The sequence below is a fragment of the Homo sapiens genome, chromosome 6, assembly GCF_000001405.40.
Source record: "Homo sapiens chromosome 6, GRCh38.p14 Primary Assembly".
NCBI lineage: Eukaryota > Metazoa > Chordata > Mammalia > Primates > Hominidae > Homo > Homo sapiens.
Window position 1 is genome coordinate 50,663,538 of NC_000006.12, and position 128,004 is coordinate 50,791,541.

General features: G+C 37.5%; 1 protein-coding gene across 1 annotated transcript, besides 9 other annotated features; it reads left to right on the forward strand.

Annotated features, from left to right (window-relative positions):
• Positions 43,210-43,711: an enhancer, noted in NCBI's record as "H3K4me1 hESC enhancer chr6:50674460-50674961 (GRCh37/hg19 assembly coordinates)". NCBI's record gives its function as "activates a minimal SCP1, AML or CMV promoter by ChIP-STARR-seq in primed H9 embryonic stem cells {active_cell/tissue: H9 hESC(primed)}" and the evidence as "EXISTENCE:reporter gene assay evidence [ECO:0000049][PMID:30033119]".
• Positions 43,831-44,332: an enhancer, noted in NCBI's record as "H3K4me1 hESC enhancer chr6:50675081-50675582 (GRCh37/hg19 assembly coordinates)". NCBI's record gives its function as "activates a minimal SCP1, AML or CMV promoter by ChIP-STARR-seq in naive H9 embryonic stem cells {active_cell/tissue: H9 hESC(naive)}" and the evidence as "EXISTENCE:reporter gene assay evidence [ECO:0000049][PMID:30033119]".
• Positions 44,333-44,832: an enhancer, noted in NCBI's record as "H3K4me1 hESC enhancer chr6:50675583-50676082 (GRCh37/hg19 assembly coordinates)". NCBI's record gives its function as "activates a minimal SCP1, AML or CMV promoter by ChIP-STARR-seq in primed H9 embryonic stem cells {active_cell/tissue: H9 hESC(primed)}" and the evidence as "EXISTENCE:reporter gene assay evidence [ECO:0000049][PMID:30033119]".
• Positions 49,989-109,496, forward strand: TFAP2D (transcription factor AP-2 delta). The gene is made up of 8 exons (NM_172238.4): positions 49,989-50,557; positions 51,579-52,076; positions 55,553-55,613; positions 65,319-65,484; positions 65,657-65,775; positions 81,570-81,711; positions 87,674-87,787; positions 109,108-109,496. The coding sequence occupies exons 1-8, from the start codon at positions 50,519-50,521 to the stop codon at positions 109,325-109,327; spliced, it is 1,359 nt and encodes a 452-aa protein (NP_758438.2). The 5' UTR covers positions 49,989-50,518; the 3' UTR covers positions 109,328-109,496.
• Positions 51,723-52,253: an enhancer, noted in NCBI's record as "OCT4-NANOG-H3K4me1 hESC enhancer chr6:50682973-50683503 (GRCh37/hg19 assembly coordinates)". NCBI's record gives its function as "activates a minimal SCP1, AML or CMV promoter by ChIP-STARR-seq in primed H9 embryonic stem cells {active_cell/tissue: H9 hESC(primed)}" and the evidence as "EXISTENCE:reporter gene assay evidence [ECO:0000049][PMID:30033119]".
• Positions 53,994-54,987: an enhancer, noted in NCBI's record as "VISTA enhancer hs865". NCBI's record gives its function as "enhancer in: hindbrain (rhombencephalon)[3/6] | midbrain (mesencephalon)[6/6]" and the evidence as "EXISTENCE:transgenic organism evidence [ECO:0001131][PMID:17130149]".
• Positions 57,139-57,433: a silencer, noted in NCBI's record as "tiled region #1859; HepG2 Repressive non-DNase unmatched - State 10:DNaseD, and K562 Repressive non-DNase unmatched - State 10:DNaseD". NCBI's record gives its function as "represses a minimal TATA promoter and a strong SV40 promoter by Sharpr-MPRA in HepG2 and K562 cells {active_cell/tissue: HepG2 | K562}" and the evidence as "EXISTENCE:reporter gene assay evidence [ECO:0000049][PMID:27701403]".
• Positions 60,176-60,868: an enhancer, noted in NCBI's record as "NANOG-H3K4me1 hESC enhancer chr6:50691426-50692118 (GRCh37/hg19 assembly coordinates)". NCBI's record gives its function as "activates a minimal SCP1, AML or CMV promoter by ChIP-STARR-seq in naive H9 embryonic stem cells {active_cell/tissue: H9 hESC(naive)}" and the evidence as "EXISTENCE:reporter gene assay evidence [ECO:0000049][PMID:30033119]".
• Positions 60,869-61,559: an enhancer, noted in NCBI's record as "H3K4me1 hESC enhancer chr6:50692119-50692809 (GRCh37/hg19 assembly coordinates)". NCBI's record gives its function as "activates a minimal SCP1, AML or CMV promoter by ChIP-STARR-seq in naive H9 embryonic stem cells {active_cell/tissue: H9 hESC(naive)}" and the evidence as "EXISTENCE:reporter gene assay evidence [ECO:0000049][PMID:30033119]".
• Positions 116,325-116,525: a silencer, noted in NCBI's record as "peak5845 fragment used in MPRA reporter construct". NCBI's record gives its function as "represses an SCP1 promoter by STARR-seq MPRAs in K562 erythroleukemia cells {active_cell/tissue: K562}" and the evidence as "EXISTENCE:reporter gene assay evidence [ECO:0000049][PMID:32103011]".

Sequence of the window (128,004 nt, forward strand, 5' to 3'; positions counted from 1 at the left end):
ATTTTCTTTTAATAGATGTCTGTATTTATTTTTACAAATTTTCCTTTTCTTTCTTTATTCTCCTGTGGGTAAACAGTCTTAATTTTCATGTGTTTCTCAAGAATAGAGCAAACCCACATTTGGCATGAAGCTACATTCACCATTTTTTTCAGAAATCATTTCTTCATTCTGTTTTGTTTTGTACATTAAGAAAAGCTGTGCATAGTTGTATGTTATTGTCCATATTTTAAATACAAGAAAAGTGGCATGGTGTCACACAGCTATGATTCAAATCTAGGACTTTTAAACTCCAAACCTAATTGAGTTCTACTTTCTAGTGATAGAATAGTTACTGCACCTAGAATAGTTATGGCAGATGTAGGTTTTCAGACACTACTTTTGGGAATTGTGACTCAGTAGATCTTACTTGGGCTCAGAAATCTGAATTTTTAACAAGCATTCTGGATGACTCTAAAGTAAGTCATCTACATTCCAATTGATTGGATCACATTCCAATTAAGATTTAACTACACCTGTTTTCTCTTTTCTGCCTCATACCAACAGCCTGAACTCCACTACTGGTCACCGCATAGTATGAACCAGAGGAACTCATTTTCCCATTTGAATCCTGGTTTTCTTAGCTGATAAATGGAAATAATTATAATTTTCTTACCCCAAAGGATTAATATAAAGATCAGATAACATGATAGGCACTGCAATGCTTATATCAGTAGAATGTGTTATTTTAAAACAGAGTACTAAAGCAAATATTCTGATAACAGATGTAAAGCACAAATCATATTTAGATGCTTTAATGTAGGATTATCTGATCACAATATGGTAAAAATAAATATTCAGTTTATATTCATAACTTCTTCAATTTACTAAGCCCTCATCCATAATCACTATGCAGTATAGAATATCCTTTATTAATTTACCCATTCCACTATCTCTGGACCTATGCACACACATTCACACATTCTAGTAAGGACAGTATCGTCAGTGTCTCCCAATTCAGATATGCGCATGTGCACCAACTAACACACACGGTTGCAACTGCTAAGTTAATGGCAGATTTTTCATGGACTCCATTCTACATTTCACTAAAAGAAAAGAGATAACATCTCTTTTCAAGACAATGCAGATTGGTTAACATGAAGTACCTATGACCATCACTGACACTTCCACCAACCACAAGGACATTGCAGGATCAAGGTGTTTTTTTCCTCAGGTGTATGAACTTCCATTACCCTCCCCCAGGGAGAAAAACAATTGGTATGACAAAAGAGACTGACACTAACGGTCACAGCTTGATTTCATGGTATACCACATGGGATTTTTCTAAAAATGAAGAAACTTTAGCATTTTCTTGTTATTTGGGGCTACAATGCCATAAGCCTTCCACCTATCCTGTGTCGACTTTAAAAAGAGCAGACCGGCTGGAAAACAAGAGGTAATTTGCATGTGAAGAATAAACAAACAGAAGTCTGCAGTATGCCATCTCAAAAAAACAGAATTGATGTCTTTGTTTAGAAAAAGTGGAGCAACGAAGTTTAAGAGAGGAAATAGCAGGCTAGTAATGCACCATCTTTCACTTTCTGTTCTCCTAATACACATCTTAAATAAACCTGACTTGATCTCCCTACATCATCAATAGCCTTCTCTCAGTCCTCACTGATCCAAGGCTTTTCCTCACCCTAATACATCAATGCACACAGCATTAGTTTTTTCTAAATAATGAAATTACCATCTCCCATTGCACTTCAGTCATTAAGTTATTTTATATTTTATAGCATCAAGAATATATCCCTCTGTTGGCCAGGCACAGTGGCTCATGCCTGTAATCCCAGCAGTCTGGGAGGCTGAGGCAGGTGAATCACCTGAGGTCAGGAGTTGGAGACCAGCCTGGCCAACATGATGAAACCCCGTCTCTACTAAAAATAAAAAAAAATTATCCAGGCGCAGTGGTGGGCACCTGTAATCCCAGCTACCTGGGAGGCTGAGGCAAGAGAATCACTTGAACCTGGGAGGTAGAGGTTGCAGCGAGCCAAGATCGCACCACTGCACCCCAGCCTGGGAAATAAGAACTAAACTCCATCTCAAAAAAAAGAAAAAAAGAATATATCTCGGTCTGGTATTCATTGCCTTTCATAAAGTTTTTCTTCTGTCAAATTTCCAATAATTCCTTGATTTCCAATCTACCCACCCCACTACCTCTGTACCTATGCACGCACATTCACACATTCCAGTAAGGTCAATATCTTCAGTATCTCCCGATTCAGATATATACATTTCTGCCTCCATATTTTCACTAATATTCAAATCTATCAAAAATTATTTAGTGAGACTCTGTGCACTTAAGTGACTGTGAAAGGTTTGGAAGGAAAAGATTCCAAAAAGTTTCAAAAAGCTGGTTTATAATGGGGTGGCAAGACACTTATTTACTCACACAGATAAAGATAGATGATAGATAAACAGATACATAGATACAGAGATAGATACATAGATACATAGAGAGATAGATATAGATATAGATATATATGCATGCCTGCACACACACACACACACACACACACAAACACAAATACATGTACATATGCATAGTATATATTTTGCAGAAAGGGCTGCTTATGCAATCACCAAAATCAATTTCCTATTTCTCCTGGACACACATTTATTTTCCTGCTGGAAGGCTGGGAGATGAATGTATGTCTGAGTTCTGGCTAAGGATGTGTGGACGCACGTGATATATGTGTCACATATATCATGTGTCACATATATTAGGATGACATATTTAGGCCTCGCTCATACAAAGCTTATAAGCATCTGACTCTCTTGTTTCTTCTGTCTTCTACTAGCTGCAGAAAATCCAAGAGGATTATAAGGCTCTGGTACAGTCCTGCCTAATAAAAATATTACATGTGCATTTCTAAATGTTCTAATAGCCAAAAACAAAAGGTGAAATTAATTTAAATAATGAATTTAATTTAATCTACTTAATTCAGGAAATATAAAATATTGTCATTTCCACATGTAATCAATAAGAAAATTATTAAATCTAAATTTTCATTTTTTATACTGTCTTTAAAATGGGCATATATTTCACACTTCCAGTAGATCTAATTTAGTGCTAGCTACATTTCAAATGCTCGATAGCCATATGCAGGCCAGTGACTACTATGTTAGACAGCATAGCTATAGGGAATAGTGGAACACTGACCTGGAAGGCACCTGTGTCTCTGAAACACTTTGTGGATGTCCATCCCCAAAACACTCCAACTATTCTATGAGCAAGGCTTATACTTTTATTTTGTAAATCTACTGAGATTTTTAAGTTGATTAATTCAACAGCTTATCCTATCTAATACTCTCTTATTATATAAAAACCTATGAATGATAGTGCACTTTGAGATACTTCTACCACCAAATCAATGGCACAGACACAGAACACTACAGTAGTAGAGGAGATAAGATCTCTGTGGCCTGAGTAGCCCTGGGTGACTTCACAACAGAAAATAAAATTTGAAATAAGAAAAACTCAAATAGCCAGGCACAGTGACTCACATCTATAATCCCAGCACTTTGGGAGGCCAAGACAGGCAGATCACTTGCGCTCAGGAGTTCAAAACAAGCCTGGGAAACATGGAGAAACTGGTCTCCACAAAAAATACAAAAATTATCTGGGCATGGTGGTGCATACCTGTAGTACCAGCTACTCGGGAGGCTGAGGCGGGAGGATCACTTGAGCATGGGAGGCAGAGGTTGCAGTGAGCCGTGATCGCACCATTGCACTCCAGCCTGGGCAACAGAGCAAGATCCTGTCTCAAAAAAAGAAAAAGAAAAAAAGGAAATCTAAAATAAATAAACAGGTCATGGAAGACATTCCAGGAATGAATCGAGAGAGAAAAGTCATGTGCACATAAAATTTTAATTCACAACAAATTAATCTCTCAAAGTATAAGTTTATGTAACAGAATTAATAAGATTTTGGTAGAAGATGTAAATTGAGACCACGTTGAGATAATTTTAACTGACCTACTGAATGGATTTGAACTTTGAACTTTAATCTTCCTCAAAGAGATCTCATAATATCACTTTGTTATGCAATAAATACATATTTTTTTTTCATCTTGCACAAAATAGTCTAGTGGAACTATGGTACTTAAAACCGATTAAGGCTGAAGTGATTTAAAACAACAAAGTCAGTTTTAAGACACTTAATACTGGTTTTGGCAAAAGAAAATTAAGTGTGAAGTAAGGAGTTTGAGAGGGGAAAAGGGAGAAGGCGGAAAAAAAGCATATGGAATGTATCTGTTATTTACCAAGTTCATTCACATTTAATCCTCCTTAAAAATGTTATGGGGTAATATTTTTACCAATGCAAAAGTAGGCTTAGAGAGGTGTACCAACATCTAGGTTTTCACACATAGTATGGGCTAGACTTGGGATTTAAACCTAATTTCATTAATCTTTTTATTCTGAGAAAGTGAGCCATTGACTAATAATTTGGCCTTAATGTATACCCACGTTTGGGAGCTCAGAAGAGTAGTAGAATGTTTGGAAAGTATGATGTGGAAGAAACAGTCAGAAATATGAAGAAAACAGAAGAGCAAAATGTTACTAAAACCAAAATGAAAGCAAATAACTTTAGCTAGTATGGACAAGAGGATCAAAACAGTTTTCTTTGAATAGAGAGCAAATGTGTGCTTATTGATAGACGAAGGAAAATCAGGCAGAGGTCAGGACTGGTGATGTTAGAGAGAACAGGGATAATTAAGGCAGATCTCTTATGCCATGTTTAGTTTTTTCACTTTTTCCTCCTGTAAACTCAAAGAGAACTTCATAGCTTATGTAACAGACTCAATATTGATCCATAGTACAATAGAAAGAGTAGAGAGGGGATATATAAAATGCATGTATATAAGATTGGAACTAGAAGTAGCCAAGTGAGTTAGACAAGTGTCCTAACTGTAATATTCTTTAGGGCTAACCCCAAATGTTTGAGTTCTCCTTTGGTGCACAAAATAGGATTTTACTTCCACACTCCCTCTGACATTAGACATGGCCATGTGATCTGCTTTAGCCAATGAAATATGAGTGAAGGTGACAGAAAATCTGTAGGAGCCTGTGCAAGACTCATATTTCCCTCCCACTGTCACAGAAGTGTATAAATTATCAAATGGGATCCATAACTCTGACCAATAATTATCAAATAGAGAACATTTATCAAAGCACTTGTTGATTGTGAGGTGTTGCCTGTGTATGTCTGTGATGCGCAGATAGAATGTCAGGTTTTTGGCTGGGCACGGTGGCTCATGCCTGTAGCCCTAGCACTTTTGGGAGGTCGAGGCAGGTGGACTGCCTGAGCTCAAGAGTTCGAGACCAGCCTGGTCAATGTAGCAAAACCCCGTCTCTACTAAAAACACCAAAATATTAGCCAGGTGTGGAGGTGCGCACCTGTAGTCCCAGCTACTTGGGAGGCTGAGGCAGGAGAATCACTTGAACCAGGGAGGCGGAGGTTGCAGTGAGCCGAGATCACGCCATTGCACTTCAGCCTGGGTGACAGAGCAAGACTGTGTATCAAAAAAAAAGTCAGGTTTTCATATGGCAAGTAATCATCCTAGAAACTTTCAGTAATTACTGGATGTGGTACAACCTATTGTTAAGGAAAATTTACAAGCCATATCTTATATTACTTTTACTGACAATGTGAGGAGCCAGTAATATTAGATTGTTAAAGAATTTTTATTCTTATTAGAGTATTATATTCAAGTCATTTATATTAAAGGTATCTAATATCACATTAGCCTCCATTTTTAAACACGTAAGTAATACTCATTTTTAACAATGACTTAAATAAGATATTTATAACCCAATTTTCCTGACAAGTCCAGCTGAAAGCTAAAAAATAGGGTCATAATTCCAATAAATATTCAAATTTTAATAGATCAAACTCCTATATATTTGATGTCTAGAATATGGTTGCTCTCATCATTTTGGAAGTGTCTCAAGGTGTTGTCATAAATGTACTCATAAATGGCACTTATAGTGCTGCCATGTAACCTCCTCTTCTTTGGCTATTGAGAAATCACCATTCCACTGACCTTGGCAATGCACATGGATGCACACAGTTGCTACTTTACTCTGGCTTGGAAGAAGAAAGGGAAACTGATCTCCCATTTAGTACTCCATATCAAGCCTGGCTTGAGTCTGTGTCTCAATTTCTCTGTTAGTCAGGATAAGCTAGTTAAAACTGTGTTAATAACCCCAAATTTCAATGGCTTACAACAGGGGACAGCAGAGTACAGCCCACAGATCAAATCTGGACAACTGCTGGTTTTTGTAAATAAAAATTCACTGGAACACAGCCACATCCATTCATTTTTGTATTTTTTCTATGTCTGCTTTTGTACAAAAATGGCAGAGTTAAGTAGTGGCAACAGAGATTGCAAAGCCTAAAATGCTTACTATCCAGAACTTAACAGAAGAAAATTTGCTGGCACCTGGCTTAAAACAACAAAACTAAATATCGCAATAGGCCAATATCAATCACATGTCATCAGCTCTGCTCCACATCATCCCAGGCTAATGGAGGCTCAACATGTGGACAACGACTTGTAACATAGCAGCAGGAAATCACCAACAAACTTGTAAATGCTTCTATTAAAAAGGGACATAAGATACTTTTGCTCATATTTCATTAATCAAAGTAAAGGATATGACCATACCTCACTTCAAAGAGGTATAAAAATGTAATTCTGTGTTGTAGCTAGAAGAGAAACAGAAGTATAGGTAAGCAAACCTAATTATTTTACTATTCCTCACAACATAGAAAATTTAAAAACTGTAATTTTTTTAATTTTTTTACAGCTTTATTGAGGTATAAGTGACAAATAATAGATAAACTGCACCTATATACAGTGTACAACTCACATATGTATATCTGGATACCATCAGAAACAAGAAACATGTTTATCACTCCCTGAAGTTTCCTTATATTCCTTTGTATTCTTTATTTCTCTCAGCAAAGTTTTGTAGTTTCCAGTGTACAAGTCTTTCACATCTTTGTAAAATATATTCTACTTATTCAAATTTTTTGATATAGTAAGTCATATTTTTTATTTTAAATTCCAATAGTTCATTACTAGCATATAGAAAAAAACATTTTCGTATATTGATCATTTACCCTATAACATCTCTAAACTCAGTTCTAGTATCTCTTTTGCAGATTTCACTGGATTCTCTACATAGACAATCATGTCATCTATTAATAAAGACAATTCTTCTTCTTCTTCCTTTCCAATCTAGATGACTCATATTTATTTTCTTCCTGAGTAAACTTTGGTAGTGTGTATATTCCAAGGAATTTGTCAATTTCATCAAAGACGTCAAGTTTATTGGCATAGAGTTGATAATATTTCCTTATTTTTCCTTGAATATCCGTACAGCATTAATAACATTACCTTTTAGATTTCCAATAATGTTAACTTGTGCCTTTTCTATAGTTTTCTGATCAATCTGACTAGGTGCTTTTAAATTTTATTAAGCTCAAAAAAACAGCTCTTAATTTCAATGATTTTCCCTATAATGTTATTCCATTATATCTTTATTAATTTCCACTCTGGTCTTTATAAGTTTCTGTCTTCTGCTGTCTTTGGATTTTATTTTCTTCTTTTTTCTGGTTTCATAAGGTGGAAGCTGAGGTCATTAATTTAGGATGACCATTGTTGCCCCTGCTTGCCCAACACAAAAGAGCACTATTATCAAAGAAAATCCTGGCGACAATATTGGAATGTTTTTTTAAAGAAATGCTATATCACCAAAAGTCTTGATTACACATAATTTAATATTATTTGGGAAAAAACATAGACATTGACAACTTTCCATTTTTAAATGATGTAAAATAGATTCTTAGTGTGAAACTTTTTAAGCTATCTTGAGTAACTCATTTTATTTAAAGATGTTTTTGTATACTTATGTGTGACGAATTACAAAATTTATGTCAAGATGGACCTCAAAAACTATTTGCAATACATTTAAAACAAACATCTAGGTAATTTTAAAAAGCAAGGCAGATGGCCATACATAATTGGCATCATTTTTTTCTTGGTGGGACATGAAATCAAGGAAAATCTTATTATTAAAGGCATTTTAGATACAATGAAATATGATATTTCACTGGACAAGACATGTCTTTTGAGTTCTTTTTCCAAAATGTTAGTAGAATCAATAGTATTTGAACATTCTAGCCCCGAACACCTTGTGAAAGAGGACATGTTTTCTCAAGATTAAAAAAAAAAAATCAAGATTAGGATTGGATTGTGGTCTGAGGCTATAAAGCATAGCCAAGTAAATGGCTTAATTAGGATACCCAAACTTGGTCTCCTTTGTATTTTATTAATCAGTGATGAAATCATTGCTTCCCGCATAAAGTTGTACTTTACCAAATTCATTGTTTTCATTTTATTCTTTCCTGGTGACCTTTAAAGCAGGCAGAAGAGGGTAGACCAGAGGACTTAAATAATTGATAAATTGACTCTTTTGCCTCACCAGTAAATCCCTTAAGCATAAAATTTCCCAAAACAAAAAGAAAAAGAGTAAGCAAAGGTGGAAAAAATAGCTAAATGCAATTTCCTAAATAAAATGCCTGACACAGAATGAGATTAAGATAGGTGTTTCTTTTTCATCAAAGTAGTCATCTTCTCATTACTGAATTGGCCTCACAACAATATGCCTCAATGTCTCTTGAGACATCAACTCTGGCATATGATCAGTGGCATGTCAAGGGTGGGTAGGAGTGATGTGCCCTGGGTGCCAGCAATAAGAGATTAGACTGTCTATTTAAAATCTTAAAACAATGATAAAATAAACTAAAAATTGGGCTGCTTTTTTTTTTATCACCATGTACCAGTGATTCTGAACAATGTCTAATAAAATACTTCTCACCAGTAGGATGGGCTACTTCCATACATCACTTCCCCTTGGCTGCCAACTGGATCATCAGATGCAAAAAAGTGAGGTTAGGGTGAGGAAGTATGAGAGAATAAAGAAGGCTTGAAGGAGAAGCTTGTCAATTATTCCAGGTGCCCTACAGCGGCATTAACTGATTCCCAGTATGTAGAACTTCAAATATTCAGAGTTAAGGCTTCATAAAGGAGTTTCCTTCAAAGGCTCCCCTACTTACACACAATACAAGAATGAGAAAATTATTATACCAGGCATTTGTGTAGTTAATGAGTCAAATTAAAAGTGACAATAACACACTTCCTTCTTGTCCTTCTCTATCATAAACCACACCCTAAGGCGGAAGCAGTTCTCACAGATCAGCTTACTCAGCAGCCTGGAGGATTGCTTGACACCTGGATAATAAGGCAAAAACATAAAATGCAAGGTTTTCGAAACTATCCAAATTGAAGTGTAACACGATCATTGGTCAGGAACTAAGAAAAGTAGAATAGGGGTGGTATTTATACATTTCATTTGTGTTCTTCTGGTCACTGATGTTATGTATACAGTAGACAATTAGTGTTGACAAACTATATTTTATAGACTTTATGGGCTAGTTGCATAGGGATTTGTGTGGGCTTTACTGTTTTTAATATATTTTTTAATCCACCCCTCTAGAACCATGTGGGTAGACAGGTGTTAGGGTTAAAAATTCATATGGTATGTGATAGGATTTTGGTGAGGAAATGGAGCAGAAGGGATGGACATTTTAACAGCTTGTGAGGTTTTAGAAGTGAAAAGGGAAGGGGGAGAAGTATTTTGCCTATTGAAAAAAAATCATTGAAATATACAACTTATGCATACTGAGGTATCAAAAAGGTTTAGCTCTAAAGTTACAGAAAAAGTAATAAATCAAAAATATTTTGTAGGACTAAGAGACTATGCAAAATGGGAATTGTTCTCCAGAGAATTTTCTAACTAATTAGCACAGGGACAGATTAATCCTGTTATTAATCAGTAAATCAATGTAGGACAGACAGAGAAAGAGGGAAACAGGCTTCTCTTGTTATTTCATTTCTTAAGAGCCTGTTTGCATTTATTTATTTATTCAACAAGATATAATGTGCTCTTAATATGTGCAAAAAAAAATCCTAGGAATAACTGTGGAGGATACAAAATTTTTTAAAAATATCAGTTCTACCCTCCTTTAATTTATAAGTGGGAAATGATATAAAAATAAAAATTGTTACAGTTTTTGCAATTCTACTACATATCAGGCATTTTTGTAGGAGTTTTACCTGCTTTATTTGTAATGGTGGATTTTTTTTTTTTTTAGAGGGAGTTTTGCTCTTATTGCCCAGGCTGGAGTGCAATGACACCATCTCAGCTCACTGCAACCTCCACCTCCTGGGTTCAAGCGATTTTCCTGCCTCAGCCTCCCAAGTAGCTGGGATTATAGGCACCCTCCACCATGCTCGGCTAATTTTTATATTTTAGTAGAGACGATCTTTCACCATGTTGGCCAGGCTGGTCTCAAACTCCTGACCTCAGGTGATCCACCTGCCTCAGCCACCCAAAATGCTGGGATTACAGGTGTGAGCTACTGTGACTAGCCAAGGGGAATATTTTTAATTTCCATTATACAGAAAATTTAAGCTCAGAAAGTCTTAAAGATCATAGAGCTATTACATAATAGAATCAAGATTTCAACCTAAAAAGATTTGAAACTTTTTTGCACTTTGCTATATTAATAACTGCAAAGGCACATGTGGGAAGCAGAAACATCATGATACAAAATAATTAGAAGTTTAAAGGAAAAGAAGAAATACATTTTCAACCCTCCTCTTCACTCTGAACCCTTGAATTTCTTTCAACATCATTGACATCCATTTTTGTTTTGTCATTTATTCAATAATTTAACAAATATTGATTACCTTCTATACTATTATATTTATCATACTATTATATATTATATGATATATTAAATACATAATTTACTTATAATACTATGTACTATGCTGTATTATATACTATACTAATATATGACTATTGGTGCTGTCCTAGGATTGAGAGGCAGAGATAAGTAAAGCAAAGCCCCTGTCATCATGGAACTTGCATTCTAGTGTGGGAGTTGGACAGGCGATAAACAAATAAACAATATAATGTCAGATAGTGAAATGTGCTATGAAGAAAGATAAAGTAAACCAGAGATAGAAAAAATGGTGCTATTTTAGACCATTTAGAAACAATACCACTCCAGAGAAATGACATTGCAAATGCTGTCCTATAATGAATTGTGCAAATACCTGAAGATGAACACTCTGAGTAGAGGGAAACAGTAAAGTAAAGGCCCTAATGCTGAACACACTTGAAACAAAATTTAAGAAACAGCAAGGAGGCCGTGTTGTATGGCTACAGTAGAAGAAGGGCTGGAAAGAGTGGCAAAGCGTGAGGTCAGAGATGGTGTCAGATCATATATGAACCAGATAATGTAGGTTTGTATGGGTCATGGGATTCTTTAGTTTTATTAAGTGTGATAAGAAGCTGTTACAGAGTTTTGTTATTGTTGTTGCTTTTTCTTAGCATAAGAGGAACCACAATGAATATTGGAGAGCTTTGAGGAAGAAAATAATATCATACCATTTACAACTTTTTAAAATTGCCTTGGTTGCTGCAGGAAGAACAGACCCTAGCAGAAGAAAAATTGAAGGCAAGGAAACCATTTAGAAGACTGTTTTAATTCGGAAGGGAAATAATTACCTTTTCAATACATAGTTCTGGGTCATGTGTATCTATATGGAAAAAAACATGAATATTGACCTCTAATTCATATCATACACAAAACTTAATTTAAGCAGAGTGTGGTGGCTCACACCTGTAATCCTAGCACTTTGGGAGGCTGAGGCAGGAGGCCAGGAATTCGAGATCAGCCTGGGCAATGTAGCAAGACCCCGTCTTTTTTTAAAAAAATTGTTTTTAATTGGCCAGGTGGACATGGTGATATGCACCTGTAGTCCTAGCTACTTGGGAGACGGGGGAGGGAGGATCACTTGAGTCCAGGAGTTCAAGGCTGTAGTGCACTATGATCGCACCACTGCACTCCAGCCTGGATGACAGAGAGAGACGTTTTCTCTTTGAAAAAAAAAATTTAGAAAACAATTTAGCTTGAGAAATCTTATAAGCTCAATATGAAGGCTAAAATATGACCCTTTAGAAGAAAACATAAGAGAATATGTTCAGAACCTTGAGAGAGTAAAAGATTTGTTTAAAAGGACACAAAAGCACTAATCACAAAAGGTTCATAAATTGGACTTTATTATAATTAAGAATAGTTGATTATCAAAAAGAAAAAATTAATACAGTAAAAAGGTAAGTGCTAGACTGGGAGAAGATATGTGAGTTAGATGATAGATAGATGATAGATAGATAGATGATAGATAGAGATAGATAGATCGATCGATCGACAGACAGACAGAGATGATGATAGATAGACAGACAGATAGATAGATAGATAGATAGATAGATAGATAGATAGATAGATAATAAATAGATAGATAGATACTGTATAATCGTATAACTAATTCCAGAAGATAGAAGAAACCTGTACATGTTAACAAGGCAAAAAAAATTTAATGTAATCATGGAAATGATATCCTGTCATCTTTGCCATATTGCACGGGTTGAAAACAAGTCACAGTTGCAACCAACATTCCAAGGGTATTAGGGGCATGAACACCAGGAGGCAAGGATCTTTGAAAACCATCTTAGAGTCTACCACATATCCTACCCCCTGCTTACACAAAAGGAAGCAGACTATACATGCTATTCTCACCTTCTCTTTTTTTTTTTTTTTTTTTTTTTTACTGAACTAGTACTCACTCCATAAGAGAATAGGGAAAACTTTCCTATTCCTTTTTAGAGCTTCATAGTATTCTTTTGTACAGATGCACTATATATTTTTTTCAATCAGAAATTTGGGTTGTTTCCCAGTCTTTTGCTATAGTAAACTGTGCTGCAATGAATTACCTCATGCATACAAAATTTCTTTCTTTCTTTGTTTTACCAGTGTATCTGTGGGATAAATTTTTAGAAGTAATTTCTTCATCACAAGGTTAATGTACATATAATTTTGTATTCCTTACAGTAATGTGTGAAAGTACCTATTGTATTATTGAATATAATATTTCATTTGTAATTTTAATTTATGTTTCTCTTACAGGCAACATCAAGTTTCTTGTCATCAATTTAAGGGCTATTTGCATTTTTCTGAGCTTTCTATTTGTGTCTTTAGTCCATTTTCTCTGTTGTGTGATTGGCCTTCTCAATTTTTTTTTTCTTTATTGAGATGGAGTCTCGCTCTGTCACAGAGGCTGGAGTCACCGAGGCTGGCACGATCTCCGCTCACTGCAATCTCTGCCTTCTGAGTTCAAGCAATTCTCGTGCCTCGGCCTCCCGAGTAACTGGGATTACAGGTGTGTGCCACCATGCCTAGCTAATTTTTTATTTTTATTTTTAGTAGAGATGGCGTTTCACCATGTTGCCCAGGCTGGTCTCAAACTCCTGACCTCAGGTGATCCACCCACCTTGGCCTCCTAAAGTGCTGGGAATACAGGCGTAAGCCACCATGCCCAGCCTGGCCGTCTCAATTTTTATAAGCTTTTTAAAATATTGGAATAATTAATTGCCCCTGTTTATGGTATAAGATTAAAATATTTATGCCTTTTTATGCTTAGGTTTTTGCTCAGTGTGCATCCTTGTCTTTTTCCTGACCTTAACAAAAGCAAACATCTCTAATATTTACTCATTAAGAAAGACCCATTAGCTCTCTTGGGCTAAGCTTTGTAAGTGTATATAAATGTTTATAAATTTAGATATATAATCAGGTTAAGGCAGTAACTATCAATTTATATCGATTTTATACTTGTTTTATTAAAAGAATTCTTTTCCTATTCTTTTTTAGAGCTTCATAGTATTCTTTTGTATGGATGCACGATATAAAAATCTGACATAAATTACACCAAAGTGAAAACTACAGAGTATTAATGCCAAATTTATAAATTGAATATTAGCAGAACGATTCCAAGAGCACTTAAAAATGCATCATGATCAAGTGGTGTTTATTTCAGGAGTGCAAGTGTAGTTTAATAATTGGAAGACCCATAATATACTTAAAAATAGAGCTAAAGAGGAGAAAAATCACTGGACAACAAAGCATTTGACATAACTCAATAATTATTCATATTAATAATATACAAAAATATACACCTTTCGCTGAGAAGAAGCCTAGGGGCGGGAGATATAGTCCTGTTCTTTCCTGTTGATCTAAAGAACAGGCAAAGAGTAAAGCCAATGGCAAGAAGATTTGGAAAATGGGCAGAGTTCTACAGCAAGTTACTAACAAACAAACTGCAAAGGGAGGCAAGGGTGAGGGTTTTGATGGTAGCCTATAGTCAAGTACCAGGATGAGATAAGAGCACCAAAAGTCGTGGAGAGCTGAAAGAGTAAAAAAGAAACTCAATCAAGTAGTAGTTGATTAGAATTGTAAGGGCTTTGTATTGCTGAAAAAGAAAACAGAAAGTCTATTTCTGGCAAACAGAGACTTGTCATTACTATTCTCTAGGCCCAGGCAATTCATCCTCTACCTTTTGCCCCATCCCCAACAAACCCAAACCTACAGAGAGTAGGAGACTAAAGCATTGCAGCTTCTGGAAGGGAAATCCCTCTCCATCTACTTCAGTTGTGGCCACAAAAGGCACTAAACTAGGCAGAGACTTTTATTGGACTCACCAAGAAACCATTTCTCCAGGCAAGGCAAAGATTTCTTGTTCTTCTTGCTCAAGAGACTCTTAGAGACATGTAAATTTGGAATTTATGTATTGTCGAGTCATGTGGAGGCACATCTGGACTCAACCTTATGAGAGACATCTGGAATTGGGGATAGATGCAGTAGCTAGAAATGACAATATGTGTCTCGCACTGGGGAGGGACGAATGCATTTCGTATAGCAACTAGGATGGTTCTTAAAGTCATTAATCAGAAAAAGCACACATGTGCATTTATATGTGTGTTCCCACACAAAGATGCTTAGGAAACCACTTATCCATCTAGGTAAGAGCTAGCTGTTATCTCTTTCTGAAAAATTCCTCTTTTCTAATGGAGAATCCATCATGTATTATTCAGATAGGGACTATCTCACCTCTTCATAGTCTTTATTCTGGGTACTGGGGATACAACAGTGAACAGAATAAACCAAATCCATGGCCTCTAGTAGCTCTCATTCTTGTCATTACAGAAATACTATTTAAAAAACTAATACATATAAAATATGTCCAGGCAGAGCACCTGTAATCCCAGAGTTTTGGGAGGCCAAGGTGGGAGGATTGCCTGAGGCCAGGAGTTGGAGTATAGAGTGGACCACATAATGGGACCCCATTTCTATAAAAAATTTAAAAATTAGACAGATGTGATGATGCACCCCTGTAATCCAGCCTACTCAGGAGGCTCAGGGGGAGGATGGCTTGAGCCTAGTAGTTTGAGGCTGCAGTGAGCTATGATTGCACCGCTGCATTCCAGCCTGGGTGACAGAGACCGTGTTGCTAAAAAAAATTTTAGAAAAAGGTCAAAAATGATCAATGTGAAAAAATAAAGAAAGAAGTACAAGGGGAAGTGCATTATTTAATTAATCAATTAGTGTTTTCAAAGTAACAGTTGCTGGATTTTAATGCACAATATGCTCAAAAATTTTGAAATGCACAGAAAATAGCAATCAGTTCTGAGCATTTTTTTAATTTGTTTTCTTTCTCTTTTTAAAAAAACATTTAAATTTTCTCTTATATCTAAAGCTGTATCTAGAAAATGCTGAAAAATTTCTGAAGCTGATTTAATATAAGCACTAAAATATGCCATTTATTTCATTTATAAGGTATTGATGAGATCTGCAAATATTTCAAAACTCACTTTTCTCTGTGTAGAGCTGTCAAAGCAAAATCAGTGACTTTTAAATATCTTAAATTTATCTCTGCAGAGTATTGGGACTTTTTCAGAAATATATCATTCATGAGTAATTCTTTGGCTTCAAATCCTGTGCAGAGGAAACAATAGAAGGAAAGGTTTGCAGTGTAATCATTTCTAAAGAACATATTTTAAACCATATTAACAGTAATTCATGAAGCTTTAAGAAGAAAAAAAGAATGTGTGTCATCAGCTTAGCCATAGCAAATAAGAAAACTCATGCATTAAACATTGCAAACAGAAGTAATACGGCTTTAGTTCAATCTGTAATTTGTGAGCTATCACAGAGATTCTGGCCTGGCACCACTCACAAATGTTCGCTGAATGTCATTGAAAAGGTTTGAGAGGACTCTCCAAGGCCCAATTAAAGGAATGGAGAACTAGGGAAGATTGTTCACCACTAAGAAAAAGCAAGAAGAATGGCACAAGATGAATGTGGCTTTCCAGTTTTATTATTTTGTCTGTAAATAGGGAAACAGGAGCTAAAAATAAATAATATTAAACGTTTCATTCATTATTTGTTCCTCATCATTTAGAAGGAGTTTTCGTACAGTTTTGATTACCCCTGTTCTCCTAAAGTCTGGTAGTCCTCCACTCCCAAATACCAAACTGAGTCATTGACTGCATTATCATTACCCCTTTATCCTGTTTCAATGTATATATGTATATATACATATACATATTCATACAAACACAGATATATTTCCAACTTGTATAATTTCATTTAATTAACAAGTAGTGTGTGACTCAAAAAATAGAAATCAAAGATTCGTATTCAACTATACAAGCCAAAAGTTGTTTAAGATATTCTTTATCAACTTAAACTCATTACCAACCACCCATTTTCATGTTTCATGTATGATATGTTATACATGTATCATTAACATATATAATGTCCCTTCTAAAGTTGTTCAGGGTGTGTAATAGACACTCAAATATCAATTCACTAATTAGTTAACTAATTGACTAGTGGGACTGGTTGGACTAAGTGTATTTAATAAATCCTTTGCAAAAAAAATCTTTTCTTATTTCCACAGGTATTGTTTATCCAAAGTTAATTGATATTTGATATTTTCAGAGATTTAAGAGGAAAGCTACTGACTAGATTCATTACACATAAGGTTTCCATTTACATAATTAGTTTTTGTAAGTCTGGGCTATGGATGGAGGAGAAACCACAAAAGGAAGATGAACAGAATGGAGGAGAAAATGGGTTCTCTCCCTTAGCCTATGGATTTTAATCTTCTCAAAGGTAAGGACCTTCTTTCCGTATTCTTCTATATGCTACACAATGCCCAATGATAAATAATAAATCTTCATTTATAACTTGTTATACTATTAAAAGGCAGAAATCTAGAGAAAACTTAAATTCCTTAAAGTCATTCTGTCCTGAAGAACTCGCTACTTTGTTTTCTCTTCTATGTCTTTTTCACTTTGGGGTAGTTTTAGTCCTTTTTCAGGCTTAATCTCTGAAATAAACCACAACCATTTCTGTTCTCAAAAAAGGAAGGGTGAGCAGCCTTGCAGAAGGGAGAAGTCCACTGCCAGGTCCAGTTAGAATAACTGGGTTGAATGAGGCAGCGGAGTGGTGAATTCAAAGAGTCCTGGATTGAGAGTAACTAGGCACGCCCTATAAAACAATTTGCCTTTCCTCTCTGAGATGGAGTTTCTTCATTAGTAAAATTAAGGGACTGAATCATGTGTTCCATTCTAGCTCTAATATTCAGTAATTTTTTATAATTTCTCTAAGTCATATACTTCACAATCATTCATAATTAGCATAGATACATTTCACACTGACATGTCTAATGTCAAAGTGAATAACCATTTTCTACTGATTTTCTTTACTTTGTTATGACCAACTGATATGTAAAAACTAAGTTTCACTCAGTTGAGTATACGTCATAAACAAGCCTTGTAGTACTACTGTAGACGGTATCACAATGTTTTTTTCATTATGAGCTAACAGGTCCTTTAAACCCAGTAGACTTATGAGCTCCTCCAGGGCAAGTACTGTGTCTCAGTCATTTTTTATCCTCAGTGCATGATTTTAGCATGAAAACATTAAACATTTTTAATAATTAGCCTAAGTAGCTAGAGAAAAGCACGCAGAAGAGCAGCAAGCTGACCAATTTCACTTCCTATGCATGACCACGAACCTCAAGACAGCCCTCAGTGCTCCTGGCAATCAAACTGTATTTCCCTGGTTCACTCAGTGCACACTCATAGATGTCTACTTCAGACTTCATTTTCTATTCTAAATCCTCAACACCTCCTATTTTCTTCTAAAAAGAGTATCCATCAGCTCCCATGTACATTTCTATCAGGATTTTATATGTCTTCCTCCCTCTACAAAGGATGAGCAGCCTGTGCTCCTGGGCAAGTCAACCCATTCATTTGTACAATAAATCCCAACCACTTACCCCAACACAAGAACAATTATTCATTCAGCAATTCTCCTTACTCTCTCCTGAACCACTATGTTCTCTCTATATATCTTTTACATCAGTGTACACTCATGTGATTATTTCTCTCATCTTAAAAACAAAACTCTCTTTTGACCCAACTTCTGCCTCTAACTGCTGCTCTATTTCACTTCTTGAATCCTCTCCAATCATACCTCCCATTTTCCACCAAATCTGCCCTTGTCAAATTTGCCAACGACCTCCACCTGCTAAGTTATGACTGTGAATTCTCAGTCCTCATCCTTCCTGATCTGTCAGCAGCATGTGACTTGCTTCATTATTTCTTCTCCCTTAAAATGTTTTCTTCACTTGTCTTCCAAGGCACCACACTCTGCTGCTTCTCCGCCAGCATCGCCTCCCTGCTTCTCTTCCTCCTTTGTGGATTCCTCCTCATCAGCCCAGCTTCTCAAAAGTGATGGCCTCTAGAGCTCAGGCTCTGGACTTTTCTTCTTCTATCTCTCTATGTTGTTTGACCCAGGTCCATGGAGTTTTAAAACATCCACATGCCAGTAATTTCAAAATTTATACTAAATTTGTATCTTGAGGCCCAACCTACCACCTAGTATCCAAATTGATATATTCAATTACCTATTAACATCACTACCTGGAAGTCTAATAGCCTTCTTAAACTAAACCCATCCCCAAATCAAAGTCATAAACTTCTTTCTCAATCTTTTTTCTAGACAGGTCTCACTCTGTCACTCAGGCAGGAGTAGAGTGGCAGGATCATAGCTCACTGCAGGCTTGATCTCCTGGGGCTCAATCAATTTCTCTCACCTCAATCTCTTGAACGGTTGGGACCACAGGTGCACACCACCACACCCACCTGATTTTTAAAAACTATTTTTGTAGAGACAGGGTCTTGCTATGTTACTCAGGCTGGTCTTAACTCCTGGGCTCAAGCAATCCTCCCACTTTAGCCTCCCAAAGTGCTGGTGAGCCACAGGCGCCTGGCTGTTTTTTCCTAATAAATAGGTATAACTCCATAATTTCAGTTGCTCAAGCCAATAAGTTGAGTCATTCTTGATTTCTCTTTTTTTTCACATTCGAATATGTAATCAAATTATATCAGATAAATCTCTAAAAATATATCATGAATACAACTTTTGCCACCTTCACCCTCACCACTCTGGCCCAGTATGTCATTGTTTCTCACTTGAATTATTGCAATAGCCTCCTAACTTCTTTTGCCCTTGCTTACCTCCAGAAAATTCCCAGCATAGCAGCCAAAATGATCCCATAATGTCAAATTTGGTCAAAATATTGCAATCTTGGCTGGGCACAGTGGCTCAGGCCTATAATCCCAGTACTTTGGGAGGCCAAGGCAGGCTGATCACCTGAGGTGGGAGGTTTGAGACCAGCCTGACCAACACGGAGAAACCCCATCTCAACTAAAAATACAAAATTATCCAGCTGTGGTGGTGCATGCCTGTAATTCCAGCTGCCCAGGAGGCTGAGGCAGGAGAATTGTTTTAACCTGGGAGGAGGAGGTTGCAGTTAGCTGAGATCATGCCATTGCACTCCAGCCTGGGCAACAAGAGCAAAACTCTGTCTCAAAAAATAAAATAATAAAAAAAGAAAAATCTTGCAATCTTTTCTCAACTCAAAGTAAAGGCACACACACCAAAAAAAGCCTCATCAAAATTATCAGGCCTCTTGTGTCTCTGGCCTACTACATTTGTCCTGGGTATCTTCTTCCCAGCCACAGTGCCCCCCACTCCTTGCTGTCACTTAAACACTCTAGGTACATTCTTATTCAGGTCTTTGCACTTGCTATTTCCTCTGCCTACAATATTCGTCTCCCAGGAGGCTTGCTCTCTCACTTCCTTTAGGTCTTTACTCAAATGTCAACTCAATGAGATCTTCTCTGTCCTCCCTACATAAAATTTCAACTCCTCCCTGTCAATCCCCCACAGTCTCTATCCCCTTTTCTGCCATATTCTGGAACATAGTAAGATCTTGATAAGCATTTGTTTAATGAATAAAAACTAAAGAAAAGGGAATAGCAATAAAACAAAGTCTATATTAGACATAATATTTTAAAAATGAAATCTATTTTTAAATGTCTCCCAGAAATTCATGAAGCACTCTCTAAGATTTCTTAAAAGTCTTTAATTAATAGACAAGAGTTATTTATAAGTGGCATATAAATCTTTTGGAAACAATCAGATGCTATTAAAGTATTTAAAAGAGTTTGAAAGAATTCTTCTTGAGAATGAGAAATATTAACAGATGAATTTTATAGAATTATTGATTATTTATCTTCGCTGCAGACTTAAACTGGAATTCATTCTTTTCTCTGAGACTACCCAGACAAAGCATTTTATATTTAATTTGAATTTGATCTTTAATAGTTAAAGAAAATAAAATTAAGTAACATACCAAAACTTATATAATCCACCTAATAGATACATAGTAGGGACATAGTAAAATGAAGGTTCTTTCTTCTGGTTTACTGTTGTTATTATTATTTTATAAAGTATTTTTATAATTTACTGTCTAAACTACATGTCTCATAATCACAGTGTTTCTATAAGCAATTTAAAATATTTTTCCAATTATATAACTTTTGCCAGAAAGGGAGCTAGTCACTAAGTAGAATAAAACTTAAGACTTTTCTTACTGTTTCTTAGGGAAAATTTGCTACTTAGACATTACCTTCATGAGCTATCTAAGGTAGCTGCTATTGTATATATTTAATATTTTAAATATAAGGAGTCCGAAAAGCAAAAGTCATGAACCAAATAATAGTTGAATTTAAATTTTAAATTTTAAACTGAATGCTGGATATTAAAGAGGGAGACATTAGTAACTTGGTTGGTAGCTTTACATCATATAATGTAAGGAAATACAATCATTATTTTTTTTGAGGGGAGATGTTTGGCCACCTTCTGATGATTTCTTAGCCTGGAGGGAAGCTTCTGAATATAAGCCGTCGAAATGACAGTGAAGAACTGAAGTTCAGCAAAGTCTGGAGAGATTTAGGAACAAAGAAAGGTTTTTCAGTTTGTGGGTTTTTTTTTTTTTTTTTTAAGAACTATGAAATTAGTTCCTAATCCAGAGGGTCAGACGCTCCTGGTTTCAAATGAGCTCTCAAACTGCATTTAAGCTCCTCGAAATGAGGGTTGCTGATTGAAATTTGGGGGAAGCAGAAAGTGACTTGCTACTTCTGTTTGTTTTAGTGATTTACCCTTCCTCCTGACATTATATTACTTTCTTTAAAAGATATTGTTGAATCCATTGTTTGGTAGACTGTTTTTCATTCACCCATCAAAGCACCCTGCCTCCTTCTTTTCAGAGTATTATCCAGAGTGCATACAGGTAGATAAAAAGAAGGATATAAAGTCAATGGTCATGTGCAGAAATTAGCTTCAGTTAGAAAAATAAGTAGTAGATATCCAGTGGTTTTGACTTTTTACTCTTTGAAAGTCTCCCTGGAGAGAAGAGAAAGGGAGAAAAATGTCCCTCTAGTTCCTACAGAGTTTTCCTCTCTAGTTAGTCGTAAACCTGAGTGACAGAGAAAAGATGAAGGCCTCTGCTGCTGCTAGGAAAAGAAATCAGTATAAGAATATTTTACATAACCTTGCACAAAAACCATCATTATATGTGCATAACCTTTAGCTCCACCCAAAACCAATCCTCAATTAAAGTAACAACAATACTAAGAGTCATGCTGAGAATCATTTATCCAGCCTCTGAAGTATTCCTCCTTCTTCATAGGAAATATATAATTTCTTCTTTTTCTTTTAATTATATACCTGTGCATTTATGTTGGTGGATATGGTAAAAGCTTTGAATTGGTGCACCAGTCTCTATCGCCTGACAAAGTGCCATAGAATGGCTGCCACATCCCCTGTATATTTATTTAAGGCTGTAAGTCTTTCTTCAAAATATAAACTATAAAAATATAAACGTTGTATTTGCCATTAGGATGGCTGTGAATTTATTTTTCTTTCTTGTTAAGTGGGTTCAATTTGCACTTATGACAAACCAGCAAAGGGGGTGAAAACAAAATCTATTGAGATTGATGATATTATCATCGCATGGCTGGTTTTAAGCCTTGAAACCCCATATCACAGACTTCTGAAAACTTGACCCAAAGGAATCTATAGTAGTAATCCAGTTGACACATAACAAAAGCCAAGTGTGAATATGGGCATGCATGTGTATATGTGCGGGTGTACCTGCTTGTGTGTGTGTGTGTGTGTGTTTGTCTATCTTGCTATTTTCTATTTGTAGACATTGGAAGGCTTACTTCTTCACTACACAGGCTATCCAAGGAATTTCCACTGAAGCAGCAGGAAGTCAGATAAATCATAATTAATTAATTCTATATTGAACCAAATCCCAGCCCCAACTCCAATATACTTGTTAGACTCTGCTTTAGATTGCATATAATTGCTTGTAATTGACCTAAATAAATATGAATCTCCCCTGATTCTGGTCACGAATTTTATTTGTTCTTTCTTGTTTATGTCATGACTGAAAGATCATAGCCAAAAAGAAACAGGACACACTTTTTACTTTTACTCTGAAAGTCACCACCAAAACCAACAGCATTGCCACCACCACCCTCACCATGACCAAAAACACCACAACCACAACCACATCACCACCACCGTCATTACCACCACTACCACATCACCACCACCACCTCCAGCACAACTACCACCATCATTATCACCATCACCATCACCACCATTATCCCTTCATCAGCACACCAACACCATCACCACCAACACTACCACTCCCACCTCCTCTACCATCACCACTATCACCCCCACCTCCAGAACCACACTACTAGCACCTAACATGCACCCTGGTTGCAATCCTTATGTTACATAGTACTTACCAGTGGTGTTTTCAAAGTAGGTATAATATATGCAGCTGCTCTCTCAGTATTTGCATTGTGAAGCCAGCAAAACCTTGTTGCAACCTCAGCATCCTTATCAGAGAGAGAACCTCAAATGTAACTTCGTATAATTTTTTGATAAACTTTTTAAGGAAAAGTAAAGTATCATTGGTGAAATATGACTTAACTGCTGCCCTTTTAGAAGGTCAGCTTTCCCTATAGAGCCTGTACATCTCAGAAGATAGTAAGGGCCAAGTCCTGCAGGTTCAGAATAATCTTGAAGATCTTCCAGAAAAATAGATTGAAACAAAAGTGAAAATAGTACTTCACTCTGGTTCAAAACAAGGACTACTCCCTGAGGAAAGAGTTTGGAGGAAATTAAACAGATTATAACTAAAGTAACTAGTAAGTTAGAGGATTTTTAGATTTAAATGTGAGAAGTATTAAGTTTTGTAATTTATATAAAAGCCATGAATAAGATCAATTAGATTTTTTCACCAAATCCCTAAATTTTACATGCAGGACCAAAACCATGAAATTCAAAGAAGATATTTTTAGGATAAATAAATCACCTTTGTGAGTGGAAAATTTATGATATGGACTACACCAAGTAGTAACATAAACTAGAGATACAAGTAAAATAGATCAAAATCATAAATCTAGATAATGGGAATCTGGTTATGAGGGATTTTTTAAGCACAATAAAATAAAGACAATGATGTTTTCACATAAAATACTACTTGCCTTACTCTCAGTGTTTTAACATTGGGATCAATGGACCATTTTTCTCACCCAGAGAATAATGGCAATCTATTCATTGCCATTATTTCAAGAGCATGGCCTCTTGGGCCCACTTGCCTCTGTTCAAATCCTGGATCCATGACTAATCAGGTAAGTGATTGCTCAGGTCACTTAACTTCTGTTAGGGTTTTCTTAGCTCTAGAATAGTAAGTAATAACTCAGCCTACCTCTCAGGGTTTTTGTGAAGATTCAATAAGATACTCCATGTAAAGCATTTAGCCCAGTGCAGGATATATAGTAATTGCTCAATTGATTTTAAGTTTCCTCTATAATAACATAAAATAAGCAATTTAAAATTTACTATCAAGTTAAATAAAGAAATAGACCCAGCATCCTCTTAAAGATTCAATTAGACCCTGAAAATTCTTTCTTCTTGTCTTCATGTATCTATCATAAAATGTTAGATCAATAACTTTACTACTGTGTATAATCAGCTAATGCTACAAAATGATGAATTACAAATAACTTCATAGTCTTGGTGGTTTACATTGTTAAATACTTATTTTTCTCACTCACTGGGGTGGGGTTGAAGTTTCGGTAGTCTCAACCAGACTCAGGTGGGCTTGGCCCAGGTCAAGGTCTGGGTTAGACCTGCTCCATGAGTTTTAATCCCCACCAGGGACATATAACAAGGCAAATATGAAAGCATATTTTAGGGCCCTATAACATTTCATGAGCCAAACCAAGTCACATTGCCAAGACCAACATTAAATGGGTCAGAAAAGTACAGTCTACCCTCAGTGCAAGGAGGGGGAGCAAATATACATTGAACAACTCTCCTAATGATCACTCCAGTTGATACCAAAGGTGAGCAGAATTTTATAAGAAAGAAGGGTGTGGGGAAGGACTCTCACTGTAAACAAGATAGCTAGAAATTGTACTCATGATTCATGCTTCACTTCAAAATAAAGAGTCAAATTTGACAAATACACAGGGGAAAATATAATGGAAGCATCAGACTATGTCCAAAAAGATCCAATAGACTCCATCATCTGGAGCTTCCAAAAGGATAGTGGCATGATCTCAAAAGTGCACATTGCATTGGCAACACAAAAATACACATTGTTACTCACTCGAGGAACATGCTCCATTCAACAGTGTTCTTATGTCTTTAAATTAGTATTTATTAAAGCAAGGATATATGCTGTTCAAATAAATTTAACAGAACCTGTAGAAGCATGGCACGACCTAATTTATGCTGACTGTAAAATACCATTCTAGAGTTTGTATGTCAATAGCAACACATTTCTTAGTCCCCTCTCACTGAAAAATATTGGATAAAAGCAAAAGCCTGAAGGAGGTAAAAAGATACAAGCATCATATGTCCAGAATCAAATGTATTGTGAGATCCCTGGCCAATGATATTGGTTACTTTGTAAATGAATTGGAAGTCCTAATTCTGCTTTAACTTAGAAATATGATTATCCTACAGCTTGTAAGAAATCAACTTTAATCCTCTTTTAAATGTCATTCTACAAGTTCTCTGCTGTACAGGGGATGCAAATGAATTTTTCTTATCAAATCTTTTCTAATTCACTTTCCTTCCACAGGACATTCTCAGAAATAATTTAAGACTGAACTCAGGAACTTGCTCCAATATTGAATAACATATGTTTGAAGCATATTGTCTCTCCAACTAGCAAATTATTTCCGAATCACTGTTCAAAGCAGAGACCCTTACTCCTCCACACAAAAATTAAACATGAAATATTTCTGGCATATTATGTCCACATCTAAGCTGTGCTGTATATATTTTAGTGTCAGCTCAAAATAAAACTTTTAAACTCCAGCATTGTCTACCCTATTCAAAAGAAACCCAACTTTCTTATTACGTAATCATAGCCAAGTTTTCAAGAGGTTGGGAGATATAACTAAAAACGCACCTTCTCCAGTTAGAGAAAAATAGTACTAGTACTTGCTCTTCCAGCATACAAAGAGAAAAATAAATATTGAAATGGAGTCCAAGTCCTGTTTAGTCTCAAATCTGTAGGATAATATGAAAAAAACTACATCTTCAAGCATAATTTTGAGTTGGAAAATAAATACAATTTTACTTGTGTGTTGATAATTAGGCCCTTTTAACGGCATAGCTATTAAAAAGTCCCTGTGAGTAACATGTAATATATAATCTGTATGACCTAAAACTGAACGTATACACTTGGTTGAACCCTTGATACAGAAATTTAAAATGAAATTTATGAGGCTTCATTAACCATATGTGACCCTTCTAAGAAAGTCTTGGGATGCATGAGTTCTATTTCTTTGTCTGCTTCAGTGTAGACAGTTATATAAGTGGCTTTTCATTTGTGTGTTTGTTTGTTTTGTTTTGTTTGAGACAGACTCTCACTCTGTTTCCCAGTCTGGAGTGTGGTGGCATAATCTTGGACCTCTGTCTCCCAGGTTCAAGAGATTCTCATGCCTCGTCCTCCTGAGGAGTTGGGATTACAAGGCCCCTGCCACCATACTGGCTAAATTTTTTTGTTTTTGGTAGAGACAGGTTTTCACCATGTTGGCCAGGCTGGTCTTGAACTCCTGTCATCAAGTGATCTGCCCGCCTCAGCCTCCCAAAATGCTGGGATTACAGGCAAGATTACTTGCCCAGCTTACGTAAGTGTTAAATGATTCCATTTACTCTACACCAGCATTACCTCTTTGGGTTTTTGAAGAAGTTATTATACCAGAGACAGATCAATGTTACATTTAGAGCTAGAAGAACATCAGTCAGTAATTGTTACTGTCTTTTTCTCCTAAGATACAGGTTTTTTTTTTTATTTTGTATCTCTGTGTGTGTGTGTGTATCATCTGGACACATTGTATATATACATACACATTCTTAGGATGTAGATGCAAAATGGCAGTTCTCATCTAAGAGTAACATGTGTGACTCCCAGTATTTTAATCCCATCCCTATTTTTAGGAATTCCTCACTTTGTAAGGCCTTATAAGAGGAAGAACCTGTCCCACCCTGGACAACATGGTGAAATGCTGTCTCTACTAAAAATACAAAAATTAGCCAGGTGTTGTGGCATGCACCTCTAGCCCCAGGTACTTGGGAGCCTGAGGCACGAGAATAGCTTGAACCAGGGAGGCGGAGGTTGCAGTGAGCTGAGATCAGGCCACTGCACTCCAGCCTAAGTGACAGAGCGAGACTCCATCTCAAAAAAAGAAAAAAGAAAAAAGAAGGAACCTGTCTTCCATGAGGAAAAAAGGCTAAAAAACTAGATACTGATTCTTTTGCCCTTCATTAAACCTCAAAATAGCAAATAAACTAGGCTTGGCCGATCAGAAATAGCTTCCCCAGGTTTGATTCCAGGAGCTAGTAGAATAGAAAGCAGGGATGTTGGAGGATCCATGCTGGAGGCAGTGGCAGTGGTTCAGGATAGTATCCAGTGTTCAACAAGCAATGACAATCTTGTCCTCACCCAAATAATTGTAAGGCATGATTTATCCCTGAGATTCACACTTCTTGGGACCTTTACGCTGCCTGTTTTACAAAACAATTTCTGACAATTAAATAAACCATTTGAAATCTTTTAAATAACCTTCCTTTCTGCAAAATCACTTAAAATCCGTTTGGGTTGCTTGTAGCAAGAAATCTTGACTAAATACACTAGGGCTTTGCAGAAAAGATATCAAGGTATGAAGTATGCTAGCTGTGGTATGTGGCAATCTTTGAGGCAACCATGACATGTAACCAACCTCCTCGTCAGAATTACCTAAATTAAATAGTAGTAGCTGCTTACCTTAAAATTAAATTATTAGGTTGGTGCAAAACTAATTGTGGGATTTGTCATTACATTTAATATTTAGCAACAACTGTAGATTTTAAGTAAAGTTAACAGACTTAAAATACATTCCTAAAATTATATTCTTTGACTACCCACACAGGTGGTTTCTACACCACTCTCACCTCTTAAATATACTGCAAACATCTTATGCTAATTATTTTCATTAGCTTCTTAAAAAAAAAAATCATTCTATACCTTCCTGTGCCTTTTTTGGTTCCCTAGTAGGCTTGACTGCAGCTTGCATAATTTGAGCTCCCTGACCATTTTATTTATCTAATTGGATTTTTCAGTTGCTGGCAATAATGGCACAATGTCTTTGGCAGCAGTTGTGCCCCGCCTTGACCACAGCTCCTGCTGAATATGTGTAGCTCCTGTAGGGTATGAAAGAGCAACAAGATAACAAGAACCTGGAGGGCTGAGTGTTGTCTGGGTGTTGTCTTCATCCGTTTGGTTGAAGCTGGGTGATGTCCACCAAAGGAATGAGGAAGGCAATACATGGAAAGTGCATAATTTCCTTTTAAGTGAAGAATGTAGAAGTTACACACATCAATTCAACTCACATTCAATTGGAAAGAATTTAATCGTATGGCCACGCCTAGCTGCCAGAGAGGCTGAGAAATGAGGTCTCCAGCTGGATAGCCATATGTAACATCAACATAACTATGGGATAAGGGAGAATGCATATGAGGGAACAACTACTCATCTTATACAAAAGCTGTCATGAGGATTCAAAAAGCATATGAAGAGTGCCTTGTCCTTAATAAACAGCACATAAATGTTGGTTTCCTCTCTCTGCATACTTTCCTACCCAATAAGCTCAGAGAGCATTCCTGCCATGGAAAGTTATTACACGCAGTTCTCTCTGTATGGCACAAAACTCCCATTATTGTTTCCTAATTGAGTTTAATGTGTGCCACTAAATCACTGAGAGCCATCTGCTCCATCACTCCTTTTACATTTACCCAAAGTCTATGTGCAAGTACCAACACAGCATGGTTAGAGTTTATTTCTTGCTTTCATTATGTTTAGAACTAATTTTCAGTAACTTAGTAGAAAAATTAAAAAATAGAGTGCTTATATTCAAGTTGTAAGACATTCTGCTAGCTTGGCTGTAGCTTGAGAGTTATAGTGAAAACCCAGTTTAAAAAAATTGATTTTATGTTTTAGAGCAGTTTGAGGTTTACAGAAAAATAGCAGTGTGGTGTATTTGTTACAATTGATGGATGAATACTGATTCAACATTATTATTATTAATAGAAATCCATAGTTTACATGAGGCTCACACTTTGTGTTATACAGTTCCATGGGTTGTGACAAATGCATAGTGTCATATAGCCGGCATTATAGTATCATACAGAACAGTTCCACTGTCCTAAAAAGGCCCTGATCTCCACCTATTCATAGCTCCCCCTTTTCTGTGAATCACTGGTAACCACCAATCTTTTTAAACACTTAACAAGTTGCCCCTATTCCATCAGACATAAGTTCCTATGGTTTTGACTTTTCCAGAATATCATATAGTTGGAATCATACAGTATGTAGCCTTTTCAGAGTGGCTTTTTTCGCTTAGCAATATGCATTTTTAAATATCGAACTATTTTATATTTTAGGTGTTTTATTATTTGCTTTTTAATTGACAAATTAAAATTCTATCTATTTATGGTGTCCAATATGATGTTTTAAAATATGTATACATTGTGGAATGGCTAAATTGAGCTAATTAGCATATGCATTGCCTCACATATTTATTTGGGGTGAGAACCCTTTAAAACTATTTTCTTAGCAATTTTCTAGTATGCAATATGTTGTTATTATCTAAGTTACTATGTTGTATAATATGGTGACTATAGCATTCCCCCTTGAAAGCATTCCTCCTATTTAACTAAAATGTTGTATCCTTTGGTAAATATCACCCCAGTCCATCACCTCAGTCCCCTCCATCCCCTAGTCCTTAATCACCACTATTCTACTCCCTGCCTCTATGAATTCAACTTTTTTAGATTCCACACATAAAGGAGATCATGAGGTGTTTCTCTTTCTGTGCCAAACTTATTGCATTTAATGTAGTATCTTCCAGGTTCATCCATGTGGTTGTAGATGACAGAATTTTCTTCTTTCTTAAGGCTGAATAGTATTTCATTATGTGCATATCACATTTTTTTATCCATTCATTCACTGATGGACACTTAGACGCTATAATGAACATGGGAACATTCATTATAGCATTATTCACAAAACCATGGTTTCCTGTGTTCAGGATAAGTTTACCTTGAAAAACTTCTTAAAAGTTAATTTTTAAAAAGCAATAAGTAATAATGGAAAGGTAGTATATAGGTGTCAAAGTGCCAAGTGTTAAAGTTCACTCATACAAGACAAACTTCAGCAATAACCAACCCCTTATTTACTTACTGTAATGATGTAAGCAAGAGACAGAAATAGGCACCAGTTCTCTAATGTTCTATATGTCCCCATACAACAGCACCAAGAGAGGATCAGATAACATGCAGCACAGGTGGGAAGGATTCTCTCACTCTCTAGGAAGCCAAACCTCTAGGAAGAGGTTCTGAGTTCTTCTGGAGTTCTTCCTGGAGGAAGTAGCAGTGCAAGTTCTTGACTGCAACTCCCTCCAAAAGAATACAGTACACTGGCTGTGCAACAAACCTAGTGTGGGGAGAATAACTGTCCCTCATAAAGCCTGACATGCAAGCCCTTTGTCATTGCCTGTAGTAGAGCCTGAAAGATCACACATGGTTTTTTGTGTGTATCCTTTGCTTAAAATGTAATGTAATATGTCTATCCTTTGCTTAAAATCTTTAGTTGATCTCAAAGTCTCCAAGATTAACTGTGAACGTCTTTACTTGACACATTCTCAGTCTAGTTTCAACAAAGACACTTGTACTTCACTTGTGCAAAAACATTCTCCATGATAGTCCTGTTAAACTACTAGGTTTCACCAAATATACTATACAACTTTCTATCTATTCTAAGGCTTTTCCGATGTGCTTTTCTTAGCATAGAGTGTAATTCATCTAGTTTCTAGTTCATACTTTCCTTGTAATCATTAAATATCTAATTCAAATATTACCTCTTCAGGGAAGATTTCTCTGGAATCCAAGAGATCGATAGCTCCACACTTCAATTTCAGAGGTAATCTACAAATCTCTGTTCTATTACAATTTCACTCTAACGTTTTGGAAGCCATCAAGCCAAGTCAATAAGTCTAATTATGGCCAAATATTCTGTGATCTGTATTTCTCCAATATCCATTCTCCTCTCTTTTATAGTAATAGAAGTTTAGTTGGTCTCACTGTTTCTCCAAATAAGACTACATTTCCCAACTTCCACTGAAGGTAGATGTACCCATTGACCATGTTTTGAATAAAAATACTGTTTGCATTTTCCTGATAGTGCCTTTAAAATGTGGAATAGGGCCATTTCTTGCTCTTTCACTTTTCCGTGGGCTAAATGGTAGATATGATAGAAGTGAAGCATTCATTTAAGGCCAGATGAATTGTAAAAATGGCAGAGCATGAAAAAGACCCTCTTTTTATGCTAACATAGTTAGCATATTGTCTAGAATGTAGTGTGTGTCAAATCAATAATTACTAAGAACTACATTTCTGTGGACACAGGGCAAATGTTAAAACAATAAGGCAAATATAGATCTATTGATTTCCTAAGGCAAGTGAGAGTGGGACACCATGGCAGTTACCAACATAATTAGCCATTGGGTTGGGTAAAGCCAAAAAGTAGTATTCAGCTTTGTAAGGATAAATATATTTTTTTAATCTTTATCTGGACCAAAGATGAAATAAGGACTACTATAATTGGTAGAGGGCATTTAAGGAAAGGCAGAAATATAAACATACAAAAATAGAAATAAAAGGGAACTGACCACCTAGAACGACTTCAAAATTTTACCTGGAGAATATATATTACAAAATTCTAGCAATTATTAATTGCTCCCTCCAACTGTAAAAGTTTTGGAAATACTATAAGATTTCTTGTGCTAAAAAAAAAAAAAAAAAATCTCCAAAGGTAAGTGTCCCAGCCCATATGGTGGACATTTTTCCAGCTTTAAAAGTCATTCAGGATCTTTTTCACTGCATTCTGTTAGTTAAAAAGAAACATTAAGGTCAGTCTAGGTTCAAGGCTAAAGAACATACACACACACATGCTTCTCGGTGGAAAGAGTATAAAAGATTTTGTGAACAAGTGATAAAACCTTCACTTGATAAGTTGTTATATTTGTAGACTAAGGTCCTAAAGTTTTTATATGTGTATTCTGGGCCTGAGTTACTGAACATAACACATTATTTCTAATACTATAAATCAAACATTATTTAAGCAAAGCTATTACACAGCACATAGTATATATTTTTTAATTATAATGGCATCCTTTACCCTAAGTCTTCTTTTCAAAGTTTGTAAATATATTTCAAATGTAACAGACAGAATATATTAGCAAAAACATGTTTGTCATAGCAGAAACTTCCTCAAAATAGTTTTTCAAAATACAAATTAGATGTAAATGTTATGTATATTTATAGACAACAGATGATATTAGAAAGCCTTGTAGATATGTTTCCCAAAACTTTCCTACCCTACAATCACCATTAGAAATTATGTATTTTTTACAAAGCTGCATCTTTAGCCTAAAAGCTCATACGGGCGGTTCTATGGCTTACTAATTTTAATTGTCATTATTTCAATTAGGAGTCATTCATCCCAATTTATTCTGGATCAAGTCTAATTTCTGAGTCTGCAGTAGTCGGTTAGACTATTGCTTTAAAAGAAGCTCAATTTATTGTTCAGTGGCAGGAATATTATTCTTATTTGGGGAAGTCTAAATTGTACAGCTGGCCTGAAAATGATCACATACAAACAAAATCTACCAAACTTGACTCTAGCCTCATGCTTTCAGTTTGATATGCTATGACCTGCACTTCTGCCCTAATGTGTCTCTCTTATCTAGTTATCATCCAAGCAGTCTCGTGGGAATTTCAGGTTTATGCTTTGAATGTGAGTATCATTTCCTTTCTTAGAACAAAAAAAGAGAGTTTCCCAGAAAGAAAAAGGCTTTATATAAAGGACAAAATGATAGGTATATTCTAATATTAAAGTGGGAAGAAATAAAATCTATAGAAGAAAAGCTAGATGTTGAAAATGTGAATAAATTATTATAATTCTGTTACTTTGATTTTCAATACCACATGTCAATGACTAGGTTATGACCATGCTTCTTTACAATGTCCCTCTTCACCACATCCCAGAAAACTCAACCTACACCACTGTCTGCTCCACTTTATGAAGTCACATTTTGATACCAGAGTTTGCCATTCATAATGTTTTGTTATGTATTTTTAACTTTTTTCTATGTACATACTGTTGTCCCAACTCGATTTTAAGTTCCCCAAACAGCAAAAATAAATGTTTCATGTATTTTTCAATGTCTTCTTTACTATCTGATATTACAGGTATATAAATATAATTGGTGCTTAACAACTACTTGTCATGATTTTAATTTCACTACCTTATTGCAAATCAACATGTTAAACTTATATCTAAAGAAAGGTAAAAGAACTAACATTGATTATCAGAATCAGTTTAATTTTGAGTAGTTTCTTGAAAATAAAACAAATTTTTATGATGTAAAATCAAATCAGACCCTGATTAACTATTAAGAAAGCAATAATAATGAATTTTGTTTTAACAAAGGGTTAGTTATTCCACAATAATACAAGATAAAGGAGGTTTGTGGGAGTAAACATAACAAAATATAAATTTTCAGAGAAAATTAATAAAAGTTGAAATAATTATGATTATTTAAACTTTGTTGACTAAAATTCCCATATTATGTTTACATAGAAACAAACTAAAAACAGTGACTCAAAGAAGACAATTTTTAACTTATATAAGAATGGCATCACTCAAGCCCAGTAGAGTTTAAGGCTGCAATGAGCTATGATCACACCAGCCTGGGCCACAGAGTAAGCAAGACTCTGTCTCAAAGAAAAATGAAAACAAAAACAAAAGAAGAATGGCAAATGGCATGACAGGACTAGGAATGAAAACTTCAGGAGTTGAAAATGTTCAGTTATAACTAAAGAAGATCAGGCCAGGCGTGGTGGCTCACGCCTGTAATCCCAACACTTTGGGAGGTCAAGGTGGGCAGGTCACTTGACCAGCCTGGCCAACATGGTAAAACCCCATCTCTACTAAAATTACAAAAATTAGCCAGGTGTGGTGGTACGTACCTGTAATCCCAGATACTCAGGAAGCTGAGGCATGAGAATCACTTGAACCCGGGAGGTGGAAGTTGCAGTGAGCAGAGATGGTGCCACTGCACATCAGCCTGGGAAACAAGGGCGAAACTCCATATCAAAAAAAAAAAAAAAAAAAAAAAAAAAAAGAATCAAAGAAGGTCAAAGCATGAAGAAATCTTAAAGATGCTTGATATACCTACCTAACATTAGAGACGAAGTATCTAAGACCAAGAGAGCTTCTGAGATTTGCCATGGGTATGAAAATTAGTGACTAAACTGGGAACAGAAAACATCTCTCTTCCAGTGCCCTTTTTATAACAATATACGGATATCCACACACCTATCATGAAGAATAATGCACATTGGCTCATTTGTAAACTCTGTTATTTTGAATTCCTTAACAACGTTCTTCTCTTCCAAGGAATGCTTCAAATTTTCCACTTATTGTCTCTTTTCACCATCTGCATGATATGTCAATAACGTATTAACTGCCAGCCTTCCTGGTGGGCAGAGGAAATCAAATTGTCCATTTCATATAACACATGATGGACAAAGGAAAAACCTGGATTGGCATGTATTCTTCACCAGTCCGAGGGTACTCAAACTTCAACGAGAGAGAAAATTTGGACAATCAAGTGTTGATTTTTATATTCAAATATCTCACTGTATTCTTAAAAATTAATTCCATCAAAATTGATGCAAATTTTTAATTTTTAAACATGTATCTTTAAATCAGTTCATTGGCTTGTACTCCATGGTGTTCTTGCCAAAGAAGGAAAGAACTCAGCTTTTTTCATTAGTTTAGGATGTTTCCAAAGTATGTAATTAGCAAAAAATTCAGAAAATTTACTGTGAGTAAAAATCAGCAGGCTGCTTGCACAGAATTATTTAATGAATAAACACATTCTTCTAGATAAAGGTTTTGATCCCTTTTTGCCTGGGAACTTACTGCCCAGTAAATTATATAAATCATGTCCAAAAATAAGTAGGTGGACCAAGAAGTAAATTATCAGGGCCAGATGCAGATGCATAATACAGACAATATATGCTCCAGTAGTTCAGTGGAAGGAGAAGTGCTTAGAGAGAGGGCTGGAGGGGTGGAGAGGTGGGGGATGGGGTGTGGCTAATATAACTGGACTGGATGCTGCTGCTACAAAGAACTTCCTCAGAAGAAAATAAGAATGATTCTGCAATTAAATCCTTTGAAGGGTTGTTTCACTGTCACCATATAGACAGCTTTTGAATGCAATATGTAGGACAGCATATCCAACTGAAGTGTAAAAATCCTTTTCAAAAAAAGCATTTTCCTTATTACCTTAGGATCAAATAATAAATAATAATAATAAATGCAGCTTGAGGAGGAAAAGCCACACTCCCATTTATTCTTTTTTTGTGTGTGTTTCACCTTAAAAGAAGCTTTGATAGTTTTATACATCACTCAGCATCCAGCTCATTTCCGTATTGGTGTGTTAACCTTCTCCCTCTGGACGCTTGGGATATTAATATTATCCTCTGTAACAATCAGCAGAAGAAATAAAGCATTTACACAAATACTGCAAATTAGATTAAACTGCAGTTCTGATGTAACCCTGTGACATACAGTTTCTTGCGAATTAAGCCAAATGTACAAGCATTTAATGACTAATCCTTTTAGGTATTTTAATGCCCACATGAAGATTTATTGAGGAGAAAGGGAAAGCATATGCGATTTTCCGTTAGAGCCTGCCTGCGGGCGGAGGATTGAGCAGATTGGCTTTTTTTAATTAATATTTCAGTTCTTTGTGTTTTGGCGGGCAGGTTGCACGTGGCCCTGGTACTGAACGGACAGCTCCTTTCTCTCAGGCTGTGTGCAGGGGGCTAGCATTCTAGGAGGGCAGTGGCAGACCCTGGAGACAGGAAAGGAGAAAAGGAGGGGGCGGGAAAATGAGATGAAGTGCTGTGGCCCCCCTTTCTTCTACCCCACACAGCCATAGGCTTACCTCCTCCAGAAATTAACCTACTGATCTATATTGGTAGAATTAGTCATACTAGAAGCCTTCTCAGTTCAGCCACAAAAGGGGAGGAGAAAGCTTGTCAGACCCTCCTCCTTCCCCTGGGCTTACTACAAACAACTTTTCTGATGCTAGGAGGAGACCTTTGAAGATAAGAAGGGCAAATTCGCCTGCATTTTAGGAATCTTCCTGCAGATGGGAGGATTCTAACTAATGAAGTCTCCAGGATCACACTTTGTTTTTAATGTTATGAAATCTTGTTGAATAAAGTAATATATGGTGTGTGTGTATGTGTGTCTGTGTGTGTGTGCATATGGTGGGGGGAAAGAAATAGATGTAGATTTAAATACAGAGCCTTACTTTAAATAAGGCCTTAACTTTAAAAAGTCAATGATCCTGAAGACCTTCTTCTTTTCTATTTAATCTTATTACATAACACTTTCAAAACACAGTTTTAACTTTGTTTTGAAAGTTTATCTTAGCATGAGAAGGGGAGGTAAAGAATTGCGAGCTCTTGGTAACTACACATTTCATCTAAGTAGCTGAAAACTTCAAATTGTTGCCATACAACTATGAACTAGAAGACTTAAGCATGTTTTTAAAAAATTGCATCTTCAGTGTCAGTGTAGATACCCTCTGAGTCCAGGCCTCCTAAGCAAAATACATTAGGCATGTGTCAAATATGTCACACATTTGTGTTAAACTAGAGATCTAGAGCATGTATTTCTATTTACATTTTTCTCTTTATGGCAGATATTGCAATTGCTTTTCATTTTCACTTCTCTCCTTCTTCTGGGAATAGGGGAAGAGATTACACTCTCCAGATGCCCTATGATTAAGCAGAGCCACATGACTAGATCTGGCCAATGTGTTTCTGGAACCAATAACTTATTTACTTGCAGAAGACCGTCCAGCACCCTCCACCTTATGATGATGCAGAAATAAATATCTCACTAGATCCCTGTGCTGCCAAATGGAGAACAGCTCCCTGGTGAGGTATTCAGACTCACAGTGAATTGTGTGTTTGAGAGAAATAACTTTTTGTTGTGTTAAACCACAGAGATTTGTGAGTTGTTTGTTACTCACAGTATAGTGTCTCCTAATGAGATTAATTAACTTCTTTGAAAAAAGCTGTATGCTGTGTATGCATGGTCAGGATGGTCAATTATTGGCTATTCTGGGACATTATAAAACAATGCAAATTCAACAGAAATGAAATGCAAGCCACATATGTAATTTTAAATTTTCTAGTGGCTACATTAAAAAAGAACAGGCAAATTGACTTTTAATAATACATTCTATCAGCATTTCCAAAATATTATCATTATAATTAATATGAAATTATGAAATATTTTACATTCTCTTTTTCATATTAAGTATTTGAAAATCAAATGTGTATTTTATACTTACAGTATATCTCAATTTGGACTAGCTTTATTTCAAATTGCCAATGCTTTCTAACCAAAGACCACCAAGCACACAGCTGTAGTTGAAATTTGGTTTACAACTTTCATCAAGAAAGGGCACATGTCATGGGAAACCACTGAACATCAGAGTAAAACAGTGTTAGAAAGGATTTGGACTTTGGTTGGATAATTTCAGAAATTGTCCAAAAAAGCAGTGGTTCACACTGTATTGAATTACCTCAGAAAACAGGAAGAACTCTGGTTGGGTACCTCAACAAACTTTTTATACAGTGTAAATACTTGAATGGCCCTGGAGCTATAAATGGTTAAGAAGTAGCAGTCACTCCTATTGGCCAGAGGAGGAGAATGTTTGGTATTTTGTGGCTTAAACAATGTTCATGTTTTGTCTGTGTGCAGGCATTACTAGAGTTATTACTTTCATCTTCATCCATCATGGTCACAGAGAGGCCCTGCCTGATATTGATGTTCTATAAGATTGTGCTCAACGGGAGAGCACAAAGACCTAACTGTGAGTGCCAGGCCAGCTTGCAGGAAAACTAAGTTCTCACCAATAGTACTAGGCCAACTCCTAATATCAGGGGATACTGTTGTTGTTTCCTCCAAGTGTTTGTATTAGTCTGCTAGAACTGCCATAACACAATACCACAGATTGTGGAACTTAAACAACAGAAATTTATTTTCTTACAGGTGTGGAAGCTGAAAATCCAAGATCAAGGTCTCAGCAGATTTGGTTTCTTCAGAGGAGAGATCCTTGGCTTGTAGATAGCAATTTTTCTTTTGCTGTTTCCCCACATGACCTTCCTCTGATGTCTCCTCTTCTTTTTTTAAGAACACTAGTGCTCTTTGGTTTGGGATTAGGACCCAACCTTATGACCTCAGTTAACATCCTTCAAGGACTTATTTTCAAATACACTCACATTGGAGTTAGGGTTTTAAGATAGGAATTCAGTCCATGACAGTCCTCAATAGCCACATGTGGCTACCATCACTGCATAAGACAGCACAGTCATAGACAATTTGATATTGCTTGTGTCCATCTGTTAGACACTCACATTGGGTGAGAAAATTTCTCATTAGAATAAAAAGATATTTTGCAAGTTTTGCTGCTGGTAAAGGGAGCTCTGGATTTTCTTTGGTTTATCTTTTCATTATCTTCTTTCCCTATAATGTAAGGTACTGTAATTAGGTGTTGAGATGGCCCTATATTCTGCACTAAGGTGCCATTGTATGAACAGTTGAATCAAGTAAGTGAAATATGTCCCTACTCTTTAGCATTTTTAAATATCTAGTGAATCAATCACTTCTTAAAAAATAGACTAGACTCTATGGCATCATAAATCCCTAAATGTCATTCCAAGCCACCCAATTGGCATTCTCCTCATAACATAAACTCATCTTCATGTAAATATACCATCTTGGGGAAAGACAAGATGAACTTCCTATATTCATTTTCTAATAAGGCAGTAGTCATATTTATCTGTGGAAGTGTGAAAAGATTCCATGTTCTCTGGGAAAACACAGTCTGTGAAGTGACCTTTGGTTTTCTGATTTTGAAAAAAAGAGTCAAAATTGTTAGAATTAACAATTTGAAATCCTCACTCCTTAAAGATTGGGCAATTTTAGCCACCATAATCTACATTATAATGATGAACAAGTATATTGTCAAGGTATAAAATTTCTACATTTCAAGGATTTTGAATTTTGCTGTCAACTGCATCTGAAACACATTTGACCTTGTCGATGAAAAGCACATTAAAATGATGCATTTCTAACATTCTCCACTACTCCCTGTCCTCCATCATCAGAGTCCAGATAATTAACGGGAGAGCTTCCTTCTCTAAGTAAAAACTGAATGTGCCAGGGCAGAGCACCTACATGTGCTTAGTTTTGCCACCATCTAAATCTTAGCATTCAGGTTGGAACACACTCCTAAATGACTAATGCTGTTTCAACGTATTTAACTAGGGAAAGAAACCTGTTCTCTTTATCTGCTGGCACATAAATATATGAGAAGTAGATAGTGTTCAATCATACAAAGAGCCTTACATTGTATTATTTATCAGAATGTCTGCATTCATTACAGATATTTCTAATATATGGTACATATTTAATACATCACAGTCTACACCTGTTTCCAGTGTCTTGTACTAGCGAGAAGTTCCAATGCTAGATTTAGTCACAATTTCTCTGTAAAGAAGGGTGCAAGATGGCTGGGCGCAGTGGCTCATGCCTGTAATCCCAGCACTTTGCAAGGCCAAGGTGGGTGGATCACCCGAGATCAGGAGTTCAAGACTAGCCTGGCCAAGATGGTGAAACCTCGTCATGACATTGGGTAGCATTAACTACAAGTTTTGTGCTTCCAAATCACTTTTTGGTTTTTAAGAATTTCTTGATACTCTTATAGCTTGCATTTGATTTTGATCCTTTATTCTTCCTATTTGTCAGGTGCACAAGATTACCTTCCTTTTTTAGCCTTCTATCTTGTCACCAACCATTCCTACTTGGTAGCCATGTACTTGGAAAGAGGCCGCATGATCTTTCTGGCTCCACTCAATGTTTAAGGCACCCTGCTTCCTTTGCTTGCATCCCACAGACTATTTCCCTCATCCTATTTACTGCAGCAAATCTCTCCTTAGTTGATGAGATTGTGTTTATCTCCCTTTAAAACCCTACCTATCCTGAATGGTCTGTCATTGTCTGCCTTTAAAATCCTCCCTCTTTCTTCTTCCTCTATTCTCTAAATAATGATGGGGCTAAGTTATACCCAAAGCTCACTTTACAAAGTATTTCCTCAGTACTTTGCAGAAAACACCAAACAAAAATGCCATTTTAAAAGAGGTGTATTTTTTCTTTTAGAATGTAAGCTCCTCAAGAGCAGGGACAATGTTTTCTGTATTGTCCCTAGTACACTGTAAATGCTCAATAAATATTGATGATGGGGGAAAAAAAAAAGAAACTACAAAAATTAGCTGGGAGTGGTGGCGGGCACCTGTAGTCCCAGCTACTCTGGAGGCTGAGGCAGGAGAATGGTGTGAACCCGGGAGGCGGATCTTGCAGTGAGCAGAGATCACACCACTGCGCTCCAGCCTGGGTGACAGAGCAAGATTCTGTCTCAAAAAAAAAAAAAAAAAAGGGTGCAAGAGGTGACATTTTCGCACCTAAAGATAGCAAAGCAAAAACCTACACTGCCCCATTTCACTGAACTTAAAATGAACTTTCCGTTACATGAACTATTCCAAGCCAGGTTGCCAGGATGCCCCTAAGGGGGAGACATTCCAAGAATCACTGGAGTGAATTGTGTCTTTTTTTTTTTTTCAGTATGTTTTTTAGTAAAGGCCCTCTATCTAAAAACAAAGACTGGAAAAGGGATGGGTGGTTGAGAGTAGGAGTGGAAACTGATCAAGAGAGGATTACCAAAGAGTAGGGGTGGGGGTAGTCTTTTACTGGGATTACAATGTCCATCCTTTGCAGATGACATTGAGAGATAGAGAGGGGATTCAGTAGGGTGGCTATTGTTTTCCTCAAGGCTTTTCATGACACCAAAATGGAGACGAGGCCTGAAGAAAAGGTATCACAATCTGAATCTAGACTTTTGAAACACAGTGCTCTAACAAGGATGTCAGTAGAAATATCTATGATCAAGACAGACAGACCACAGCTGAGTGTTGGAAAGGAGAGGTCATAGAAGAAAAGCAATACTTTTCATCACTATTAGGATTGATATTAAGCCAACGAAGAGACTTGACCTACCAGAAAGAATGTGAGTTGCAGCAATAAACTATACTAAATAATTTTAAAGTACATTATCAGTTCCAAAGTTGTTTCATACCTATTTGTCCTCATTTAATACAGCCTGGCTGTGAAAGAGAGCAGCGTGGTTAAGTGTCTGAGGTCCCAGAGCCAATCAGTGGCAGTCAGTGAATACTCCATTGTCCTCCACTTGCTCAAAAGGAAATCAAAGGAGTGAAAGTCATCCTAGCAATTATCTAATGTCCCTATGATGCCTACAACCAGAACTAGCTTAGGAGGAAGGGGCATTATCACAGTTCACCAAAAGTGTCAGGGCCAAATTAGGAAAATATATCTTTTTAATGGAATGTTCTGTTGGGTCAGATCTGTAATAAAGCAGATATTGTGCAAATTTCTGGACACTATCCATAGGCATTACAGGCAGCAACGAGATAGTAGGAAACAAAGGAATAAGACAAATATGAATGGGCCAGGAGTTTCAAAACAAAACTCTTCAAGGGTAAGTAAAAGACAGACGTGAGGTCTAAACAGCATGCACAGAGTGTGGAGATTCAGCAAGATTACATAATGAAGTCGAGAAAGTGTAAAGGCAAACACTAGCAGAGCCAAGTTGAAGAAAAAAGGACGATTGCACCAGAGATTAAGATAAATAAAATAATAAGGCATTGTTCCAGTACATAAGGAAGAAAAGGTCAATGGAAAAATAAACGTGGCCTCTGAGAGGCTACTGGGGTAATTGACAGAAGAAACAGACAAAGCTCTTTTAGCAAAAAAAAAAAAAAAAAAAAAAGTAACTGGAGGCCTTGGTTGCCTCAAAGCTCCCCAAGGCTAGTAGGAAGGAGAAGAGGCAGGAGCTTGGGGTCAGCAACAAAACAGATCCACAGGGGTTGGTTAGAAGGTAGGAGAGGAGCTATGTACCAAGGTGACCAGAACATGAATTATTGTGGATGAAGAAACACCTCCACACCCCCACTTCACTGAGACCATGCACAGGATGTTAAGGCAAAATGAAACAGAAACCTTTGGAAATTAGAAGGGAGGGAGTTAAGTCGGAGCAGAATTCCAGGAAAGAAGAGGCGGTACCCCTGAATACATTGACAGGGTGGAATGGAAGGAGAGGCTAAGGGTAAATGTGGGGAGAGAGAAAGAGGGAGAGAAGGATGGAGAATGAGAGAGGGAGGAAAGAATTGAGAGAGAGAGAGAGAGAAAAGAGAGAAAGACATGAAGGGAGGGGAAGAAAGAAGAAACAATGAAATTAAAAAAAATTTAAAGACCAAAATGTTAGTTAAGCCATGAGGAAATACAAAATAGACATGTAAAAAAAGGACTGGACTACCGAGCTGTCCATTCCCTGAATCCTGAACCAGTGACTTGGGGCTGAGAGGACACAAGCATCTGAATTCTAGCTCCAGCCCTGGCTCTGTAGCTCCAGTGGCTGTGTGACCCTATACGGCAGTAGAAGGTAGAATCTGATGGCTTCTGGAGTCTCCTCCAGCAGAATTTTCTTTGGTAACATCTGTCCAAGGCTCGCAAAACGGGCCCTAGGGAAGCAAGAGTCTCCACTGATATTGTCACTCTTTAGTTGCCTCCTTAACAACTCTCCCTCTTTTCAAATAATAGCCAATATTTATAAAGGCATTCCTTGTCCACGTTGATCTCAGTGATATATATATTCACTTACTTCTCACAACAGCTGGACCAGCTAAGTGTATTATTTTTCTCATTTTACAGGTGAGAAAATTAAGTAACTTGTTCAAGTAGAATTGATGCCCAAGAAGATGCCCAAGTAGGGTTGGTGCCTAGGCCCTATGGTTGCGGCTCAATTCGTGCAACCTCAGTTACCAGGGGGTCCCGGGGCCAGCGCGGAATTCGCGGAATTCACCAAGCCGCAGCTGCCTGCCGCTGAATGCGAAGAGGGCGCAGGAGACTGGCAGGTACAGCTGGTGGTCCCTTCGGCCTGATTTCCCTGCTGAGTGCCACAGCGTCCGAGATCCACGACTGGCCAGGTGGAGCCACCGACTCTGAAGAGAACCAGAGGCGGACCAGCCAGGGGAGAGGGCAACCCTGGGAGCACTGCACCCTTGTCGGTCCCCTGGAAAGCTAGCGGTAAGATCCGGGAGGCTGAATTTGAGGCCGCGGTAGTCCAGGCGACTTCCCCTGGAAGGTGTGACGATGACTTGTACTGCAAAAGAAGCCTAGACCAGGCCTCCGTCTGGGTGTTTTCTTTTAGGCGTTTGGAGAGGGATGGAGATGGTGGGTGGGGGCGAGGGGGAGGGGTAAAAAGAGGAAATTAAAATCCTGGAAAAGTTTAGACGCAACAGTAAAGACCAGAAGATGGAGGGGGACAAAGTAAAACTTCCGGATTTGGGGCCAGAGCCCCTGTGACCCAGGGATCACTCACACCTCCTTGAGTCTCACTTTCCCCATCTCACAGACCTGCTGAGGGGGAGTGGGGCTTGGGATGAGCTGCCGCCAAACACTTCCGTTTCCTCATCTTTTGCAAAGGGAATGCATTTGCACTAATACCTACCATCCAAGGGTTGAAAGAATGAAATGATACAATCCTTATGAAGGGCTCGAAACGGGGCCTGGCACGTATGATAAGAGCTCAATAAATGTTAGTTGCTGCTACTTTGCTGTTATTTTTTCGTTTATACAAAGAGGATAATAATTATATATGTCCTGAATGGCAGAAAAGGGGAGTGTTCTCAGGATCAAATGAATCAATACTTTTTAAAGCGTTGGTAAACTAAGTCTCCATATGCAATCAGAAGGCTGGCAGACGGACTTGCAAAGCCCCTTACATTGCTACAAGGTTAAACAACTGAAAGAAGAAAAAGAGGACAAAGTGCAGCCTCTTTCGGAACTCAAACATTTCTTGGCCGAAAGAGGCAATTTTCCCATGGGAGAAAGGCCTTAGCCAGAAGAACTGGCTTCCTGCCTGAAGGCGTGCAACCAGCCAGGAGGCCTCCAGGGCATCGTGCCCTCCCGGTCTCCGGTTCTGCTGCCTGGGAGTGAACGTCCCCTGACGCGGTAGGGCTGGCGAGGCAGGCTCTGCATGCGCCAGAGCTTCGCGCAGAGGGCGGGTGAGTTTGCGCCCTGCCTGAGCACAGCTTGGCAGCTGTTGCAGAAGGGCAGGGAGCCTGCCGTCTCAGATGAGGGCCTCGGCTCCAAGTTCCATTGTTATCAAACAGAAGACTTCAGAAGAGGGAGTTCTCCCACTTAATTTTCCACTAATACGTTCGCGAGGCTTTTTAATTGCTTGCAAATGCATTTTCTCTGTACGACTATGGAATCCGTGTTGCCTGTCGGCTGCAAGGCTAAGGCGGAATACAGATCCGTGTTAGGCTTTTGACAAACAGCCCAGGGGGCGGGGTAGGGTCGTGAAGGAGGAGGTTTTGAAAAAAAAAAAAAAAGAAGAAGAAAAAGAAGAAGAAGGAGAAGAAGAAGAAGAAGAAGAAGAAGAAGAAGAAGAAGAAGAAAAGAAGACGAAGAAGAAGAAGAAGAAGAAGAAGAAGAAGAAGAAGAAGAAGAAGAAGAAGAAGAAGAAGAAGAAGAGGAAGAGGAAGAAGAAGAAGAAGAGAAAGAAAAAGGAGTTTAAAAAAATCAATGACAACCCTTAAACTAAAATGACTGCAGAGTCTGTCAGAAATGTTAATTTCCCCTAAACATCCTAAAGTTATTTTAAAAAATGGCCTGCCTGGCCCGGCGCGGTGGCTTACGCCTGTAATTACATCCCAGCACTTTGGGAGGCCGAGGCGGGCCGATCACGAGGCCAGGAGTTCGAGACCATCCTGGCTAACACGGTGTCTACTAAAAATTTAGCCGGACGTGGTGGAACGCGCCTGTAGTCCCAGCTACTTGGGAGGCTGAAGCAGGAGAATCGCTTGAACCCGGGAGGCGGAGGTTGCAGTGAACCGAGATCGCGCCACCATACTCCAGCCTGGGCAACAGAGACCGTGTCTCAAAAAAAAAAAAAAAAAAAGCCTCCTTTTCTTGTTTGCAATTAGGTAACGTTTTACGCAACGTGGCACTTCTGTCATAGAAAGTAGGATGGGTGTAGAATACCGAGAAGTAGAAGAGTTGTCAAATTTGATTACTTGATCATTTATTAAGAATTATCAGATTTGATAACTGGAAAAGGGAGGGACCTTTCGAAAGAGACCCAGAGTCGGCATCAGCACAGGCCAGAAGGAAAGGAAGCAATCACTGGGAGGGGAAACCTCGCGCGTCTGCACATGAATGCCCGTTACCATGCCTTTTCTCTCCGAATATTCCGATCCATACAACTGGATCAAGTTTTCGATTGCTGTCTCTGCCCAGAATTGCCCTGGTGTTTGGAGCACTTTTCTGTCTTCATCTCGACTAGTGAAGAATAAATGAATAAACTAGGGGTTGGTTTACGGCATGGTGAACCCAGCATACTCTTCTTTTCCACCACCTGAAGTATTGCCCCCACCCACTCACCAGAGCTCTTGGGCATTCCCCAAGAGCAGTGACTGAGTGACTAGGAGAGGTTAGGAGCTTGGAAGAATCACACCACAGGAGGTCCTTGGACTAGAAGACGTTTCTGAACCATTAGAATCCGAAGTGACTGTGAAACTTAGACCCTGCTGTAAAAGGGCCCTGAAGGTTCCCTCTGTGGTTGTCTCTAGAAGACCCCAGGCTGAGTGCCTCTCGGAAGCCTACCAAGTGGAGGCACTGAGACGGTTGGGGATTCTCAAAATGGTGGAAGGGGGCCCGAGGGCAGATGGAATAAAACACCACTAGATAAGTCGCAGGAGTCCTTTGGTTACTATGGATTCTCTGAAGGCACCTCTGCTCTTCATGTTCATCCAAAAAAGGAGTGAAAGGGCAGAAGCTGGAAGCAGTAAGGAGAGGTGCTGATTTTCATACCTACATATCTTGTTTTGCTTTGTGGAATGAACATCATTCACCTATATGGGATCCTTAGTGCCCCACTGTTCTTTCAAAGACAGGGTCTTTGTGACCATGGAAATTGTTTCCTATTGTGTAAATTCATGTCTGGTTATACAGCTGCACCTCCCACTGGAGCAGAACATGCTAAATTTCATTCTTAGACAATGTACACACATGTTTGCCTAAAAGGCATAAGTATAAGAGATTCAATCCCATCTCTATCTATCTTTTGTTAAAAAGGAAGGAAAGGAGGGAAGCAAGGAGGGAGGGAATAAAAGAAAAAAAACAGGGAAAGAAAAAGAGAAGAAATGAAGGAAGAAGAAAGAGAGAAAGAAAAAAAAGGGGAGGGAGGGCAAAAGGGAGAGAGCAAAGAAGATATTCTGGTTGATTCATGTGTCTAAATACATCCAAGAAAATATTTTTGTTTCAAAATGCCCAAAATAATTCCAATAATTATTCCACTTTGCTCAGTATTATATAGGCAATTTTGTGGGAGAAGTGTATTCAAGCAATAAAAAAACAAAATCAATTTGCAATAGCAAAGGAAACCCTAAGTACCAAAAGAAAGAGAAAAAAAGAAAGAAACCTGAAGAAATACATGTTTATTAAAGCTAGGGATAGGCATGAGTTCGTTTGTAATTGTTCACCAACCTCAAACACACAGTGGAGTGGCAAACTCTTTCAGTGAAGATGTTTGAGATTGGGTGAAAACTGTAAAGATGTTTGAGATTGGATGTTGAGATTGGAGTGATTTGTATAACGCTGGCCTAGAAGCCCAGGAAGGAATTTGCAACTACCCCAAAACTCTTCCAGCTCTGGATTCTAACCAAGACAATAATGATATATATATATATAAAGATTTCTTTGCAGATTCCTAAAGTGACTGCCATAAGACATTCCTTCCTGGCATGTGGAGCATGGAACCAGAAGGAAGAACAGGAGAACTAAGTGCTGAGGAACAACCTTTTCAGCTTTTGGGGTGCAAGGCCAGCAGCGTGTCCACCATGCTCTTGCCGGCTATTTTGAGTGACTGACGCCGGCCTGGCCTCTGACTGAGGCTGGAATGCACACCACGGGTTCCCTGTTGGAGGGGGCCCCAGGCAATAGTCACCAGAGTGCTGTGGCCAGTTAATTCAATTATGCCACCCGCTGGAAAATGAGTGACCAATCACTCTCTGGAAAAGAAGTAAAACAGAGAAAGAGGAATCAACTTTGCTAAAAAGCCCAGTCTTTGGGTCAAGTCAGACGACACTTATTAATTGCTCAAGACTATTAATTGGATGGGGGGGTGTCTGACAGAAATGAACGCTACACACACACACATCACATCACACACACACACACACACACAGGCACCAAACACACCACACACCTGCCTCAATGAGTTTCTTTAGAAAAGGGGCGCGCTGAGCAACCCCAGAGCAGATGGAAGGGAGCGCTGACCAATATGTGCATATGGCATGGATGATTTCCTCAACTTTGTTTCTTTCAGGGGAAAACAGCTTTTTTATTTTTTTAAGTTGGAATGAAGTGGGAGGGAGCAGTTGGCCAAATGAAGTTTCCCTGCAGTTCAGATGCTGGTGTGGGAAGCCAAGACATAGGGTTAAGAGGGATGCTTTCTAAGGTAGTCAAGGGCCCTGGCAAGGGAAATCTCAAAACTAAAAGAGAGCCATTTTATCCTTCCTGCTTCATTTTCCTTAAGTACAAATGAAAGGGTCTTTTCTCACTCTTCAGGATCTTTAGTTTCCCCTCATGTCCACAAGAGTTCAACAAGCATGTAAGTTAAACCCTGGACACTCTTTGTTTGGATACCTAAAAGTCACTCAGGAAAGTGAACCATGAAAGTGGGGTTAGGGGGTGGAATGCGATGATTGCCAGTTAGTTGGTGATGTCCTGATGTTCACAGGGTCCAGGCTACTGGAGGTCATTCCATGGGGTGTACTCAGTTCAAGGCCAGAGCTCATTACCGAGAGTATCATAAAGCTATATCTTCTGAGTGCGGTGGCAGGGGTGAGGGGGGCTATGTGTGGCTCTTATTCCAGACAGGGACAAACATGTGGAACAAACACTCTGGGCCAGCAGGCAGAGCAGGCGGCCACATCTTCCTGAGCTTCCTCATTGTTGTTCCCCGGGGAGAGGGTTTTGTGTCTGCTGCCTGGACCTAAACTGGGAAGAGAAGGTACCGTCACCTTCAATGAAGGTGTATCTGACAGTAGGGGTGTTGGAAAGGAGATTGCAACATGTCTGAGAAGGGCTATCCTCTTCCATTTGACCGGGACTAACTGGGAAGCCAATATCATCCACCAGGAAAAGCGCACCTGGGCATTCCCCAAGATAACCTGCAAGTCCTACATATTCTTCCAGGGAATGGTCTGCACTTTCCCAGGGGCAGGGGTGCCTGAGTTAAGGTCGTGGGGGCAGTCTCCATCTCCCAGAGATGATTAGTTATTTTCTCCGTGGGTAAGCTATGGAGGCCCCACTCAGACCTGGTAAACAAAGACTCCACTGCAAACATTTTTGGGATTCAACCCCTAGAGCCAACAGCACTCATTTTACCCCTTTTACTTAAAGATTAAGTTGGATATTCTTCCTTTTTGTCATCATTGGTCTCTCAGTCTCCTTACTTCATTAGGCCAAAATATGGAATTTCAAGGAGGGGTGGGAGGGGGGCAGCACTGGCACACCTTGAAATAGGGAACAAGTGTTGGCTGCTGACCCCATGTGGGGCTGAAGAATCGTGTATCTCCATTTCAGACAATGCATTTCAATTCTTGTCGTGTGCCTTTGTCCATTTGTATAAAGCAAAGAGCTCTGAGTGACAGCCCCAGTTAGCCTGCATGAGCAGATCCTAATAAACCCTCCCAAACCCCAACCTAAAAAAAAAAAAAGCCACATGCCTGTTTGCCTGAGGCTTATTATTAAGACACCTTCTCAGCTTAAACACTTAAAAGCAAACCAAATGAAATGGCAATTAAGACTGAATTACCCCTTCTATCTATGAGATGAGTCTGTGGGGCCAGCCAGTTCTTTCTTATAATGTAGACACTGAGGAGCAAAGCCTCAGTATTTCAGGTTTATAGCTACCACCACCCCCTCCAGGCACTAAACAACTTGGTGGAGGAAGCTGAATTTTGAAGGAAGGAAAGCTCAAAAACTGTTTGAAAGTCAAGAAATCCACTGAAGAGATGGAAATATGTGTGCACTGCTTCCTTCCTGCCCTCTATTTATAAAATATAACTTCCAAGCATTTAAGGGTTATTTTGGGGGTAATAGTGTTCAAAAACCTAATGCTACTGCTGAACGGTCTACACCCCACCACCACCAGCAGTGTTTCCAAAAGGGAAGAAGAAAAACACAAAAGAGGGGGGATATGGTTTGGTTTGGGGAGTGAAAGACAACAGTTTACCTAAATGTAGAATCTTGTCTTACATCTTTATTCCCTTGCATTTTTCCTAAATGCATTGCCAGTTACACCATTTCCTGATGATGGAAACTTGGGACTGTCCATCACCATTATTTATTTTTAAAGCTGCTGAAAAGTGTAAGCCACCGCTTGATTTTGCCTTTCAAAAAAGGGGAAAGAACCCAAATTCAATGTAAATATGGAAAGACCAGCATTGTTTCCACTTGGGCGAAGGCAGACACCCCAATCTGGGCAAAATTGATTCGGGTGGTTGTTGGAAAAAGCAGCTTTCAGCATCCAGGGAGTGGAACCAATAGGAATGAACACTTCCCCATATAAAAGGAAGCTTTAATTAATATATATTTCTATCTCTAATATACATATATTGGAGCTAGAGCTCTAGCTTCACAATAAAATGTGTGCAAATACTCTCCACAGAGATAAGTCCCCACCTCAGTCGGTATAGAAAAGCATGATAAAGGTTGGAAAAAATGGATAAAAATGTTGAAAGAACCTCCAGTTCCTTATTAGGCGAAGATACAATATTTATTCCTTGTCTCCTGGGATAAATCTCTTCTGCCTATTGTCCTCCCAGTTCTCAGTGCTGATGCTTAATTTTCAAAACTTCTATATTACCAAGGGACCTACGACATCAGCCAAAGAAATACTCAGCAAGTACAAAATCTGTTCCAGGGAGCTGCTTTTGTGCAGAGGGAAAATTTTGTTCCTACAGGTTTTTAAGTGGGTACGAGGCAAGGAGCTATCTGATCCGGGCAAAACCATTACAATTTAGATATCTACCTATAGAACATTTTTTTTTTCCTTTAAAAATTGGAAAATACAAGAAGTTTGGATTTTTTTTTCCCGATTCTTTTTTTGGAGGGGGAAATTGCATCGTAAGCTTTCGGAGAAACCCAACATGTCAACTACCTTTCCGGGACTAGTCCACGATGCCGAGGTATTATTACTTTTTTTTTTTTTTTTTTTTGAGCGCGCGTGTGTGTGGCGGCGGCGGCGGTGGCGGCGGTGGCGGCGGCGGTGGCAGCCTCCCCTGTCTCTAATCTATATTGGACCGTTACGTTTAATTATAATCTGTCTTTCGGGGGAAGTTAAGGAAGGAAAGGGGAGAAAGTTCGTTATGACATCTGTCGCCAGGGAGGGCAACTCTCTGCCACGTTAAGAAACATTTGCCATAATGAGCGGGAAAACATAATCTTAATAATAAAAGGGGGGAGTGAAGAGAAAGAGATAGAGACGGAAAGAAAGATTCTCAGAAAAGCAAAGAAAAGGGACTGGTGGGGAAGCAGTAGATGCACAAGGGGGATGGGGAAAACGCACCCCTTTTGGAATGGGCTTATTCAAGGAAAGGGAAGCAGAAAAGAGGGAGTCGGATTCCCTCCCTCGAATGACTAAGGAAGGGAGCAAGTTGAACGATTTGCACAGACTGGATTTTTTAAAATATATGGACAATGATTTTGAGCAGCCCGGGCCGAACATCTCGGCATAGACAGGCGCAGAATTTCGATGCTGGGGTCTAGTTAGAGTGGCAAGGCGCCCCGGGCCAGCGCTCTTTTCGGGTGGACTCGTTCCTCTGCTACCCGCGGCCCCGGAGTCAGTTGCAAACCTGGATCCCAACGCCAAGCTCCCTGCACAAGTTGGGCAGGGGCTGTGTGTGTGTCTGTGTGTGTGTGTCTGTGCGTGTGTGTGCGTGTGTGGTGTCACCCGCACCTATATAGGGTGGGGGATTTTTTTTCCGCTCTCTCGACTGTGAGGACGAGGCCGCCCACCCCCAGTTCGCCTGTTTGCAAAGGCTCTCTGGTGAAGACGCTGAGACCCGGCTTCGGCTCGGCCCGAGTCCTACGCGCTCGCTTTCCTTGGAGTGCCAGAGAAAGCTCCTGGCTCCGGGAGAGCGGCGCCTTGGTTGCAAAATGACAAACCTCAAGTTTTTCTGCTCTCCCTTTTCCCCCTCTTCCTTCCAGATACGTCACGACGGATCAAACAGCTACCGTTTGATGCAGCTTGGCTGTCTGGAGTCAGTAGCCAATTCCACTGTCGCCTATTCCTCCTCCTCTCCTTTAACTTACTCCACCACCGGCACCGAGTTTGCGTCCCCCTACTTCTCCACTAACCACCAGTACACCCCGCTCCACCACCAGTCCTTCCATTACGAGTTTCAGCACAGCCACCCGGCCGTCACCCCCGACGCCTACTCTCTGAACTCTCTCCACCACTCGCAACAGTACTACCAGCAGATCCACCACGGGGAGCCCACCGACTTTATTAACCTGCACAATGCGCGGGCGCTCAAGTCGTCCTGCCTGGACGAGCAGAGGCGGGAGCTGGGCTGCCTCGATGCCTACCGCCGCCATGACCTGTCCCTCATGAGCCATGGCTCTCAGTATGGAATGCACCCAGATCAAAGACTCCTGCCAGGGCCCAGCCTGGGGCTGGCCGCCGCGGGAGCAGACGACTTGCAGGTAAATAAGCATGCAGCGAATTTGTCTGCTCCCTCCCCTCTTCGCCCTCCCCCTGCCGCCCCATTAATGCTCCGACTGTAAAGCGTCTCTCTTTCTCTCTCTCTTCTCCTCTCTCTCTCTCTCTCTCTCTCTCTCTCACACACACACACACACACACACACACACACCACTTATGGAAAGTTATCAAAACAATTAGAGGAGGAGTGTGCCCGTTCTCTTCCTCTCATTGGATCCAAGCATTTCACCTGGAAGTGCGGGAGTCCGGGCGGCTGCGGCCCTCCATCTTTGGTTTGTCCTCACAGAAGTCTTTTGTGAATCAACATTTGTGACCCTGAGGGGATGAGGTGGAGGAGATCGAGGAGTCTGGGGTTGGGCCAACCGGACTCAGAGTAAGATCCAATAAATTGATGACCAATCGTACCCTCAATCTCCGCACTTTACAGGGTCTTCCGAGGCGTCCCAGGTGTTTGTCTCAGACTGAGCTTGTGGAGATCTTACTACAAACAGGCTTGTTCTAAGGAAATTGTTGGGACCCTAAGCTTGAACAAAAGTTTCACCAAATACACTAGATATCTGTGGAAAGTAAAGAATCGCAAATGAAAGTCTCAAAGTTCTACCCCAAGGAAATAATCCGCACAGTGCACTTTGCCAGGGTGTAGGGTTGAGTTTAATTCTCTCCGCCTGACGTGCACTCAAAACCGCAGCCCAGTTAGGTAATTTACAAGTTTATTTTTGCTCTTCCAGCCATTACATTTTACGTAAAATGCACCTCCTTAAAAAGATAAAAATGAGGCAGTAACGGTAATGAAAGAGGGAAAAAATAAAGAAGGAAGGAAGGAAGGAGAAAAGGAAGGAAGGAAGGGAGAAAAAGAAGAAGGAAGGAAAGAAGGCAGGTATTCAGACACTGTGGAGGCCATCACTCAATCAGATGATCTCTCTTCTACTTTATTTCTTAACACGTGTTTGCACATTCTTTACCAAAGATAGAATTTATAATTATGCAATTATGTTGCCATAGGCATATTTCAAACAAATGAGCCCACAAATACCCAGAAAATAATTCAAAAGACCCATAGTTTTAGCTCCTTTTAGCTAAAAGTGCAGTTCTACCTGTGAGTTCCTACTTTTTGTGTCTGCACAAAGCTGGCCACCTTCTTCACACTCTCCAGGACAAATAGGGAAATATTCTAAGAACATAAGTTGGAGACGTAAGAGATCCCTTGTTGCGCACAAAAAATCTTTCCTCCTCATTTACCTTTGAGCAAGAGATTATTTTTAAATTAAAGTGAAAGCCCTTACAGTCCCAACAAAGAGCCATAGCAGTAAGACCGGTGCACAAGAAAAAAGATTTGGTTCCATAAACCTTGACTTTCTACATTTATATTCACAAAATAATTTTATACGCTCAGGGCATTTTTACATTTTTCACAAGGATCCCCTTATGTCTCAAGAGGGAAAAAAATCTGCCATTCAGTGCTTAGCTCAACTAAAACCTATTTACTCCTTTTAATAGCCGCGTCTGCTGCTGATTTTTTTGTATCTGTACAAATTTTTTTTCTGTGCTAGGCACAAAGCCGAGCATTTTTCAAAAGAGCGGATTAGAACATTTGCAAGCACTAGACAAAGAGCGAATCCCGTGCAAAAGGACACCGTAGTTTATCCAATTTTCGACTTAGTGCCATTCAACTGGTCATTTATGCAATGTCATCCGACCAAACAACATGTTTTACTTATGAGGGGAAAAAGTTTGTTAAGTGAAGAAACCAAGATTCGTTTCTTCTAAGAAAATAAACATTGTAACCGTGCGCCAGAGAGTGGGAGGGAAAGTGATTCACTGCTTTGGAGAGCTTTGAGACCATTTATCATCTACATTTCAGATATTTTGAAAGCTTTTCTTCAGCCTATCTCTTTTTCCATATACGAATGTCCTTTTTCTCTTTTATTACTCATACTGAAGCAAAATTACTCATACTAAGGGACACAGTCCAAGATACTAGAAGAAATATAGTACTGTGTGTGATATACGTTTATACCTTTACATAGATATATCCATGTATGTATATATCATAATATATATCCATCTTTATCTATTTAATCTATGAATGCTATGTAGCAAGTTTGTAAATCTGACAAGTTATTTTCTTCCACTGTTCTTGCTCCAAGTTGGCAGAATGAAAAAGAAAGAGTCATAGCTACTTTTAAAACAAGAAATGGGGAGGGAGTGTGTGGGAGAAACCCGTCTCTCTCCTTTTATTTCTTCCTTTTTAAAACATTCATCAGCATATGCCTCATTTCAAATGCAACAAATGTAAATATACTTTTCCCTGCACAGAATTTTAAGTGAAAGTCCAATGGTTTGGAGGGCGGTCTAAGTCTGCCTAACAGATGCAAACAGTCTTGTGGCTTCAGTTCCATCTTTGAGTCCCCTAAAAAGATTTGCTATGGCCAACAAAGGAAACTGTCACACCTTTTCCCATCACCGCTTTAATTTATGCTCAGTCTCCAAGTTTTTTTTTTTTCATATTGATTTGATAATCACTTTAAGGCAGAACATTTAAAATAAGAAAGAGCTTGTGAGTAGGTTGAAAAGGGGGGTCTTACAGGCCTGCCTCAATATGGTGAAAATGGGGAGGCGAAAGGGAGCCAGGGTTGTAAAGGTTGTTTTGTAAAGTGGGTTTTTATTATGCACCGACTCTCTCCGCATTTACTTAACTCTTCACGGGCTGTTGGGTAGGTTAACACCCTTCAAGGCCTCTTTCATGTCCAATACCTCGTTTGTTTGTAAAGGAAAATGAGCCTTTAACACATTTTGATTTGGGAAAAAAGAAAACGACAGACAGGGAGAAATTTTTATTTTTCCTAATCAAAAATCAGCAAACTCTTTCCATCTTTCCAGCTCTAGGGATTCCTCAATCCATTAGGACTTTGAAGGCCTACAGTGAGTGAACCTGAAGATTTTTCCTTCATACGGCCCATTTTGGGTAGGATTACAGGATGTTCCTACATTTGGGGTAAAACAGAACCTCCATAAGACATCTTGTATCCTGCATATGAAGTAGCTCCTCTGTGTCCTCAAGAAACCCACAGTCCCAGACTTGACACTCTAGGTGTAATTTGCTCTACTCAGAAAGTGCTGAGTGTACACTGTCTGTATATACGCTGTGTGCCTTGATGGGGACTCAAAGGGCTTCTCATTCTCTTATGCCAAGATGAAAGACTCCCAGGCACTTTGAAGTGTAATATTGTATGGTGATGTAAAATGCATACCTTAAGATTTATACAACTTTTAGATTGTGGTTTTTCTTGCAATTTTTTAAAAAATTGTGTTTGCTGGCAAGCTTGCTTCAGCTCAATGCTTGCTTTCAAATGTCTACTGAAACAGAGTTCAGGGATGGGCTAGTCTAAAAGACTTTACCTACGTGGTCATGCATATGAGTATCCATTTAAGTAATTTTATTTCTGTTTCTTTTATTAAGGGCTCTGTGGAGGCCCAGTGTGGGCTTGTTCTCAATGGCCAAGGTGGAGTGATAAGAAGAGGTAAGTAACAAGTAACAACATGTTAACCCTAGACATTCTTCTCCTATCTCTTACTTTGTTTAGAAGATCTGGTTGTGCTCAGATTCCTTTTCTGATGATTAAGAAAACAATTATGCTTAGTCAATTATTCTAGTCCAACACTGGCATATCCACATTAAAAAGCCTCCTTTCTTTCATCAAGGTTTGAACCCAGGCTATGCCCATAAGACTTGTGATAGGAGATATTTGTTGCTCCTCACAGAACAGTGACAGAATCAAAGTTAGAGGCAGAAGGAAAGACAAAAGAAAAAGACAGAGAGAAAGAAAGAAAGAAAGAAAGAAAGAAAGAAAGAAAGAAAGAAAGAAAGAAAGAAGTTTCTCACACCCTCTTCCCCCAGCACTAATACCACATCCTCCAGCAGAATTTCTGGTCTTTTTAAGCCCTAAATGTGCTAGCCACAGCCTGGGTGTTTGAGATGATGGTGTTAGCTTCAGGCTTTTAGGGATTCTGTGAAAGGCTAGATCATTGAGGCTTCAGGGGAGGCTAATGAAACACCAATATTGTAGCTGCCCTTATTTTTCTAAGTGTCCAGGACATTTCTTTCTTTAAGGGAAGGTGGGAGGAGGAGGTGGTGTTAACTGTACTGGATAAAGCTTTCTTGTTCCCATCTGTTGAGGGAAACATCTGAATCCAGAGTTACCCATGGAATTGGAAGGTGGGGGAAGGCAAGAGGAGAGGAGAGAGCTGTTGCTTTCAGCTCGGGCACTAAAGGGGGCTGCATCTCAGATGTTCCATTTTGACAAAAGGTTTTGAACTATGACATTCTCAGAGCCTTAAGGCAGTGCAGATTTTGCTAGCTTCCCCTACTTAACTGTACCCAAAGCCTCTGAAGTTTATTTTTCTAGCAAGCTGAGTAACCCGAGCAGCACACAAGGCAAGAGGGACCAGCTGTTATCCTAACTTCATACGAATTAATAAGATGTGGTCTATTCACCAAGACTAATTCCTGCTTCAGGGCCACAGTTGTCTGCAGTAACAGAACACTAAAAACTGAGTCTCTTCTGATGGGACCAAATAAGTGTCCTTCAGCCCTTCTCCATCCCTTTGAAAGCTTCTTGAAAGATTTGCTTTTCCAGATAGAGAGATGTGCTGGTAGAAATCAGTTGCTTCTTTCATGTTTAAACTGCAGATTTTACATCCCAATGTCCAATGTAAACTCCATTTAAACTGAGGAGGAAAGAAAACAAAGGGTGCTTTCCTTTTGGAACTTGGTTATTGTTTTAGTGGATGCTGGTAGTTTACATTAAATTTAAAAGAGCTGCTCAACACTTCTTGTTTCACCCTATGGAGATTAAAACACACACACACACACACACACACACACACACACACACACACACACACACACATATACGTGGTATAACTCCACAAAGATTTTTTAAATGAGGAATATTAAGCTTGCCAGCCACGCTGGTACTCAGACCTATTGAAATGGAATAAAATAGGCCCAAGACTGATGAATATTGAATGCACTGTGTTGGAGGAGGCAAAAAAGATTTACACAGTGAACAGGGGACCAGGTGAGATGTGCTGATCAGGGGTCTGTTGGGACGGGTAAAAATAAGGTGAGGCAAGAACACTCAGGGCGCTTAGAGACTTCGGTGGTGCTGAAGGACAGCGCCACTAATTAGGGACGGGAGCCCGCTTCTCCCACAGCCGGCCTCTTGCTACTGCAATTTTGCATTCGCTTTCACACTTGACCAAGATCACCTTCTGAAATGCTTGGAAACTGCATCTGAGCGTAAGATACCTGACAGAGGGTGGAATTACTTGAGGCCGAGGAGGGAGTTAGAGAGGAAGAGGCTTTGGAATCAATTGAATTTCTGGGGAGAGATTTAAGGGACACCCTCTCACCCCCTCACTCAATTCCCAAGAAAGGCCAAAGCTCTTAGGTATCTCCAAAATGTTAGCTACCTTATCAGAGCCACAGAAATTATCTTCCTTAGGTGATGCTTTATTATTCCTGTAGAATTCGGTCCCTATTCGTTTCAACTAAAAATCATCGTCGAATCTGCTACTTGAAACCAAATATTGATGTCATATGAGACTAGTGAAGCTCCAGAGAGAAAGGGAATGTAATTTGGGGTTTACGTCTGTCTTGTTTGACTAAACCCCTCTTCATAGGAATTCAGATTTTAGCTGCTGAGTTTATTCCATTTCCACGTGTCTTAGAGAAAGGCCAGTTAACCTAGTTGAGCCTTGGAGAGGAGGGTGTGTGTCTATACGTGTCTGTTTATTCTGAAACAATCAATGTTCATGTCAATTTACAAGTGGATAGCAGGGAAGTGTATTCCCAAAAGAGGGCGTATATTTTGCTGCAGCCTGCCCAGCCCCTCATCTCAGAACTTCCTTTTACAAAACCCTAAAGAAGCCTATTTTCTCAATTGTCATGGTAGTACACAGGACCCCTAATATCAACAGCTCAGACTACTTGTGTTCACCAAAAATCAGGAAGACATTAACTCAAGTGCTGCTATACTGCTATACTTCATATAACCCGATACTGTCTAAAAGCTAAGAATGTCTGTTTCTTTTCCAGCTCATGCTTGACCCACCACATGAAACATGATTTATTGCAAAGCACAATTTTTCACCATTTTCTCTTTTCTGCTAAGTTCCCGGATTAATTTACATTTCTAATGGTTTCTAGAATGTACTATGGGAGGGAAAAAAATAGATTCCACTTCCAAAGACCCCAAATGATGTTCTTGAAGAAATATGGGTGACTATGTACTTTACATGAGTTAATCAGGGACATTGTCCTGGTTTGCAGTGGCGTGGAGGGCTTGGGCATTCTCAGTTGTTCTTCACATTTGGTGACTTCAACTTGTAAAGAACAAAATAGCGTCGCCCTGACTCATTTTGTTAAGTGGCAATTACATTATTTTAGCCTGTAATGAAGGCCCGATAGCCAAAGAATGCGTGAAAGAGGGGGCAGCAGCTAGGTAATTACCACCTAGATAAAATATTTGCCACTGCCTCGGAGGCGCAGCTCCCTGCGTGCTGACTCTCGGTTAATGGTGTACGCGATTTTGCCCGCAGCTCCGGCTCTCCAACCATCAGAACCAATAATCTTTACTTTACCCTGTGCTCGCGTATCGATAGCTTCTTTCGCCTCGGGCGTAGGCTTTGATATGTTAATATTACTGAGTAGCAAATTCTGCAGAGATCATATTAATGTTGTACGTACAGAGTGGAGCTTTGCCTTCGTTGAATATTCAGATATCGGGTTTCAAAAGGCATCTCTTGAAGAAATGAGGCTTCTATTTACAGGAGTCGTCTGTGTTTTTAATCATTAAAAAAAGAAAGAAAATCTCACTCTTTTTTTCCCCCCTGAATCTTCTGAGGCTCCCTTATGGCCGCCTCCCCTTTGCCAGACACCGGTCCCTTTCATTTCCTGCTCTGAGTATTTAATAATAAGTGAACAATGTTGATGACGATGGTGATGATGAAGCTCATAATAAATGGATCCATATTGGAATCGCAGGGTGGGGGTACAAGTGGGTAGTGGGCTGTGGACCTCAGAAGTGGGCTAGATGAGAAGACCTAGCTTTTCCTTACATGGGTGGAAAGTGACATTTTGGCCCTGGTCTGTTTTGTGAAATCGAGATGGCAACTAAAAAGGGGGGGGCGGGGGATGGGAGAGGAAAAAATGAAAAAAGTGAAGAGGGGAAGCGCCCTTGTTTCGCTTTGTGATCATTCTGCCTTGCAGCCCCAGGCTAATTTCAGAAGCTTAAACACTGCGGTAGCCTCTGGGCCACGCGAAGAGGGAGCGGACCCGGCCATGGGCAGGCAGGAGCGCTTTCCTGATTGCCCGTGGCTACACAAAATACAAACTACTTTGAATCAAAACATTTTGGAGGAATTAATATGATCTGAACTCTGCACGTTTTAAGAGAGTTTGAGTTTGTCAGAGCGCTTAGAGGTGACTGGCACGCCAAGGCAAAGGCATTTACGCCGCGGTACAAACATTGTCAGATCTGATTTAATTTCTTTAAAAAAAAAATTCCTTGAAATGGAACCTTAGCTTCAATTGCTCAGTCTGCCCATAACAGAGTAGAAGGACCTGATCGCTTTTCCCTTTAGCCGGCCTCAAGGCCGGCAGCAGGCTGCTTGGCAGGAGGAAGCGATTTCCTCTGCTTCTCTGGGTTTCAGGAAGGCCCAGAGCCTTGGAATCCGGGATGGAGAAAGCCGTGGATTCTTTCAGCAGCTCCTGAAGGAGTACAATTGGAGGAGCGTGGGAAGCCTTGCTCTTCTTCCTTTGTCAGTACTCTTCGGATTCCAGATGGATTACCTGGAATCACTACTCTCGCTAGCCAAAACTCATCTCTATGGTTCATCCATTATGGGTGAAGATAGAGCCAGAGATACACCTCAAGCCTCGCCTGCCTCCTTAGTCCCCAGTGCAGATTCTGCAGGTTTGAAATTCAATCTCCTTTATATGAAATCTAAAACTCTTGTACCAAAGCATCCAGAAGCATGATTTGTTGGAAATCTTTGTGGGCGTTGGGGGTTGTAGAGGGAAAGAGGTAGCTTTCCCACAGCCTACAGCCTTTTCTCTAATTTCTTTAACTGCTTTGAAAATCAGCAGAAACCAAAACACTTTTTGCACTGGGGAATGGGGATTAATCTCCCCCCAACCCCCGCCATACACACACCCTAATATACACCATTACACACCTACCGCCACATTAAACCAGCGAGTCTCTTCACGCACACCTCTCTTTTGTTCTGCCTGGAATCTACAAAAGGAGAAGCTCATTCGGCCCTGGTAATCCAGCTATACCTGTAATGTTATACCCTCCCCCCAAACAATTCGCTCCTTACACATCATCAAAGGCCTACTTGATTCCAATTAAGTCCGCATCCTTTGCTGTTTGATTACAATTAATATCTGCTGCCGTGGGGGGAGAGGTAACATGGGGGGAGGGGTAACATGGGGGAGGAGGGTTAGGAAGGGTGAGAGGCTAGAGAGGAAGCAGCAGAGAATAATTCTCCCCACCCAACTCACAGGCGCACCTCGCAGAAATGCAACCGCAGAACAAACAGGGACAGGAAACTCTTGTAATCGCTTACACATTTTTAATGTGTCAGAAAAAAAAGAGCGATCACTGGAGATGAAGAAGGGGAGAAGAAAAATCCCTGCCGTTTGTATTTCTTTCATTTGAATTGTAAACATCTGTTTGGCTGTAAGGCGAACAGATCATTTATTTTGCTCTCAAGATTTGGTCTAATTATGTCAACACCGACGCTACGACGAGTGGGGCGGCGCTGTGGCTTTGGAGAGGATGCGCGCACCGGCCCAGCGCCCGGAAGCCCGCTAGGAAGTATTGATCGCACCTGGAGAGCGCGCGGGACCTCTCGCCACAGCTGGGTGCGTTCTGAGACGGGGGAGGCGCGGAGGCCGTGAGTATGGCTCAGAGGCAGATTTAGAGGCTCCAGGGACCCGCGGCTCCTTGGAGACAGCCGCCGCTGTTTCCTCTGCCCCAGTAGCCTGGGATGAGAAGAGAAAAAGCTCACCCAGGCTCCGGCGCTTGTCTTTCCCATCCAGTTGCAGCACAGACGGTGGCGGGGTGTGTGTGTGTGTGTGTCGGCGGGGGGACCTGTCTTGTCCTACCCCGCAGTTCACACCCTGCAACGGGGTAGTTGTTTTTTTAAAAAAAAGTGGCGGGGTTGGGTGGCCTATAATCAGGTTGCCGAGCGTGCGTGCATCCATTTCCCATTGCACCTCCTTACAAGGTGGGGAGATAAGTAGAGCAAGTGTGAGCATCTTCATTGTTTAGATGGACAGACTAGACCCAGAGTCATTCGCCCAAAGTTGCGTGAGTCGATAGTTGGTCAAATTCTTACTTGTAGCCCGGTACTCTTTCCACTGCCCCACACTGTCTGCAGACACTGGCCAGATGTCCCCTGTTATGCCAAGGCAGCCAAGGTAAAGCCACCCCATGCTTCTTCAAACCGAATAAGATCTAACAAGATATGGCAGCTGGAGGATCTGCATCCATGTATTTTGTGCTAGTTTTGTCACACCTGAGCCAGAAGTCTCTGGCTGACTTCTTCCTGTAGCTATGGCAAAGTTATCCCTTTTAATGAAAGCCATGTCCTAGGCAAAGGACCTTGAGCAGATAGTTTCTGATTTCTTACCACTGTTACCATAGCTACCCATCAGAATTTGCAGCATCACTGAAAATAGAGAGCCCTATCTCCAAATTCCAAATTTAAAAATAGTGAACTTTGTGAAAGTATTGCTTCTGTGAACTGTATATGGAAAAGGGATGAACTCTGGAGAAGTTCTGCATGAATACACTGGCTATAGAATCAAAGACATTCTTAATTGTGATGCTGAATCTAGAATGATTATCACATAATTTCAATATGAGCTGACATGCAACACAAGCACCATGAGGAAGTTCAAGTAGTAACACTGGGGATGACTACTGTAAATGGCTTGGTGTGGGCCAACGTTTCATAACATTCTTCTTTGAGATCTCATCATTACCATCTGTAGTCTGGATTATCTTAAAGAAGTATCACTCCCTCAGCACCTTCAATCTAAAGGCAAAACCCTGGTGATATTGACCTACTACTTTTTTCCACCTCTCTAAAGAATAAATCACCAAGAAGAAAGATATCAGGTTCCCCAAGTTGCTGTAAACTCTACAAGTTGCCAAATCTTTAGCCAGGACTAGAGAGTTCCCCAAGGTTGCAGCAATGCCAGGTATCAAAGCAACAGAAATTCCCTTTAAAGATGCTGTGACATAAAAAATAAAAGACTCTAGAGTTGATGGCTAATCCTGAATACAAAATAAATCCTTCAGGCAATTTGTGTGTGCATAAAGCATACTCTTAATATGCAGCTTGTGTAACTTACCTAATAAATGTCTACTTGAGCATAAGCCAGAAGCCCAACCTAGATGTAGGAGAGGGAGACTCTGGGCCCAGGGAGTTAGCACGTGGGTAGATAGCAGACTCAGTGGCTTCCCTGGGAGCAGCTGGCTTTCAACACATAAGGTTCACTTTGCCAAAAGTCTTCCAGTTGGGGAGAGCCTGATCTAACAACTTCTTTTAAAAATGATAATCATCTACATCTCCCTAAATTAGGTTTCTAATCCACTGAAGATTAGTAAAGATAAGAAAGTTCTAAAATTGTGGTATTCCCTACCCTTAGCATCCAGGAAAATAATTCATACATATACTCAAACGCTCTGTTCTCTCACTTATCATAAACTTGAAGCTAACTGGCAACTGTGTGAGATTCCTTGTGTCCTCATTTGTATACTGGCTAGTATGCAAGAGAGGAAAGTTTATGTCAGAATATCAATTTGCTTATGATTTATAGTGACTGTGAGTAGAGATCCATTTTTAGAAGAGGGCTATGTGAATTTTGCATAAAGACATTGATTTCTCTTTGTTTAATATATTTGGGGTAGACTTATCTAATTCCTAAAATAATCAGGATCAAAATTCTCACAGTATGACTCTACACCACAGATTCATTAATACCTACCTTGCTTTCCTGTTCATCTAAAATTTTAAGAAGTCATTTAAGATTTTTTTTTGAAATGCATTTTGCATCTCTAAGTACAGAGTGAAACCGATAACAAAAGTGAAATGGTAGTCTTAGGTCCAGGAATCTGGGGGAACATTTTTATTGTTGTATTTTGGCTTAAAACTCGGTGAGAATATGAAGAGGGGGAAGTACAGGAGAATTTGTTTTTAGCTCCTAAAGCAGGTGTTTACATGGTTTGCCATTGTATTGGCTACAAGTTTGATGTCAAGAAATGGATTTTAATTTGACGATTGAGATTTTGAACTCTCAGATTTCTAACTGCGAACAGGTTTTCAGACACTGTCATGGAGGTTTTGGCAGAGTGCACAGGACCTAACTTCTAGCCTGAAGATGGTTGGCTACCCTGACATTCCCACTGATTACTCTTCTGGTTTTTGTTGGTTTGTTGTTTTTTGGAGGGACTTTAGAATGCTTAGGGAGAAAGATCTTGGTCTCCAGCACTTGCAAGGAAAACTTGGGTGACCAAAAGACAGTCAGGAAGAATTCCAGAAGGTACAGGGGTAGAAATGTTTTAAGAGTGGGGCAAGGTTAACTTTTTCTGTCTCCTCAGGTTTGGGATCCCTTTGCCTTTTTAAATGTCCTCCCAGGTTCTTTTGCAACCCAGCCCAGGGAAAATACCAGAATCTGAATGCCAGAATTTCTACCACCGGTATAATATTCCATATGTGCTAGTTAAGGGTAGGAGATACCTGGGAGGCAAGTGGTAAGTCCTAGTTCAGTGCTTCTCAAACTTTAATGACCATGTGAATCATCTGAGGCTCTCATTAAAATGCAGATTCTGACTCAAAAAGTTTGGAGGTGGGTCTGAGATTTTATGCTTCTAACAAGTTACAAAGTAAAAATATTTTAGACAACACTCTTCTGCCCATTTTTCTTCTCCCATCTACTTTTTTAAAACCTCTTTTCTCTCATAGAACTTGTCCCTTTTCTGGATATGGGTTGTAAGATTGACCCTAGCTGAAGAAACAAAATACATGATCAAAAAAGCCAACTTTGAATTTGCCTCGGACCCTTAAAAACTCTGCCTTTAGATTGCTCAATGCATTAGGCGGTTTTGGATCCCGGAACTGTATAGTCACCATGCTAGCAGGGTGGACATTGGCTCCAAAGTCTTGCAGTGGGGGAGGAATTGGACAGTGGGAAATGCTTCTCAGAGATGATCACCTTTGGATCGTCAAGTCCTCTTCAGTTATTGTCGACTGCCTGAGGATAGGGAACATACACTGTTGTTCCTGGAGGAGATTGAAGCTCAGGGGGCTTTCTGGAGCTTGGAGACAGAAAGCTTCTGTTCCAGGAACCCCAGCATGGCAATATTGCCTTGGTGATTTTGCTACTGACAATTATCTTTGTTTTGCTCCCTAATAGTAATAATGACAATGACATTTACAATTTACATTTACAATGACAATTATAAAAACAATATTATTGTCAGCTAACATTTAATAAGTATTATGATTACTATGTTCTGGGTCTTGTGCTGATATTGAGGGCTGGCATACAATAGAGGTATTTAACCTATCATCACCTGTATGGATTAGAAATTTCTTTCAATGAGTAACTGGTTTTTAGCAGTGCCTGGGATTGAGTGACTGTTTTGCCTTTAATTGGCAGATGGATGAGGAAAAGATGGCAGTTTTCAAACACTTTGGAAAAGACAGTAATTGTGGATAAAACATTTCCATCCATTGTGTACATTGTGCATCTGTGTGTGTACATAAACATACAACCATGTATAAGTAATACCTAGTCTTTGTGAGCTTAACTATTGGAATTCAGGTTTTTGATTAATTGAAGTGTTTCTTAGTGTGGATGTTGCCAAAATTAGCACTGGTGAGTCAGTCTACACTCCGTAGGATGCCAATGTTTCTAACAATTGTACACTCACAGACATTTTCACAAACATTGAAAAGACATGACCCTGAGTAGTATTTGAAAGAACATTTAGAGCAGCTCCCTGCGATGATCTGGGGGATATATAAGTACAACTGTTAGCATGTATTCCCAAATCCAGAATAGTCTTTTGATGTTAACTGCCTCTCATGCAGTTAGCTTCTTTCACTGTCACTAACATGTTATATACTTTTTTTCTCCCAAGGTGGCACCTGTGTGGTCAACCCCACAGACTTATTTTGCTCTGTCCCTGGCCGTTTGTCCCTTCTTAGTTCTACTTCCAAATACAAGGTGACCATTGCTGAGGTAAAGAGGCGCCTCTCCCCACCTGAGTGCCTCAATGCTTCACTCTTGGGAGGCATTTTGAGAAGGTAAGACAAAGCTATATTCTGGCACAGAATTTCTGCTAACTGATACCATACCCTCAACCCTTAGTCATGATGTCTTCCATCTGATAGTGTATTCCCCATGTGGTCAAGTCGTCTCATAATTTTCATCAGAATGTGAAATTTCAAAACCTAGTTTTTGTTTGTTTTTGTACAGAGCAAAATCAAAGAATGGGGGCCGCTGCCTGAGAGAGAAATTGGATAGGCTTGGCTTAAACTTACCAGCAGGAAGACGGAAAGCAGCTAATGTCACCCTCCTTACTTCCTTGGTTGAAGGTATGACTTTTCAGTTTAGCAAAATAATGCTGGAAGGTTGGCGTGTCTTTGAAACTCAGGTTTCTTAAATTATGCTGTTTTATTTTTGTCTGTACCATTAAGCAAGTCAGTTAACAGTTAAGGTAAATTTCCTAAATTATCTTGACAATGATGATTAAATTAGACTTAAGATTTAGATAATTCATAAAATATCATTTAATTTACTAATCTTGGTAGTAATAGGAAATAAGACAATGGAGGTTTTGGGTACTTCTCCAAATAGCCTCTAAATAACAGCAACATGAAATTGGCAGCGCTCTTGTCATTTGCATTATTGTTTATTTCAGAGTTTAAGTGAATCTAACTTAACCCATTGTAATTCAGTACAACATGATCTACAGGAGAAATAACCCTTTATGAAGAGTTCACAGGGGTCTAGGCATGATACTGAGCCTGAAAGCATATTGTATTAATCCTAGTAGACCTCTCTAAAGACATGGTGAACTTTCAAGGCTGTATGGGTGGATAAGCTCAGCTCAGTCAGAGAGAGGTTAAGGTTAACCAGTAGTATAGAAAGAGAAATGGAAATGAATATATTCCCAGAAGTTGTTTTATTTCCAACTTACCTCTTTCCTTTTTTTCTCCTATTAAGGTCTAAACTTTACATATTCTTATTCAGTCTTCTTTTAAGGAGAGTTATTATTGAAAGGCTTTTTTTTTAACATTGTGGGGAACTTTTTGAATGTCAAAGGAAAGTTTTTTCATCATGTGGAATGCTATTGTTTAAAATATAAAAGGCAGGGGCCTTTTGCCAAGCCTCACCTTGAACACACCTGTGTTACTTCATACATCCATTATTTGTCTATATGGCACTGTAGGAAGTAGTGAATGAAGCACAAAACCAAACATCTATACTTTTTTTCAGATTTTCAATACGTAGCATTTATTGTACAACACTGAGAAGTAGTGTGTTCTTGACATTTGTCTTGGCAGAATTGCTTTGGTGATTTTGCTCTTAACAGCCATCTTTGCTGTGTTCCCTGATAGTAGTCACAATAATAACAACCACAACAATAACACTGACAACTGACATTTACTGTGTTACTATTACCATGTTCTAGGTCTTGTGTTGTGTTTGCCTGCGTGTGCTGGTACTAAAGGCTGGCATATGGTAGATGGCTTTAACCTATCATACACCCACATTGGGGAAGAGCAAAGTAGAAAAAAAAATGACTAATGGATTGATTCCAAAGGGAGACAGATTTCTGCACATTTTAAGTAAAAATGTGGGTTAAAATTATAGTTATCATTGTTTAAAAATATAACAAAACAGTTGCTCAGGATAATAGAGGGGATTCAAGAATCATATGGGTGGTAGGACTCGAGTAGTTCTCAAACCCAACTCCACAGAAGAGTCAATTGAAAAGATTTCTTACAAAGTGCCTAGGTCTCATTCCCAAATCAACTGAAACTCATTCTGGGGTGATGGCTTAGGCATCTAAAGTTTTTAAAGCTCCCCAGGTGATTCTGATGTATAGTGGTGTTTAAATATCATTGATTTAATTGTTCCTTGGAACCCTTTTCACCACCCGGGATGATTGTGTATGAATGCTCATGAAATTTCTAATTGGTGTGAAAATTATCAATCCCAGTAAAGACTTTTCTCCAAGCTGTCTATGAAAGTACTGGTCAGTACTAACGGAAGACCCACAAAAACTATGTTCACAATTCTTACTGATTTTTATGGTAGCCAAGAGCACTGGGATATCCTGCATGGGAATTATCAATCTGTACTAGCTTCAAGGGTGCAGGTCAAATATGTGGAATCCTAGGATGATCTCTGGAGTCTTGCCATCCTACTCTTTCTGCATACCTCTCCTATCCCAAAAGTGCCCGACTTGTATTCTATTCCTGTGGCCTCTGCTCAGAGATAGCTATCAGCCTTGGCTAATGAAACAAGATTTTATCCTTTTGAGGAGCATCTTATCTTAATTGTGTGCTTTTGAAATCCCCAGTATCTTCAGGATGTAGAGAAATAAATCTTTCACTATTGAATTCCAGGCACATTGATGAAACCTTAGAAAACAGATTTAGAGTCAAAGAGATCTTTTGCGCCCTTCCGCTCTTGACATAGTAAGACCCTCAAACCCACTTTCATACACACACACACACACACACACACATTGAAGTTTTAGTACTATGTACAATATTCTCTGACATTTTAATTTGATTCCATATTTTGTTTCTTTTAATGTTCCTTGTAAACCCACTACATTTATTTCACAACTCACTGTCGAGTCATGAGTCATGACCTACAGTTTTAAAAATTACAAGTTATATTGGGGTATGAGGAGAACATAATCTTTGACATACAAGGACATTATATCTACATTGAAATAGGCTTCATTATAACCCTGAGCTGACATGAAGAGTGACTTCATTGTTGATGACTCTCTTTTATATTTTTATCCCCATATTTCAGTTGGGTTGGTGGTAACAGCTGATGACTCCTTTCCAGCCAGCAAGATGCCATGTTCTGAATTAGATCATGGCCCCTGGAACTCTGCAGATGGTATTAGGTGTATACAGAATAATAGTAACCCAACTCTGATTCATCAAACCTCCTGGGACATTGAAATCATTGATGTTTATCAGCATTTTTGGCAACTTGATCCAACATGGGTCTAATGTTTGTTCCATTTCTACAGTTTTACTCCTGTATGAATTTCACCATACTTACTATTTCTTGTTTATAAATTCTTGGATTGACCGTGTTTTTGAGTAATGTTTTCTCCCTCAATCAAATATTTTTGCAAGAGCCAGAAACTTTTTAGACATTTTTATTTTCAAAAATTCAAAAACTAGATTTTTAGTATCTAAAACAGGCCATTGGCTTTCTTATATGGTCTTTCTATGGTCTTGTGGGAAAGAATACGAATATTTCTTTCATCATTTTTAAACTGAAATCTCTCCTTTATCTTCTGGATTTTCTATATTAACTTATATGTGCATTTTAATTACCAACAGTTAGTAACTTAACTTTTCTCAACTATCTCTAGAAACTGTTGCTGAAATTGTTATAGAGTAGTCTAGCTATGACCAGATGAGTAGTTTCTCAAACATCCTAATGGCCCAATACATTACTGGGGTTCAATCATACCCCCACATTTTGGCATAATATTGAGCATAGGAGAAAAAAATATCTAATTGATTGTATTCCTCACAGAGCAGACTTAGAAATAAATCTCATGAAGGTTAAACTTCTACGACTTTGCAGTACTTGACTCTGCCTCTTTGTGGGGAAGATTTGAATACAGCCTTGCCATTGTTGATATTTTCATAGACTACCAATGAAGGAATAGTGTGTGGGGACCCTGGAAGGCTTTCCACACAGAGATGATGTAATCTTTGTGAAGAGCCAATCAATGAACATAAGTGCCTTATGATGGGGATTCAAATTAGCAAATGAACATTTGTTTTTCACAAACAACACTTGTTACTGACATAACAGGTTTCATTAGCATATCCCTAGGTTTCTATGCTTGCCTTTGGTTTTTACTTTTAAAAAATTATTTTAAAAATCATTTTTCCTATATTCCTTTTAAATGGAGTCACTGTATGAATAGCTCCTAGCTTTGTTTTCAAATCCACATATTAGAGCCATTATTCTTAGAAATCATTTTAGGGATGTATAAGATAGGGTTATTTGATGCAAATTTATACTATATTCCAATAATTCACAACTTTTCTGTTACAAATATTATTGTACCTACGAACTAATAGGATGAAGAACTTTAGACTAACTGAATGTTTTTCCACCTGATAAAGTTGTTTGAAAAGTGAACATTTTAGTAAGGCAGATATTTAGACTGGGGATTTTGGGGGGTCTACATAACATAGATTGTTTAATTTTGAATGAGATAGAAATATTTGAATTGAGTCCCACGAAAGCAATACCACATTTAATTTCTTTTTCAACTCATATGTCTTCATCTAAGTGGTTTAAATCTATAGGTAATAATTAGATATAACTCCTTGTATGCTGTTTTATTACAAGTCTCTTCTTTCCATTTTCCTTTGCTAATTACATTGCTCTCATCCATTCTAGTATCTACAATATCAGAAAGATGTCAGTCTCTGAAAAATACAGTGGCTTGGATTTGCTTAACTGATCTTCTTGAAGAGATGTTGGAATAATTTTATACTCTTCTAGAGTGGAAATAATTCTCTTCTAGAGTGGAAACTATTCTCTCTAGAAAACATTCAAGGAATTTGACTAATATCATAATTCTAGTTTTAACACCCTTGTTATATGTTTATTATTCTTGAATTGGCAACTTCTGTGGATGCCTCCTCCATATTTTACTTCAGAAGTATGTTTGCAGAGTTGGTGGTTATTCAAATAAATACAAGGAGTCAATGACCTTGTCCTTCCTGCATATCACTCCCTTCTTATCTAGGAAGTTCCAAGATGAATGACATCGCAGAGTATTACCAGAAGGGAATTCTGTCTGCCTGAGTGGTGTGCTTCCTGGGACAGTTTTGCTGCATTTGCAAAAGCTTGTGTAACCTTCTCAGCCAACACTCAGGGTTCTGAAAGTATAGATTATTTAAGCTCGTAAATATAAATACCTTGAGCTGAAATTTGTTATGATAGAAGATCAAATTCTCTCTCTCTGTCTCTCTTTCTGTGTATGTGTGTGTGTGTGTGTGTGTGTGTGTGTGTGTTTAAACAGTGTGGGACAATGGAGGGTATAAATATGTATCAGCAAAAGAAAGGGAACCAGTTCCAAATATTGTGTATGATCTCCATCAATCTTTCTCAGTTTAAATCCTTAGTAACTGTTGCTCTTGTCTTTCATTTCAAAATATATACTCTCAGACCCTATCTTGGACATCTTAGCTCATGTAAATTAGTTGTTTTGTGCCACTTGCAAAATCTATTAACCCTTTGCCTGGTACTCCTCCCACCACCTCTTACCCTCAGAATAATATCATTTTTGAAGTAGGGCCTGACTTTGGACTGGTTACTTAACCTAGCTGAGCTTCATTTTCCTAATTCATAAATAAAGACCATCATATCTATAATGATGAGGATAATGCCAGCTGTTATAACAGTTCCCAAAATGTCTTTGGCTTAACATAATAGAAGCTAATTTCTCACTCATCGCAGTCTGATGTGAATGTTCATTATCAGGGACTTTTTTATTGTCAGTGTCTCATTCGCAGACCCAGGGACCCAGAATTCTTCCATCCATAGCTTACTCTGCCTAAGTCTTAGGAATCCTATTCATTTAGCTCACAGATAAGGAAAGGCATAATGGTGGAAGTATACTGCTTCTTATCCACTCTAGCCAGAAAATTACCCAGTTACTACTATTCTCATTCTATAAGAACTAATCACGTGACCACACCTTATTGTGAGGATGACAGTGGGATATGCTAGAAAATGTAATCTCTAGCTTGGCAGAGTCTTCTCCGAAACAACTCTATCATATATAAAGAAAAGATAAAAATTTTATGGTCTGGCACCCATATCTACCCACAACATCTGACCTATGTTTCTTTTGCAGGATTAACTATATTCACATAGATTAAACATTTGCACAATAGGCCCCTCATAGAGCCACTAAATAAAAATTAGTACATGTATCCTAATGTGTGGTTTCTGGAGTCAAACTTGTCTGAACTCACTTCTACACTTGCTGTAAGGGAAGACACATAACTTGTCTGAGCATAAGTGTCCTTATTTATAAGGTGGTGTTAAAAAATAACACCCTTCACATAAGATTGTTGCAAGGGTTAAATCAGAATGTTTGCAAAGCACTTACCATAGTGCCCAGAATAAAGTCATTATTCTCAAATGAGAAAACTAAAAGCAAAGTGAGAATAGCTGTTATGCACAGGATTATACAATTGGGTGCAGCAAGGATGAGAACCCAGATCTTCTGGTTTGCAGCATCATGGCATATTTTCCATTTGGATTTGTGTTTGTGGCATATATCATGAACAGTTTCATTGCTGAGTTACTTCTGAATTTAACTAAAGTAAAACTCACGGATAGAAAAAGGGTTACCAATCTTTGAGCCTGTTTTTCACGTTAGATTGGTCCTCCCCTCCTGCTAGGAACCCTGAACAAGTTTCTTGAACTTTCTTATGTCCAAGCTTCAAAAACTTTGTTCACTAGTACAGGGTTTTTAAAACCTGATGAACCTTCTGCTTCTACTTAATCCCTCAAAGTTAGGGGGACATTAAATCTTGGTTTAATCTCTTCTGGAATAATTATCAATAGTATCCATTGTACTTTTTAAAGGATGCCAGTTCATTAAGTTATTAGTTACAAGATTCCCCTACAAAACCTTTTTATTCCACTCTGGCCAAACTTCCAAAAGGCAGTAGAAAGAAATCCTACCACTTGGTGGTATTTCCCTTCTACCTTTAATCTTGAGCCTAAATTATTGCATTCCCAAGAAACAAGGGAAAACAACCGATTTGTCAATGAACTCTTTCCTATAGATAAGGTCTACTAAGAAAGTTTTCTTGATGTGATTATTCTGTGACTTTGGAAAGAAGTATCATTGACTGCATGAGACTTGTAGGCTTGAAAACCGGAATCATTTTGCCAATTATTAGGGATAACATCTGTTTAGGGAATGCTCATTGTAAGTCATTCTTCTCATAGAGTTTAGAACAAAGCTAATATTCTCATTGCTCTTACACAGGTACCAACAATGGGCTTTTTTTGGGTGGTGGTGGTGACATATGAAACTAAAAGTCATATGAAACTTGAGCAACTCATGGACCTCATTTCCCAAATAGCTCCTTCACTGGCCTTCTCCAGACATTACTTTCCCACATTAGTCCCACCTTTGGGAGAAAGGTTTTCAGCTTTCTTCTAAAAGTATATTTGATATGAAAAGTGTAGTGCGTTGACCTCTTGTATTAATAGCTCTAGTTGATGTTCACTTTAGTCAGACAGTCTCACCTGGAAAAGCTCTGCTGTTCCCTTTTACATACACACATTCTGGCACTCACAGTGTCTTCTTGGAGACAGTTTTGCATAGTTTTTAGACTATTAGGTTTCGTATCATTCATAAATGTCTTATTCTAAGCACAGAATAATTTCTATCTAGGAGACTCTGCTTCAGTAATTGGTAATTAGATAAAACTTATTGTTATCTATTATCTAAAAACTTAACATTTATCAGTATTCAAAAATTGGTTTCAATGAACCTAAAATAGTATCACACAATATTATGGATAAATATATACCATATTAGAGTATATCTTTTAAAATTATTTGCAAGCTTTCTAATATCACTCCCCAGGGCTGCATTTTAAGATTTCATTCATTTCTGTGTGGTGGGGATGGTATTTGCATGTAGAGGCAGAAGGAATAGGATACTATATATACGTCACTGTGTTTGACTATGTGCTTGGGTGTCCATAAACTCCTGTTCCTACTCATGGTGACTGTGCCACATAAAGACAAATATAGCCAAACCAATTTGCCTCAGTTTTTCCCTTGCCACCTTTGATCTAGCTCATTATTCTCTCTTGCACATAGTGATGCTCACTAAAAATAACGTTTGAATTCTCTTCTTAGTGTCTTTCTTTTCTTTTTTCTATGATTCTTCCTTTCAAAACTTAATGGATCAACTAATGCTTTATTCCTTTTTTTGTTTTTTGTTTTGTTTTGTTTTTAGAGACAGTCTTAAGAGCTCCGTTGTCCAGACTGGAGTGTAGTGGCATGAACACAGCTCACTACAGCCTCTACCTCCTAGACTCAAGGGGTCTTCCTGCCTCAGCCTCCTGAGTAGCTGAGACCACAGACACATGCCACCATGCTTGGCTAATTTTTGATTTTTTGGTGGAGATGGGGATCTCACTTTTTTGCCCAGGTTGGCCTGGCTCAAGTGACCCTTCCGCCTTGGCCTCCCAAAGGCTAGATTATAGGAAAGAGCTGTGGCCCCCATTGCTTACATTTATTGAAATTTGTAGGTATTTTAATCAAATTGCAGGCTGTAATTATTCTTAGTGATGTCTAACTTTTATTGAATAACAATGGAAAACTTGGAATTACCCACGTTCCATCTACAATAAACATTTGAGTTCAGAATTAAATCTAAGAATAAGGCAAAGAGTAATTTTACTTTTTGATTGATTAATATAAGTTTAAATAAATAATACAAACAAATAGTTCAGGATTCAAAAGTTACAGAAAAGTATTCAGTAAAATACTTCCTTTTCACTCTGTTCCCCAGTCATTCAGTTCCCCTCCCAGAAGAAAACAAATGTTATTAGTTGATCTTTTTCCTTCCAAGGATATATGTGTGTATCTCTTTTATTCATTTTTAAAACAAATTATAGCATTCTGTAGATACTATTTTGCAATCAATTTTTTGAGTTTGTCTTAGTGTTCATTCTTTTTTTTCAGTGCTTACAAGTTGTTTGTTCTTTTAAAAAGTCGTGGTATTTCACTGAATGAATTTATTACAATTTATTTAACCAGTCCTCTTCTGAATATCATTTAGGTGTTTTCAGTCTTTGGCTATTACAAATAGTGGTTCAATGAAGAACCTCAAACTTATATAAATAGTTCCACAGATATGCAAGTACATATCTTCAATAAATGTCTAGGAATGGCGTTGCAGGGTCAAAAAATGATTTGCATTTATAGTTTTGATTGATTATTGGCAGATTCTCCTTAATAGTGGTTGCAAATTTATAATCCTATTAGCAATGAGGGTAAGAAGCATTGACATTATAGTACTTTCCTGTACTCTAAATTAAACAGGAGGCTATCAATTTTTTTATCATTGCTTATTTGATTGACTAAAAAAACCCTCTATTATGAAGGAGATTCAGAATATTCTTGGACTTTTATGAGCTTTTCTATTTACTTATTTTGTATTTATGGAGTAATATTTGTACTTTCGTTATTGATTTGTAAGTTTTCAGTCTCTATTAGGAAAATTGGCTTATTAAATGTTAGTATGTCTTTCATATGACTTACTTTCATTTTTCAGTTGGCTGTTATGGGTTTTTGTTTATTTGCTTTGTTTATTGAGGTCTTTGCATGCAGAACTTTTTTACATTAATATAATTATATTTTCACATTTTATTTCATGGCTTTTAGTTTTAATTGCAACACTGTACAAGGCCTTTTTAATTCCAAGATCATAAAAAATACCATGTTATCTTCTAATTACTATGTGGTTTCATTTTTCTATGTTTAAATCTATGATCCATCTGGACTTTTGTTTCATGGCCAAATGTATGCTACAGATCCAGTTTTATTTGTTTTTTTCCAGGTGGCCACCTTGTTGGCTTAACATTTTCTATTGATAATCCACCTTTTCCCTACTAACTTTAAGTGCAAGCTTCATCTTATATTAAATCACCCTTAACAAATATGCTTTTCCAATAGGCTGAAGTCTTTGTTTCCCTAACAATGCTATCTCTACTTCTACTACCACATTTTCTCTTTTGTCTATAGAGTTCATACCATATTAGCCAAATAAGGGAGATCTCATCATGCAAGAATCCAGCCAGATAGAGGCTCTTATAGTTTCATATTAACTCGCTAGTGGCTGCTTTCCCTTTTGTATAAGTCATAGAATCCTTACATTTTTGGAAGATGTGCAGTTCATCCTCACCTACTGCTTTCTCTTTATCTTAGGACAGTGGTTTCTCAACTCTGGTTTGAGAGAATTACTTTAGGAGCATTCAAAAACTGCAGATGCCCTGGCACCAGAGATTAATTGATACGGGGTGAAACACTTTTTTTTCTATGATACTTTAAGTTCTAGGGTACATGTGCACAACATGCAGGTTTGTTACATATGTATACATGTGCCATGTTGGTGTGCTGCACCCATTAACTCGTCATTTACATTAGGTATATCTCCTAATGCTATCCCTCTCCCCTACCCCCACCCCACGACAGGCCCCAATGTGTGATGTTCCCCACCCTGTGTCCAAGTGTTCTCATTGTTCAATTCCCACCTATGAGTGAGAACATGTGGTGTTTGGTTTTCTGTCCTTGGGATAGTTTGCTCAGAATGATGGTTTCCAGCTACATCCATGTCCCTACAAAGGACATGAACTCATCCTTTTTTATGGCTGCATAGTATTCCATGGTGTATATGTGCCACATTTTTTTAATCCAGTCTATCATTGATGGACATTTGGATTGGTTCCAAGTCTTTGCTATTGGTGAAAAACATTTTTTAAAGCAAATTTCTAGGTTATGGGAGTAGCAAGGGTTGAGAAAGCCTGCCTTCAAGTATAGTCTATTTTATTAAATGGCTCCACTGATAGAGGGATATACTCTATTTTTCTATTTTTCATAGGTTTTTCTGTATATATTTAATTCTTTCTAACAAGTCTCTTTTGCTCTAGTTCTTCCCTATATTCTAGGAGGGGATGCTTCACAAGACTATTGTCATAATTAACATACTGTTAACATAATCTGAAAGCTTTTTCATTTAACAAATGTCTACTGAGTACCTATTGTGAATCAGATGCTGTGCTAAGTGCAGGATATTGAATGGGGAATGAAACTTTCACTTTGAAACACAAAGTGTTGGTGTTTGACAAAAGCAACATCAAACTAGTAAAACTACTATATTATAAGGCACCTCTCCAGGCCATAGATCGTATGATGTATAGAGCTGTAGAATGCATTCCTTTCCGAAGAGTCTGGGAAATCTGTAAGTCAGGGCATCAGATATACTTACTTTGTGCTTCAGCTCCAGGGTTTGCTAAAGCTTGATAGTATAAGAATTTACTTAATTCGCAAATTTGCTTTCTAATAGATAGTTCTTGGAATAATCCCATAGAATTGAATGTGCTATTTCCCTATATGTGAAAATAAAATTCAAATCATAAATATATGACTGGAGTTTAACACATACAAATTGTTATTTTCATTTAATAACATTGGGTTTTGCAACACTAAGTTAAACTCAATTGTTTTTAAGGCAATATTGTTAGAGTGACAGTTGATGAGAATTATCTATTGAATAACAATGTACAAGTACTGCTTAGTAAAAATTAGTGTTAAATATTAATTTTTTAGTTGTGTAAAGTAATTTTTTTAAAAAATACCATAATTTTAAAGAAAGAATTTTGTTTGTTTGTTTGTTTGTTTGTTTTGAGATGTAGTCTCACTTTGTCGCCCAGGCTGGAGTGTAGTGGCACAGTCTCAGCTCACTGCAACTTCCGCCTCCCGAGTTCAAGCAATTCTCTGCCTCAGCCTTCTGAGTAGCTAGGATTGCAGGTGCCCGCCACCACACCCAGCTAAATATTTTTTTTGTATTTTTAATAGAGATGGGGTTTCACCATCTTGGCCAGGCTGGTCTTAAACTCCTGACCTCGTGATCCACTGGGCTTGGCCTCCCAAAGTGCTGGGATTACAGGCATGAGCCACCACACCCGGCCTAAAGAAAGAAAAATTCTTAATGACTGTATAACAGATTGAAAGTCAGGTATATTTATTTTTATTGTTAAAATGCATTTAAACCTGCTTCTTATAAAACTCAGGATCTTGGCACAATGTGCAGTTTTTCCTTAAAAAACATTTTGCCATTAACTTTCTATTTCAGAGCAACATCAATGAATGTCACTTAAATTTTTCCTAATATTTCTTCCTAATTTTTTACTTTTTGCTTTGGAGTGTGGAAAAATGAATTCTCTAAAATCAACGAGCAAATTTATCTTTTACGTTCTTGCTATGTTCTGAAATTTATTTGTGCCTGCTTTTTAAGAGATATGTTTAATATAAGTATTAAATATCTGTATTTAATATAAGTATTTAATATAAGTATTTAATATAAGTATTACTATTGAAAAGATGAATATCCTTCATGGTTTTCACTTTTTTAGTAGGTGGGGTTACTACGTGGCACATACAGCCTAAAGCCTTGCTCTTGGAATACTTTTCTCCAAGCACCAACCTGATCCACCTACACACCCATGTACCCTACTTCTTTTTTTAAACTTTTATTTTAAGTTCAGGGGTACAAATGCAAGTTTGTTACATAGATAAATTTGTGTTGTGGGTGGTGGTTGTGCCAGTTATTTCATCACCCAGGTATTAAGGCTAGTACCCATTGGTTATTTTTCCCGATCTCTCTCCTCCCACTCTCCACCCTCCAGAAGACCCCTGTATGTGTTGCTCCTTTCTATGTGTCCATGTGTTCTCATCATTTAGCCTCCACTTATAAGTGAGGACATGTGGTATTTGATTTTCTGTTCCTGTGTTAGTTTGCTAAGGATGCTGGCCTAAGACCTAAAGACAGAAATACCATTCTATCCTACTTCTAAAATATGTAATTATTGAAATGATATGGAATAAAATGAAGGTATTTCAACTTTAGTGTGTTGCTTCAGTTGTATTAAATTAAAAAAAAAAGGTGCATGGCCAAGTGCTGCAATACATTGAAATAAAGGGATAGCTTAAAGTAGCTCTGAAAAAAAAAAAAAAGAACAAGAACAAGGGTGTTCTACTTCTCTCCCAGGAGTGAGGTGATGGCAGCCATACTTGCTGTTTGGAAATCAAACGGAAAACATCCTGGGGCTTTCCTGGATTGCTCTTTCCACCACAGGTTCTTGCACTTCAGTTCATTGTTCATATAGACATTTTGTGCCACCACAGAGGCAGAGGAGCTCATGGATTTTTATTTTCCCAAATCAGTCAAACTCCTTACAGTCATGTTAATATGCTTTTCTGACTGTAAAATGTCTAGTTTTCTTAAACCTGTTGACTAAGACATCTGTTGTAAAGGACTTAACTATAGATTTGTCATTGTTTCTGAATACCATGTGTATTTTAATTAATGGATGCATTTATTCATTCATTTTTGGGCCCTCACACACAAAGCTTCTGTGGCATGATATACACATTTTAACTACATATCAGAGTGTCTTCACTTGCCACTTCTTTTAATGTAGCATTGCTATACATCCTGTAACAATGTTATATCACAAGCAGGAGAAAGCAGTAAACAGAACTGAGGGAAGGAAGGATCTGGCTGTCAGTGTAAATGTAAATAGCAGCTGTCCCACTCAAACTGTTTTTAAAACTGCCACACGGTGAGAGCTTTGCATAAAATGGGACAGATCCGCAGGAATCAGGTTTTAGCACAAAATTCAAGAGGCGTGCTGCCATCCTCCTGTTTGCCCTGTTTTACCTCTCCCACTATTGTGCAAACAGTAAAGAAAAAGGATTGGATGGATGGATGGATGGATGGGTGGATGGACACATAGACAGACACACATAGATAGATAGATAGATAGATAGATAGATAGATAGATAGATAGATAGATAGATAGATGATAGATAGATAGACTCTGTTAAAATGTTATTTAAATATCTGTTTTGGTGTGAACAATAACAATGTGCAGCTATATTAATACATGTAACTTGACTTGCTGTACAAAGATGATGCCACTGATGGTATTATCCTGTTAGTTACAAGATACTTTTGAAGCCTAAGGTCCACATGAGTTTATCCTCTGGTCAGGTGCTGTAGCATTATTTGATGGGTCAAGGTTTAAAACATTTTTACTTCCAAATTTGAAACTTCTCAAATAATCTCCCTTCTATCATTTTTCAAGCAATAGTGAGTGTCCTGTATGGCATAACAACGACTTTAAAACACACACACACACACACACACACACACACACACACACACATCTTTGTGCCATTTCTTCTGCCAAATATTCACATATTTTCTTACCTTAAACTGTGACCCCCCATTAAACTAGCACTATTCAGATTAATATAGAGATCCCTTCCATTTAGTTACATCATCTCTCTATTTAAAATAGAAGAAAAAACAATGATGTTTTCCACCACACAGATATTAAAATTGCAACTAAAGACGTGCCATTGCTCATGTGAAATATGTGTGGAGAGGGGCATGATCAGAATTTACAAAACATTAACCGCACTAATATGTTTGCTTATTGCAATACCTTTTATATTAAACTAGACTTTTTTGCTAAGGCCTAGAACAGGAGGTCTCACCTTGTGAGAATGAAAAAAATAGTATATTTTGTTTTGTTTTGTTTTGTTTTGTTTTGTTTTGTTTTGTTTGGAGACAGAGTCTTACTCTGTCACGCAGGCTGGAGTGCAGTAGTGTAATTACGGCTCACTACAGTCTCAACTTCATGGTGTCAAGCAATCCTCCGGCCTCAGACTCCTGAGTGGCTAGGGACTGCAGGCATGCACCACCACATCTGACTAATTTTTAAATTTTTGTAGAGATGATGGGGTCTTTCTATGTTGCCCAGGCTGGTCTTGAACTCCTGGGCTCAAGGGGTTCTCCCGCTTCTGCCTCCCAAAGTGCTAGCATCTTTACTAAGGATATTTTCATTGATATTAACTGTTCTCTTTTGTATATTTTGTATATCTATAAACTTTCCCTCCCTTTTCTTCATATTATCAGCTATTTCATTTTTTCCTGGTACTTGTAATATAATATCTTGTATTATATACTGTCACCATAATAACAACAAACATGAAAAGATTATAGGTAATATTCATATAGGTGCAATAAAAATTACAAAGTGCTACTAAGATACTTGTTGTTGTTGCTACTATTATTGTTATGACTATCATTTTCCTGGAGACAGGCAATCTTTGGTACTCTTTTATAGTCCCCATTACTTCTACCTAGCACTGTGCCTTGAATAAGGTAGGTGAGTAGATGCTTAGTATTAACAGATACACAGTACAAACTTGATTTTATTTTTAACTTTTAGGTTCAGGGGTGCATGTGCAGGTTTTAATATAGGTAAACTGTGTCATGGGGGTTTGGTGTACAGATTATTTCATCACCCAGGTAATAAGCATACTACACAATAGATATTTTTTCTGATTCTCTCCACCCTCCTACTTTTTACCCTCAAGTAGGTCCCAGTGTCTGTTGTTCCTCTCTTTGTGTCCATGTGTTCTCATTGTTAAGCTCCCACTTATAAGTAAGAACATGCAGTATTCGGTTTTCTGTTCCTGTGGTAGTTTACTTAGGATAATGGCCTCCAGCTACTTTTGCAAAGAACATGATCTCATTCTGTTTCTGGCTGCATAGTGTTCCATGGTATATATGTACTACATTTGTTTAGAAAACTTGATTTTTTAAATAAAAGTTTAGTGGACAGGTAAGATTTGCCTTGACTGAGCTTTAAAAATAACATTGTTTTCCAGATTGATTTTCATCACTTAATTTTACTTTGCTGGGAAGCCATTCGTACCCCATTTCTTAAAAATTTACTTGGGTTTAGGATTTTGTGAAAGAACAAAGTTATTCATGATTTTCCAAAGTTCTCCGACTTCCTCGAAAAGTTATATGGACCCTTCGCAGGTATTTTAATAGGTCTCATGGAAAAAACATCTGAATAGTTTAGACACACTAAGAATAGGTTGTAGGCTCAGCAGCCACAAAATGACTTGTCCATGGGGCCATTTTGCTTGGGAATCATGTGTAAAACCTAGGAAGTCAGTCTGGTCTAATGGCCAGAGCCATGAGGGGAATCAACACTTCTGGATTGTGTTTCTGTTTTTTTCCCCTCAATTTTCCACCTATCCCTGCCTGCTAAGTCACTTCTCTGTTCCTCAATTTCCCCTCATTCTTCCTCATTACCTCCCCTCCTCCCCCCAAAAAGGTCTTTTTTCTTGAATAGTTTAAGTAGGAAAAATGATTTGTCTGACCACAGCCAGGAGTGAGGCTTGAGCAAAATGCAAGACACTACTGTTATTAAGGTTGGATACTGGTGAGAAACTCACTTGTGTTATCTGCCAACAGGGGAGGCTTTGCACTTGGCTCGGGATTTTGGCTACACTTGTGAAACAGAGTTTCCAGCCAAAGCAGTAGGAGAACATCTTGCCAGACAACATATGGAACAGAAAGAACAGACAGCAAGAAAAAAGATGATCCTGGCGACCAAGTAAGCAGAATGGGGAAACCTCTGTGTGCTTTCATCTTCAGTATTTTTTTTTCATTTTCTTTGAAATGAGGAAAACAGTCTAGAAGGCACCCGTTCTCTAAAACAAGGAAGGTCTCACACACAAGCAGCTAGATATATTAAACAAGGACTTTCTACCCTTTGGTGCCCAGGCAAGGTTTACAAACTGCCCTTGATTAGTGATAAGGCTGTCATTGAAACTGATGAAAGTTCTTGGAAAACTTCTCCAGAATATGCAGAAATCCCTTGGAGAAAAACATGTTTAGGAAATGTAGATCCCAGGCAAATATGTCTTTGGTTGCTATGTAATTTGGTCTAAGGCACTCATTTTGCCTTAATAAATGAGGGTAAAATCTCAAAACACCATAAATGTTTGGGGAATGTGACAGAAGATGAGGTCACACGTTGGTGAGAGGTACCAGGGAGACCTCTGGGACCAAGGATCACCATGAGTGTCCCCATCCTCTCTTGTGTATGAGTAAGTAAATCATCCTTGTACTGCCTCATAGTGTTATTGTCTTTTTTTTTTAAGGTATAATGTATTTCAAAGCTTCTGGAAATTGTAAAAAGCCCAATTAAAATGCAAATTAAAATAATGAGGAAAACGATGTAGACAAATTTGACAATACAATAGGAAAGGGGGAAGCTTGCATAAGATGACTTATAAATTCCTTGACACTTGAAAGTTCGTCGATAATTAGTGGGAATACTACCATTTATTGTGTAAAAATCCAGCAGAACCGCAGATAGCACTGCAGGTTACGTTCAAAAGTTTTAGAGGAAAATCCTTCTGGTAGTAACCAATTCTTGTTATCCTCTCATTATTGAAATAAGTTATTGATACATATAGGCCATTAAGAATCTTAAATAATTTTTAATTCTATATTAAGATTTTAGAACTGATAGTTTCAGCTGGTTAAACTGTCATTTATGAACTAATTTTTTATTCAGGGAAAAGTATTTTGTTTGTTTGTTTGTTTGTTTGTTTGAGACAGAGTCTCACTCTGTCACCCAGACTGGAGTACAGTGGTGCGATCATGGCTCACTACAGACTCACCCTCCCCAGGTTCATGTGATCCTCCCACCTCAGCCTCCCGAGTAGCTGAGACTACAGGCATGAGCCAGCACACCCACCTGGTTTTTGTATTTTTTATAAAGATGCATTTTTGCCATGTTGCCCAGGCTGGTCTCAAACTCCTGGGTTCAAGCAATCTGCACTCCTTGGCCTCCCAAAGGGCTAGGATTACAGGCATCAGCCACTATGCCCAGCCTTAGGGAAAACTTTTTAAGAGAAAATCTAGGGCAGAGAGTATTAAAAACATCACTTCTTAGAAACTGATAACAAGTAATTATTTAATGCCTTTACAACATACTGGCTGAGATTTAAATTGGCTCAAAATGCATAAAACCAAAACTAAATATTCTCTTTTCTACCAGCTTCTTATGTAACATAGGACTTTTTACAAATTTAAGGAGTATATGGGATACTTGCCATCTCACAGGTTTGTCCAAGACACTTGAGTCCCTTAATTGAAGTTTACACACTTGCTGTGGCTGGCACTGTTTGGACTTAGGATTATATTTATCTATTGCTGTTCTGAAAGTACTAGATTATCTCATCTTGTCCCAAAGAGAAGAAAAGCAAAAGTTGGTGGCAGAAGGAATAGAGAAAAAGCAAAACAAGATTAAGAGGAAGGGAATAGCAGAAAGAGAGTATGAAGATCAAGAGATAGAGAAAGAAACTTATAAGGCAGGTATAAAAGTTGGACTTAAAATCTGGGAATAAATTTTGTGAAGTGGAAGCCCCTGAAAACTTGCTAGTAGAAAAGACCTAAATCTGAACCTTTTGCATATTTTGTCTTCTGGGAGTCTTTATCTTTACCATGTACTCATTTCCTTTTCCAAATAACTTATTGACTAAATTTTTTTTCCAAATAATTTCAGTCATATTTCAGTTTCTCCAAAAGGAGCTGAAAGCACATATAGTTAGTTTGAATCCTTTGCATTACCGTAGGAGAAAGATAAAGACTTGTTACAGATCAAGAGAATTATACAGTACTAGAATTTAGGTAATATCTCCCAGGTGTTTCCATAGCATATCATCCTAGCTGGCAGGATCATGCAGGTTTACCAATGCACATATCCATGTGAATTTTACTGTTGTCCCAAAATACAAATTTCCAAGAGAAAGCACCTTCATTTTTCCTACATCAAAATGACTTGGTTGTGGTTTTATCATGCATATTCAAAGACCTTCACTCCTTAATCCAGAGAAACACTTCATCTTGTCCTCCTTCCCCCAGGAATGGTTTTGGAAGTATTCACCACTACCATCATCAATGCAATAAATACAATTCCTATTTTCTTGGAGATTCCCATCATTCTGTTGAAGTGTGCAGCAGTCTCCAAGCACATTCAAATTGGCACCGAGATTGTGTTTTAATAGAAGTAAATGCTAGAAGAATTTGCGGGAGAAATGCTAGAAGAAATGCATCCATATTTGTCAAAATTATACTGAGACATCTATTTTCGGGTAGCGTATTTGACCAGGTAGTAGTATTTTCCTTTTACCTGGGATCTAAGTAACATACATTATTTTAGGTGATATTTTGAACTTTGATTTCATTAAACATTGTGAGAACATGTAATTTTATTTTATCTGTCTGCTCATAGCTGCACATTTGCAGACCATTAAATGTCAAGCAAGAATTGAATCCACTCATTTCAATTAACTTATCTTACAGAAGAGTAAATAGGAATAAACACCTGAAAATTATAATACAGCTTTATAATTTTTTATTTTTGTTACTTATATGCATCCTATCTTCTTATTGGACTATGTGAAATAAAAATCAGAGACTCCAGTCATAGCAAACATACGTAATATAACCAGTAATCACTATAACTAGATAAACTAGGGAATGTGTGGAAATAATACCCTTTTTGTGCAACATATGAATGGACCCAACATGTGTTCTGAGAAGTTTCTAATTTTACACCAATGGTAAAGCATGAGGTATTTTCATCAATTAAAATGGTAAAAGTTAATATTAAGTAGCCTATATGGATATTCATTACATCCTGGTCAGTTCACCTTTATTCATAAGACTTGGACAACATTATAAAAAATATATATGAAATCTAAAATTTATTGAATGAGAGATCCAATTGCTAATCTACATTGTCAGATTGGCCTACATATTTCTTTTTTACCTCCATGGATTACAGATTCAGTTGTCTTTAAGTATATTGCCAAGTATACAATTGTATAAAGGGCCTATTAATTAAGTGTCATTAGTCTTCTCATGCCACCTTATTTCCAGTGTTTTGTTGATTAAATATTTTGTGTAATTTAGACATTTATTTAGGCGAAAGAATAGAAACTGAAACATTTTTTGAATTCTAAAAATGAATCAGACAAAACGTGTTTATTTGGTTAATAGAAAACATATTTAAACCTTTTGATTGAATTTAGAACTAAATATGTCTAACATTTGATCTGCATTAAGGTAAAGCAGAATAGTTAACAACTTTTAGTGTTACCATACTGTTAATCATCTAAGGGTGAAACATAGAATTTGGATTTCAGACATCAGCTAAAAACTTACGTCCTTAAGGACAATGATGTAAGTGATAAAGTTAGAATGTATGATTCACTGAAGATCATCTTGTGTTACATAATTCATAATATGACATTTTGCCTTGAGATGTAAGATTGTTTCTTTTTGTAGATTTATAAATAAAAAATTAAATAAGAAGGAAAGTAGTCATAAAATCATAATTCTGTAAGTGCCATAATGAGATGATGATGATAATTGCCTACAGGGAATCTACAGGATTGTCATCTGTTTTCAAGTCTAAGCTTGAAAGTGAGTGAGTTAAGCTGTAGAATTAAATATAAAAGGGGGAGATATAATATAATATAATATTACTCCTGGTAGATCCTCCTGTGTGAATTATTTAGCATGAGTTAAATTTTTCCACCTCTTTAGCTTTCTCTAATTTCTTCGTCAATTTTATTATAACTTGCTGTATTATTCATACAGGAACAAAGTTGATTTGTCAACTTAAAAGTTTATTCCATTATCCAATTAATTCTGATATTATGCCACAATAACTAATGTTTCAATCTTTATTTTAATGTTTTAAAATTTATTTTAATCTGATAGAAAAACTAAAAGACTGCTAAAAACAAAAGTCTAAAAACAACACCAATCTTTCTTTGTAAGAATGGATCGTAATGATGACCTACCATACAGTAATTTGGAAATGATAGCATGAGGCTAAATTTAAAATTTTAGTTAGAAATTTCCATAAACAAAGACAACAAATCTATATTAAATAACACAAAGCACAAAAGATTATGATATACTCCTCAAAATGGCACCAAACACTTAGATTAAGTTGCATTCATTGATTAAAATATGGGCAATACACCTGAAAACAGGTATATTTCATAAAGCAACTGAGTCTCACAACAGAAAATGTGAGGAGTTCAGAAGAAACTGTCTGAATGAAAGTAGAAACACACAGTTGTTAAAAGCATGTATTCAGATGCTGTATCTCAGAGATCCAACTGGCCCTTTAGGAAGGGGATGTGAAGTATCTTATTTCACTGAAGCAGATAAGGACTTTGTTTTTCCTATCTCTGACTCCTTTTTACTTTCACCTGTGTTCTGCAAACATGAATAAGGCAATTTCTGTGAAATGACACAATATTTGAACACTGGCATTAAACCAGACCCTCATTGTTCATTTAAAATATCATAAGTGATCTTTGATGGAATTCAATAAATTTTAGATACCTGATTAAGAAGTCCCCACTGATTTTTAACTCAGTGATCAATTATTTGTACTTCAAGATATTTTGTCACTTTTTGGTAGTCATTTGTTGATGACACAAATGCCTTGCAGCAGAATAATGGCCGGGTTCATATTCACTTGAAATAATTTGACACTTCTATACCTGTCTTTGTTTACATTGATAATCAAAGTCAGGGCTACATTATTACATTTTTGCGACTGCCCATTGTAAAAACAGACAAAAAACCTAATTACTGTCATATTATCCCTTGATTTATGGAGTCACCTCACTTTAGATGATGGATGTTTTTAAGCAATTCTTTGGCAATCCTTTACTTTTCAGAGACTGGACTAATTTAGTGTTTTGTTGTTAAAATACAAAAACAAAAACAATATCTCTTTGTATAGTGTATTCTGCTTCTTTAGAATTATATCATTTGGAGTGTACATCACAAAGTCTTTACTGTTACATTGTAACACTGTAATTAAACTGAAACCAATGACCAAAAACCATAACCATTTAAAGCAAAGAAATGCAGCAGAAAAGTTACCTTGAGGGTAATTTTTGCAAGAAATTGGCTTACATGGAACATAATATAACCATTTTTTGTGAGGCTAGTGAACTAAATTACTGGTGATTATCTGCTTCAAATATTAGCATATAAAGTTAGCTCATAAGAATATGAACTCTAATGCAATATTGGGAAAAAAGGATTTTCCAAAGTCTGTTTGAATAATGGCTCTGAAGTAAGACTGTAACTTTAATTAAATTTGTTTACAGATATTATGTCTTAAAAAATCACATTTCAATTAAAAAGATCATAGTGATCATTTCATATGGGGTTCCCCTTATCCTGAGGTTAATTTATGAATAGTCATCTTAAAAATAAACATTGGTCTTATCAGTGCTCATGGATTGTTATTTGTTTGAAATGTTGTATGATTATCCTATAGCCGTTGAGAGCAAAGTCACCATTATGAAACTCAACTGTATGCTATGAATGGAACTTTTGAGGTTGCTTTATGAAATGTTATCTAGACTTCTTTTAAAAGAGAGAACAAGCCTTTGGTTAAATATCATGGGATGAAATTAAAGCTCAATTTGAAAATTTCAATTTTAAATTTGATTCTTTTATTTTAGACAAATCTGTAAAGAATTCCAAGACCTCTTGAGCCAAGATAGATCACCACTGGGATCCTCCAGACCCACTCCAATTCTAGACCTTGACATCCAGAGACATTTAACACATTTCAGGTAAGACTGGTTTTCCAGTTTGCTCAAATTCTTTACTAACCCAGATGCTTGTATTCCTATCACAGTTCTATTTAGAGATACCACTTATATGTTTATATGGTGACTGTCCTAGTCCTTTCAGATGGGCTATAACAAAATACCTTAGACTGGGTAATTTATAAACAACAGAAATATATTTTTTACAGTTTGGAGGCCTGGGAAGTCTGAGATTAAGGTGCCGGCAGAGTTAATTAGACAAAGGCTTGCTCTTTGCTTCAGAGATGGCACCGTCTCCATTTTCTCCCACATGATGAAAGGGCCAAACAAGATCCCCTGGGCTCTTTTATAAGGGCACTAATCCTATTCATGAGGGTTCTGCCCTCATAAGCTAATCACCTCCTAAAGACTCTATTTAATACTATTGCATTGGAGATTAGGTTTCAGTATATGAATTTGGAGTGGGGTGGAGGGGACACACATATTCAACCATAGCAGTGATTGACTGAATTTTTTAAAATTCCAAGCTTGTAAAATCAAATTGAGAGAATAACAATGCATGAAGCATTTTAGATTGGAAAATTTTATATCTTTATGCATTGTTAGGAAATCATTACTTTACAAAAATGAACAATATTATTTCAAATAATACTTAGCACTTTTGGATGAGGGTTCTGAAATCTTTTAAATTGTTTTTTATCTTGGTGACACAATTGTTTAATGGAAAGATGCCGTGACAGAAATTAACAGGATATCACTGACTGGTTTTCCAGAAGTATGTTAAAAATTTTGATGCAATTAGAAACTGCAAATGGTTCTTAAGTTAGACCACACAAGAGCATGAAATGTATTATTGGAGTCATATGTAACTAGCCTGCACATTGTGCACATGTACCCTAAAACTTAAAGTATAATAATAATAAAATTTAAAAAAGAAATGTATTATTGGAAGCATATTTTAAATTTCATTTTCTGATGTGTTTTTGGAATGAAGAAAATATTTATCTGGTTAGTTTGTGCCCCATATGGAAGTGAGAAAGAACATGTAATTACTCAGGTGCCTTACATTTTTAAAACTCTAGAATTTTAATGCCTACATGATAGGCATATTGTATCCTTTCTAAGTTATTATCATTTAGTTAAACAATGATAAGGAAAGACTAATACACATTAAATATTAAAATGCTTTCAATACCTGTCAAAAATTGTAAAGCTGTTGAGGAGGGCACTTCATTATATAAAATAACAAGTGTTTAAATAAGTTGAAATTTAGGCTGCAACATCAGAGACTGTTAAATAGAATATTCTATTTTACAATATGTCACAAGTTTCCTCAAGATGTAATAGACACACATCTCTGAAGACTCAACTTAGGATTTATCTTCCAAAAATGCACAAAATGTAGGATATATTTCACAGGACTTCTCTCCTATCACTCAACTGAGCTAGTGATAGAAGTGTAATAAAACTGGGGGAAAATAAAAAGCCCAGATGCTATGAGCAAAAGGTTTTGGAGTCAAAACCTTTTCAAATCCTTGTATCTGTGAGCCCTTATATATGTAAGCTGGGTTGTTTGGGGTAACTTACCCACTCATTCCAAACCTTTATTTCCTCAGCTTCAAATGGGATAAGAGCCCCTTCATTATATGGTCATAGGTGAGCTAAAATGAGATAAAGAATGTAAAGGAAGCATTTAGTAAATGACGTATCATTTACCTTCACCACCGATCCAAGTTTAAATTTGTCTCCAGCATTACATCTACACAAATATTTTTCACATTTTTGTTTGTGCGCATAATAAAAGGATTTATAATTTTTACAAAAGATCAACTCAGAACTTAATTTTCATTGAGGTTTGATTCCGGATTTAAAGAAGTGTGTTAAATGACAATTTTACTCTGAGAAGGAGCATACTATTAAAGTACAGAGAAATGAGACTCTGTCATGTATGCTAGATTATTTCCAATTACAGATGCTGAGGCCTTCATCAGATAGTAAGCCATCCTTTTTATGCTCAAAACAAAATAGAGCACCAGTCAAACATCAGCTACAGTGTGAAATAAATAGGCAAAACATTTGTTTCCTTAGCATAGGCACAACTTGCTGATTTGTCAATACATTAGTCAGTTGCCAACTTAGTGCCACAGAACTCTTTAGAGAAAACTCACTTCAAAACATGAGCTGAGCATTTTCTTTGTGGGCTTTATATGCTCTTATTTACCTCCCCATACAGAATATGGGAACAAGCTGGTGTTACTCAGAGTGCAGCTAAATATATGGTAAATGGCCACCCTCACCCCTAGTGAAAAAGAAAGTGAGATTATATTGGAGGTATAAAACTCACAAGATTATATATGGCTTCAGTTTCTTAATCACAATTTCATGCATAACCATATCTTAAAACTTTCTAACACTATATATTTACTTACAATAGTATCATCTATAAAATGTTGATATTATTTATATATTGAATATTTTGAATATTAGAAAGTTATGATTTCCCATTTATTATGATTTTTAAATGTTTGCCAGAATTGTTATTTTTCTTTAATTGTAGTCAAAATTATTTATGTAGATAAAATCTTCTGATTTCATACCAAAAGTAGTAGGATGATACAAATCGCATAACCAAAGATTTCTTTATAGCAAATTTCCTACTATATCTTTTTCTTAAACTGTGATTAAAAATACATAACATAAAATTTGCCATCTTAACCATTTCTAATCAATTCTGTAGTGTCAAGCATATTCTCATTGTTGTATAACCAATCTCCACAACTTTTTTATTTTGTAAAACTGCCTCTGTACCCATTAAACAACTCCCATTCTTCTCCTCTCCCCAGCCTCTGTCAACTACCATTCTGTTTTGTGTTTCTGTGAATTTAACTACCCTAGACATCTCATATAAGAAGAATCATACAGTATTTGCCTTTTTGTAACTGGCTTATTTCACTTAGTGTAATGTCTTCCATGTTCATCCATGTCATAGCATGTGTCAAAATTTTCTTCCTTTTAAGGATGCACAATATTTCTGTGTGTGTGTATGTGTGTGTGTGTGTGTAAGTGTGTATGTGCCTATATATGCCACATTTTATCGATTCATTCATTGATGGCAATTGGGTTGCATCCACTTCTTGACTATCATGACTAGTGCTGCTATGAACATGGGTGTGAAAATATCTCTTCAAAATCCTGGTTTCAGTTCTTTTGGATATACACCCAGAAGTCAAATTGCTGGATGATATGGAAATTTTATTTGTCATTTTTTGAGGGCCTATTCTACCATTTTCCATAGCAGCTATACCATTTTACATTTTCACAATAATGTACGGGGTGTCTATTTCTCCATATCTTCACCAAATAGTAGCCATCCTAATGGGTATGAGGTGATATTTCATTGTTGATTTGCACTTCTCTAATGATTAGTGATGTTGAACATCTTTTCATATGCTTCTTAGCCATTTCTACATCATCTTTGAAAAAATGTTTAAGTTCTTTGCCCACTTTTTGACCAGGTTATTTTTTTTTATTAAGCTGGAGGTTTTTATATAGTCTAGATAGTAACCTCTTCTTAGATGTATAATTTGCAAATTTTTTCCATTCTGTACATTTCTTTATTAGTCTGTTGATTGTGTCTTTGGTACATAGTTTTAAATTTTGATGTCGTTTAATTTGTTTATTTTTTACCTTTGTTGCCTGTGCTTTTGGTGTCAAATCCAGGAAATCTTTGTTAAATACAATGCAGTAAAGCTTTCCTGTATTTTTTCTTCTAACAGTTTTACAGCCGTATGTCTTGTTTTGGTCTTTGATTCATTTTGAGTTAATTTTTGTTTATGTTGCAAGGTGAGGGTCCAAGTTCATTCCATTGCATGTCTTAAATTTTATCATTTTAAACAAAAGATACATGATTGGCATTTCCAATTGAAACCCAAAGTGAAGGTTCCTGATGTAGACTGAATTTAAATGTGTGTAATTTCTTTACTGCACATTTATTTAAAAAGGCATCAACAGAATATGTTAACAATAGGATAGCAAAAGTCAGCTTGTTGCTTAGCCTTGAAATATACTCTGCTCTTTACAAGTATATTTCTTAAACCTGGCTTTATATCAGAATCGCTCTTGAAACTGTAAAAAAAAAAAAAAAACTCAAGGATTGGAGGACATATTTAATATTTAAAGATTTGATTCAGTAGTTCTAGGGCTGGACTCAGGTATCTATGTTATTTTTAAAACTCTCAAGTTGATTCTGATAGGTAGGTTTAAGAACCACAGTTCTACGATATTCCGTAACTATAAGCTTTTTTTCCCCCTTTGGGAGAAGAAAAACTCCAATTCCTTTTTAAAGTGTTACTGAGAATTCTATCAAGTTTTGTATTGTATACTAATATATTAAAAACATTCTACTGGGAGCCCGAGGTGAAAGGATCACTTGAGGCCAAGACTTCAAGACCAGGCTGTGCAACATAAAGAGACTCCATCTCTACCAAAAGTTTTAAAATTAAAAATAAAAATATTCTACATTGATGATTCTACTAATAATCTGGGTAAACATGTGTTAGCATACAGCATGTCTTTTTTATTTTTATTTTATTTTATTTTTTGTGAGAGAGGTTCTCAATCTGTTACCTAGGTTGGAGTGCAGTGGCTCAATCATGTCTCACGTACCCTAGACTTCCTGGACTCAGGTGATTCTTGAGACTACAGGCATGTGCCACCATGCTTGGCTATGTTTTTGTATTTTTTATAGAGATAGGGTTTCACCATGTTGCCCAGGCTTGTTTCAGCTTTGTAGGCTCAAGCAGTCTGCCCACCTTGGCCTCCTAAAGTGCTGGATTACAGGCATGTGAGCAACTGTACCAGGCCGAGTGTGTCCCTTTTAAAATTTTCCGCTGACAGTGACAACTGTAATTTCGATAGAACCATTAGCTCAAGAGAAAGATGAATTACGAAGGAGACATATCACATCTGACTTTGAAAGCAGACAATTGTCAGAGTGTGATTTTCCACCATTTTTACTGAATGCTGGCTGGGAAAGAAGTGAAGAGGGAGTGTAATTAGATAGGCATAAAGAATACTCTAATTAACACCATCAACTTGTGTTACTATTCTATTTAGTTAAACCTCCTTCCTAATGCAGACCACTTAAAAGTATACCTTATAGGTTGGCTGATTTGGTGCCTTGAGAACTGTGGCTTACTTTCAGCAGATTTAATATGTCCAGACAAAGCACAAATAACTACTTCTAGTTTTCCATGGCAGTTGACATATCAGTGTGTTCTGGGAAGCCGTATGCATAGCAGTGACCCTTCTCACAATTCACAGCCTGGAAAGCTTCTTGTTTCCATCAAAATGACAGAAGGCAGACTTATTCATTATTTATAATTTACTGAGTACCATCAACAGTGTGTATTGTTGTAGAGAACACAGCAGACACCACAACACAAACGAGAAGGGGGAAAAGATTTGATTGACATCTGCAGAAGACCCCATAGACTCACAGTTCCTGGGAATAGTGGTGGCATTAGAACAAGGTGGCATGGGGTTTCACGGTCAGAGTAGCCTCAGCTCAGATGGAAACCCAGAGCCCTAACTTTTTTGAAATGTTAGGAATTCCCCTCTTTGAGATTTCAGGAAATCTTAAAATTTTCCCCTGTTGGTCTCTTATGTTCTCATAATCTCCTTGAATCTGAAGTCAAGCAAAAGCACATTTGACAGTGTAGTAAGAAATTAGACTATCTTGAAGGCTCAGTCCAGGGAAGACACCCTGTCCAAAAGATGAGAAAACTTTTTTTCTCAGCATGTACCTTGGGAGGCTGAAGTTTTGTTGTTTGCGTTATTTCTAGTAGAATTATTATTTATTGTTTCTACTATGTTAATGGCAGGTAGTGAAAAGATGACTAGAGGATTATCCCATTCTTTAGAACTTCTAAAGTGGAGAATAATTATATATATAATTATTCTATATATACAGAATATGTATATCTCTCTATATAGATATTCTCTATATTCTCTATATTCTCTATAGATATATATATCTATATAGAGAATATATGTAATTATTCTATATATAGAATACATGTAATTATTCTATATATAGAATATATAATTATTCTCTCTATATAGAATATATATAGAATATATATACTTATTCTATATATATATAATATATATAATTATTCTATATATATATAATATATATAATTATTCTATATATAGAATACATATAATTATTCTATATATATAGAATACATATAATTATTCTATATATATAGAATATATATAATTATTCTATATATATAGAATATATATAATTATTCTATATATATAGAATATATATAATTATTCTATATATATAGAATATATATAATTATTCTATATATATAGAATATATATAATTATTCTATATATATAGAATATATATAATTATTCTATATATAGAATATATATAATTATTCTATATATATAGAATATATATAATTATTCTATATATATAGAATATATATAATTATATATATAGAATATATATAATTATATATATAAATATATAAACTTATAATATACAAGAGTGATGCTACAATAGAAGATTAAGCATACTGGTAATTTTTCCTGGGGAAATAAGGAAATTTCATCTTTTTATCCATAGTACATAGCGAATAGTATGTATGCAATAAATATATGTAAATAAATGTAGATTATAATAATATCTCAATTGGGTCCTGTGTATATTCTCCACTGGTTCATTCTCAGGGCCATGATGTTTTAATTGGACGATGGACTAGGGAAGTAAAATGATCAATGTGCTTAATTCTCCTATTTAACTCATAAATTATCCTGACAGCCTACCTTCTTAGAAATATACCCTCTTACTACTGCCTTGGGAAATAAGGAATGTATAGACAGTCCCAGACATTTGTGTGCTTGCTGGTGATTAAATTTTCTTCATTGATTCTCAGTGTTGGAAGGCCCCTAACATTTCCTACTCTCCTTCAATATTTAGACCTTCTCTCCAACGTCTCTGTCAAGTTATCATCCATCTCAAGCTTGGAAACTCTCAATAATAGACTGCTCTCTATCTTTGACAACTCTATTAGAAATGCCTTCCTTCCATTTCCCAATGTCCCACTTCTTGTGGGCTTTACAGAGTTACTTTCATCCTGGTTCCCTCCCACTTTCTAAAGGCAGTTCTCATGTCTTCCCTAGTTTTCTCTTCAAGGGTTATTCATTCCCATTTCCTTCAGGGTTCCACATGTGACATGCCTTACAGTCAACTCAACTGGTATTTTCTGATTGCTCTATTCTTGGCAACACGCTGAAGAGCAGATATTTGTCTCTACTTAAATGTGAGCATGTTTAGTTTTCTCCAAGAAGCCTAAAGTGTGCATAGTTTTTGTTTTTTGTTTTTATTTTGTTAAATTTTCTTGAGATGGAAAAGTGGCTGGGAAGGTCATCAACGGCGGGCAGTTTTCTTCACCAAGCATTCTTTAGTGTGAGAAAAGAAACAATGAAATTTCAATTAAATCTGTAATCTCAAAAGCAAGGGTTAGCAGATATGAGTTAGGGGAGATCTTCCTTGCTAAAACTGGATTTTTACAAGGAAATGCAAAGATGGGCCTAGGAGAAGGTTCAGAAGCCTGCCTAAAGTTTACTCAAGCAATGAATCTTTGTCAGGAGACACATACATTAAAGCATCCATGGCAGGGCTTTTGATGAATTTTTATGGATTTTTAGATTTAGCACATAAGAGACTAGTGGTTAAAACAATAGAAGCCAGAGGTAATTGTTTCTAATTAAAAGTTGCAAACATGACCCTGTAATAACTACATGTGTGAATAATTGGCTTTGGGGAACACATACATTGTGGAAGAGTTTGGTTAATTTTTATTTAAATATTGTCTATCTTTGTTGAGCTATTGACTGGAGAGAAATCCACAGAGAGACAATATGGCATGGTGGGAAGCACTTGGAATTAATTGTCAGGGGATCTAACTCAGTCTCCACTTGGTTACCAGCTAGATGTGTGGATTTAGAATAGGCATTGCACCCGTGTGACCTCTGCATGTTCATGAGTCAATGCAGTTAAGCTGGGTGATCTCTAAGGTTCTTTTTAGACCAATAATATTTTACTCCATTCTGAATTTACTGATTCATTTTAAATCATTACTTATGCTGAGTTTCTATATCATCTCATATCTGCTTTTTATGTTTTCTCAACTTGCTCATCTTAAAACATCAACAGTTCGATAAAATTCATTTTAAAAAGCTTAGCATTTTCATTCCTCTATTCCAAACAGAAAATACATCTGATAGGGAGAAATGTAACAAGATGGTTAATGTACCCCTATAAAAATCTCCATTCTCATATGTAAAAATTATGGTGCAGGCATCAAATGTTATCACTTTCAAGAAGCTGACTTGGATGTAATTGATTGTAGTCTCTTCTAATGTATGTGCAATGATTTTTATTTTAGCCTGCTTTGCTAATGAGCTGAACTGAGGTAAAATGGAGTCACAAGGACCCATTCATTCCCCTTTGGGACCTCAAAGTAAGTGGCTGAGGAGAACAGAAGGAATGTGACTTTAGGGCAGTGGATGAGCACACATCTCCCAATCTGACAGAGATTCAGGGTAGTCATAAACATACTTCCCCAAATTGAGTTTCATAGAGCACTAGTCAGTCCTATGAGATGCTCTCTGAAAGCGTTTCATGGCCAAGTGTTTTTTTGGTTAAAGAAACCCTAATTATTATACCTATCTTGAAGTATGACAATGCATATTGGCATACCAAAGACTCCCAGAACCCTTTTTGAAAGGAGGTAATACCTAGCCACAGTTTCTAAAACTTGATCATGAAAACTGTTTTTAAATCTCAGAGTACATATTAACATTACATAAAACTAAGATTCCGCAGAAGGTCTTGTGGGAAATGCTGCAGAAGTTTATCATCCTCTTTTTCCCAAGGAGGAATGCAGACATAATAGTTAGGCATTATTTCTTGGTTGTAAGGAGACATACTGATTTTTTTCTCTGCATTTAAATGGAATGAGGGTTGTTTAAAAAATACTGATGCTTTGGATTCATCCCAAACCAATTAAATCAGGGTCTTTGGGGTGGGACACATACATTACTATTTTTGAAATAAGCTTTGTGAGTGATTTCTTCTATGCATCTAGGGTTGAGAACCACCAACTGAAGAAACCACAGAACATTTGAGAGTGTTGTCAAGGTTTTGCTTAATGAGTTGATGTCAATGATTCTTCACCACCAGAGAACTAGATACTTTAATTGTGTATCTTAATTAAATTCCATTTTAAAAGTACTTGGGACCATGAGATAAGATAATCTATGTAGAAAATAAGCATCATCAACTGGTTTCACCTTTCATCTGCTTTCTGAATCATTTAGGCTACAGAGAATAGATGCCATTGAGTTCTGGAGGATAAGACCCAGTTACATGCCCCATGGTAAGGGTCTCTCTCCATGGCCTACATTTAGAAGTTGTGCTGCTTTAGAGATAAAGTGTCTAATACTCAGAGCCGTGAGAGGAAGTAAGGTTGGGCGGAGAAGACCTACAATTCTTTGCTGTTGTTGTTGAGGGTCTGTTCCCCAGACTCCCTCTCTACTGGCTGTTCTCATGAGTAGAAGGCACTTATCTAGTAGCCACCTAACACTGTAGTGAGATTATAGACTGCACTTGGACCTAAGCCTGTGGTAACTGAATAATCTTAGAGGAAAGGAAAAGGAGATTTGTCTTCCATTTAAATCTTACTGTTTGCATCCTTCCCAGAGGGCTAAAAGCAGAACTGAGTGACATCAGTATGCAATTCTAGAAATAAAAAGATTAGTGATAGTAAACACCCATTGAAATAATGCAACATAACAAAATAATAGGAATAATAACCCAAACACCATTTCAACCTTCACACACACCAAAAAAAAAAAGGTGAGGGAGAAAAAAGCTTGCTTGCTTTTTCAGGTAAAAAGTTGAAACTTTACAAAATGAAATTAGCTTTTAGTCAAATTGCTTAAATGATGATGGCAGGCTATTTTCTCTTGATTTTCAGTCTTCTAGTTTGTAGCATGATAGTGTCTATTACCTCCAGCTTTTTGTACCCCAAAAGAAAGCTAGAAAAATTTATCTATGGTTGGCAGACACAACTGAGTGATCTAATCTTCAGTGACAAATACTAAAGAGACTTTCATTTCCTTTATAACACATATTGAATCAGTGTTTGCTTAGTAGGTAGAAAGGTGCTGGATACCAGGCGCAACTCTTGCCAAGATAGGAAGAATTCAGGAGAGGATTCCATAGAAGGTTGCTTCAGTCTATGTTTTAGAAAATTGCTTTACTGGTCTAATTTAAATTAGTTTAGACAAATCAATTAAAGTAAAGATAAAGCATTTTTGAAGGACAATTAGAATAATATGGACACAGCTTTGTAGCATTTATCTAGCATACAATTAAGCTAGTGAAATGTAAACTATACTTACTTAGATTAGAGAAAGTAAAATAGCTCTTATTCCTCTAACATTCAGATTCCTATACTAGCTTACATTCTAAGTAAGAACTGAAGCTTTGGAGATTTTAAAGATAAATGTAGGTAAGGCCTTGACCATGAGCAAGAAATGCACTTAACCAGGGATTATAAGGTGCAAAGAGAAGTTTGTGAAATTCCTATTATATGGAATTTTCTGATAGGTCCTCATCATTAATGTCAAGCAATTTCTAAGTATAAACACTGTCCAAGTTAAAAATGGATTGTTGCTACCACCTTATTAGTAAAACCACACAGGGAAAAAGAAGAAAGGATTAAAGTGTATTTTCTTTCCAACAGCAGTCTCTTTTCTTCCATCCTCTATTCTACCTCTTCTCTTTCATTTGTGAGCCTCAGTTTCTATAGTTTTGACACCCACTGTTAAGAGAATACAGTTTGAATGGTTGCAATACATTTCCATGTAAAAAGTTATAGACTATATCAGTAAAACATTCAGGTCAAGGCCACTGGTCAAGAAGAAGATGCCATTTTACAAGTCCACAGGTGCACACACACTCTTTCTCTCTCTTTCACACATATATGCATACACATACACACAAACACACTACACACACGAGTGCAAAATCTCCCTAGGAATGGCTACTCTACCCAGTGGTATTCTTCAAATCATTGAAATGTAAACACTTAGGGAAGAAACCTGACACTTAAGAGGAAAACGGAAAAGTAGAGCTTCACCTCTGAATTCAGTAAACAGTTACCTCCTTCCTGAACTGAGCCAATTTGAGGAGATGGTTTATGTTGCAAGAAAGGTGCTTTAGAGAATGTTAATTGGGAGGTCTAGCAAAATAGGAGCTTTTAAAACCATGAATAAAATTAGGAAGATGACTGTTAAATATAAGTTACATTTTCCCTAACATCAGGTGCCATAAACTACACTAGTCTGAGTTTTCTCAGCAGGTGATGGTATTGTTCACAGTCAGTTGTCAGAGCCTTTCTGCTCCTCAGTGTGAAATTAGTAATAGGAAAATGAAATCAATGAGCTGTAATCTAGTTAGAGACAGAGAGAGACAGAGAGAGAGAAAGAAAGAGAAAATGAATGAGAATATAGTCCAAGGTAGATGCAGTCTCTAAGTCCGCCTAGCTATGCTCCAAACCTCAAATTTTGACCTTTGCCTTTTTAGTTTAGACTTTACTGATTTCGTAAAGCTCTTTCCTATGAATAGCCCTTCAGTCAGATCTTCTTCTTAGTATATTGCGACACTAATTTGCTTTTTACCCAAGTGGACATGTTTTCCTTAATCTCCCCTAAATTTCCTATCATTGATTTTGGCCCAACAATTAAGCTGTCTATCACACTAAGGTTTTTCAGAACTTTGGTTCTGTTATACAATGCAGAAACTTTCCTCTTTATTTTAATACCAGCCATTAAGCTAAAAATCTATGATGCCTTCAATCACATTGTTAATTAATGTGTCCAGCAGAGTGGGATTAATGACAGCCTTGCAGCACTCCACAAGAGACATCTTTCAAGGTTGACAACTGCCCTTACATCCACACTTTGGGTGTCATTGTACAACCAGCTGTGAATTTCCCTTACTTTGCTGTTATCTAGCTTACCTTCCTCCTCCCCTCCAACTTTTCTTACAGTATGTGGGGAGACTTTGTCAGATGCATTGCTGAAATCCTGCACTCAATTATATTGCTACTGCTCTAATAACTCATTTATAAAAGGAAATACACTTACTTTATTACATATCTTACTAAATCCATGCAGCATTTCAGTGATTACTTCTACTTTTTAAATACTAACACTTCAGCTTTTTAATAATCCATTGTGAACAAATTGTCATAAATCCATTCAATGGAATACTTACCAGCAATAAAAAGAAACAATATATTGATAAATACAACATAAATGAATCTGAAAATTATTATACTAAATGAAAGAAGCCAGTCATGAAAGTCTATAGACTTCATGATTCAGTTTATATGAAACTCTGGGGAAACGTGAAAATTATAGGAACAAAAATGAGAGCAGTGATTGCCAGGAGCTGGGGCTTGGGAGAGTGAATTGACTGGCAAACACACGAGAAGCTTTTTGGGTAATGGTGGTAGTTACACCACTGTGTGGGCTTGTTAAATTTCAACCAACTGTAAGCCTGAAAAGAGTAAATATTACTATATGCAAATTCAATCTTGATAAATTCAAATTTTGAAAATATCCCATTACAGAAATGTGTTAGACTAATTAAATATAATTTAATAACCCAGAGTTTCTAAAATCTTTTTTCCTCCTGCTTTAACTATTAAGGCATGTCTCTCTGTTTAATTGTACTACTTTATGTCCCATCTTCCAGGATTTCTCAAAGATTAAAGATTACCTAACAACTTCATTGTCTCTGAAACATGTGCTTGTGTTTTCTTTGTCCATAAATAGGTGATTTCTAGACTTAAAAAAAGGTCTCAATTTTATTTATTATACTATTGCCAGCTTTAAAGATTGAGCTCTGAAAAGAAAGCAAAGAATTATTTAATCTTTCATATGCTAACAGAATACTCTTCCCTGCAAACATTAGGCCTATCTGCACTATTCCTTTTTCTCATTCTTGGAACAAAACTTTGAAACAAAACCCTACAAATCTGGGCATCAAAGATTCCCAAATGAAACCAAGAAACATTTAGCTATTCATTAATTCAATTATTACATACGCTGCTGTGCAATATATCCATGCAATGAAACTACATTTATATCCCTTTAATCTATAAAAATAAAAATAAAGGAATTAGTATTGTAATTAAAATAAACGTAAATAAAACTGTTTAAGGAAAAAATATCACTGCAGAAACTGGTGTCCCCACTCCTTCTTCCCCAGGCTAGACGCCTCCTGGAGGTGACTAATACCTAACTGCTGGCAGATAATGTCAGGTGAAGTATGCATTGATAATAATAGTTTTCCATCTCAGACCTGTTTATTTTCTTACCAGCTTTATTGAGGTATAATTGACAAATACAAATAAAATATATTTAAGATGCAGGATATGATGATTTGATATATATTGTGAAATGATCACAACAATCAAGTTAATACATCCATCACCTCACATAGTTACATTTTGGGTGTGTGTGGTGACAACACTTAAGATATACTCTCTTAATTATATCTTGAATATATATAATTTTCAAATATATAATGCATTATTCTTAACTATAGCCACCATGCTATACAGTAGATCCCCAGAACTTATTCATCTTATTACTGAAAGTTTGTACCTTTTGACCAACATCGCCCCATTTCTGTCACTTCTTAGCCTCTGACAACCACCCTCTACTCTGTTTTTATGGTTTGGCTTTTTTAGATTTCACATATAAATGACACCATACAGTATTTGTCTTTCTGTGTCTGGGTTATTTCAGTTAGCATAATGTCTTCCAGATTCATTCATGTTGTCAAAATGGCAAAATTGCCTTCTTTGTTATGGCTAAATAATTTTATATACATCTTGACTATTAGAAATAATGCTGCAATGAACATGGAGTTTAGATATCTCTTTCAGATACTGGTTTCATTTCCTTTAGATATATAACCAGAAATGGGATTGCAGGATCATGTTGTCATTCTAATGTTTAAGTTTTTGAGGAACTTTCATAGTGTTTTGCATAATGGCTGCGCCAGTTTGCTTTTCCACCAACAGTGTGCAGGGTTAACTTTTATCTACACCCTCACCACCACTTATTTCTCAGCTTTTTGAAAATAGCCATCCTAACAAATGTGAAGTGATATCTCATTGTAGTTTTAATTTGTGTATCACTGATTAGTGATGTTTAGCATCTGTTCATATACTTACTATCCATTTGTATGTCATCTTTGGAAAACTGTATGTTTGTGTCCTAAGCCCATTTTTAATATCAGGTTATTTGTTTTTTTTTTCCTATTGAGTTGCATGAGCTCCTTATATATTTTAGATACTAATTTTTGTACCAAATGTATGGTTTGCTAATATTTTCTCCCATTCCATGGGTTGCCTTTTCATTTTGTGATTGTTGCCTTTACTGTGCAGAAGTGTTTTTCATTTGACCTAATCCCATTTCCCTATTTTTGGTTTTGTTGCCTGTGCTTTAGGTGTCATGTCCAAAAAATAAAGCCAAGACCAATGCCAAAAATATTTTTCCTTCTAGGAGCTTTATAGTTTTGGTCTTTTATTATGTTTCAGTTTTTAATCAATTTCAAGTTCATTTCTGTGTATGGTGTATGGTGTAAGATAAGGATCCAATTTTACTTTTTTGCATGTGGATACTCAGTTTTTCTAGAACCATTTATTGAAGAGACCATCCTTTTCCCATTGTGTATTCATTAAGATCTTGTCAAAGATTAGCTTACTACATATATGAGGGTTTGTTTCTAGACTCGTTCTGTTCCATTGGTCTATGTGTCTGTTTTTATGCCAGTACTATACTGTTTTGATTACTATAGCTTTGTAATATAATCTGAAATCAGTAGCATGATATTTTCATCTTTGTTCTTGTTTCTCAAGATTGCTTTGGCTATTTAGGGTCTTTCATGGTTCCCAATGAATTTTAGTGTTGTTTTTCCTATTTGTGTGAAAATGCTGTTTAAATTTTGGTAGGGGTTGCACTGAATCCATAGATTGGTTTTAGTATGGACATTTAAAAAAATTAATGCTTCCAATCCATGAACACAGGTTATCGCTTTCCATTCATTCGTGCCTTCTTTAATTTCTTTCATTAGTGTCTTATAATTGTTAGTATACAGATCTTTAATCCTCTGTGGTTAAATTTATTCCTAAGTATTTTATTCTTTTTGATACTATTTATTCCTTTTGATACCATGAGATTGCTTTCTTTTTTTTTTTTTTTTTTTTTTTTTGAGACGGAGTCTCGCTCTGTCGCCCAGGCCGGACTGCGGACTGCAGTGGCGCAATCTCGGCTCACTGCAAGCTCCGCTTCCCGGGTTCACGCCATTCTCCTGCCTCAGCCTCCCGAGTAGCTGGGACTACAGGTGCCCGCCACCGCGCCTGGCTAATTTTTTGTATTTTTAGTAGAGATGGGGTTTCACCTTGTTAGCCAGGATGGTCTCGATCTCCTGACCTCATGATCCACCCGCCTCGGCCTCCCAAAGTGCTGGGATTACAGGCGTGAGCCACCGTGCCCGGCCTGCTTTCTTAATTTCTTTCTTAATTTTTCACATAGTTCACTGGTACTGCTTAGAAATGCAACTGATTTTTGTATCATGCAACTTTATTGAATTCATTTATTATAACAGTTTTTCACAGAGTCTTCAGGATTTTCTAAAATCATATCATCTGCAAACAGAAACAATTGAACTTTTTCCTTTCTGATTTGGATGCTTTTTATTTCTTTCTGTTGCCTAATAGTTCTGTCTAGGACTGCCAGTACTATGTAAAATAGTAATAAAAGTGGTAAGAGTGGGCACCGTCTTCTTGTTCCTGATCTTAGAAGAAAAGTTTTCAGCTTTTCACTATTGAGTATGATGTTAGCTGTAGGCTTGTCATATATGGTCTTTATTATGTTGAGGAACATGATTTACCACTTGTAGTAAAAATCTGATATACCTGGATTGTCAGTTTTGCTCTGATGCTACCAATGTTATTCCCATTCCTCTTCCTCACTTTGTGACAGAGAGTTTAGCCTCACCTGTTTTCTTCCCATTGTCCCCTCTGTGCTATAGTTTTACATTTGTTTGGGGATTGTTACTTCTTTCTCCCAGGAATTTTATTTAAGTCCTCTCATCACTTTGGCAAGTTTCTATCCTTTGGAAGTAACACACCTGTTTTTCAGGCATGAGGAAACTAATCCCTTTTTCATCAGTATCATCAAAGAAATTGTGAGTTTCTTTGAGTGGAATTTCAATTGGCTGAGAGAGGGAGGACACACAAACACACAGAAATAGGAATAACGGTCATGTTTGGGTATTAAAAAGAGATAAGCTTGAGATAAACTTTGCAAAAATAAGGTAATAGAGCACGTGATTACATAGGGTGAAGGAAGGCAACCTAGGAAACATTAAGAAAACTGATATGACCTGTGAATCCTCTATAGTCACTGTTCTTTTACAAATGTAGCATAGACATGACTTATCTAACACAATGCAAGTTGTCTCCAGGGCCTCATTGAGGATAGAGTTTTAGAATTTAGAATTTAAGTAACTTCTATATTTTGACTGCCTATTTCAAACCATCATGGGCCATTTAACCCTGGTGATATTTGCATGTGAAATGCGCTCTCATCAGTAATCTGGTGAAATTATATGCAAATGCCAAGGGTAACTTAAATATCAAACCTGTAACTGAAAAATATTTTCCAAAGTTGAAAATCATCTCTATTGTCAAAGAGTTTGAAGATTTGACTATAGTTCGTTACCTTGCAGGTGACCTTAGTCTTATTTTTTTTTTTTTTTTCCTGTCTAGGATCAAAAGTCAGACCTTCTATTTCTAATTTTCTTTTTTTTTTTTTTTTGGAGATTCTACATTATTCCTCTCTCCTTTTCTTTTTTCTCTCCCTTTTTTTTTTTTTCTTTTGAGATAGAGACTTGCTTTGTTGCCCAGCCTGGAGTGCAATGGTGCAATCGTAGCTCTTTGTACTCTCAGGTTCCTGGGCTTAAGTGATCCTGCCACATTGGCATCTCAAGGCTCTGAGATTACAGGCATGAGCCACTGAACCCAGCCCCCTCCTTTTCTGTATGTCACTGTGAATGAGATACACACCTATTTTTCTGGATGACTGGGGCTAAAAGAATAGCATGATGTTCCCAGAACTTTTTAAAACATACTGTGATTGCACACTTCTTTTTACATTATTGTAGTACATTAGATTACTTTAATTATTTGGGGTTCATAAATTTCACTGAAAACTGCTAGAAAAGAATCTTTGCCTTACATTTATTATCATTCTGTGCAGTGTGCTATGCATATTTTTAATATGCAGGTAATGTTAAATTAGGTAATTAACAAAATTTACATAATGTTTTTCATATTGAAAGATGACCTTTCAGGTCATGAAAGTCAAAATGACTTTTTTTTATATTGAATATCCTTCAATTGATTTTAGAGTTCTTTGTTGAACGAAGTGGCTTTTTTTTTTTTTTTTTGAGACAAAGTCTCCCTCTGTTGCCCAGGCTGGAATGCAATAGCACGATCTTGCCTCTGCCTCCTGGGTTCAAGCGGTTCTCCTGCCTCAGCCTCCTGAGTAGCTGGGATTACAGGCATGCACCACCACACCCGGCTAATTTTTTTTTTGTATTTTTAGTAGAGACAGGGTTTCACCAGTTGCTCAGGCTGGTCTCAAACTCCTGACCTTGTGGTCTACCTGCCTTGGCCTCCCAAAGTGCTGGGATTACAGGCATGAGCCACTGCGCCCAGCCCTGAAGTGGTTTTTCAACTTCCATAACCTGTGTCCATGTCCTTGATTTTAATAACACCATAAAGATGTTATACTCTTAAATTGAAGCTTAGAGTTGGAAAGAACCTAGCAGATGTTCTTGTTAGACTACTGTCATTTTACAAGGCTAAATAACTTCCTCCAAATCACGAAGTGCCTGACGTCAAAGCCAGTGTGAGGACTTGGTACACTTGGTTCTCAATCCAAGGCAAAGATGACAATGCAGACTGCTAATGATCAGATCCATATTTTGGAACAAGAAAGCCCATCAGTCAAGAAGTGATACCAGCTTAAGAGGAATCTTTAAATATGGAAACAGCTCTTTTCTCAAAGTGGATAATAAAAGCATTTATATATAACTACCTACCTGTGCTTGATTTTTAAAAACCCTGCTCTTAGGCAGGAAAGTGAGTAAAAAGCATCTGATTTTACCAGCCATCAAGGCTGCCCAAGTACAAAGTTAAGTCAGAGGAACTGAGCTAAAACTGCCCACAGAAAATGTGATTTCTCAGAGAAAAATGTACCCTCAGCCTGGGAGGAACATAAGTACAGAATATCCAATTTCTCAGGCAAATTATTTAACTTCTCTGGGACTCAGTTCTTCGTCTGTAAAATGGAAATAATATTATCTAGTTCTTAGTGTTGTAACTAGAATTATATGAAGTGATACAGATAAAAAACTTAGAACAGGACTTGACATATGTTCAGAACTCAAAAATTAGATATTAACTTCAATAATACCCTGTGAAACTAAATAATATTGTATATTCTGCTATAGATGAAGAGGTGAGTCACAACAAAGAGGACATGCCAATATAGAAGAAAATTTAAAAAGGAGCTCTAAACAGGAATAAAACATGAGAAAAGAGACAGTTTGTGCCTGGGGTCAAATATCTGGACATTAATGGTTGGCTTTACCCAGTTCTTTTTGTGGGTATCACCATGATTAATTCTTCCACCACTCCAACAATTCCATTTGTTGTCCAAGATCCCAGATAGATTTCAAATTATTTGGCTTCCCCTCTAGTTGTCTCATTGTAGAAATAGAGCTTAAATTATTTTTCCTGTTTGGCAATGCAAGACCTTGTAGCAGAGGTGTGGATATAGTAGTTGAGCAGTGATGATGTCTTACACCACAAACTTTGGTGCAGATAATTGCCCAAGCATTGGCCATTGTTGTTTCCCACATAATCAGAGATGGGAATTTTTTTTTCTTTTTAATATATGTTAACTATGATGGAGGCTCAGGGAAGAAAGATGGTAACAACCTATGGAATAATGAGGGACATGCAGAAATTTTACCCTCTACCCAGAAAATATACCCAGCCAACAATCTCTATCATTTATCTAAGACTTTGTTTAGATCTGCATCCTTCTGAGCCCTTTGCGTAGACTAATAAAAACAACAACCCCACATGGTAGATCTTACTATTACCTCCACTGAGGCATATTAATAGGCTGCCTTAAACCCCAAATCCTTCATTTGTATTATTATAAAATATTATTATTTTTGCTGTTAAAGATTATGTAACTTAAGAAAGAAAACTATAGGTAGCTAAAATATTATGAAGGGTGGTATATCTGATTCAAAAACTACTAATGTCATAATAACAGTTACAAGCTAGGACTTTAGCAGTTAATGGCTTTATTAAATGTACTATACACATATGCACAATGTTGTATATATATATATATTATAACATGGGCATACTATGTGACAAGGATGTTTTTCTATATTATTATGAGACGTAGGAAGCAAACTGGTAGTGTCACTTCGGGACAGTTAACATAAGTGAACAATCTGGGTAGCTTCTGTTCACAAGAAGACTAAATCTACAGTTATGTGTTTGTTCAACCAAAGATGACATTTGTCGTGGTTGGAAGAACTACCTATGCTGAGGTTACCATAACATTCCTTATATTTGCTTATTAGTTTTTGTTATTAGTTAATTAGTTAGTTTTCGGGACCTAAATGTTGGGTGGCTTACATAAGACAGGGTTTTATTTCTCTCTCATTTAGGAGTCTGGAGATGAATAGGTTCCTTCTAACTTGTTTTGTCCCTGCCACCTAAGCGATTATCTACATAGGGCATAGCTACCCTTTTAAGCAAGTGGGAATTGCATGTATCACTTCTCTTTATGTTACATTGTGGGTAGGTTAAGTCCCATGTCCAAAACTCACTGCAAAAGAAGCTTGGAAATGTAGTCTCCAGCTGGATGGCCATATGCCCAGATTAAAGTGCATTACTATGGAAAAGGAGAATGAAGTCAGAGGGACAGCTAGCCATGAGGCACACTCAGCCAATTATGATTTCTTCATGTGTAGTCTATGCCATATATGCCATTCTTGAAAGCAAGATGTTTCCACACATAGAATCTAAAGGTGTGTTTTCCAGCTACTTCTTAATGAGGTGGAGAATCAAGTCATGTGTTAAATATTTAGACTTGGTAATAATTAGTGCGTATCAATCAAAACCACAATGAGATACCATCTCACACCACTTAGAATGGCGATCATTAAAAAGGAAACAACAGGTGCTGGACAGGATGTGGAGAAATAGGAATATTTTTACACTGTTGGGGGGACTGTAAACTAGTTCAACCATTGTGGAAGTCAGTGTGGCGATTCCTCAGGGATCTAGAACTAGAAATACCACTTGACCCAGCCATCCTATTACTGGGTATATACCCAAAGGATTATAAATCATGCTGCTATAACGACACATGCACACGTATGTTTATTGCGGCACTATTCACAATAGCAAAGACTTGGAACCAACCCAAATGTCCATCAATGATAGACTGGATTAAGAAAATGTGGCACATATACACCATGGAATACTATGCAGCCATAAAAAATGATGAGTTCATGTCCTTTCTAGGGACATGGATGAAGCTGGAAACCATCATTCTGAGCAAACTATCGCAAGGACAAAAAACCAAACACTGCATGTTCTCACTCATAGGTGGGAATTGAACAATGAGAACACTTGGACACAGGAAGGGGAACTCACACACCGGGGCCTGTCATGGGGTGGGCGGAGGGGGGAGGGATAGCATTAGGAGATACATCTAACGTAAATGATGAGTTAATGGGTGCAGCACACCAAGCTGGCACATGTATACATATGTAACAAACCTGCACGTTGTGCACATGTACCCTAGAACTTAAAGTATAATAAAATATATATATAAATAATAATTAGTGCATATCAACTCTATTAACGACAAGTCTTCCAAACTGGTCCTACATTTCTTACATAGTCAAGAGCAATACCTTCAACTGTGTTGTATCTTCCACAATGCTTAGCATCATTTAGGAACACAATGAATACCTGTTTAATTGAATGTTCTGAATTATATGGAGAGATTTGCTATTTCACATGATACTGCAAATCATTCACCTCTTTTTTCCTATCACTTCTCATTTCCAGTTTGATCACTCATGGCTTTGGGACTCCGGCAATATGTGCAGCTCTAAGCACTTTCCAAACAGTTCTCAGTGAAATGCTGAACTACTTGGAAAAACACACTACTCACAAGAACGGCGGAGCGGCGGATTCTGGCCAAGGACATGCCAACTCGGAGAAAGCTCCCCTGCGGAAAACTTCAGAGGCTGCCGTGAAAGAGGGCAAAACAGAAAAGACAGACTAGCTACATCAAACAGAATCTATTTCCAGAGAGTCTTGCTGCTGATATTTTTTCTAATATATATATCATTGAGGGTGACTAATCTTCAGTGGACCAAATCTCTACCCTTCCCCAACCCTCCATAAAAAAACAAAAATGGAAATGAAAAATGAAACAAAAAAGGACAAAACCAAAAAAAAAAGAAAAAAAAAGGAAAACAGCAGTGTAACTGTGTGATGAAATTGTCACCTTTTAATTTTATGTTATGATAAACTCCTTTGTGCACGTAACTTATTGTCTGAATTATATACATCACAGTTTTTAAGCACTTCTGGACTTTGGAGAGGCAGCACATGCTTTTTCACATCTAACTGATGCACTTTCTTACCCAACTATGTAGGTAGGGATCAGAAAGCATAACCAAACTGGAATCCACCACCAGTACTTACAGCTCCAGTCTTTCTCGACTTAACTCCCTTTAACTGAAGAGTGCCTCATTCCACTAAATAGATCAATCTGGAAATTAGTCTATTAATAAATATTTGGGTAACTGAAAAGGGCAGTTATGAATCTGTGAGTTGACAACAGATCTAAAAATTTTGATCACCCCTAGCCCGCTTAACTACCAGTGCCTTGGCGGTATTTAAAAATTCCAGGAAACTCTCTCATATCTATGACATTCCCACCTAATCCCAGGTCCATTTTACCCCACCCCAATAGCTAAGAAGATACTGGAAAAGTATATTACCCAAGGGATAAGAGATGAACTCTTCCATCCATTCTCTTCACATCACCAACCTAGCAATTCAAGAAAACAGACCCACTGCATTTAGTGGGTCAGGGCAGGATGGATATAGGAAAGAGTAGCTTTGCCTCTGTTGGGCTCCTGATGGAAAGCAATGGCATTGTTTTGCCTGGAAAAGCATGGGAATAGGAACAGTGATCTTTCTGGGAAGTCCTGCTTCTCAGAGATGGGAGAAAAGAACAGGGACCTAGGAGAGGCCCCTGGAAGTGCTGGTGGCCAATGATTGTATGGTTAAGATGAGAGCCTTCCTTTTTCTGCTTTTGTGCTTCTTCTACCTGCCCGATGGCTGTATTCTAAACCTTTAGAGGCACAAAAGCATTCAGGTCTGTGTTCAATAAAGAGAACAGAAACAGTGATCAGAGAAAACTTTTGCTTTTAAGATGCTTTCTTTTTTCATAGCTTGTTTTTATAACTTCATTGTCCTTTAGTTAAGACACTGAAAACAAGAGGTTCCTGGCTGCAAAGGCAAGGGGCTAATTGAATGAAAGTTTGGTCCGTATAAACCTGAATGTGTCAAGAAACCTGATTGGTATCACATTGTACTAACCTTTCTACTATTAACAATTCTCAAACTTCTAGGCCAATAAAAATGTAGGTCATTGTCTATGTAAAAGGAAAAAAAGAACTCTTTTATTAATGTGTGGACTCCTGACAGTTTAAGATGAAAACATTCTCCTCTCATTAACATATTTAATTACTTTTTAAAAGCCTCTATCATATTATAACCCCATGGGAAATATTAGTATTATTTTTAATTGAGGGGAAATAGCTCAAGAGTTTTCATGTAAAGATCACAAAAACTGTTTTTACCTAACAATAATTCTTAAAAATTATTTGACCTTGATCTTCAATCTTGTACAGAAAAGTAGAACCATACCAATGAAAAATTAGATTTTCTAGCCTAAATTTAATTAACAGAAAACACTACTAAGGAATTCCATAACAGAAGAGCTTAAAATAAAGAAATGTGAAATAATGAATTGTGATTTCATGTGTTTAGTTCCATTTTTAAAATTTTTCTATTATTCATGGCTTAAATTTTTTTTGAAATAAAATAGAATAAAGCCAAAATTCTGCCGCAGTTCCAAATTTTCTCACAAAATATATGATTTAATCTTACATGATATTTCCCATATTGTAAAATATACACATGAAATAAAAATGATCAATATTTCAGTTTAATAAGTAATAGGAAAGTTATGTACAGATAATGTGGACAATTACTTCCTCAATTAAATTTCCACATTAACTTGCTTTTATTCTATTTATTATTAACAATACATATGTATTTAATATGGCATTTTGATATGCATATCTGCTAGGTACTTTATGTAGTTATATACCATGTCAAATGTTCAACAATAATCAGACAAAAAATTAGATCTGGCTTATATTACCAGCTTACTTTTTCACCTTTAGCTGTGACTAGTTGGCATTCTAAACACCTCAATGGGATGTTATTACTTACTAGCCTTGGAAACAAAAATATAACTACAGTGCATTTTATTTACCAGGATTCAGGGTGTTTTAAGAGCCTTAAATGGACAGCGCCCATCATTTAACTTAACCAGCCACTAGGATATAAAAGAATTGATGGACTGGTCATATTTAGAATCATTATCATATTCTAATAGACATTGTTAACATACCAACTTTTGCCTTGTATATAATAGGTACTCACCACTTTTTAAATAAATGAATAAATGAATGTGTGTGTGTTCTTTGTCCAAAATGGGCCAAAGGACCTTTTAATTTTGATTTTTTTTCAGTACTCAGTGCTTTAATCTGGTTTGCTTCCTCCATTGTAATTTATAAATAATTATTTTTATTTGAATAAGAAAACATTTCCAAGAAGACACATTAGTTTCAGATAGATATATTTCATATGGAACAATAAAGAAAACTAGTTAGTTATTAGGATTTCAACAAAAGTGAAGTTATTACCTTTATTGTAGTTTATGGTAAAAGAAGATGGCTTGGACCGGGTGTGGTGGCTCACGCCTGTAATCCCAACACTTTGGGAGGCCGAGGTGGGTGGCTCATGAGGTCAGGAGTTCAAGACCATCCTGGCCAATATGGTGAAACCCCGTCTCTACTAAAAATACAAAAATTAGCTGGGCGTGGTGGCAGATGCCTGTAATCCCAGCTACTCAGGAGGTTGAGGCAGGAGAATCAATTGAACCTGGTAGACAGAGGTTGCAGTGAGCCGAGATCGCACCATTGCACTCCAGCCTGGGGCGACAAGAAAGAGACTTCATCAAAAAAAAAAAAAAAAAAAATCTAAATAAATAAAAAGTAAAAGAAGATAGCTTGAAAAAAATCTTTCTGATTTTTAATATTATGATAAATAATGGAAATGCTTTTTCAGATAAACTATTACTTCCCCAGAAAACGTATTCAAATCTCTCATACTTACCCCAAATTAATAATGACAGCATAACAGTTTTATATTTAAAACTTAATGGAAAGTAAAACTTTTATACAAAGATATGTTTGTTTTAAGACTGTTTCAATAATCCATTTAATGCCACTATCATGGATATGTCGAGTTACCATTTGACTTAAGAGTGGTGGCTCTAGAAAAATTAATGAAAATTCAATTACTCTGTTTCTTCTCTGGAAAGATCAGAGCAATGCAAAAATGCCCAATCGATTCTTCTTCTGCCTTCTTTTTAGATGCCTTAAAAATAGAGATAATCCTTCCTGGCTTTTCAGTTCCTTTTTTTCCCATTTTTTGAGAGTATGTTCTCTTCAATGTCTAGAACAAAATATGACCCTTTGGGACCTATGAGTACCTTGATCCAAGTGTGACAGTGATAAGAGTTCAGCCCTCTGTCATGTAGTGCTTTTAAGATAAATGTGTCAATAAACTATTCTTGTTAATAATGAGTAAGGTAATACAAAACATTTTCCTGTATTTTCTTGCTTCTATGCCTCTTTGGAAGCATTTTAGAGCAGTGGAATTTAAAATATATATATATATATATATACACACACACACATACATATTTGAATTCTTTACACAATGAGTGTGCCATCTCCTTACAAAAACCAAGTCAGTATGTGAGAGGTGTCATGACCTATAGTGTCTAAGAGTATGGACTAGAAAGCCAAACTATCTGGTTCAAATCAAGGCTCTCTTACTTGCTACTGCCTGACTCTGAGCAAGTTGCCACACCTCTCTGTGCCTCCTCCATTTTCCCATCTGTAAAATGAGGATGATAATAGATACCTACTCACAGAATTACTGTCAGAATCAAAGACTTGGTGTATCTAAACTGTTTAGAGCAGAAAAGGGGCATGTTAGTGCTATGTGAATATTAGCTACTGTCTTTAATACTTAGAATTTGGACAAATCATTTTTTATCTAGAGATCAGTTTGTCTTCAGCTTATTGTACCCTTTCTATGCCAGACTTCGTCCTAGAGACTGAAGATACAGAGTGGAATAGAATATTTTTATTGATGTCAAGCTTCTCATATTCTCCTATGAAGATAATAGCCATTAGAATATGGTATGTGTCATGATGAAAATACACACAGGGTGCCCAGCACAAGCCAGACCAGGATCTAGGAAACAGGAGATGGGGGGAGATGGGAGAGTGAAAAATTGAGGAGGAGAGTTGTGATCAGGGAAATGGGAAGCTAGAGATCGGGAAAAAGGGCTTTAGGATTCTAGGAGACTTAAAAACATTTGGGGCAGTAAGCTATTTTGAAAACTAACAGACACACCTTGTATTTCTGGTTATTCCTACCTTCCTTCCACATTTTGGGGCAGCTAACATGTTGCCTGCACTGCCTCAGGGAAGGAATGTGACCCAGAAGAATGGAGGCAACAAAAGTTTTAAAGAAACTTTCATAAAAATTTTCAGTTTCAAAATCTTAGGCTCTAGAGGGGACTTGAGATTTAAAAGCATCTCAGTCAGGACCTTATTACTTCCACCCGCTCCGAAACCTCCCCCACAACACCACACACACTGGAGACCAGAAAATAATCCATAGGTTGGGGAAAGAACAAAGAAGAAGGAGTTTTTTTTGTTGTTGTTTGCTTGTTTTTTGAGATGGCGTCTTGCTCTGTCGCCCAGGCTAGAGACGGTGGCACAATCTCGACTTATTGCAACCTCCGCTTCTTGGGTTCAAGCGATTCTCCTGCCTCAACCTCCTGAGTAGCTGGGATTACAGGTATGTGCCACCACGCCCAGCTAATTTTTGTATTTTTAGTAGAGATGGGGTTTTGCCATGTTGGCCAGGCTGCTCTTGAATTCCTGACTTCAGGTGATCCACCCACCTCGGCCTCCCAAAGTGCTAGGATTACAGGCATGAGGCACTGCGCCCGGCCAAAGGATAATTGTTTAAAGCTTAGTGTAGCATTGCATCTCTGAGATAGGGCCATGTCCTGGGGGTGAGGTTGGGGTGTGAATCTTGTTATAGAGGTGGAATTATGTCCTCATCCCAGAGAAAAGCCCAGCGGAGGAAGAAAGCCCAGCACAGTACAGAAGCAAAGAGCTGTCTATGTGATGTGCATCTAGGCAGGTGGCACTCAGACAGACTCACATTTCTCCTAAGGAGTTTATTTCAAGATGGCAGGGACAGACTAGCATGATGTGGATGCAAGAGGAACAAAGGAAGCAGCACTTGAATATTTCAGGTTCACCCAAGAGCAATCCAGATAGCTGGCAAGTATGCAGATTCCTCATAGGTTGAACATAAGGACACACAAGAAAAACCTGAGACATGCCAATCAAAGACTAGATAGGAATTCAGACCTTCCCCCTACTCAGGGATTTCAAAGAGAATGAGTTAAACAAGTGTTAGAAGGCCGAAAGAGCAAAAATGAGACACTGAGTCACCCAAATGCTCGTAATTGAAAAAGCAGCTACCATCCCCAGAAATGGGGAAACAAAAGTAAGGAAGTAAAGTTACGTGAATGTAGGAACTTTGAAGCAAGCACACCCCTACCCATGGGTGTTGCTTGAACCTCTCTCTGAGAGAACCCACCTCAAGATTAATGCTGGCAGATTTTTTGAGAGGGTAGAGCGTCCTAATTCTGGGAGTGCAAAAGAAGCTGGAAGCTGGAGCCTTAACCTACCTCTTCTGCTGGAAGGATGATAGCAGGAACTGGAAATATGCTGGAACATCCTTTCCCCCCTTTCTTCCTTCCTTCCACTTCCCATCTGTGCCCCATTGCAGAACCAAATTAGAATCCAGCTTGCAAAGGGTTATGAGAAATGTAGTTGGCAGACTTCCAGGCCTAGCATCACAAAATACAGAAGCCAGCATCAACAGATGAAGACCTAGGCCAGATGTTCCTCCATGTCTGGTGCTACATAAGCCCTCCCCATGAAACCCTGGGACACATATGTAACCCAGGAAGACCCTGAGTGTACTGAGAGCTAATTTCTGCCACATTTCCAAATGAAGGCTCAAAAATAGAAATTAAGTCACATTATAGAAAATAAAGTGACATTTTTCATATAGCCAAATTGGCAGACACACCTACTACACAAGTAAATTATCTATTTCAGCTACTTCCCATTTGCATCATAATTTAATAAGACCAAGACACTTAAGAAAAATTGAAATAACTAAATAAATCCCCATAAGAGTCAGAAGAAAAAAGTTTAATGTGGCCATGTTGGTTATTGCCAGTTAGAACCTATTGTAAGTTTTCAAAGCTATTCTTTAATATTGCATTTCCTTAATTTTTTTATATCAAGAGCTATTTGGAAAACAGGCACAGAGGTATGATATAAATTTATGTTTAGTCTTCCTTCCAAGTTGAGTCATGATGTCTTACTGTCAATAAAACCTAACTGTGGGTTTAAATATTGTCTTTTGTTTTCTCACCATCAGCGTTCTCCCTGGGCAACATAATGTTCTACCATAATTTCAATTACATGTCTTTTCTCATGGCAGAGACCAATTGTCATCTAACAAAGTCCAGTTTTCCTTTGTCCTGCCGTATATTCCCATATGAGAGATTGGCAATTTTTTTTAAATAAAGGGCCCAATAGTAAATATTTTAGTCTATGCAGGCCATGTGGTCTCTGTTGCAACTACTCAACTCTGCTGATGTAGCATGAAAGTAGCTATAGACAATATGTAAACAAACGGCCATGACTGTGTTCTGATAAATCATCATTTACAAAAGTAGGCAGCGGATTGGATTATTCCTGAGGGCCATAGTTTGCCAATCTCTGACCTAGACTAAACTTCTTGTTGTTTGCAGCCATGCGATTAAGTTATCTCCAGAGGAAGAGTGGGAGTGATACTTGCTACTTCCAGGATTTACCAGTAAAAATCAGTCATGCACTTTTCTCTGTGTTCTGTCCTCTTCTACATGAGTTATATGATAAAGTTCAGAGCAAGGATTCTCCACCTTGGCACTATTGATAAAGAATTATCTGGCACATTTGGGGCCAGATAATTCTTTATTATGAGAGCTATCTTGTGTGCTGCAGGATGTTTAGTAGATTTTTGGTTTCTATGCAGTAGACTTCAGTAGCATCCCTCACAATTATAAGGAGCCAAATTATCTCCAAACATTGCTAAATCACTCACAGTTGACAGCCACTGTTTTACAGATGGCAGAGACACAAGATAGAGAGTACCTGGATCCCGGAATGGCCACATGGAGAAGAAGCACACATTATTTTGACCTAAACATATATTATTTTAAGCCACTGAAATTGGGATGAGGGAGGCTGGGAGGGTGTATTTACTACTGTAGCTTGCCTGTCTTGGCACAATGCTAATGAATTATAAATCCATAATATTCTTCCGCACTCCAGATCCATGTTGTCCATTTTCAATGGTTATTATCATCTTATGAAAAATAGCATCTTCGAACTCAACACACATTAAAATATGGAATCCTAATCAACCTCCCTCAACTAATTACACATCCCAAATTTTCTATGTTTGCTAAAGACAACTCCATACAGTTGCGCAAGACAGAAACTTGTGAACCATCTTAACTATCCTTATCTCTATCCTCTCTTACAGTTAATCACTAGATTCTGATAAATTAATATAAAAATATTATAATAAATTAACTTGGCTGGGTGCGGTGGCTTACGCCTGTAATCCCAGCACTTTGGGAGGTCAAGGCATGGGGATTGCCTGAGTTCAGGAGTTCGAAACCAGCCAAGGCAACATGGCAAAACTCCATCTCAACTAAAAATACAAAAAATTAGCTGAGTGTGGTGGTGATTGCCTGTAATCTGGGCTACTCGGGAGACTGAGGCACAAGAATCGCTTGAACCTGGGAGGCAGAGGTTGCAGTGAGCCGAGATCACGCCACTGCCCTCTAGCCTGGGTGACAGAGCGAGACTCTGTCTCAAAATAAATAAATAAATAAAGTAAGTAATTAATTTGTCAGGACCTAGTGAATATGACTATCAGATAGCCAATCACTTAGTTCCGGGCACTAGCAACTCATGATTGCATTACTGCAGTAGCCTCCTAACTGGATTTTCTGCCTCCAGTCCTGCTTTTTATTCCATTCTCCTCACTGGAGAGATTCATTGTAAAAAGTAAATATGATTTGCACATCCCAAATAATCCTCTTCATGGCTTGCTATTGCCCTTATGACAAAGTCAAACTTCTATACAATTGACAATATATCATTCTGACTTGGCCTTGCTCTCTTCTCCAGTCCCTTTCAGCTTTATCTTGCTTCCCTGTTTCCCCCACATCATCCCCTCCCCACACACACAGTCCATTGTCTAGCCACATTAAGCTTCTTGGAATTCCTGAAACTCTTCACAATCTAAGAGTTTGCCAATATGGTTCTCTTAGCTTGGAACATTATATTCCACCATCACCATCCAGCTCCTACTTATGATTCAATCAGCACAAAAGTCACCAATTCAATGCAGCTGTATTCATTTTCTACTGTTGCATAACATATTATCACAAGCTTAGTGGCCCAAATCAACATCCATTTATTAGTGCACATTTCTATAGGTCACAAGCTCAGCTACGCTCAACTGCGTTCTCTGCTTAGATGCTCATAAGGCTAACTCAAGGTAGCAACCAGGATGGGATCCTTTCTGGAGGCTCTAGGGAAAAATCCACTTCCAGTCTCACTCAGATGGTTGGCAAAATCTATTTCCTTGGTTGTAAGACTAAGTACCTATTTCTTTGCTGGCTATAAGGGCTTGTTAGCAGCTCTGAGGGGCCACTCTCAGGCCTTTGTCACATAGTACCCTTTGTGTTCAAAGCCAGCAACAGTGCATCCAACCAACAAATATCTCTCTGACTTTCTATTCTTCTACCAGCCAGAGGGAAAAAAAAATCCCGGCTTTGAAAGGACTCATATGATAAGATTATGCCCACCCAGCTAATCTCTCTTTTGATTAACTTGAAGGCAACTGATTAATAGCTATAATTTTATTTGCAAAATGTTTATCATCTAAGGTAATATAATCACAAGTGTGATATCACATTATATTCCCAGTCCCAGGGATTCGGATAAGAAATCTTGGGAGTTCATGTTTACAATTTTGCCTTTTGCAGACAACTCTGATTTTCTTTTCTTTTTTTTTTTTAATTTTTATTTTTTATTATACTTTAAGTTTTAGGGTACCTGTGCACAATGTGCAGGTTTGTTACATATGTACACATGTGCCATGTTGGTGTGCTGCACTCATTAACTCGTCATTTAACATTAGGTATTTCTCCTAATGTTATCCCTCCCCCCTCCCCCCACCCCACAACAGTCCCCGGTGTGTGATGTTCCCCTTCCTGTGTCCATGTGTTCTCGTTGTTCAATTCCCACCTATGAGTGAGAACATGCGGTGTTTGGTTTTTCGTCTTTGTGATAGTTTGTTGAGAATGATGGTTTCCAGCTTCATCCATGTCCCTACAAAGGACATGAAGTCATCCCACACCATTTAGAATGGCGATCATTAAAAAGTCAGGAAACAACAGATGTTGGAGAGGACGAGGAGAAATAGGAACACTTTTACACTGTTGGTGGGACTGTAAACTAGTTCAACCATTGTGGAAGTCATTGTGGTGATTCCTCAGGGATCTAGAATTAAAAATACCATTTGACCCAGCCATCCCATTACTGGGTATATACCCAAAGGATTATAAATCATGCTGCTATAAAGTCACATGCACACGTATGTTTACTGTGACACTATTCACAATAGCAAAGACTTGAAACCAACCCAAATGTCCAACAATGATAGACTGGATTAGGAAAATGTGGCACATATACACCATGGAATACTATGCAGACAACTCTGATTTTCTAAACTATGTTTCTTTTCTCTCCTTTGTGTTCCCACACCACCATTCATCACAGTTATGTCTTTTTTTTTTTTTTTTTTTTCAGATGGAGTCTCGCTCTGTCACCCAGGCTGGAGTGCAGTGACACCATATCGGCTCACTGCAACCTCCACCTCCCGGGTTCAAGTGATTCTCCTGCTTCAGTCTCCTGAGTAGCTGGGATTACAGGCACCCACCACCATGACTGGCTAATTTTTTGTATTTTTAGTAGAGAAGGGGTTTTACCATACTGGCCTGGCTGGTCTCAAACTCCTGATCTCAGGTGATCTGCCTGCCTTGGCCTCCCAAAATGCTGGAATTACAGGTGTGAACCACCGCACCCAGCCCCACCATGTCATTTATTAAAGACATTTAAAATAATCATTTGCCTTAGTATCTCTCCTATAAAGCAAATAATTCTCAGTCTTTACAACTATCAAATGAGGACAATTATAGCACTTACATCATTGGGTTGTCATAAATATTAAATAAAATATTTCATGTAAAACAAGAATAATGCCTGAAACATAGTGAGGGCCCAATCAATGTTAGCTGTTAATATTATAATAAATGGTGGAATCATTCCTGTTAAATGTCATTAGGATTTAAAGAGAAAATCATGTATTAATATCTTGCCTATGGTTGCATTCTCAACCACTAGCCCAAGTATCTACCTGGCACATGGTTGTCACATGTTCATTCATTTGTCATAAATGATGGGAAAATGAAGGAATGGAATATATAATTCAAGGACTAGCCCAAGGTATGTAGAGAAAATATGTATGATTACCTGGGAGAAATAAAAGCAAGCATAAATTATTGGACACCCTAGAAGTGTTTTCAGATACACAGTGTCACAATGACAGGTATAAAATATCTCGTGTATTAACACAGAAAGTCAGTATCAAGCTCAGTCTCCAATGTATAAGTTCTACAGGTAAATTGTTAAAAATCAAGATTTAGATAAAATAGTAATGGAAAATAAAACTGATGGCTATTGTCTCATCTACAGCAAAGCATTCTTTGTTTAAATTATTAGATCCTCAAATACCATCATTATATCCTGAAAAGGATATAAATATGTTTATTGTTTCCATTATTTATTGGAGCCTACTTACCAGTACAGTCAAGATGTTTTGTTTGTTTGTTTGTTTTTTCCTGGGAGTAGTGGAGGGGATAAGGAAAAGCTGCATTTCCTTTCTGGCTTTATAAATGTTTACCCTAATTAATTAGCTTCCATTTTACAGTGGTTCACTTCCATTTTATAGGTTTTTGTTTTCTTAATGAATGACAGAATTCCACTGGAAATTATGGTCTTTTATCCTAGAGGTTAGAAAGCTATAATGACTCTGCAACAAGATATTATTGTAATGGTTCTGTTGAAGGGGTTTTGGAGAAGATTGCTTATGACTTCCTTAGATCATGAGGAAAAGCAGTACTATGCTAAGAGCACACTGCTCATAAGTTTCTCCCCTATTGTCTGGCTAAATCTATCCAGTATGAATACATGAATTTAATTGTTACGGAGACATGTATCTCCTCGAACACATAATAATAACTTCAGAAATTCCAGATTTCTTCACAAATTGATCAAAGCTAAAATTCTAACCATCAGTAACCCATCATATTTAGTCAACAAAGACCTTTTTGAATCTGGAACTTTTTGAAAAAATTATCTTGTCATTATCAAAATGGAATCAAATTAAAATCATTAATTTATTTACTCAACAAATATATATTAAGAACTTACTATGTGCCAGTCAATACATTAGATGCATAATAGAAGGTGCTGAGTAAGTTCAGCATTCAAACTTTAAATGTTATTCAATCTTTTGTTGTCATTAGTCTTGTTTATTTAAGACTCAAATTAATTTGAGGTCTTAGATCTGAGAGCATCTGTTCATTTCCAGTGGCTACAAATAGCAATTCTCATTCTGTACTTATTTTTGAGCAAGCCCTTTATCACAGACTAGAAATATTTTATGCTAGTAGGTATTCATTTATGCCCCTAGATCTTTTTAAACGTAAGATTTAAGACAGCTTCTAGGAACTTATAAAAATAATGAAATACCATAAATTAGAAATAGCTGAAAAAGACTAAGGAAAATTAATGGCAGGGCAATAAAATGGAGCCAAAAATGAGCCTAATAAAAAATAAAAGCCAGATGCAGTGGTGTGAGCCTGTAGTCCCAGTTACCTGGGAGGCCGAGGCGGGAGGATTGCTTGAGCCCAGGAGTTTGAGGCTGTAGTGTGCTATGATCACACCTGTGAATTGCCACCACACTACAGCCTGGGCAACATAGGAAGACTTCAACTCTAAAAGAAACAAAAAAAATAGAGATATGACTATTTTCTACAGGCATGTAACAAATTTGACTATGAGCATCCCAACAGCCATTGCAAAATGGAAAAGTTGACCATTTATTCCATTCACAGTGTTTGTGCTGAAGACTAAACCAAAACAATTGTTCAGCACAACTATTTCTGATACATAATTGGGAAAAAAAGTGTTTCGAAAGAGTATCTGGAAAACCCATCAACAATATCCTTTCTGCAGATTAGTTTCTCAACCTTGGAACCATTGACATTTTGACTAGAGGGAGTCTGTCCCATGGGAGGCTGTCCCATGCATTGTAGGAGGTTTAGCAGCATACTTGGCCTCTACCCACTGGATGACAATAGCACTCCTCCTCCAGCTGTAACAACCAAAAACATCTCCAGACATTGCCAAATGTCCCCTGAGAGCCAAAATTCCACATCCCCCGACCCCCATGCCTTGCCTTTTAAGGGCCAGTGCAGTAGATCCAACAAGGAGAAAGACTGTTTCTTAGACAAAAGGCATTAATGTCAAAATACAATTCAGTAAAAACAAGAGCCTTTTTGGTCAGAACAACAGTCCAGTTCTTCAGCTTTCTACAGGCTTGGGTTAATGCAAGGTTGTATTTAGAGAAACTAATATCCACCCATCAGGGCTTCTAAGGCTGTTACTCTCAGTTGAACCTCTGATACATACCAGGTTGCTCTGATTTCATGATTGTCCTTCTAAGTAAATATTGTCCCAAGTTACACTTTTTTTTTCCACCTTCCTTTACCCACACCCTCTGGTGGTACTCTTCTACACCAACTCTGAACTTAGCTATGTGACATTCTTTAGCAATGAGATAGTAACAGACAATACAAGCAGAGACTGGAAAAATCATTGCTCATCCCCCATCCCCATTACCTAGAGGACAAATCCAGACTAGCCTGCCAGAGGAGAAGGGATTTTGTGGAAAAGAGAAGAGTTCCCAGCCAACCTCTCAGACGACCACAGATGCATGAGCAAGTCTGACCAAGCACAGGAGAACTCAAACAAGATCAGCCAAACAGCCCAGCCAACCCAGAGACTCAAAAATTATAAATGGTTGCTGTTTACATTCCTTACGTTTTGGGGTAGTTTGCTATCTAGAGATACGTAATTGACAAGTGCCAATTTAAAACTGCTGTGCTGGAAATAGGTTGACATCCTCTTAGAAAAATTGAGGGGCCAATAAAGGACTTCTCACCTCTTCTATGAGTGAGCTGATGATATATCTGCTGGAAATACCCCATATAGTAGCCAAAGACACCAGACCAGTGACGAAAGTGGGTGGTGAAGGCTGTTTTATAATTTAACATAACAAGTATATCTGTAGGGTTTTGTAAAATAATTTTTGATGATAAAATATATGTTGGGCTGGGCACAGTGATTCATGCCTGTAATCCTAACACTTTGGGAGGCCGAGGAAGGAGAATTGCTTGAGTCCAGGAGTTTGAGACCAGCCTAGGCAACACATAGCAACACCCTATCTCTACAAAAAAGTTAACAAATTAACCGGGAGTGGTGACATGTACCTGTAGCCCCAGCTGCATAGATAGATAGCTAGATAGGTAGATAGCTAGCTAGCTAGGCTTGAGCAAACAAAATTTATATATATACATATATATATATATATATATATATATATATATATATATATATATATATATTTAGGCTTGCGCAAACAAAATTTTCAGCCACGATTGAAAATACCAACACTCTCTTTTCACTGATTCAACAAATACATATGGAATTACTCGTCTGAGCACGGTGCTGGGTATGTGGTGCTGAACAAAATGGCCCCTGCATCCATGGAACCGGAGGGAGGGAGCAGCACTAGGGCCCACGTACAAGACTGATTAAAAGGAGAGCCTATTGTCAAGTTTCCTGGATCGTGACCTTGGCTTGCAACTGTCCTATGAGGTCCCACAGATATATGCTTTCAAATTGGGCATAATGTTAGGCAAATTACTCTTCATGCCTTGATTTTCTTATCTGTAAAATGAGGATGATAATACTAACAGTACTGCCTTCTAGGACTGTCGTGAGGCTTAACTGAATGTGTGCATGCAAATTGCTTAACAGAGGGCCCAGCATGGAGAAAGCCATTTTGAGGGCAGTTTTGCAAAGAATTAGGAGTGAGGAACATGTTGGAGTTGGACTGTTTCAGTTAGAATTTAGGCTCAACCACTTTCCTAGCTCTGTACCCTGGAAAAGTTCCATAACCCCTCTAAAACTTAAGTGAAGTGGGACAAATGACATAGTGAGAATTAAAGGTGATAAACCCTGTAAAATACATAGCATATGCCTGATTCGCAGTAAATGCTCATTCAGTTATAATTTCATCAAAACTAACAAATGTACAAATTATGTTAAAAGCTTTTATGAAGAAAAATATGGCAGATATTTAACTTAGACATGGAGGGGCAGGGCAAACCCTCTCTAATTGAAGGGACAATGACCTGAGGGAGGAATTAACCAGTCCAAGGGGAAAGGAAAGAGCATCCCCCAATGAAGGAACAGCATGCACTGTTCCTGAGGAGGCCCCTGAGAAGGGAGAGAGCTTGGGATTTGTAGAAACTGTCAGAGGTCAGTGAGATTGCCATGAAGGAGTGGGTGAGCCAGGAGTACAGGTGGAGAGGAGGCTGCGGAAGTGTCCAGGGCCATGTGGCCTCACTCTACATCCTGTATTTCATCATAAATACAATAAGCAGCGAGTGAGGAGTTTTAATCTAGAAAGTGATGAAATCCAATTTACCTGTCATTCTTGGAAGGCTCTTAATGTCTGTCCTTTGGCTCTCTTATCTCACACCTTTTTTCTTCCAATTTCCTTCTGGTTGCAGAATAGGTAGGCGATTTGGGGAGCTTGGAAATAAATGTTTTAAAATCTTTTTAGGAAAACAGATATGTGCAAGTGGGACCAGGTGAAGAAGAAACAATTGCCCAGCCCTCAGAAATATAAACATCATTGGCATCAGCAAAATGCCAACCCTGCCTTCTTTTAGAGGGGGTGAAAAAAGAGAAAAACTACTCCCATCTAAATCCTTGAGGTAAAAGTCATCTACATTTACAATACAATTGTTTACCCAGAAAGTAAAGGACAAGAGATTTAACTTCTGCTCTTAGACTTAAGCCACTGTAATATATGGAAATTTGTTAAAATTGATATGTGAAGTTGAATGTTGCTTTGGATTGATCAATAACTTAAAACAAAATTAATCTTCCAAGTGTGATTTTTTAAAAAGATTTTATGCCTTGCCTTTAGAATTTCTAAAAAAAAAAAAAATTCTAAACCATTGGTCTTGTCTGCTATCATATTTTGAAAATACTTTTATACACACAACCCCAAAAAGTGAGTGTTTGCTTATGTTTCATAAGTATAGCAGTTCTCATTTTAATAATTATGACTTATGGATTAAATATGTTATATGAAAAAATATTATAACATTAAATTTCAAATTAACTGGACTTCTAGAATTAAAAATAATAATTAAAATATTATATATACAATTGAAAGCCACTTAAAGGCCCTGGTAGGTAGCCATTTAAAAGGATCCCCACTCCTAAATATCTGTTAAGTTTGGCCAGAAAATTCTCCAAGACAGCTTCTGAAGCCTTAACAATTTTCAAAATTAAAAAAATTACAAAATGTTTAAGGAGAAATGTATTTGACCATATTTTATTATACTTGATTCTTCTCTTTACATATAAACATATAAATTCAACATTAACAGAAAAGGCAGGCTTGAAGTTTACTGAAAGATGTATCAAACTTCAAGCACTCATAAAAGTGAGTATATGGAACCCTCAATTATCATCCAATCTGAGAAAACGTCTGCAGACAGAATCAAGCTGCACAGATCTAATGCACTAAGGCCAACTGTTCACAAAATCTCACCTATGCAGACCCACTACAGGATACGTCCAGAACAAACGGTTTTTAATAAAAGAAACAGATGAATGTTCAGTCTTGTTTTGGCCGCATAATACTTTTGTAGCTTGTACTTTAACTAAAACAAAGGCAAATCTGTTAGGAGACAATTCTCCGTGGGTCTCTTGTGTTTCTACATGTATTTTGCACTGACTATTTCTGTGCTGAACTGTCTTTTCAAAGATGTTTTTATTGTGTACCATCGCGGAAGATAGAGATAGTGTCTCCCTTTTGAGCAAAGGGCGGGATTGCTTATAGCCTTAGTAGGTAGAGATGATATCCCCCTCCAGAGCAGAGGATAGGCATGCTTCTGTTTATTACCCATTATAAAATATTCGTGTTCCATAAGTTCAGGTTTGCTCTCTTTTAACACAACCCACTGCATGTATAGGTGTCAACTGACCCTCTTCACATAGTTCTGTGAAAACTGGGAACTGGCACAAAGGCTTACACTCTGGCTACTTCTGCTACCATGAGTAATAAAGCTGTTGGTCTCTGAACTACAAGTCTTGTGTCTTCTGTCAGCTTATGTGAAACTGTGGCAGGCTAACTTGTTAGTTTGCAAGTAGAATCTCAGCCCCTTCACATTTCTTGACAAAACCATTCCCTGAGGAATTCTCTGCTAATTCATGCCTTTAAATAAATCTACATATATGGGAGGATTTAATCTATGTTCAATGATATATTCCTATCACCCAAAACAGTGCTGATGTGAAGTGTCACCAAAATATTGATAAATAAATGAAAGAAATTAGAAGCATTATTTGGAAAATGCATGCATAATGCAGGGGTTTTGCCAAAAAATAAAATAAAATTTCTGGCATTCCAAAAGAAAGGGTTTACAAACTAGAAAATGGTGCCCTGTATTAAAACATATTCTGAAAATATTTCTTAGAGCTTTAAGCAATTCCATTTAATGAATATTGGTTCCCAATGCTCATGGGCCAAAATTTGAAAAGTTTAACAAGGCTTAGAGACCCTTTATTTGTTTTTGGCCTGCCAGCCTCTCCAGCCTTATCACCCACCAGACTCACTGAGGGCTCCTGGGCAGATCTGGATCATTTTTAGCAACTTGACAGGACAAGTCATGCCATCTAGGTCTTGCAAATACTCTTCTCTTTGCCTGGAATGCTCTTCACCCACCTCCTTCCCCTCTCACACCTATGAATCCTTCAGGTCTTAGTTTACATACCAGATACTTTGGTAAGCATTCTCTGACATCCCTTACCACTTAATTACCAACTAAAACTACCACCTAAACCAAGATTAGCTGTGATAAGAGCACACTCTTCTTCTACTACCTCTGCGTTATATTTGTTTACTTTTTTCACAGCACTTACCACTATCTGAAATTATCTCATTTATTTGTTTAGTGATTTATTTCCTGTCTCCATGAGATTGGGGTACCTGACACGAAGTAGGTCATCAATAAATATATTAGTCAAATAAGTAAAGAATAAATGGAGGGACTTTATAATTCTTTATTATATTTCCTTATTCATTTATGAGCCCAACTGGACTGTAAAGTCTTTAAAAGCAGGAACCTCACCTCTCATTTCTACAGTGCCTGGGACAGCAGCAAAAATTGTTGCTGTAATGATAAAGATTGTTATAGCAAACCACTCAAATACTTACAATAAGAGGAGCTATTTAGAGAATTTTGAGTTGAAGTGAACCAGAAATGAAATGCAATATAGCCACTGAATCCTTTACAAGAAAAAGCAGTATTTGAGATGATATGGACTTGAAATCTTATACAGGACAACTATTAAAAATTACTGTATATATTGCTTTTCTCAGAAAACTCTTCTATCTCTTCCATTGTGGCCCACTCTTCTCTACCCACTGGTTCCTCAACTTCCAGTTTTACTTTCATCATGGCTAGAAAGTAGCTGAGTTATAAATAGCTGGCATTGCCTGGCAGTCTCCAATACTGGGATACCTCAAAGAGTTGTGATCTGGGAGAACATTTAGATTTTCTTACTTCCTTTACTTTCTGACTTCCAAATTGAAACTTGGCACAGACAGAGATAACTATAATAAAAGGAGGAACGAGGACAGTGTGGATGTTGTGGATGATAGAGATGTGTACATGTGAGTGTCTGCATATGAAATATGATCAAGCAGGTGGTGAGATCAAAGAGTAAGTGCTGAGACAACTCTCTGCATATCCTAACATATTTCCAAGTATGGCATAAGCAAACAAGGTTTGGAAAAAAATTATCTATGCAGGTGGAACTCTAGAAAAAGATCTCTGCCCTAAAAATGTTTCTTTAAAGTTACTTTTAAAATGTTAATTCAATAGTTAATAAATAAACTAATAATTACAGGACACAGATTTATCTGACT

Bases quoted from the DNA above. Each gene is read 5' to 3' on its own strand.
- TFAP2D (NM_172238.4), top strand. From the start codon at position 50,519: ATGTCAACTACCTTTCCGGGACTAGTCCACGATGCCGAG. The intron at 50,558-51,578 runs GTATTATTACTT...TCTTCCTTCCAG, and splicing joins GACTAGTCCACGATGCCGAG to ATACGTCACGACGGATCAAA. The intron at 87,788-109,107 runs GTAAGACTGGTT...TCTCATTTCCAG, and splicing joins AGACATTTAACACATTTCAG to TTTGATCACTCATGGCTTTG.